This window comes from Eubalaena glacialis, chromosome 19 (genome assembly GCF_028564815.1).
Source record: "Eubalaena glacialis isolate mEubGla1 chromosome 19, mEubGla1.1.hap2.+ XY, whole genome shotgun sequence".
NCBI lineage: Eukaryota > Metazoa > Chordata > Mammalia > Artiodactyla > Balaenidae > Eubalaena > Eubalaena glacialis.
The window spans coordinates 55190985-55335163 of NC_083734.1; the positions used below are offsets into that span (position 1 = coordinate 55190985).

Genomic DNA, 144179 nt, shown 5'->3' on the forward strand with positions numbered 1-144179 from the left:
TGCCACCAAGGACGGGCCCTCAAGGCTCCTGAGGGGGGAGGCACTGCTCCTGCATCTGCGCCACCCCTGCAGGCCCAACTGCAGGAGCCGGGGACAAAGGCGGCCCAGGTTTCTGAAGGTCCACCCCGGCCACCGGATGGAAGGACCCATTTTGTTACTAAAGAAACATCGCATCGTGGCTGAGTCCTGCTTGACCGCATGGAGTTTAAGGAAAACTACAGCCTGTTCTCTTCCGGGAGCAAGGGAGCTGTAAGTACCGGGCTCCGCACGCCTGAGGAATCGGCAGCCCACAGCTGCGATCTGTGTGCAGGACAATGTCCAATGGCCCCTCACAAGCTAGCCACTGTTCCCGAGCTTCTGGAACACCAGTCCTCTGGCTCCAGCATCTCCTCTTCCTTCAATCTCTAAAGTCTCCTAAGGTCGTCACACTCTTCAAGGGAGACTGCCGATTCACAGTAAGAAAAAGACATTCTTTTTTTTAAACAGTTCACATTTATTATTGATAACAATAAAAAAATCTTTTAAAGACTATCAGTATTGTATTACCAAGAGTGAGGTAATATGTTTACAAAACATTTACAGAATTTGATACGTAAATAATGAAATTAGGAAAGAAAGTGAATTAAGACACTAGTAATAGAGGGGAAACCAAAAGGATCGTTAGTGCTGAAAACAGGTGAAATGACAGCAGCATTTTAAAAAGAGTGCAGGGCACTGAAGTAGAGTCACGATAAACTGCGTGATCGAAGTCTACCTGCCTCACAGCCCCCTTCCAAGGAGGATAGGGCGATGGGTACTCAAGAGTAACCCTGTAAGTATTTGTGCAGTGATGTGCTGTGAACGCCTAAGGATGCATTCAACTCTTTGGGGATAAAACAGTGCCACTTCTGAGTCAACTCAAAAAGAGCCGCTCTTCAGACTGGGGGAGGGGTGGCTGCAATGCAGATAGTTCTACAAGCGCCCCTGGGCTGATGTGGACTGTCGAGTGAAGTGTTTTCTTGGCAGCTGTCAGCAAAATCGCCATCTGAGACACAGAGAAAGAGAGAGAGAAAGAGATGGGACCGTCTTCAGGTCCTGAGAATTTGGAAACAGGAAGCAGCACGGATGCACTAACTAACCCTACTGTGCTTTCTGGAAACAAGCCTTTAGGTGCCAATGGTGAGCTTCTCTTGTGAAGGAAACGCACAGCCGTGCTCCGGATGGGCCAGCAGCCCTGGGAGAAGCCCAGGAACGGCCTCAGCGTGCAGGCAGCCACCGAGTATCGCTGCCTGGGAGGGCTGCTCCGCTCCTCCCGAGCCCTCCCGACACCTCCCCGCGGGCACACACTCGTCCACACAGCTCTCCCGCCACACGGCACCCACCTAACACCTCCAGGGCAGGTTTACAACAACGCAACTCAGGGTTTCCGTGCCCGTCACACGCTGACGACGGCCGCCTGGCTTTTGGCCCAGATCCTTAAAAGCACAGCCTCTGCCACGTGCCCACCACGGCACACGTCTTCATTGACCACGGAGACTGACCCAAGGCAACACCTGGACAGATTCGCAAAGAACCTGCTTTTCCCATAACAAGCTGAGAAAACGAGGGCCAATAAAAGGTAGACCAGGCTTGGTAATTGGAATCAAAAAGAAAAAGTAAAAAGCAGACCAACCTCACAATCTGACCTGCTTCTATGAAATCGAACCCTTCATTACTTGAACTAAGTTTCTACTCGCCCCGTCCCTCACTGACACACACCCACCCCAAGACACACATGCTTACAGGCACACACACGCCCACAGTTTCCTGTCACAAAGAAGCAGGGCTCCCCCAGGCCACAGGCCGTCCCAACATGGCCACACAGTGAACACAGGACAGTTTCAAAACGGCAGATGGGACTCACTGTCTCTGCAATACCCTCCTAGTGACTAGAAGAACCATTTGGGCTCTGATGCTACCAAGCTGTGAGGGGCCCAGGGGAGGCCAATCTAGAATGAGTTCGGAACTAACGCGTGCAGGTAGGAAGAGCAACACACTGGGAGGAAAAGGGAGAGGACGCCCTCGGCCCAAGTTCATGGACAGAGGGAGCCTGCTCTCAAAGTACCAAAAGTTTTGAAAGGAGGAAAGAGAAAATCATGTTTAATGATGGCGGTGTTCTTCCTGGCATTGTGGGGAGTCCGCGAGAGCCCCTGACCCCCCAGACCCACTTTACAACAGTGGGTCCGTCGGGCCCCGGAGCCGGGCCGGGGTGCCCACAGGCTCCCTCTGAGTCCTTCTGATGAAGCGGTGTCTGCTCAGAAGAGAAGGCGCCTAGCGGGCAGTCACTGAATCCCCGGACCGCGTCGACTACCGGCGGGGAGGAGGTGAGGGCCGGATGCGGGGCGGGGGACGGGTGGGCAGCCTCTGCTCCGCGGAGGAAGCTGGGTCACCTCTGACGGGCGGTGGGGAGTTCATCCACCAAGGGATGGTGTGGAGGTGCTTGGAAACGTTTTTTGCATCAACATGTGAGACAAAGTCACCCTCGTAATTGGTATATAAACGACTTTTCTTTGAAGAGAGAGCCCTTGTGCGCTGGTTGCGTTTTGTGCACACTGTATACAAAATCTATGGCTATTGAGTTAGAGTTAAAACTACCTGTCGAGATCGTGTCGCGATCAGCGCCTACGTTTACCACCTGGAGAGCTACGTGCTACCTAGAGGGCCAGAGGAGTCCGCACAACGTGGCTGCTGGGCGGGCGGCGGTCCGAGGCGGTGGGCCGTCCCCTCTGCGCACTGGGCACTACCTGGAGATCATGGAGCTGGAGTGGGACTGGCTGGAGGACGTGGTGGCGGCGCTGAGCTGGGAGAACCCGCTGTGGCTGGACTCCAGGCTGGTCATGGAGCCTCTGCAAGAAGCACGGGGCGGGGGAGGTGTGAGGACCCCACCGCGGCTGCCCACCACCTTCCTGGCCGATCCCACCCCGCTCCCCGCAGCGCCCCCCAGAGCCGGGACAGCCGTGCGGGGCCCAGGGGGACACAGCCCCCCACCGCCCTCCCACACTGATAACGCCGTGAACTGCCAGCGACGGGTGGGCCCAGAGGCCGCCCCGGCCTGGACCCTGGCCTGGACCCCGGCCTCACGCACCGGAAGTCCTCGGACCCGATCACTTCGGTGTAGTACATCACTTTGCACTTGTGGGAAGAGACCTGCAGGGAGGCCAGCATGTCGTCCATGCGGGGCAGGCTGGTGGCGGCACAGGCCGGCATGCTGTGGAACTTCCACTGCAGGATGTAGAAGCCCGGCCACCGTGTCACGTGGGAGCCCTGGAACGAGTCAGGGGGCGCCAGCTGAGGACCTGCTTCCCGTGCCCTCCCACAACGGGTCTGACAAACGCCAGGAGACAGGGTCCACTGGGATCCAACACCGATTACTGACCATCTCGATGGGGGAAGGACCGGCTGCCCTGATTCACGATTGGGGTCCATCCCACGCTGCCTCCCGGGTGTCGGCCCTGCAGCCAGGCCTCTGCCAGGCGCTGGGGAGGCCACGGGAGGGACCCTCAGAGGCTGTCCGCCCCTAGGACTCCGCCTCGGGAGGAGGAAGCAGGTGCCCGCAGGGTGGGAGCGCCCGGGGGGTCCTCTGCTCACCCTTGAGGGCCTGGGGTCAAAAAAGGCCACTTGGACCAGGCAATGCTCTCTCTGATGTGCTTCCAATGAACTTACCGGTGTATTCTGGGTTAAAAGGATGGCAATCTAAAGTAGAATGCCAGTCTGTGAAAACTACTTTCTCCCTTAATTCTGGAACTAAAGACTGTGATACAGATTAAAATGTTCAGTATTTTAAAAACTGAATAAAATACTCTCTTTTACTCTGCTTCTAAGACCACCAAAACACTGACAGGCTTATTCCTGAAAACCGTAAAGACAGCAAAATTATGCATCTATTATGAAGGCCAGAAGCACCCGAGAGCTACCATCCTGAGCTCAGGCACTCAGAATAACTAGCCAAAATTTTAAATGAGCTGACGGAGCATTTAAAATAAATTAGGATGCTTAGTAATGAGACTTAATAGTTCCCTAATTACTTGTTTCTCTCACTTCTATTCGGGGTGATTCTCCTTGAAGAGAAGAACGCCGCCAGGTCAAAGGCCGTCTTAGCAGAAGCCTTGTCAATCCCAGCTTTGTACGTGCGCCGAATGCCTTCTCCTTTCTTCCATGTCGCTTTTGTGAAAATGCTTCCAGAAATAATTCATGACTTCAGGTACAAGTAATGGATTCTGCTGAGCTCTAGGTTCTTCTGGGATTCACTCGGTTTCTTGAGTGACTCTGACCGTAACTCAGAGGACACACTGAACTGCCTGTCTACAGACGCAGGACGGGGCCGAAGCGACACTTCCTTCTCCAGACAGAAGAGCCAAGCTGTGGGGACTCCCAGGAGACCTTACCTGCACACTTTCCCCTTCTTTGCAGATCAGAGGTGACTCCACCATGCTGTAGTCACGGCCCAGCTGCCAGATTCTGTCTATCAGCTGCACGTTGTTCCCTCCTGGGGAAGTGATGCTGTGCGCCCCCAGGGAGTCCTTTTTGGGTGGCTGCGGCGACCTCTTGGAGTGATAGATGTTAAAGACGATGTCCCCTTTGCACACATCAAAATCCCAAGTGATCACCGAAGAGGCATCCACAATCTGAATGAGAATCTGGAAAAAGAGGTTGCATCAACCCACCAAAATGACCACGGGCCTCTGAGCTGACGCCATGGCAGCAGGTCCCCCCAGCAGCTTTCCCCCAGCTAGGGGGGTGCGCACGGCCGGGCCTCCTCACTCAGACTCCGCACTCCACTTTCCAGGCCTCTGCTCACTCTTTTTGTTCTTTCACCCAACTGCTCCTGCTACGCGTCAGGGCCAAGCTCTGTGCTCTGTCAGCTACACCTGTGGTCCAAGCTGCCCCTCAATTCCCTGAGGGCTTTAAGACACCCAGTCCTGGCTGTAAAAAGTGTCTTAATACAAAACAGAAAAAACGCTAGACACCACAGAAGTGGTTCCGTGGGTTACTCGGGGCTGAAGGGCACAGGGAAGGTCGCAGAAGAGCCCAGGAGGGACGGGAAGGAAGCATCCAAGCGGGGAGGGGGGGTGGACGCGAGCGCAGGCTGAGGGGCCTCTGCCCGTGGCCGCTGGGCTGGGTGGGAAGAGGGCACCACGTGGCCCGGGGGTGTGAAGGGCCCCGGGTGTCGAGTGCCAGCCTAAAAGCTGAATTTCACGCGGCGCCCATACAGCTTCCCCACAGGGAATGATCAAAGTTATAGTTTCAAAAGATTACTGTGGGAGGGATGTGAGAATTAAAACCAGCTGTAAAAAGTTATGTATTCACTAAAAAATTCCGGCAGAAGCCAGGCCCCACGCCCCACCCTGCCCTGGAAGCCTGCCCGCTGAGCCTTCCGAGAGGCGTGTTAGCGCTTTGCTTCTCGTCGAGCAGACCTTTTGGTCCCACCACGGCCACTTCTCACCGCTGACAGACCCACGCAGAATTCCCCTAAAGGGCGGATTCCATAAGCACAAGAGCTGCATCTAAGCACAGCGGTGGCACCAACGACACCAAAGTGGCTCTGAGGGCAGAGCTCCCTTGGACGTCAGCCCCTCTGCGGATCGGCACTCTCACTCCTGCATTCACAGCGGGGACGAGGAATTCAGTCCTCATTTCAGGAGACCGCCGTCCTCGATTTGTTCTTTACTGAACCCCCAAAGCAGAACTGAAGTTTTCAGTTTTGATGTAGAAACACTTGCACAGATACCCTGTGACTCACAAGAACACATCACACCACTGAGTTCTCTACCCTGGATGAGAGCAACCACGACCTAAGGAAAGAACTTGGCCTCCTCGCACCTGCCGGCCTCCAAATAAAACACTAATACGAATAATCCTCAAGACACAGTCGACTTCCCCCTACAGAGGCTGTGAATAAGGCACACCAAACCTGTCTCTTTCGCTCGTTCAAACCACGGCCCCATGTCCACTTGCCCCACGAGGCACGGGGGGGCCGTGTGGGACACACTCCGGCCAGGAGGGTGGAGGAGGCAGTACGGCGTCAGCTCCCGGCCACCACTGTCCGCCCGGCCAGCAGCCCAGCCCACTGAGCGGCCTCTCCGTGCCAGGTGCCACCCCTCCCGCGATCCTGAGCCACAAACCTCAGCCCGAAGTCCAGGAAGGGCCAGTCAGTGCTGAGTCCCTCATGACGCCACAGCACACACGTGTGTGAAAACACAGGCACACTCTTGCTTCTGCACCACCACGTGACAGCAAGGAGAGAAAACACATGTGCTAGTTTCTCCTCACTCCATCACATTTATAAAAATGGGCAAATTCCTTAAAGGTAATAAATAACCAAATCCAGTCAAGAAAAAACAGAAGATGCGACTGGTCCTGATCACTGAATACATTAAACTGAAGAGTTACACATCTTCCCACGGGGAGACCTGCTACGCGCCCCTGTGTGTCCAGGCTCTCGGGTGAGCTGGACGGCGAGCTGCCCACTCTCCTTCCGGGCGCCCTGACCAAGGGCAGCCACTTTCCCCTCTGAGAGAGGCCTGCTCTCCTGTGTCGACATCTACCTAAACTGCAGATCAAGTGTCAACACAAACCTAAAGACCAAGACCAGAGAGAAGCATCTGATTCTCCTGAACGACACCCCACTGGGGAGACCCACAGAAGAACGTCGGTGGGAAGGGGGCGCCCGGCCCCCGTGGCTTCGTCCTGGCACCTACCTCGTGCGGGGCCCCTTTGAAAACGCTCGCGGACTGGTAGATGGTTTCGGTCCAGAGCTTGAGGTCTTCGTTCTCCAGCTCCTCCGCGGTCCTGTACAGGGACTTGGGCACCAGGCCCCCCTCCGGCACTTCACACTGGAAATGGAAACGCAGTCGTGCGAGCTGAGCCAACGCAGGCCGCTCCTCTGAGAACCAAACGCCGGCAGCGCCACGTCCTGACACACGCGACTCCTCGGAGCCGCTTAGGAAATGGACAACACCTGCCATGTCGCAAAACACTGCACTACTTAGCAAAATAATTGTGGAAAACCACTTAAATACATGTGTCTCGCTTTAAATAAATGAGAACAAGTTGAAGCTGATTTGCCACAGAATTCACACTAGTGCGTATGAGGGCCTGGATCCAACTACTGAAGCTGGTTTATATAAGAATAGTTAAGTACGTATATTGAGCTGCAGAAGAAAACATTATGTTAAGAAAAGAGTTTTATTCTCCGCAGCTACAGGCACTATTCTTATTATATACAATTACAGTCAAGACATATAATCTATAAAGAAAGCTTCGTGTCTAAGCCAGATCAAATGATCAGTCCATGACGCCAGCCAAAAATTAATAAAGAGCAGCAACTTCTGAATCTGCTTGAAACAGGCTAATTAGAATTTGCACATTTCATAAATTTCCTAACTGACCTGGATATAATGACGTAACACTCGAGCTCATAAAATCCAAGCACTGCCTACATTATCAGCCCTGGGAGGCGACCACACAGGAAAGAAACACAGCCGCCGACAGCGTGCAGTGCAGTGAGATGCAAACACGCCACAGCACCGAGGTCACGTTAGACGGCGGCAGGCAGACGTGAGCACTGTCTCTTCAATGCCAGCCCGACGGCGGCACGGAAGAGCAGAGAGTGGGGAGATGTCTGCTAATTACGGGACTCTTCGCATCCTGAACACCTCACGGGGGAGTCGGGTCTGCTTCTGCTCCAGCCCAGGTGCTTTCGTCGTAGCTGAAGGGAGCGACCTCACCGGGTCGTGCTCTGATATAATCGACGTCTCTGGGTTTCTACAGATCTGACCTCGCGCTTTAATCTCACGGGCGCTGGGTGAGTGAAGGTCCTCTAACTCACTTGCTCCTTTGTGCTGCACTGCGATTCCTTGGAGCAGGACTGAAGGCCTGAGAGCTGATTCAAGTGCCGGCTAAATTCCTCGAACAATCCAGAGAGATTCCCCCGAGCGCCCAATCATTAGCTAAATACATGAGTCAGCCAGGGGGGCCACATCTCAACATCTCAACGGCTAACCTTATTTACTATGAAGGATGATGGAAGTCCCTTCTCTGAGAAGAACCACTACTCCCTGCTGGCGCCCGTCACCTGTCACGTCGGCAAGATGCGTGGCCCATGCTTCTGTTTCCTTCACCCTGCCCCCCTCAGGCCGTTGTGCCCCCGAGGCTGTACGGTCCTCAAGGAACTAAACTTCTCTGACTCCCTCGCCACAGTACAGGGTAAAGAAGTGGAGCCACCTGCCTGATAGCCTAGCAACTCAATGTATTTAAAACCCCACATTACATACAAGAGAACTAGTTCCCTTAACTATCCCTTTTAAAATGTTATCCTGATTTATTGTCAAGGGGGAAATCTTTTTGAGAATCAATTTGATTTTTTAATGTTTTAAAAAAATGCACAGCTCCTCTAAAACGATTAAAGAATCTGATTCACACAAAGCTGAGTGAATAAAGCAAGCTGCAATTACACCGATTCTAAAACAAATTCTCATTAGTATTTAACAATGAAGAATGTGTGTTATCGAAAATTACCTAAATGGTTCTGTTTAGTTTCACCCAGTATCAGAGAGATGTCAGCCAAAACAAAACTGAAAGACAATCAAATAATCCAAACTAAAAGTTCTGAAAATCCTCTGTGCAAACCAACATCCACCTCTGCTACCCTCGTAAGCAGCCAAACGTGCAGATGCTTTCCTAGATACGTACCATGCACTCTCCACTCAGGAAATCTGGAATAATCTCCTTATCGATGTAATCCAGCAGGCCTCCAGGACCCTGGTAGTCATTTCCTGCATAAATAAGGAATTTCCTTCTGGTGTTGTCATCAATGAATGGACTAACCTATAAATAATTAGAAAAAGCCATGCAGTCATATTTGCTTTGCTGTCTGTATTTCGAAGATTAAAATTACACGGTGATATTACGGGGGGGCGGATTCAAGTTTGATACGCTTTTTCTGTAAAGTCCAAGTGCATGACATTAGGACCCTCGGGAGTTCTTTCTTTCCTTAAATAATCTGAGAAACTTTGATGTCTCCGTGCTTATTTTGCTTTATGACTTCGAGTCACAGACGCGTACACATACATGAACGCACGTGTGCACGCCTTCTAAGCGGCTACCAGTTACGCAGAAGGGCAGGGAAACGCACCAGAGTCCAGAGGACAGGAAACACCCTGGGGGCGCGCAGGATCAGGAGGCGGCCCAGCGTCTCGGGGTAGTTGGCCTCCACCACCTCGATGGTGCGCAGCAGGGCCTTCACGCCCGGCCTCCACAGGTGGCGCATGTTCAGCCCTTCCAGGTCCACCAGGCAGGTCCACGAGCTGCAGGTGAGATGAGCTCCGTTCAGTACACGGCACACCGGGCAAACCGCGGCCCACAGCGACTTGCTTTTCTTTTCGATGTTATATACGGTCATTTGTATCCATTTCCAAAGATACACCAGGTTTTAAAAATCACAGTGTAATGAACGCTACTTATATCTGCTTGTATCAAGACATGGGATGGGTGTGGTAGGACTAACCCCTGAAACTTCAAAGCCACCAAGAGCTAAGGGACCGTGACTCAAAGCTTCAGTCTGACGCGCTCAGCAATCCAGCGAAGGAGGCCATGTGCTGCCCTTGACCTGCTGAGCCCCCTCTACTGACCCAGCGGGGTGTGTGTGTGGCATTTAAATACGTGGTGTGACTGAACGGCGATAACCTGGTCTTTGACAAACATTACTGAGTCAAGCGCTGTGGCAGGAGCTGAGAATACAGCAGTGAGCAAAAGCCCTCAAAGTCCCTGCCCTCCTGGAACTTATGTGCTAGTTAACCATCTATACCCTTCTCTATGCCAACTTCTGAACCACTGCACATTTTCAAAAGAGTTTACCATAGCTAGAAGTTTGGTTTAATAGCACAGACTAATTTTTTTCTGTCCCACCTACCCCACCACCAAAAAAAAAAAAGGAGCAAAAACCAACCACCTGTGACTCTGGGCTCCCAAGGACCATGCAGACCTCAGACACGCCAGTCCACTCAGACCGAGGGGATGGCAATGCCTGGGGGCAGAAACACCAAACTCCAGCAACGGTCCCTCACAACTGACTGTATTACATGCTCTACATATTTCTCTCTTATCTGCCTCCTAGGGCATTATGGTAAACAGTAAACTATTTCGACTTGGTCCTAAAAAATCAAACCAGATTTTGGTTCTAAAAATCAACTAGAAATACTTAACTCATATTCTCAACAAGCTAGCAGGACAAACAGCACCACACAGCTACCTGATAGGCCGGCCGAAGACTTTCGTATTTTCTTCACACCGTCTTAGCCCTTCTTCATTTATGGAGAGAACCTACGTACAAAAGGGCCATAAAGATTCCATGATCAGTCTAAGAAGCTACCACGACTGCTTCAAAGCTATGTGACTGACAATAACACGGCGTGTTTTAGGTAGGTGTGTAAACCCAGTCATGTATTTAAATCTTGACACATTCATACACACAAAACACAGCACGGACGAAGAACATCTCTTTCAAAGAGAACGAGCGCTGTGCTGTGTGGCAAAGGGGACAGCTCCCCAGTGAGATGACAGGAGTCTCCAGGTGGGCGGGGAGGGCACAAACTGCTGACCTATCTCCAGAGCAGGCACGTCCGGAAGTGTCGGACCTAAGTGTCCGTCAAGTGGGGACACTGTGATGCCACACGTACCAGCCAAGAGAAAGGGCAGTGTGAGAACTGACTTGAAGTCCAGCTGAAGGGAACCCTTCAATCTGGAGTAACAAGCCCTTCCCCGACAGATGTAGTCCACCCGTATCTTTGTGCGCACACATGTGTACGTGTGGATGCATACGTACGCCCACGTAAGCACACGCACAGTGGCGGGCGCTAACAGAACACGCAACAAAATGCCAACAGTGGATATTTTGGGATAATGGATTATAGATATGCCTTTTAAAGTTTTTGCTTGTTTGTTTCTAATTTAAGGACAATATTCTTCTCTTCATAGCTGCCCACGCGGTGGAAGCTGCCTTGGAAGGGGTCAGGGAGACAGGGAAGGAGACACTTGTAGCCCTGATGAAAGATGCTAAGAGCCTGGATCGTGGACGTGGCAGTGGAGAGAGTACTATTAAGGGGTCCGATCTGAGAGGCATCTTAAAAAGAGAGCGAGGGTGGGAGGGCGGGGCCCGAGTCAGCGTGGGAGAGAAAGGAGAAGGCGACTCAGAACCAGCTCCCCCGTATCCTCTCAAGTGGCTATACTGAGTTTTTTGTTCATGCTGCCCCACCGTGAAAAACACTTTTATAATTTTTGTGCCCTCTTTTGAAGTTTTTGAAATATATTAATAGATCTTCCTTTCTAATTATGAAAGTAAAACATGCTGTTGCAACAGGACAGCTGTCCTCTCCCGCCCCCGCGGGCAGAGGAAGAAAGTGAAGCCACTGCGGAGCCTGGCGTCCTCCGCCGGGAGCACTCACGTATCTCAGCAGGGCCTCCTCGCCGAGGGCTCTCACCAAGCCTTTGGTGTCCATCTGGCCCAGCCGGAGCACGTAGAGGGGCCGCCCGTCTGCAGGGGAAGGACAGGCGTTGTGAGCGCCATTGCTGACGTGAGGCTGGGGACACAGCTCTGAGGCCCTGACAGGGAGACGGGCTCACCGAAGTTCCAGGGGAGCTTCAAGCGCTCTCCCGCTGAGAAGCAGCAGCTGCCTTCTGTGGTGCCCACAGGGCCCCCGCAACCCTGCCCCACCCAAGCCAGCTGACGGAGCAGCCTATCAGCAGGGCCCCGGAGACGCTCTGCACGGAGCGAGGGGGGCCCAGCGGAGCTGTGTCCTCCGCCCGGCTCTACCACCCACACCGCGGCCATCGCCGGGCTCAGCCGTGACCCCACTCCACCCGCCACCAAGTCGAGTCAGGAAGCACCAGGCACGCCTTTCGACGGACGGCGCAGGCTGCCCCGCAGGGCGCCGTGTGCGGGGTAATCCGACCAACCCACGCACACCTAATCGTTCATTTTAGGGATCACTGTTCTTGGTTTAAGTTTCGTTCACTCTCCAGGTAGAGCTGAAATTCTGATGTACAAAACCTGGCTACACGTTTTGACAGACACTGCAGGGGTTAAGTCACTGGAAAGTACCTTCCCCAGCACCGTCCTCCTGAAAAACCTCTGCCTTCAAAAGTGTTTTAAATAAAGTCAAACTCCACGCAATGAAGGGACGCAGTGCAGCAAGCTGCCCGGGGGCAGCGAGAGGGGTGAGCGAGCAGCAGCCTCAGGCCCTTCCCTCTGCTCTACGGGGCGTTCCTCAGGGGGCGGTGACGGGCGGTCCCCAGGGGGCGGTGACGAAACGGGCCTCCACTTGCTCAAGCCGGGGGAGGGCGGGACAGCGCGCCCACGGGCCCGCCTGTCTCTACGCGGGTCCTGACGCCAAGTCCCCGGCTACCTTTGTCGTGGTGGTGCCAGCCCCCCGCGTAGTAGTCCTGAAGGACCCGGGGGGGCTGCCAGGTGTCGAGGATGTAGTCCACCTGGTGCTGCTTCCGCCAGGTCAGGGACTGACACATGGTCTCTCTGGCTTTGTCTATGTTGAAGTCCCGGGCGCGCAAGAACCGGAGAATATGCTCATCTTTCGGGATCTGTTGAGAGAAAGAGATGTTTCTAAGCAACGTTAAAAGCTGCTGAGGGCAAAAACCAAGTTACCAACGGAATAAGACTCTGAAAGTCTCACTTCTCATCAACAGCGAGCTGCCCTATCGCACTACGTAAAATTAGCCACTACCAGAAACACGTTCCTTAATGCTTTCGAAAATCAGCATGATCAGTCTGAATAATCTTCATGCTACTCCCATTTTAGTTCCAGCACAGTAGAGTGAAGGCATAAGTAATTTCTTAAACACCAGATGCTTCAATTCACTGAGCTAACCTGCGAGTTATTATGATCTGTGCACTCTTCTGGGTATATATTACACGTAAATAAAAACCCAGAATACAAAACAGTGTTGTTGGTTTTGGTAGTGGTGCTGGTGTCCTGACACACAGGAACCTTCTCCAGGTTCCGCTCCTGGCAATCGACAGGTTCGACAGGTCGGCTTCCCTGAGTAAAACACAAGGCCAAGGCTGTGTCTGGGTCTCCCGTGGACTGGCTGCCCTTGACCCCGGCCACGCACTCACTGCCACATGCTGCTGGCCCACAGATGGGGGGCGTGTGGTTGGCACCCCCTAACTACCCCACTCCTGGGAAAATAAAGCACTGAGATGGCATCACCTTCTCTCAGAAAGGACCACCGTTACAAGGAAGTGGCTAGGAATGTCGGTTCCAGAACCAAAAGGCCTGGCTTCAAACCCCAGCCCACCACTCACTAGACGTAAGACCCTGGGCAAGTGACTGAACTTCTCCGTGTGTACCACAGGGGTGATAAAAATAACACCACCTCATAGGGCTGCTGGGAGGATTTAATTAAGATCTTAAAACAGAGTCTAGTGCACGGTCAGCACACAACAAATGGCAGCTCTTACCACAGGGGTTGTGTTCTCGATAACTAATACAAATGGTCCTCAGATGTTGGGCGCTAGTGACCAAGACTGACAGACTTAGAGAGCAGGCCAGCGAGTGAGTAACTCCCCGACACACAAATCTGCCTCTGCTCCACACTAGTCCCCATCAGTTGGAGGATTACAAAAATCTAATTCCTTATGAGGCTGCTCACCAAAAACCTCAAAATCAAAGCCCAAGCAGTTCTAACCGCTGAATAATCTGTGAACCACTTCCAAACCTTCTGAAAATTAAAATGTATGAATACTTGGAATACAGTATTGCTTTGCAACTTGACATACAATTGTTTTTCAGCAAGTCCACTCTCTGTAACATCTGCAAAAGTGCAGCTAATTATACACAGTAGGGCATCATAACTTGCCACGAAGGACTCGGATGCCACACCCAGGGGTACGGATTCAATGACTTTTAGACTGGAAGGGACATTCCCAGCTATGGCAATCGGGCGCATTTATTCCGAGTCACTATGAACAGGACCAGGGATCCGAGGTTTCACAACAGCGCCCCTGCACATGAGTGTGAATTCTCACTTTGCCCTTGTGGGTCTCCTGGAGCCACTGGCGAAGCCGGATCAGGCAGCTCTCCTGCAGTGGAGTCAGGTCACCCAGGTATCTCTTGATGTAGTCTGCGTCTAGTTTGTCTGGAATATAAATTACAGGACATCATTTACAACAAAGAACACTGGGGCTCGAAGGCTTCCAAAGTCCTCCTGCTTGGTGACGTTCCTGTGTGGTCCCGGAGCCTGAGAGGTGACTGAACCACAGGGACGGGCAACTCTAACCAGCCACCCTAGAGACCCCCAATGACAGTCTTTAAGCCCAATCACTGCCAGAGCCACAGAGAAACGTGCCGATTCCTTTACACCCCCCGACTGCCACCAGATCACCTCTGTTTGCAAAGTATCAACTCTATTCATGACAGAATGACGGCTGTTACAGATATTTAATGATATTTAATTCAAAGTTACAAAAGGAGGACGCACATCGTATAAAACTATGAAATAAAACAAACAAGTGGATCTAGACGTATTTTGTATGTTCAAGAGCACGAGAAATCGTCCTCATAAGGTAACATAAACTGGAAGAATGAGATTTCAAATTGAGCATAGCAAAGAAAAATTCCCACAGTGAAAAATAAAACATATTGCCAAACCAACTAAAATACCTGCCACCTGCCACCTGCCGAACAGTAATCAAGGGCACAGTTGAGCCGCAGAAAAGAACGTATGGAAAGATAAATGCCAATAATTCAACAAAACTTATGAGGGTAGAATTTTCTTGTATTTTCTTATTTTACCATGGGCACAAGGTTGAGAAATAAAAAAGGGGCGTGTGCGCGTGTCTGCGCGCACACACGGGCATAACGCACAAGAAAGGCGGCACAGCATGGTGGAGCCTGCCACTGAGCCTTGGTTAACTCACGTATAACATGAGGACGGTAAGCATTTCCTACCTAAAAGGAACGATTATGAAATGCGTGAACATTCATAAAGTGCTCAGAACAGTGCCTTGAATCTAGTAAGCCTAAAATGTGTTTGGTGATGATATAATTGTGTTAAAAAGATCAGTTCCTACCTTACAATTCCCTGAAGATACCTTCAGCTAAAATGAAAAACATTTCCTGGTCTCAATAAAAGAATAACTTGATACGCCCCTTCCTGCCCATTTTTTAAAAACTCATAAAAATAAGAAAAACTTATTTTTTTCTTAGAAGGAAGTTTCTTCATTCTAAGAGAAAAATAAAATCAATGTGTTGTATAAGCCAGAGGAAAGGGGACAGTAACAAGATCAATTTCCTGCTCGTGTGACCTCTAAGCGTCCCGAGAGGCAATGGCTCGAGGTAAGCCTGGAGTCTTGCTCTCAGAGCGAAGCCTCTATCAGACCCACCGTCAGGGGTCCCCACCGCGGGCTCGGGCGCCCCGCTCGGGGTGCTGAGGGGCTCGCTGCTCAGCCCTTCCTTTAGCGCAGGGTCTGGGACCACTACAGCCAACGGCGCTGCTGGTTTCTTGCAGGATGAGGACATCTCTGAAGAGGGTGCAAGGGAAGGTGGGGTCCAGCGGGGCACAAACGTGATGCCTTCTTCTTCTAGCTGACGAAGGTAGTACTCAATGATCTCTTTTCCCTTTGAAGCAAAACCGGTTTTAAAGTTAGTATATACTGAGCTTTCAAATTATTCATCCCTCACGGGTTTTTAAAACCGTGATAAAAACTGAGTTACATAAATAGGAAAAAGAAAAGCCAAATGCCTTCGTGGGTTTTTTTTTTTTTTTCCATAATCTTACTTCCTCTTCTCTAAAGGTCTAGCAAATCATATCTAAGATGGAATTTTTTATATAACTAGTTAAAAGCACTGATTTACCACACTGGTACTCAACATGTGCTTTGTGTCTCAATCCAAATGCTTTCCAGTATCATTTAAAACAAGCCTTCAGAAAGCACTCCTAATCCCATACGGATACATTTCGCAACCCAACTGCCACAATGATCAGCAGCAGCATAAAATCGAGATGGAAGGGAAGCCGTCCAAGGAAGACGGACCTCACCTCTCAGCGCCTGGGACCCGACAGACCCCCTGAAGTGCCTCTTCAGGGCAGCAGTGCCTTCACCACCAGGGCCCTGCCGGCACCGGGGCTGCTGGGGGCTGCTGCCCGGCCTGACTGCAGCGCTCACCTTTCCCAGAAAGTCCGGACAGGGGGCGCCAGGCCAGCGCCCACAGACCCCTCCTCCTCCGTCCCCCAGCGACCAGCGTCACCTGCAGCCCCGCCCACCCCTTCCACCCCCGGGAGCCCTGACTAACCCATCCCCAGCCTCCCGAAGAGACTCCCACCCAGCCCCTTCCTTAAAATCCCAAGACAGACTCACTTTTTTAATGTTGCTGGTATACTGTTTCATTGCAATTTTTTCCACTGTACTTTCAAAACCAAAGAAAGATTTAATATCTAAACTTGCAGACTGTTCAAAACAGGTCCAATCTTCATTTTCAGGGTGAACCTGCAGGTAAAAGAGAAAGTATTCCCACTGATTATACTGACAACTGAGAACATCATTTGCTCCTCAGTCAACTGGTACCCAGGAAAAACACTTATTTTACTAACGATGTTATTACCATGAAAACAGCGGATGGAAAAATTACACAGAGAGGTTCAAAATCATGAAAAGGCTCAAGTAATGTTTCTAAAATAGTCTAAGAATGACTATTAGAAGGAGAGCTTCATTTTCATTCTTGGTTCAGTCATTCATTTATTCATTCATTCACCATATTTATCGAGCCATGTTCTCCATCACGAACAAAACCAAGATCCCTGCTTTGTGAAGCTTACAGTCTAGCAGGAGACTGACAATTGGCCACAAACATAACAGGCAAGAAATTATATCACTGCTGGAAGACAAGCACTATGGAAAAAAGGAAAGTTGGCGCAGGGTTAAAAGGAGTGGAGGGCAGGCTACAGAACTGAACAGGGTGCTCAGGGCTGGCCTCATCGAGAAGGGGAGATCTGGGCGAAGCCCGAAGGAGGTAAGGACGGGAGGCAAGCGGAGGTCTGGAGGCAGAAGGAGCAGAGGTCCTTCGGGGAGTTCGCCTGCACGATCACAGACAGCGAGACAGCAGGCAGGCTGTGCCCAAGGCAGGCAGGACAGCAGGAGAGATTAAGAGAAAACAGGGCCTCGTGAGCCACTGCCACGCCTCCGGGCTTTTCCTCTGAGTGAAATGCAGAGACACTGCAGGGGTTTGAGCCCAAAGAAAGCATGACATGATCTGACATACTTTAAATGGATCACTTTGGATTCAGTGTCGAGGATATATTGTAGGAAAGTAAGGGTGGAAGCGGAGAGACCTATTAGGTTTTTCCTATAATCTGGTCAGAGAAGTTCTTGCAACAGGGTGGTGAGCAGTGAAGACGGGGGGGGGGGGCAGATAAACACACTCGGCTCCAATCTTCGGGGGACACAGTAGCCTGGGTCCCTCAATACACATTTCTAAAGTGTTAGAGTGGCCAGACAAGACGTGGTATATCAGTATTAAAGAAGAAATCAGGCCATCACTCGGCCGCCTGAAGTGCGACAACACCACACCTGCCGCGCTGCCGCTCCCGCTCATCAGAAACCAGGGGCTTTACGTGATGCAGAGCCGCCCTCTCAGACAAAGGCAGCCCGCGCGCACTGCTTAAAGCAGCGGCCGAACAACTCTCAGAAGCTCCGCGCCAGCACACTCGGCGCCTCTGCCCCGTTACTCACGCTGTAGCAGCAGTGCTCGTTGATGATGACGCGGTTAGAAAACGTTTCATTACGGGCCTCAATGTGCAAAGTACGTTCCCGAGAGTTCAGTGAGTTTTTCTGGATAAAATAAACATAATCGACTCCTGCAATCTTTAAAACAGAAACAGAAAGGCAACGGGTTAATAACACCCAAGAGCAACAGAAGCTATAAGCATAAATTCACCTTGGTTTTGGGGGGACTGCCTTTTAAGGTGTTACCTTTTTCAGCAGTCTAGGGGCATCTATATCCAGCTTGCAGCGCCTTTCTACAACATGAATAGCCCCATCTTCACTCCTGAATTCATTCACAGTGTCACTGTCCACAAACATCGGAATCAAAGGACACGTAGGGAACCTCCTTTCATAGGCCTATGAATAAAATTTTTTAAAAAGGAATTGAACAAAGATGTAACCTGGCAGTCTGTCATTGACAGTCTCCCTGGAATAGAATCATCTCTTAATACATGGCAACATGTTACATCACAGCTATCTTCATCTTTACACCTTAAGCTTTCATTATTTTAAAAAGAAAAAGACATTCAACGTTAATGGACTGGAAAACTCAATATAGTAAAGACGTCAATCTTCCCCATATGGATACAGAGTTTTAACATAATTCCTATCAAAATCACAGCAAGATTTTCTTCTGTAGCTTACAGACAAGATTTTAAAATTTATATGGAAAGGAGAAAGAACGGAAATAGCCAAAACAATTTTGAAAAAGAAGACCACATTGGGAGGCATCCCTCTCCTCGGTATGAAAGCTTACTACACGGCTACAGGAATCCAGGCTTTGTGCACGGGTGGAGGGAAAGACGCACAGGTCAACGGACAGAGCAGAGAGCCACAAGCTGACCCACACAAACATGACCAACTGACTTTTTTTTTTAACAAAGCCGCAAAAGCAATTCAATGGAAGAAGGATGGCCTTTTCACACATATTACTGGAGAAATTACACACCCATAGGTAAAAAAAAAAAGACCTCGACCCCTCGACCTAACCCCACACCTTACATAAAAATTATATCAAAGTGGATCATGAACTTAAACATTTCTGTAACATTCTTGAAATGACAAAATTATAGAAATGGAGAACAGATGAGTGGTTGCCAGGGGTTAAAGAAGGGTGGGGGGTGGGAGGGGAGTGGGTGTGACTACAATAGGGCAACAAGACGGGGACACTTGGGAGATGTTCTGTCTTGACTGCATCATGTCAATATCCTGGTTGTGATGATGTACAACAGCTTCCCTGGATGTTACCATTTGGGGAAGATGGGTAGCGAGCACATGGCATCGCTCCATAATATTCCTTGGGAATAATATGTTATTAATATACTATGAGTCTACCATTATCTCAAAATGCAAAAACTTAATTTAGAAAAAAGAAAGAAAAAGACTTGCTACATAATTCGTCCAAACTTTTAGAAAATGTACTTAGGCACCAGATTTAGTTTGCTCTGTAGCAATCTGTGAAGATTACTGAACTAAAGACACTGTTGAATTCACACTCAAACCTAAGCCATCCAAAGGATCACAGGTGTGCAAAAACAGGAAACCATTGGGCATGGGATGACAAAGTGTCCGGCTGTAAGAAGAAACCTGAAAAAGGAAGCCCCGGGCTTGCCTCGCAGTTCTGCTCCCCCTATAATAAGGGACGGTACCGTGAGATGTTGTCGTGTTAGACTGACAGACGCCACTCCCCTCTTAGGCGGGAGTAGAAACGGGGGCAAGGGGAATTGAGACACCCCATCTTAAATTAATGACAACCAAGCACAGATTTAAGGAAGATATTTACGGTGCTGAAAGATTAATGAAAGTGTGGAAATGGCACAGATTGCTCTGACTGCACTTCTAACAAGGTGCAAGTAGTTTCAGAGCACCATCATACTAAAAAAGTCGGCCTTCTTGGAGAAGTTCCCTGACGTTCCCCTTCAACAGGCTCGACCATTTGAATGTAAGTATACTCATCACACGAGCGGTCACAGAAGACCCCGTAAAACACCAGAGTGACCTAGCAATTCCTCCACCCAGGATGTTCACGACCATTTCATTCCAAGTAATCCTCAGTTATCTGGTGTCTCATCTTCTCTCCGTAACATTATAAAGTTACCCCAATCTCAAAAATGTATGCTGCCCTCCTGCTGTCTATATATTTATACTGTACCAAGCTAGGCAACATGGGAGGGAGGGGAAGAGGAAGCGGACAGTTCCGGAAACGGTGTCAGGGAAATACACAAGAGTGTCCTAAGAATAAGCAAGTGCTGTGAGGGCTTAAGGAGAAGAAAACACACAGCTTAGAGGAACAGAGGGACGGAGGCTTCGGAAGGCTTCCAGGGAGAGGAGGCATTTACACCGGGCCTCAAAGCATGGAAAGCGCTGTTCATAGTCAGTGATGAGGGGAGAGCACTTCCAGGAAAGAGAACCCAGGAGCGCAACTTCGAGATACCTCGGGGTGTGAGCACAGAACCACAGCCGGCAGAGGAGGGAAATGGGGGCCTGCAGTGACGCCATGACAAGGAACATCCCTGCTCAGCACCAGCCACGTAGCCAGGCCCCGAGAGCACGACGGGGGTCGGGGCGGGGGGGTGGGGGGGTGGGGGGGGGGGAGACCAGGACCAACAGAAGGCCCCGCCCTCTTCTGCAGGGAAGGAGGGAACGCCACCATGTGACCAGATGGTCAGGAAGGGAGGCAAAACCCACACGGTGACCAATTACATTTGCTTTTTAAATGTTTTTACTTTGGGAGTTGAAAATATATTCTTCATACTTATGTACTCCCCGCCATTCAAATATATTCTGAATTCCGTGACTGCTACCATGGGATGATAAATCACACGATAATTCTCTTAATGCATATTATAATAAACAACATTTAAGAAGTTTATTCAGCTGCTGAGATCGTAACATAGATAATTTAGGCCTCCATGAGGCCCTAAAATTTGTTAGTATTAAGTACTGCACACACAAACAATTCTAGAAAAAAAAATCGCTGACTATCATTTGTTCTACACACTGACACTGACACTGTCTAAACTGACTTTTAAATTTTACTACATTAAAAAAAAAAAACTGGCTTTGTCCATTCCAGCACTATGACATATCAAGAAATTGAGAATACAAGGGCTTCAAACAAAACAATTCTTTTTAAGTTACACAAAAGGTAGAGTAAGCACTTAGCAAAAAACAACCTAGGCTCGGATCTCTCCTATTTAAGTACCTATTATATATCATTTTCAAAATACCCACATCTTTAAATTCTTGAAATAGAGTGGTCAGCATAAGGCATTACCCACACAAGCTAGCCCTGAATTTAAAACATAGTAAAAACTTTCCATTCCCTGTAAAATTATCCCTCCATGTAGACTCATATTTGCAGAGACATTCATTTTTACCTCGGTATGCCCCAACCAAATGGCATTTGAGGTATCCAGGCTAACGAGCCACTAACACAGGAATCGGTATGTTCCTCTCCAAAGCTCTGTCGTTGTGGAAAGTGGTTAGTAAGCATCTACCCTCCTCCCTCCACATCCGTCACCCTGCCACCACATGCAGGGTGACACTCAGCCACAGGGCAGAGACCAAGTCCTTTTTCTCTTTGATTATCCAGGAGAACAAGGACCTTACTCAATGCCTAGTAAGAAGAGAGTCACTGTTCAATAAACATTTTTTGAAATATGGAATAGAAGCTTCCTAAATAAACCAATGAATCCAGCTTTTTGCTTCTGTGCTCACTTACCCTGGCCTATCTTTCAGAGATATGTGAGGTTAATGAGTCCTGCGTACAGTTAGCATAGAAAAACCCTAACTTTCTAGAGGGTTAAGGAAAAGGAAGACTGCAAGAAGTTGACAAAACTTTAGTCTCTGAAACTGCTTAGGATACCAGTACTCTAGTTTTTCAGCATGAACTACAACCTATAAAGTTCCTGAAGCCTCTGAAAAATAGCAGCATTCTGATTTTATTAAAAACATTAATATATGTTCTAGCTCTATCCATAGGAAGAGCCTAGAAGTGATGACACCTCAGTTGCAGTGAGCACACTTGGCATCCAGATCTTGTTTCCTAAATACCATTCCCTACTAAAAAGGAAGCTGTGCTCCTTGGAGAAATGGCTGATCACAAGTCTGGAGCAAGGAAAGGTCAAGGTTAGTCTGAAGTATTTCTTACCAGAAATCAAGGAAGTGCTCAGTGACTGATGGCGAACCAGCCTGAAGGGGTTCCACTTGCCAATCCCGGGATAATTTGAGCACCAGAAAGAAAAAAGGTGGTAAAGCTTGATAAATCATATAGTGATACTCAAGAAAAATGGGCAGGGGAGGAAATTTTACAGAAAAAGATCACCTAATAATCATAGAAGGAATGACAGAATTAGAAAAATCATCATTCTGCAACCATCAATTTATAATAACTGATTCAGGCAAGGATCATCAATGGTTGCTACAGAAAGGTAGTCGTTGGAAGATACCCCAGTCTCAAATTATCGTCCTGCCGATCATTAGCGACAAAGGCACAATGGTACCTCTATAATGGAAAGATCTAGTAGACATCACCTTAACCAAACGATTGAACTTGGGACAATCTGACAATCCAATGGTTGCAATGGAAGCACACACAAACCCACAAAGTCCTCGTGACGCAAACGGCAAACTAAAGTTAATCATGAGGAGCAATCAGACAAACCCAAATTATGGAATATTCTACAAAATAACCGGCCCGGACTCTTAAAAAAGAAAACCTGTCTGTGTCTTGAAAGATGAACAAAGAAAGCAGGGAAGTGTCTAGAATAAAGACAACTGAAGAGACAGGACTATGGAATGCAATGCTGCCCTGGTTCCCGGATTGGAATAAAAATAGCTCTATGTACTACATATTAAATAATATTATTCTATCAGTGTCAAATTTCTCAGGTATGATAATGATGACAGTTATGTAGGAGAACGTCTATTCTTCAGTATTTAGGGCAAAAGTGTTAATACGCAGCTTACTTTCAAATGGTTCTGCAAAAATAAAAATAAAAATGGTGCGTATGTGTGTGAAAAAGCGAGATAAAGCAAATGTGTTAATTTACCTGGGTGAAATGTATACAGGTGCTCGCTATACTTTATCAACTTTTTTTTTTTAATGACATTTGTTGTTGGCTTTTTAAAAATATTTATTTATTTATTTATTTATTTATTTATTTATTTGGCCGCGCTGCGTCTTAGTTGCGGCACACAGGATCTTTGTTGCAGCATGCAGGATCTTTAGTTGCTGCATGTGGGATCTAGTTCCCTGACCAGGGATTGAACCCAGGCCCCCTGCAATGGGAGCGCAGAGCCTTAGCCACTGGACCACCAGGGAAGTCCCTTTTTCAACTTTTTTTTAATAGAAATTTTTCAAAATAGAAAGTTGGGAAAAATATTAATAGGAAAAGGTAACCCTGGGGGGAAAAGTCCACGTGTAAACCAACAGTGCTTTTGCAAGTAACTGATTAAATACAACATTGTCACATTTTACACGTGAAAATGTACACAAATTTTAGGTTTGCCCACAGCCCTAGCCCAAGGCGCACCTGCTCCTCCTTGTGGGGCCTCCTGCCTGGGGCCGTGCACTGCAGCTCGGAGACGCAGGCCTAGGGAGCTCCAGCTTATGGTTTTTCAAGAGAAGCCAGCAATCCGGATTTTATGAAGCTTCCCTATTTTTATAAAACCCTGTTTGGGCCAAAGAGCCCACACTAGCAGGCCTTCAATTTTATCTCCGCAGGAAGAAATCTCTAGGAGAGAAGTAGGAAGAACCCATGTTTCAACACTCACCAGGTTCCAATCACTGCGCCAGAAGAGCAGAGGTAACTTTCAAATGTCTTCTTATTTTTTTGCCAACTATCTGCAGTATTATCAAGTCATTTCCTAATCACACTCGATATTTAACAAATACAAAAATCAAGAAAGGCTGAACAAAAGTAACTCTTCCAGAAGTAATTTCTTCAGAGGGGGAGATATGTTCTTTGATGTCTCCTCTTAAAAGGAAAAATTACTTTTGGAAGAGAAATAACCTTTGTAGTCATTTGCTCACTCTTTTTGTCTAACTTAGCCATCGTTTCAATGGTAAAAGCAGCACTAAAGCCTTTTCCATTTGCCCCTGAGAGGAGAGTTGCTTCTGGGTAACAACTCCCGCCTACCTTCCTTCCTACACCCACTCTTCCTCTTTCAAAAGGGATTTCTGAGCCTGCAATTTGGGAGCTTGGCAACAGTACTTTCGGTTTTCAACCAACCTTTGAATGCAATTGTGACATATTAAAAGCTAGTACTGTGCTAAAGAAAACCATATTTTAGTGAAGACATTTCAACTTGTGAATTAATGAGCTTAACATTGCATAGTGCCAGGAAAACCCATTTAAAAGAAATTCCATTTAAAGAACCTACCTTTAAATTGAACTACGTTCATACCCAATTTAGCCAACAAACTAAGCCAGTTGCTTTCCGTCAACTTGGCTATCCTGTGGCACCAGACTTGACCCTCATAAACAGATAGGGTTCTACCCTGGAAAGAATCAGTAAGTGAAAAATATAACCATGGCTTAAGTCTCTCTTAGAAGTTGCCAGTGTTCAAAGAAATATACAACATATCAAGAAAACATGGCAAGTTGACCAAAGTCCCTCAGTTATATTTCTACAATTCACGGAGTCTCAAAACAACAGCTACGTAAAGAGGGCCTACCATATGCAGCCCTAGGCTAAGGTTCTGGAAGACACTCAAGTGGAAGACACAGAAACACACGACTGTACACAGGGCAGCAGAGAGGCCCCAGGGAGAGGTGAGCAACACGGAAGGGGCTGTATGACAACAACGCCCCGGCCGGGTGGTTCCAGAGGCTTCTCGGAGGAAGTAGGTCTGCCGGGGGTCTTCAAGGGTGGGCAGCTTTACAGAAGTAACCCGAAGAGAAGGAAACATCCCTGGGGGGAGGAACAGGAGCAGAACCAAAAGGAAGCCAAGCTGGACGAGCCCCAGGGAGGCTGCCAGGTTCCCTGGGAGCAGCTAGACCACGTGGGTCGCTGCCCCGACAGCAGCAAGCTCCACGTCTGTGGCTGAAACTCAAAAGCAGATAAACATCCAAACTAATTCCAGACGTGAAAAGTGACAAGTACCCAGGGAACCCGGGGGCCCTGCACTGCACCTTGTCACAATTCAGCCCTCGGTGGGCCCTCGCACTCCACCTCTAAACCGAGGTTCCAAATCACACGCCATTTGTGAATAAATGTGTTCATACTTAACAAGATATTGATAAAACCAAAATTTGTAGAAATTTGAGCCCTTTTAAAGAAAAGTTATAATCCAGTTAGTCATGATATACTTCATTCATCCAAATACTTATTGACAACCCAATCAGATTAACTATTTTCAAACTAGTACAAGACCAACAAAGGAACAACGGTAAAATGGCACACACAATTATATTAGTAAGTGCTATATTTAACCCAAAGTCATTTCCCTCAATCACCAGTCTTCAGATAGACCAATATATCAAGTCATAACAACAGGCTGGATACCCACTGGTAAAATCAAACAAGAAAATATAATGATTATACTAAAACTAAAAAGATATATATAAAAATTTAATATACTCCAAGCCATTTCCCTTTAAGATCAAACATATCTGAAGTTTAAATTATGAATTTCATCTTAGACAACCTCAAATTCCATGGTCCTGATAATACACTTTTTTTTAAATTAATTTTTATTGGAGTATAGTTGCTTTACAATGTTCTGTTGGTTTCTACTGCACAGCAAAATGAATCAGCCACACACATGCATACATCCCCTCCTTTTTGGATTTCCCTCCCATCTAGGTCACTGCAGAGCATTAAGTAGAGTTCCCTGTGCTATACACGATGTTCTCATTAGTCATCTAATTTATACATAGTATCAATAGTGTATATGTGTCAATCCCAATCTCCCAATCCATCCCACCCCTCCCTTTCCCCCTTGGTATCCAAACCTAACACACTTTTTCCAGCGGTAATATTTAGTCTGGAAAAGACTTGAGTTCAACCTATGGTGCCATAATGTCTAAGGAAAGGGCATCTAACAGAATCACATAACCCAATAAGAAGTTGATTTCTTTTCTAGAACCTTCTCGTTGAAATGTGATTTTGATGAATATGTGGAGGGCACAATTATAGCTGAAAGAACAGATGGTGAATGCATTGCTCACATACCATGCACCAAAACTCTTGCAACTCTAAACATTTTAGACAGTTTTACCAGGAACGTATCCCTTTCTCCCAACACGCACTCTCACAGTGCACAATGATATAAACCAGCTCTGTTTACTTTTGATAAATGAGCCATTTCAACATACATTACTCTGCACAACAGAGGGGGAATGCGCAAACACTGAGAAGAAACGTGGGGAATTTTGCACCAACACGTCACAGTTTCTCTCACTCATAAATCCACTCCTTTGCTTCAACAGTCCTAAACATGAAATATTTTTGTTAAAGGATAAGAAACTTCAGAACTGCTTCTAAAATCCACATCTTTTCTCTTGGGAAACAGCACACAGACTCAGGGCATTCGTGCCAATTGGCGTGTCGGGCCTGCATGAAGGAAAGTCACTACTTCCAGTGACCGTCTGTGTCCTCCGCCCTTCACTCACACTGGACTCCACCTTTACCACCTGCCCCCTAACGGACCTTCAGACGACTATTAGCAGGCAACAGTGACACAATTCTAAAGGACCTGGTAAAAATTACCCACAAAATTAGAAGACTTCACACGTAAAAAGTTTTAATTCCACAGAGAGGTCAATAATCTGATTTATCCATACTATGATATTGTTAAATAGTATCCAAAAAGAAAAAAACAGTAGTAGGGTTTTTTGTTTTTTGTTTTATTTTGGCTGCGTTGCTGCGTCTTTGTTGCTGCGCTCGGGCTTTCTCTGGTTGTGGTGAGCGGGGGCTACTCTTTGCTGCGAGGCGCAGGCTTCTCTTTGCAATGGCTTCTCTTGTTGCTGAGCACGAGCTCTAGGCTCACAGGCTTCAGGAGCTGCAGCACGCGGGCTTCAGTAGTTGTGGCACGTGGGCTCAGTAGTTGCGGCTCACAGGCTTCGTTGCTCCGCAGCATGTGGGATCTTCCCGGATCAGGGATCGAACCCGTGTCCTCTGCATTGGCAGGCGGATTCTTAACCACTGCGCCACCAGGGAAGTCCCAGTAGTAGGGTTTTTGACCTCTTAAAATATCTGGTTCGTGATGCCCATGTACTTGACTCTACTCCAAAAGGCAGCATTCTTGCAGATCTGAATGACAAGTGGGATGGAAGTGCTCTGAACCCAAATTCAGGGCGATGGTCGCTTCCCAAACAGCCACACAAGTTGTTCTTAGAGAGTTCTATCCATTTTAAGATTTTCTACCACAAATTTTCCTAATCCTTTGGGTCCTAGAAACAAGCACTAGTTCATGACCTCCCCCCCCCCAAAAAAAATATCAGTGAGCAAAGAAACAAAGGAGTGGGTACAACAGAGCAGCAGGCAAATATTAGCAAAGAACTGGGACATCACCCATAAAGCATAATTGGACAGTGCCCGGCACCCACTGAACTCTCCCTGCAACATACAGTGAATTGTGGTTGTGATTTTATACTGCACATACGACAGTCATGTGTCCTGCTAACAAACTGTTCCTGGTTCATGGGAAATGTCTACATGTCAATATTTTATAATGTTCAGCAAGGAGTACCATGGCATCTAAGTATCTGAGCCATCGCTATGAGGTCAAAACAAGCAGGAAACAAAGAATTCTGCTTAGAAGAAAAAGAATCATCTAAACCTACTTACAAACTGGCTTGTTTACATTGGCTAAAGCAAGACTAGCACGGGGCTCTTGCTTTAGATACAATGCACAACAGGAAGCCAGTCTCAGGTGGGCCCTGGTTGAAGACGGAGCAGACGTTACCCCTTCTCTCCTTGCCAAACCTAACACGTATGTGGATGCTGTATCGTGAAAGCCGTGACTTAGAGAGGCCTTCCAGAATATTGTACCTCAAAGTTCTTGTAATGTGTTCCTCTTCAAGAATTTCCAGGCAAGACCACCTGCAAACTTTTGTTAACACAATTTAATAGACTGACAGAGTTACTGGGTTTTCAAATAAAACTCAAAGGATAATCAGTATGCTTGATTAACTGCATCTTCTGCATTTTAATTTAGATTAGAAAACCATAGCCACCCACACCTGTCCGACTGTGTCACTTTCTGAAAGATCTCAAGATTGACATCTAAGTCAATAGCCTGGGGGCTCCATACTTCCAGTGGGTTTATTTTCTTGAAGATAATCATTGATGACATTTCTGACTGGCTTATCTGGGGTCATCTGTCCTTTAAAGCACTGTCACTTGGTGCTCTATGTCAGAGGTTCCCAAATTTCGGTTCACAGCACCCTTGGAATCTCAGCAACTTTTTCACAGTGCCCCAAAGCCAAAAGAAATACCATTTATTAGACTATTAGGTCCAAACAATTTAAAAAGCATTTGTGTCTTAATAACTTAGTAACCATTTGAAAGAAATAATGCACTTAAGTTGAAGGCAAAGATGTTTTTGTTTCATTCCTAAATAACCAGAATTACCTGAGGGTGTGTGCACCTCTTAAGAATCAAGCTGGAACCACACTGCTGCCCTAATTTCCTGTTGGACACCAACTTCTCTGTGGCACTTGCCTTTTAGCATAGCAACCACTGCAACCCTAGCTTCACCAAGATGTGACACCATCAAAGGAAATGCAGTGTGATCCTGACCCGTGAACTACCTTGAACTAGGAGTCTGCAGTGTTTAAGAAATGTGGAGTATCACTACGCTTCCTCAAAACTTAAAAATATCCCATAGCACTGGGGTGCTCTGGGGTGCCTCAGAACACAGTTTGGGAACTGTGGCTCCAAGTGCTTTGAATTTTATTCATTCATTCACAAATCCCTCTGCCTATAAATACATTATTCAAAATGCAAACAAATGAGCTTCAATCCAAGTGATTATCCTCTACTATAAAACTTTCAAAGGGTCCAGTGTTCAAGTTAAGTTTCCAATTTCTGCATAAAGGCCTTCAAAAATCTAAGAGAGGGGTGAGCAAACCTTTGCCGTAAGTGAAGGGCCAAATAGTAAATATTTTCAGCTTTCTGGGCCAGTCTCTGTGGTAAATATTCAACTCTGCCTTTTGAGGACAGAAACCGCCACAGACAATATGTGAACAAATTGAGTACAGTTGGGTTCCAATAAAACTGTATTTATAGAGACTGAAATTTGAATTTCACATACTTTTCACATGTCATAAAATAGTCTTTTGAATTTTTCCCAACCGCTAAAAAATGTAAGAATGATTTTTAGCTTGTGTACAAAAACAGACAGCAGGCCATCGTGTGCCCACTCCTGATCTAAGAGATTAACTGTAACAGGTTCCATTTAATTATCTTCTCACAAAAATTCAAGAGTTATTTTAAATGCCAACCAGTCAAAATTGTGAAGGACAAAAACTTGAAATAAAATAGAAAGGACTATAAAACCAATGGACTGTCACTTACTGTACTTGTACTTAACTGTTCTCCGTTATACAGCGGGGTCCCAACAGATGCACATCTAACTTACATACACAAATTTGACTATGTACATTTAACCCAAAAAAGGAAGTGGGGAGGAGGGGAGAGGAAAGAATGAATGTGAATAATGAGGGTAACTCCTACCATTCCACTCAATGAACAGATGCGCTCCAGAACCATCTCTTCTATAACCTGCAGCCACCAACCACATGCGGCTATTTAAATTTCATTAAAAGCAAATAACATTAAAATTCAGTCCCTCAGTCTCACTGGCCACATTTCAAGTTCAAGAAGTTGCTCTGATCTTCTTGACTGACTCACCATGAATAACTTAAATCTGCAGCAAACATTCCGACCTGACAACTACATATCTCTGTCCTCGTTACTGTCCTTAGAATGTCTGTAAGGCTGTGGTGGCACATGCCCGAAATAATAAGTCTTATGATAAATTTCTTCTCTCCATGAAACCCAAGAGTCATTCATACTTGTTGATAAATGAATCTAGTATGAGTTTCAAATCTGTTTGATCAACTAGGCTTTTTTAATTAAAGCCTTTTGTCTAGAAGCAGAATAGGAGGCTGCGCTACCTATTTAAAATTTTCTGGCATCAGAGGGAAATTTTTTAAAAAACAGGCAGCCTCTGAACGCACACCAATCATAAAGCCAACTTACAGGTAAACATCAGCTAATTCTTTCAAGGACAGCTGACTGAGGTGGCTCAAAGGCCTTTTCTGAAGAGATTCTGGGGGCAGAGGGACCACTGTCAGGCCACCGGCCCTGCCCGCCTCTGGAAGCCACACCTCCCGCCCCTGCAAGCTCCCTTCCTGTTCAACTCTTCCCCCAACTTTACCCACTGTATCCCTCCCTCTCTAGCTCCCCATGAGTTAAAGATCTAGTTTTGTTTTCTGCCTAGAATATAACCTCAGTAACTGGCTTTTTCTCTTTCTTCTTTTTTTTTTTTTGGTTTACCGACTGAAAAGTATCCCTTTGTTTTCTAGTTTACAAATATTAATCCTAACTTGAAAATAAATGATAGGTTTTACTCTTGATTCTAACATCTAAAATATTAGAAAGGTACTACTGAATCAAAAAGTATTATCTTTTTTTAATGCCTATGTTTTCCACTGCAATGTATACAAATAATGGAACAGTCTTCAGCAATACAATGTAATGAACTATCTTTCATCCACAATGAATGAATGAATCCAAAATAATTATGCTGAATCAAAGAGGCTAGACAAAAAAAAAAAAAGTTTACGTTTCTATTTCCGTAAAATTCTAGGAAATACAAACTAATTTATAGTAACAAAAAGCAAATCAGTGGTTGCCTGGAGGTGGAGGTGTGTTGGTATGGGAAGGAGGGAGAAATTACAATGGGACATAAAGCACTTTTGGGGTGATGGATATGTTCACTATGGTAATTATGGTGACGGTTTCACAGGTATACATATGTCAAAACTTATCCAACTATGTATTTTTAAAACATACAGTTTATTATTTGTCATTTACACCTCAATAAAGCTGAAAAAAGCAATAAAAACATAAATACATATAGTTTTAATTGGCAGGCCAACTCAGGGAAGCATTTCTAATACTGACCAGTATTTCCTGATAAAGAAGCTTGATTCGCCATCATCAGCACAGCTGGAAAACTCAAGGTTAAGTGAAAAGGAACGCAGCATAAAGGCTTTATTCATAATTGCCCAAAACTGGAAGCAATCAAGATGTCCTACGAAAGGTGAATGGATAAACAGACTGTGTGTGGTACATCCACACAATGGAGTCTTCTTCAGCAATAAAGAGAAATGGGCTATCGAGACACAAAAAGACGTGCTAGAAACTTAAATGATTATTGTTTAATGAAAGAAGCCTGTGTGAAAAGGCTGCAGACTGTATGATCCCACCTATCTGACGCTCTGGAAAAGGCAACACTAGCAACAGAATAAAAAGACCAGGGGCTGCCAGTGCTGGAGGGGAGAAGGGAGGGATGAAGGGGTGGGGCACAGAGGAGTTATAGGGCAGTGAAACTACTCTGTAGGACACTGTCCTTGTGGACACGTGACATTATACATTTGTCAAAACCCACAGGCCTGTACAACACAGAGAGTGAATCCTAATGTAGACAATGGACTTTAGTTAATAATAACGTATAAACGCTGGCTCACCAATTAAAACAAACACACCACGCAAGATGTTAATAATAGGGGAAGCTGTAGAGGGGTATATAGCAACTCTGTACTATCTGCTCAATTTTCTGTAAACCTAAAACTGCTCTAAAATCTATTAAATATGAAAAAAAAGAAAGGGATCAAGTAACACCTTGGCCAAAGGTAAAAGCCTATTAACTACCTGTGGTATAAGAAAACAAAAAGAAAAGGAAAAAACTTCTTCTAAGAAGAACCTAGAGAAATTCGTAACATCATTTATTCAACAAACATTCGCTCCAGTGCCCATGACAGGCACTGCAGAGCAGGCACCGGGGACGCAGGAATGGAAGGCCAGGGCCCACCCTGCCAAGAGCTCTCACCAAGGTGGGCAAGGGGAAAGGAGCAGCACCGCCTCCCCACGGCCGTACCATAAGCAGGTTCATGAAGATTAACGCATGTACTGGGCAGACTCTTCCTGTGAAACAAGTTTCTCCCCCCTTTAAAATGAGGAAACAGGGGCTTCCCTGGTGGCGCAGTGGTTAAGAATCCGCCTGCCAAGGCAAGGGACACGGGTTTGAGCCCTGGTCTGGGAAGATCCCACATGCCGCAGAGCAACTAAGCCCGTGTGCCACAACTACTGAGCCTGTGCTCTAGAGCCCATGTGCCACAACTACTGAGCCTGCGTGCCACAACTACTGAAGCCCACGTGCCTAGAGCCCGTGTTCTGCAACAAGAGAAGCCACTGCAATGAGAAGCCTGTGTACCGCAACGAAGAGTAGCCCCCGCTCGCCGCAACTAGAGAAAGCCCGCACGCAGCAATGAAGACCCAACCCAGCCAAAACTAAATAAATAAAATAAATAAATTTATTAAAAATATATAATAATAAAATGAGGAAACAGAGGAGGAGAGAAGTCACATCCCGGGATCTGAACCCAGGTGTGTCCCAGAGCAACGTCATGTCTCAGAGCACAGGCCCTGGAAGAGAAAACCTGCCTTCAACCCCAGTCCTACCATCAGAAGAGGGCCTTGGGAAGGTTACTCAATTTATTTCACTGAGCCTCAATTTCTTCATCTTCAATTCATCTTAGTTTCTTCATCTTCTTTAATGTACAGAATTGTGGAAGATTAAAAAAAGAAAATGTAGAGTGTTTAACAGCCCTGACACAGGATAAGTACAAAACTCAAAAAATGTAGCTACTGTTCCAGGCTGCGCACAAACTTCTCAAAGACAAAAGTGATCACTAAGCAAAGACACTGCCACCCACAGTCCAGGAACCAACTTGGCTCTGCACAAAAAGAGGAAGAGAACCTTTCTAATGTGAATGGCTTTAAAAGCTAAACATTTTCATTTGACATTTACCTTCTCTACTATACTTTGAAAATGCACCCCCAAAATCCATGTGTTCACCAAGCTAAAATGATAATTATATCCTCCATGGCCCTAAAAACACAGGATGTAAATATCATGAGGCTTGGTTGGAAACTAATTATCTTAAGTTTATAATTAGCCAACTGAAAAAAAGAAGGAACTAGGTGTAAGTAATATCACATAGGTCTCTTTCCTTCTTTAAGGAAAAGAAAAAGCCAAAAGGGGATAAAGATAGAGATGATACTATTTCAATTTAGGCTCTGAGTAAAATATTCCCTCTGTAATATGAAATACAAGAAACACATGGATTTAGTTATATAAGTCATTAATTAGCTAAATATACTATACTCAGTTGCTGGAAGCAGAAAATATGGCCCCAAAGATAAACGACCAAAGCTGGGAAGAGAACTTTCATAAAATAAACGGGGGGAAGGGGAGTTGCTGAGGAACAAGATGTCCTCTGAAAGGTTAGGGTTACAGGTAGCCCTGAATCAGGCTTAATGCTAATGGTATCAACATCTTCCACAGAATGAAGAAACACAGTATACTTGGAAGGGAAAGAACTCGTGTCAGGAAACGAATTGCTCAGCTCCCATCACGACCTGAATGAACGTAAACATCAGACCGCTGTTCCCACAATCCTGGAACGTCATCTACTGTTCCAAGGACAAAAGCCTTCTCTGGGTAACCTTGCACAACTGTCTACCTGAGGGCGCCAGCACTCATGGCCTCACACTATTTTAAACTCAGAGCTCCTAGCGACTTGCCGTCCACTCCCTCCCTGCCACCCCTGCCGCCCAATTACCAGGTATTCACCTCAGCCACACAACAGCGCCCTTTCCCTCCTCTCCTCCAGCACTGTCACTTCAGGACTCAGACACAAACCAAGGAGCCACACGGCAGAGCCAACAGAGAGCCTGGGCTGGAGTATCACCAGGCCTTGATTTGAATCTCAGTGGTACCACCTACAAGCGCCAGCCTTCTGTTACAGAAAAGAGCAAGAAAGGCTGCGAGCCACCAAAGATGGAGCATTAGGGGGAAAGCTTACTGCCCAGCCGGGAACCAGGTCAGACACAGACAGATCAGAGGGAGAACGAGGCTGCGGGAAGAGGGCTGGGGAGGAACTTCAAAGCCAAGACTGCAAACTAGCCCCGTCCAGAATCAGGAAAGCCAAGGGTCTGAGCGCTGCCTGCGGAGGGGCGAGATCCGGGTTTGCCTGGAGGTGAGCCAGCTGCAGGCGGTCTGGGTTTACATGCAACCGGATCAGAGCCACGTTACCTGGGCCGTCTGCACCACGGTCAGTGGGCGAGGCGGCCAGGGCAGGGACGGTCACTTGGCAAGCAATTTAAATCTCAGTTTTCTCATTTGTAAAGTGGATTAAGAGAACAGCCTATCCCAAAGGTACAAACTTCCACTTATAAGCTAAATAAGTCCTGGGGATGTTAACTATACTGTATTGTACATTTGAAAGTTGGTAAGAGATCTTAAAAGTTATCATAACAAGAAGGAAAAATGTGTAACTGTGAGGTGATGGATGTCAACTAAACTTAGGGTAATCATTTCACAATATGTACATAAATCATTACATTGTTAAATGAATACAATGTTAGATATCAATTATATCTCAAAAAAGAGGGGGGAGAGGGGAGAAGAGCCTACCCCACAAAGCAAGTGTGAGCAATGAATGAGATACTGGCATACAGCACCCGATACATGCTCGTCATTATTCTTAGGTCTTTTAGAGGTTCTTTAAGTGTTTCTTAAATGGTGGCTCAGCTGTGAGACCCCCGTCTGCCCACAGGGGCCCAGGCAACCAGGTCTCCTCGAGGGGCTGTATGCCGTCCGGTTGCCCACTGCATGCTCAAGGCCTAGCACAGAGGAATGCCCGACCAGTCCCCTCCAGGAGATAAGATAAGAAGACCTCTGAAGGCAGAACTCGTTTTGAAATTGTTTCCCATCCCCCTATGGCATCCAGGCCTACTTTGCCTTCCCATTACATGACTAACATTCTCCAACGAAACTGCCTTAAAAGTTTTAAGCTTTAAGTTAAAAACATGACACAGTTGTATTTGAGGGCCATTCACAATCTAAAATTTCCTTCATGAAAAACAAACATGACCATGAGAATCACAAACATAAAAAGATATTTTTTTTCCCCACCATTCCCCTGTATGGTGACAAAGCAGAGTCAAAATGTTTATGTTGTGTTAATTTCCACAGATTTCAGTCAGACCCGGAAGTTGAAGACACTGCTATCCCTATTTTCTATTCTCAGCCTTACCAGTCAATACTCAATTTTAAGTCAAAGAACTATGACTCCTGATCCATCGCGCGGAAGGGCTGCCCACTATCATTGAAAACAGTTGAGCCAACAAGCCACTCAGGTGAATGTTTATCTCCCTCCCCAACCTCTGGTTGGTTTCAACCTTGGTTGTGTGTCAAACAAAACCCAATTTAAGGACCTAACTGATTTGGATTCATGAAAGTATAGCAAAATCTATCTCAGAGAAACTGTTTGAGTAACGTACAAACTCCTTTTAAAAGATAAAAGTTTCCTTGGACCTTTAATGTTAACCAGTTATTTTTACTATAATGTTACTTAAATATGTACAAACAAACTGGGCAAAAACTCATACAATTATAAAATTCAAACTATCGATATAGGGACTTCCCTGGCGTTGCAGTGGTTAAGAATCTGCCTGTCAATGCAGGGGACACAGGTTTGAGCCCTGGTCCAGGAAGATCCCACATGCCGCAGAGCAACTAATCCTGTGTGCCACAACTACTGAGCCTGCGCTCTAGAGCCCGTGAGCCACAACTACTGAGCCCGCGCACCTAGAGCCTGTGCTCCGCAACAAGAGAAGCCACCGCAATGAGAAGCCTGCGCTCCGCAACGAAGAGTAGCCCCCGCTCACCACAACTAGAGAAAGCCCGTGTGCAGCAACGAAGACCCAATGCAGCCAAAAATAAGTAAGTAAATAAATTCAGAAGTGGGTTGATGGAGGAAAATGGCATGAACCCCACCCACAGTATCAAGGCCCACCCCCCCGCCAAAAAAAAAAACTAACAATATACATTTAACGAGAAGGATGACAGTTTGTTGAAGCTGAATTCCTCCTTCAACATAAATACGGAACTGATCAGCAAGGCACAGTTGCTTTCAAACCTGGCAGGCCCACACCAAGGGATGCTGTTTGATGATTCACCACTCCCGCCACTTTTCGCTATTTAAACCTGTATTTGTACAGCCCCCTGTCTGTGAAGTAACTTAGCTTATACTTGGCTCAAACACATCATTTACATATTAATTCCACCTCTATCCTTTTTGTATTTGCTTTCAACCATTAAAATAGTATTGTCTGGCAAACAACCGCAATCAAAAAATGGGCAGAAGACATTTCTCCAAAGAAGACGTATAGATGACCAATAGGCACATGAAAAGATGCTCAACATAGATAACTATTAGAGAAATGCAAATCAAAACTACAACGAGGTAACACCTAACACCGGTCAGAATGGCCATCATCAAAAAGTCTACAAATAACAAATACTGGAGAGGGTGTGGAGAAAAGGGAACTCTCCTACACTGTTGGTGAGAATGTAAATTGGTGCAGCCACTATGGAAAACAGTATGGAGGTTCCTTAAAAAACTAAAAATAGAGCTACCATATGATCCAGCAATCCCACTCCTGGGCATATATCCGGAGAAAACCATAATTCAAAAAGATACATGCAGGACTTCCTTGGTGGCGCAGTGGTTAAGTATCTGCCTGCCAACGCAGGGGACATGGGTTCGAGCCCTGGTCTGGGAAGATCTCACATGCCGCGGACCAACTAAGCCCGTGCGCCACAACTACTGAGCCTGTGCTCTAGAGCCCGCGAGCCACAACTCCTGAAGCCCACGTGCCACAACTACTGAAGCCCGTGTGCCTAGAGCCCGTGCTCCACAACCAGAGAAGCCACCGCAATGAGAAGACCACAGACCACAACGAAGAGTAGACCCTGCTCGCCACAACTAGAGAAAGCCCATGCACAGCAACGAAGACTCAACGCAGCCAAAAATAAATAAATAAATAAATAAATTTATTTAAAAAAAAAAAAGATACATGCACCCCAATGTTCATCACAGCACTATTTACAACAGCCAAGACATGGAAGCAACCTACATGTCCATCGACAGATGAATGGATAAAGAAGATGTGGTTTGTGTTTAAAAACACACATACACACACACACACACACATGCACACACACACACTGGAGTACTACTCAGCCATAAAAAAGAATGAGATAATGCCATTTGCAGCAACATGCATGGACCTAGAGATTATCATACTAGGTGAAGTAAGTCAGAAACAGAAAGACAAATACCATACGATATCACTTACATGTGGAACCTAAAATAATGACACAAATGAACTTATTTACGAAACAGAAACAGACTCACAGACATAGAAAACAAACTTATGGTTACCCAAGGGGAAAGGGGATGGAGGAGGGATAAATTAGGAGTTTAGGATTAGCAGATACAAACTACTATATATAAAATAGATAAACAACAATGTCCTACTGTATAGCACAGAAAACTGTATTTAATATCTTGTAATACACCATAATGGAAAATATGAAAAAGAATATATATACATATAACTGAATCACTTTGCTGTACACCAGAAACTAAGACAACATTGTAAATCAACTATACATCAATAAAAAGAAAAAAGTACTGTTTGGTGCCCCCAAAATAAACTTAAAAGCAAAACATATACTGTCTAATAGCACTTAGCTATGAATACGATAGGTATCCAGATGATCTCAATGTGTTTATTTTTTCCAATTATCAAAATAAAAGCACAACATTAACCAATCCCTGTTAGAGAATTAAAGGATAATAGTCAGAAAAAATAGAGGTATACACATCTTTAGGTAGATCTTTATACTTAAGATATCTTGTCTCTGTTAATAAATCTTGAAGGTCAAATGTTTCACAGGCCACAGTTACTTAAGCCCTAGGCAAACAAGAAATGTCTGGAGTGCTATGAAGGGTTTCTCTTCTCTTCGTTTTTTGTATTTGAAACAGTCACATGACTGATCCATGACCCAACGGAATCCAAAACATGCCATGATTTTCCAAAAATATTCCTAATCCATGAAATTTTTTGCCTAATAGAGAGCAAACTGAGTATATGTGACAATAAAAATAGCAGTTTTGCATATTCTTCTTCAAATTAAGCTGTATTTGGCAGAGAACTGTTTTACTTTCCAGAGTGTAAAAAATAAATTCGTGGACTTCAGAAGAGCATTTGATATTCCAGGGACCTGCAGCTGTCAGCTTTTAAAGATGCCATGTGTTTGCCCACATAAAAGAATGTAATGAGCTATGGAAATATTATCCGGTCTCATGAACCAGAATAAAAAAATCCACCATCAGTAGGCTGACAGTAGGAGTTGGTTTACTCCATCAGGAAAATATCTACCAAGCACTGCTTATTAAACGCCTAGATACAAGTTGTACCTCACAGACCTTGACGTGTTCGGTTCTCTGTTTTCTCTATCACTTCCCTTCCTTTATGGCAGGAGCCCCCATTCTGCTTCAGTGCATGCCCCCCAGCTCATCATTCTACATCTACTTTCGGATGCTCTTCTTTCTTTGTTAAGAAACTAACAGCAATGGCAATCATGAGATGTAACTTTAAAGATCGATTCTGAATAGGTGGAATGAAATACAGTGGTTGAACTCCTCAAGGAACTTGTCTTTTGGATCTGGAATCTATCAAATATAAAAGACCAAAAAAATAAACCTAGAGAGATATGCACTTATTTTTGGTTGACATTAATAGTCAAAAACTAGACTTTAAAAATGTACAGTAAACACAATAGCCAAAAGGTGGAAGCAATCCAAGTGTCCACTGATGAATGAATGGATAAACAAATTGCAGTGTGTATATCTATATATACACGCATACGTGGGATTATTCAACTTTAAAAAAGGAAAAAACTTTTGACACATTACAACATGAACAAACTGTGAAGATATTATGCTAAGTGAAATAAGCAAGTCACAAAAGGACAAATGTTGTGTAATTTCTCTTATGTGAGGTATCTAGAATAGTCAAATCTATAGAGACAGAAAGCAGGTGGGGCGTGCCCGGGGCTGGGGGTGGGGGAGGGGGAGTTAGTGTCCAATGGGGACAGAGTTTCCGCTTGGGAAGATGCGAATGTTCTGCAGATGGATGGTGGGGATGGCTGTACAACATGTGAATGTACTTAATACCACCGAACTGTACACTTGGAACTGGTTAAAATGGTAAATTTTATGTTATCTATATTTTACCACATAAAAAAAAGTACAAATCTACTCCACCTGAAAATTAGCAAATAAAGCCATACAAATAATTCAGTTAAGACCAGTTCAAGGAAGCACATGCTTGTTAATATAATTTTGCTATCACTAAATAAACTCAAGAACAGCAGTCTAGAGAAGGACATAAAGCAAATAGTCTCCTTTTAGTATATGTTCAATCCTGCAAAAGAAAACAAAATGTAAGAGTCTCTGTTACACAACTGTTAAAGAATCTATCCTTTCAAAATTTTTAAATTAAAAAAAGTTATAACTGAAACCAACTTCCTTTCTTCCTATTCCATTTACTACAAACCAAATTAAGGACATCTAAACCAGTGGTCCTCAAACCTGAGCAGGCATCAGAACCATCTCCAGGGCTTGTGAAACCAGACTGCTGGGCCTGCCCCCAGAAATCCTGATTCAGTAGAGAATCAGAATTTAGACTGTTAGAATTTGCATTCTAAACCAACTTTGTGTTCAGTAAAATGAAGATAACATGCATTTGGGGAAGAGCTTTCTCAATATTAATAGCATATATCCTGCAATGCAACCATCTCTTAAATCAATTTACTTCTTAAAATATGTACCTGTAGCTTTCAGTTCTGGACTTGGATTTTAAAACATATATAGGCATTAAACTAGCAAAAAGAAAAACACACATTTTATGATTAGGACCACCTTATGTTACAGAGTAACTTATTCATTAAGAAAAAAAGAGTCATGTATCACCAACCTCTCAGGTTTAAACCTACAGAGATCTCAAAAAAAAATTAGAATACCATTCTATCAGAGTCAAGAATTTTTAAATGAATTTTATGTTCTGTAGGAGAACCACAGAAACAAAATTTTTTATATACTTGGTATTCATTGCTATGGGAAAAAAGCCACTCAAACACCAAGTAATACATAAACCAGGACACGTTTGTCAGTCAACTATAGTAATTATAGGCTTCAGTTCACTGAACATAAACTCTATTTTACTCACAAAAACCAATTTGCATCAGATTCCTTCAAAACATGATATACGTATAAGCAGTAAATCCAACCACAAGAGTATGTTCCAATGTGACCTTTTGTTGAAATTTTCACTGCCAGAAGCAGAGTAATGCAGGAAGCGAGAGCACGCATCCCAGGACTCGCTTATTCTTTAGACACATCAATTTCTGGGGCCTTCCTCTATGCTCAAGGTAAAAAGCAGAACATTTGGTTCCCACCCTCAAGACACTCGAGTGGAAGGGAAGGTGACAAGCCTAGCGACCCTGGCAAGGCAGGAACCAGGGAGGTGACAGTGGGACACCACAGCCCAGAGTGGGAACTCCTCTGAGAACAGGATCTGACCGGTGAGAAGGATGGAGAAAGGCCCTCCAGGCACGAAGGCCAGGAAGCAGAATGGCACACTTGGGAAGCGGCCAGTGACCCCACAGAACTCGAGCGGGGAGCACGTGCGGGTCTCGCCTGCGGAGACGAGGCTACGAGAAGACCTTAAGAGGCAGAAGGCGAAGGGCTCCGGGATGGAGCTAAAGGGTCTGAATTCGTCTCGGAGGTGAGGTGCAGCCACTTGAGAATTTTAAACTAGCAAGTGACATGGTCAGATGTACAACTGGAAGACTCGGCGGCAGCAACCCTGAGAAAGAGCGGGTGGGAGAGACAGGGTTGAGATGCAGAGCCCGTAGGTCACTGCAGAGACCTGGACGTGAAGGGACGAGCTGTGATCTGAGGCTGAGCCAACAGGGTCAAAGGAACAGATTCAGACCCAGGTCAGAAGACCTCCTCAACGGGCGAGGGTCCAGCCATCACCAGGGCTGAGGGGGGAGGGGGGCTGTCAGGGATGTCTGGGTTCCGGGTCTGAGGGTTGGGCACGTGGCAGTGGCACTCATCAGAAGCAGCAGCTCGGAGGAAATGTAGAGCTTTTCAGAGGAATTTTATTGCGTGTGTGTGTGCGTGTGTTTTTTCTGTTGGTGTGCTCTTTGTGGGGCAGGAGGAAGGTGTGGACTCTGTTTCAGATGTACTAAATCTGCCTTGGAATGGCCAGGTGGAGATGTCCTGGCAGGGAGCTGGCTGCAAATCTGGAAGCTCCTGCGTGTAGGCTGAAGATAAGCTTTGAGAGCTTTGGTTTATAAAGTGACAGTTGAAGCCACGGGTTTAAATGAGGCTGCCCAGGAAGAGATATCGGGTGAGAGAGAGCTGGATATTCCTAAAATAGCATTAACTACCAATTAAAACACCTGTGATGTCCAGAAAACACAAAATATTCAACTAGGGGGTCTCAAAATAGCAAAACAAGTTATTAGAGGAAGAGTCCATCTGTACCCAAGAAGGCAAGGAGGTGAGTGGAGTAACAAAAGCAAGGGCGACCCGAGGGAGGGCCAGAGACCCGAGAGGAAGGGAGCTACCACCAGCCGTCTAATCAAACATGCGAGACATTTAGAACCAGACACTTATCAATCACTCAGATCTGCACTATGCATGTGAACAGTGCACTAGGGATACTCTAGTGCAAAAACGTGTAGGAGAGATCTATGAAATACTCGTGGCAGACTTCGGAATGGAAAAAGGATTCAGTACATATCATGATATATATAGCAATTATCTTACAGAGTGATAATTACATAAACCTACATACGTACATACGAAAAACAAAAACAAGGCCAGTACTCCTAACGTCAAATCATACCTTTCAAGAGAACTGTAATGCGATACATGCTTTCTGTTGCAACATGTAAAATTATTCCACTAGAAGTATATAAAATTGTCAGTTTCACTCTCACACAGGTTAAAAATCAAGATAGAAGGATCAATTATCACACCTGCCAACGCAAATCCTCTCTTCAGTGAATTTCTCTGTGGGCACTTCCCCAACTAGACTGACATCCCTATCCGGGGCTCTAATGAAAGAAGCACAAACAAAGGACTGGCCAGCACCACTGCCAGCACCCGCCCCCACCTCAGCGGTCCCCAAGCGCTCACAGCAGAGGCTACATAAAAACCCTCTTAATCACACCTGCCAGTAAATTAACTCCTTTCAACTGCTCACTATAAACAGTAGAATCAATGAAGTGGGTTACAAAGTAACTATAAATGGAAAGACCCAGTTTAATTTGGGAAAAAAATGTTTTGCATCCTATTTGCAACTCAAAATTACAAAGGATAATCGTGGGGATGAAAAAGGAGCGGCTGGTTTTAACCACTCACTTCAATCTCTGTCAGCGAATGTTTAAACAGAGCTGCTAAAAAGTAGATGAACTGATTGGTCTGAGGTCTGCACTTCCTCCCTGTGCCTATTTGCCGTAATGAACAATTAAATCAGCAAAAGGTTAAGGTAATTGAAAAGGACAAGTGACCCAGTTTCTGTAACAAAGCCATGGCAGGAAAGGAAACAAAGGAAAAGGAGGATGTGAGGGAACAGAGGAGGCTGAAGAAACATAATAACCAAAAGCAAAGGTTTATTTGAAGCAGGATCCAAACAAGTTGCAAAAAAGACATTGTGCCCTGGTGGCATAGTGGTTAAGAATCCACCTGCCAATGCAGGGCACATGGGTTCGAGCCCTGGTCCAGGAAGATCCCACATGCCGCAGAACAACTAAGCCCGTGTGCCACCACTACTGAGCCTGCGCTCTAGAGCCTGCAAGCCACAACTACTGAGCCCACGTGCCACAACTACTGAAGCCCGCACACCTAAAGCCCGTGCTCCACAACAAGAAAAGCCACAACAATGAGAAGCCTGCGCAAAGCGACAAAGAGTAGCCCCCGCTCGCCGCAGCTAGAGAAAGCCCGCGCGCAACAACGAAGACCCAACACAGCCAAAAATAAATTAAATTTAAAAGAAAAAGACATTGTTTTAGACAGCTGAGAAAGTCTGAACATGGACTTGCTATTGGATGACATGGGGGAATTATCAGTACTCTTGTCGGGTGGATAATGACACGGAGGTTACCTTTTAAAAAGAAAAAGGTCCTTACAGTTTGAGGTGCATGCTGAAGTGTTTTGGGATGAATTAACAAGATGCCTGAAATCGGCTTTACATACACCAGCGGGGGAAAAAGTGGGGAGAGCAGATGAAACAAATTGGCAAAACGTGGATGCTTTTGGAGCTGGGCCATGGGTACCTTTCTCTCTACTTCTGTATGCTTGAAATTTTCCATAATACAGGGTTTACCTGTTTGTTTTTTTAGACAAACACAGGTAAATCAAAGAGGCAAGGAGCTGAATCAGATCCTGCTTTATTTCTTCTTGAAATATCTCCTACTGAACCATAACTGTCTTCACCCTAGCACATTAAAAGTGATTCAGAGTGCATAATGTATTGGGAGAGTGGGTTTAAGAGAACGGAAAAGGCCTGGTTCTGTACAAAACAGTGTACAATGGAAGTATACTACAATTGCTCATTTTCAAAGCTAAGCAAGTCTGACTACAATCCCAGCTTTTATTAAACGCAATAGCATTTACACTATGGCATTCAAAAACTTGATAAATGAAAAGAGTACAATCTCCCCCACTAAAAACTGCCCAGGATCCTTAATATAACATTAGAGAAACTGGACCATTTCCCTTCACTCCTAGACTGAATAAAACTGGGGTTTTTTGTTTTGTTTTTTAATTTTCATTTATTTATTTATTTATTTTTGGCTGTGTTGGGTCTTCGTTTCCGTGCGAGGGCTCTCTCTAGTTGCGGCAAGCGGGGGCCACTCTTCATCGCGGTGCGCAGGCTTCTCACTATTGCGGCCTCTCTTGTTGCGGAGCACAGGCTCCAGACGCGCAGGCTCAGTAGTTGTGGCGCACGGGCTTAGTTGCTCCACGGCATGTGGGATCTTCCCAGACCAGGGCTCGAACCCGTGTCCCCTGCATTGGCAGGCAGATTCTCAACCACTGCGCCACCAGGGAAGCCCTAAAACTGGTTTTAAAGTTAGCGACCCCAAAATGCAGACTGCTTATTCCTTTGAGTAAAAACAAATTCTATTGCATATTAGGCTCACTGAAGATCTAACAACACCTCAATTAATGAAAAAGATGTATTTCAACATCACACCTAACCATCAGAAACTTGGAAACTACAAAACGGCCCAGGGATAAAATCTAGGATGAGAGGAAGAGGATGTGCTTCGAAAAGAAAAGCAAAAGATGGAATGAAAATATTTCATAACTGAAATAAAGGTAAAAACCCAATATGCATGGGACTCAGGTCAGAGGAAGAAAATGAAATCAAAGGAAAGGGGACTGGGGCTGCCAATATCTTCAGGCAAGGAGGAAGGGGTGGGTGAACACACAGGGGCTTCAGGAGGCAACCACCCGCCTCGGAGCAAGAAGGCAGAGCAAGACGGGCTCCGGCAGGACCCCAACCAACAGAGGAACAATCTGGAAACGGCTGCATGGGGAGGCCTCCTTGGGAAGCGCTCTACCACCCGGATTTCTGTGCACCTCGCCCCCGCCCCCGCCCCAGAAAGAGCCAACTTGATTGCCCTTGGGGTGAGGCTCCCCTCAGACTGCGCTGCGATACACAAGCCTACCCCGGGGTCCCCCACATGTCTCCCCAGCTGTCCTGATGTATAAGCTGTGAATGGATGAAATAAAGCTTAAATATAAATACAAATGTCTATTTAATCTAAAAGAGACACACATTCAGAGTTTATATGCCAGCATATGACTCTGCTGATTCATTTCTCCTTGTATTTGGGAGCGGGACAGGGGCTGGCTGTCAGAAAGGGATGGGGGAGGCGGTGGATGTTTCCAGGCCCTGCCTCACCCACCGTCACGTCTGTGGTCTGCTTAGTTCTATCACGTCCTCACAACAGTCCCCACTAGTGACCGGCCTAGTCACTAGGTTACAGAGCACGTCTGTGGCGGGGCCCAGCTCTGCACCTAGTATCACAGCAAATCTCTTTCTCCTCCCTTCATCCTCTAGTCTTGGTGGGAAGACATGCGGTATCTGAGGAAAGAGAAAATGAACGAAAAAAACCAGAGAACAAAACAAACAAGAGAATGAAAAGAGCAGAAGCAAATGTTGTTCTGGGGGCCATTCAATCAGCAACCACACGCTTGCAAAGAGGGCTTTTCAGTTACTCAACCTGTAAAAGTACATCACTTAAACTACTACGAAATTTGTCAAATGGGTTTCGCATAATTTATGAAGATGTTAAAAAAAAAAAAAAAAAAGCCAACTTCATCACAAAAGGGCTTTGCTCCTAAGGGAGGCATTGGTTAACTGAAGGGTCAGAGCATGTTACTTCTTTTCCATGGAGAAAACATAAATCTCTTGTCTGAAGACAGGCCACAGATCTGAGCTTCAGCCACCAAACCCACTTCCCATATCCTCACACAAAAAGCTCAAGTGAACAAATAGCCACCAGCTGATCAAAGATATCTGAGTGCCTGCTATGTGCTTGGTACCGAAACTGGAGAGAACAAGGGAAAAAACAAAGCCTCTGCCCTCGAGGAACATACAAAATAGTTAGAGAATAAAAGAAACTAATCACCTGCCACTGACTACACCCTTAAGGAGGAGTCGGAGGAAAGGGAGAGAAACACGAAGGGCTTCTTAGCAGCATCAGGGAAGCAGGTGGGCCAGTAAGATTAAGACTAGACAGCTGGGGAAGGTGAACATCTAATGCGGGGAAGGAAGTGTCAAAAGAAAGGGTGGGGGGCAGGAAAAGACACCGAGTGGCAAACAGGGACAGCACAGAATAGAGGTAAACATTCATGCTGGGAAGTTTGCATAATTATGAAATAAGCTTAAACAGAGAGGGTAGGACATGAAGGGCCCTGAAGAAAAAGCAAAGCAGTTTAGAACGGATATGACTGATAACAGAGATCACTTCAACAGAGGGCTGACAAGTGGAAACAGTGTCTGGCAGGAGAACACAGTACGGACCAAAGGGAGGAATGTATAAGTAAGAAAATAACAGCTCTGGTCACGCCCTCCAAAGGCTGGACCGAAGGCGGTGCTCAGGAGAGAAAGGGACACAGATGTGACTTGAGGGCACAATCTAAAAGATGCATCTGCTAGGGATACAGATGGCCAAGGGGGTCTGGGAGCACGATGACAGGACAGAGAGAACACGGAGAGCGTGCAGGTGCGGACAGGAGAGCGCGACGTGACCAAATCCGTCGGATGACAGGAAGCCCACTCGAAATGGGGCTGGACAAGGCAGCGACTCGTGGCGCGTCACAGAGAGCCGTGGGGCCTCTCCTGTCACGCGCTCCAATGGCAGCTGTCCCCAGGCGAGAAAAGGATCAGAGACAGGTCCTCGCCTCCCCCGCCACTGTGACCACAGAGGCCTCGGCCCGTGCCCGACCCCCTGCCTCTGCACTTTACTCTGTTCCATGGACTCTCTCTCCTTCGTCCTCCCTCTGTACCCTTTATGAAGGGGCCATGAACACCAGGAGGGAGAAAGCTGTAAGTTTTAAAATTTGTATTTTACCTCAGAAATTTCAAAATGAAACACTCAAACCCAAGCATCTTGGAACCACGGCTCCCACCTTAAGTCCCTTCTCTGCGGGCACCTCACTAGGCCCGGGTGAGACCACAGATCCTTGAAGGCACAATCCACTGGAATGTTCTTCACTGATTAAGTTCTCCTCCCACAAGTCAGGCAGAGCAGCCCCAGGAAATGTTTCTGGTTGAGCTTGGAAAGGTCACAGACATCTTCAAGGGCAAGAACCCTCATAACACATTCCAGGATACACATTATGATAAAAAGAACACCAAACTCTCTACCTCAGCTAACTGTAGAAGCTTTAACTTCTGAGGCTCAGATGCCTCACCCTCAAAGAGGGCTGAGCTGGGGGATTTCTCGACTCACTGAAGCTCCAACAATTGTTTCTGGGCTCACATCTAACAACAGAATGTCCCTCAGATGCCACAAATGCCTCCTGAAACACCTTCACTTCAATTCTGTTTGTTTACCATTAACATTTACATGATTTCTTAATTCTACCAGTATACTGACCCCAAAACAAATCATCAGTTGTCATTAAATCAATCAAAATCAATTAACATACTTGATACCCACTGTATACCTACTGACATAGGCACTTCCTTCCTCAGCATATCCTGGCAATCCTAAATTACAACAGAACTCTTGGTTAAAACAAAGGCCTTAAGTGAACGGAACAGCATCTCCTCCAGCGGTCATCACAGGACCCTGTAAATTAGGACCCGGATCCACCTGTCAATACCACAAGCTGATCACCTGACGAACACTTCTGTCACTGTCACATGCTGTGATTACTGAAGCACAATCACTTTCTGAGGTTCTCAAAAATATTTCTGTTGAAGCTACAGTTCCGTTCTTGCATTAACTATATACCTCTTTGCTCATCCTGAATGAAATGAAAAGAACATTTTTAGAGTAACCTTTTATACCACTGTTTTTCATCAACAAGAGAAAAAATAGAGCAAGGAAAATACTGAGGATTTTATGTTGTGCAATTACAATCAGAAAAGCGGCAAGTGACACCACAAAAATCACTACAGGCTTAACGAACATTCAAGTCTGTACCTAATTCTGGAAGGAAAAAGGTAACATATTTCATTTTCAGATTAAAAAATAATTTCTAACAACTCAAAAAAAATTTACTACTGCTTAAAACAAAAGCAAGTGAAAAATCAGTTAATTTTAAAAGATTGAGGGGTGGCTGAGAATTTCAATTTCAATTTCTTCTGTAAATCCATGCATAAAAGTGGCAAGGCAAACTGTACCATTCTGAAAACTGTAAAGAAAGGAAAATAAGGAAGCTGAACATTAGACAATCAAAATACCTCTTTATTAAAGCTAGTGTCTGCATAAGAGATTAGTCTTTGCCTCAAATGATCAGGGTTGCATCAAGATTTTAAAATCGTCCTTAGCGTTCTGGAAAACATAAGACACCAGTCTCATGTCTGCCCGCTCCACCCCCGGGCATCTCCCGGGCTCACTGCCCTCCACCGCCCCACACCAATCCCCCAGCGCCACCAGCCCCTGCCAACCGAAAAGGGATAGGTGACCAAGCCCCACAAGGAATCCACAGGCCGGCCAGCAACCGACTTCCTGGGCCCAGGGGGAAGGACCAGATCTAGTCTCTCTAGAATCTGAACTAGGAAATGTGACAAGAACCGGTCACTTAGAAACTGAAAGAAGGCAACAAGAAATGCCACAAAGGCAAACTGGAGCCAGAGGGGTTATGACCAGCTGAAAAAGCACAGGAGCTGAAGCCGCAGGGGAGGGAAAGGCAGGAGAGAGCAAAGCAGCCGGTTGGTGGTGGGGGGAGAGGCAGATGGAGGAGGCAGAGTCCCGGGAGGGGGGGGGGGCGGGGGGGGGAGTTCCGGGGACAACTGCTGCCGGGAACCACCCTCCAATGCGGGGGTCTTGGAGCTCAGCCGTGCCGGCTCGCATTCCTGGATTTCTGCACGATCTCATCGCACACAGCATGTGTTCCACCGACAATACCCCCTCTCAGGCCGGAGTGGGCCTCTGCTCTGTGTGACCAAATGCCAAACCAGCACCCAGAACATGCAAACAGGAAGCAAGCCTTTCTGATAAGCCCTAGACATAAAATACTGAACAGTCCTAGTATTGAAGGAACATACAGAACTAAAAAATACGCCCCCAACAACAACAAAAAACCCAAACCTCACATCTGACAGAGAAGGGGCACAAGGGAACTTTCTGCGGTAATGGATGGAAAGGCTCTGCATCTTGACAGAGATGCGTGTCACTCTTTAGTCAAAACTGATCAAACTATAAACCTGTGACCATTTCACTGTCTATAAATTATACATCAATTTAAAAAACAGACGCCCTAAATCTAAATTGTTCCCTTGAGAAGACTTGAGTTTTGTTTTGTTTTCCAAAACTAAATTGATCTGGATAAATCTCACAAACGATGCTGAGCAGGAAGAAGCCAGATGCAAAAACACCTGAGTTTCTATTTATACACGGAACAGACACAGAGAAATTCATCTCCGTGTCATAGCCAGAGTCGGGGCTAACTACGCGGGACCAGGAGAGCCGAGAGGGACCCTCATCGGGCCGGAAGGTTCTGGTTCTTCATCTCGGTTCAGACTGACACTTTCATCAGGGCATATTTCATGACAGAGGCATCTTCCTGGACATCCACTTATATTACACCTTAACAATAACACAAAAGAGAAGGGAAAGGAAAGAATACCTTAGACTAATCTAAAAGGGATTGGCAAAAAGTTTGTTTTGGGTTTTGGGGGGATTTTTTTGCCTCTAGTGAAATGCTTATTTTGAACCAAACTCTTTAGGTAGTAACAAAGAAAATTAAGACTTTAGTTACCCCATTTGTAGAATTCTAATATGACTCATGAATTTGATATTAGCGGAGGAAATTCATTCATCAGAGTCCTTAGAATCTGGTAAATTAAACTCCATCCTATGTGTCAGTTCCATATGATGAATTCACCCATAATCTAAATGAGCAGCAGAGGGAAAAAACCACTCTCCACATCCCTTTTCTACTTTAACAAACAAAAAAAGAGCAAAATCCAGAGGAAGAATTATTTAGTCACAATCCCACTTCTGTGTTTTTCAAATGGAGAATTAACTGAAATTCATACATTACCCTGAGGTGAATGATTTTAAAAATAAACATGCAGATTTTGATTTTCAGAGACTTATAGTTTAAAAATATTTCACAAACTTGATAAAGTTCAAAAGCATAAAAACAGAACAAGTAAAAGTGGAACAGGTCACCAAATTTGAATACCTAAAAAAATAAGAAGCTGAAGAGTAAACTGAAAAGTACTTACAGCCATAATTAATTCAAAGGGGTGTTTATACACCCTCACTGGTGACTGGTATTTTTGCACCATGATTGCAATAAAACAGCAATCCTCTCACACCTGCAAAACACAAACATTTGTGATAAATAAACAAGATGTGGAAAAAATTAAATCTGCATTTACACAACATACTACAGTCTAAGGAATCTCAGTGGGTCATAATTCTATGCACGCAAAAGTCAAAAGACGAGGCTTAATTGTACAAGTACAAGGGAAGGCGATAAAGACAGTAAGAAAAGGTGAAGAAAGCCCAAGTGGAGTGAGGGAAGCAGCTCTGGTCTGAGGGCTGGAGGACTCCATTGCCCTACCTGCCTCACCGCCTCTCCAGGGGCTGCCCTGGGTCCTTTCCAGCAGTGAAATGTCATGATTCCATTATTCTGATAACCCATACAATTAGTTCTTGAATCATTTTCTCTTCAACAACTTCCATTAGAAGCCAAATAAAAATGGTGGCACTTCAAGATATTAAGCCCAGGACACACAAAAATAAAAGTGGAAAAAAACACTAGTGTGTCTCAAATTATGCGATACTCCTCAAAAGATATTTTCAAAGGAAACTTGACAATTCCCATTTTCTAAGTGCAAGACCACGACTTCGGGGACTTCCCTGGTGGTCCAGTGGTAAAGAATCTGCCTTCCAATGCACGGGAGGTGGGTTCCATCCCTGGTCGGGGAACTAGGATCCCATGGGCCGCGAGGCAACTAAGCCCACGCACCACAACTACTGAGCCTGCGCGCCACAACTAGAGGGAGAAAACCCGCACGCCGCAGCTAGAGAGAAGCCCGCGCACTGCAACAAATATCCCGCATGCCAAAACTAAGACCCCACGCCGCAACTAAGACCCCACGCAGCCAAGAATTTAATTAATTAATTAATTAATTAATTAAATATACTTTTTTAAAAAGACAACTTCAGGGACCTATCTTCAAATGGCAGAGACACCACCAAGCACTCTGGCTAGAGGCTCCACTGACTTCTCCAGCCTCAAATAGCTGTAATATCAGGAAGCAATCAACTAAGTGCTGAAGCCTACTTCAAAGTCAGGAATCCTCCTGCCAGGGATACATTTACACACTGGCCCCAGCCTACCTGGATTTTTCTGAAAACACACTTTTATTTGGAGTCCTCTATGGGACTTCACTTCCCTATTTAAAAGGGAGGAAGAAAAATAAATCCAAAGAGCCTACCTGTCCTGCCGAGGATAATCATTAAGAATGTTATTTTATGCTGAATATGATAAGAGGATATTCAGAAGTACAAAATGTAATATCCTCAAGGAGTCCAAAGTCTAGCTGTAAAAAAAGAAAACTTTACGAAGATACGTTTTATATCATAAGATTCCTACCTATATTATTACATTTAAACAGGTCTGGAACCTCCTCTGGTATGTTTCACATATCTCTCAGAGAGAACGGGTTCTGGCGGAAAACAGCCATATCTGGCACTCTGAAAACTGCTAAAGAATAACTCTGGGAGACCTCAAGCAAGTCATTTGACTTCCCCCGGACTCAGATCCACCTCTGCAAAGAGAGGTTTGGGGTGACATAATCTTGAAAGACTTCCAGCTCTAAAATCATGAGACTCAGAGACAAACTCCTGAATCCACCACAATCAACTGGAATGCTGTCATTAATCTTGATTCTGGGACCGGCAGGTCCTGGTGCGCTGGGACCGTGTTCTATTTAGCTTTGCCAACCTGATAATGCTGGTGCCCAGCAGGAATTCAACAACCTTTTAAATTTTTAATTAGGAAAATTAATTTTAGGGTATCTCCCACAGAAGGAGAGGCTGATTTGATACGGGGTATTAAAAGGGGTGGGGGGAGAATGTAAAAAAAAAAAAAAAAAAAAAAAGAGGAATGCTCGGTTAAGACTCGGTAACACCCATTCGGGATTCCACTGCCCGGCAGAACCCAAAGCGACTACGCTCAAGAACCTGCTAATTCACGAGCTTCTGAACTCCTGCCAGTTCCCAGCTTCCGATGCTCTGGTCCAAAGAAACGTCCTACGTGGGAATCCGGAGTTACAACCGCCAAGTGGCACCGTGGACCAGGGCAACCTCTACTGCATGACAATCGGTGCTTAAAAATTAGCCAATGGCCAGACCCAGTGAGTCCACCCCGAGCAGGCTCAAGGGGCAGCCGGGCCCTCCGCTCGATCCGGGGGTCCGGCGCGGCGGCTCCTCGGGCCCCCAGCCCCGGCCGACCCGGGGAGGTGCGCCAGAGGCCGGCTGGGACCCGAAACTCTGCTTCCCCCAGGAGGGGTCCCGGGTGGGAATATCGGCGGGTGGGGGCGGGGAGGGGGCGACCAATACAGTAGGAGCGGCGCGGGGGGCGGCGGGCCGGAGGCGGGCGGGAAGACAGTCCGCTCCCGAGTCGGGGAGCCGGGGGGAGCCGGGGGGAGCCGGGGAGAGCCGGGGGGGAGCCGAGGGGCCGGGGAAGGGCAGGCAAGGCGGGGAGGCGGACGCGAGAGCCTCGCGCCTCCCGGAGGGGCCGGGCCGGGGGCGCGCTCGGAGCCCGCCGCGGAGACGCGCGCCTACCTCTTGTCAGAAGGGCCGGGCCGGGGACGCGGGGCGGCGGGGGGTGCTCATGCCGGCGGCTCCGCGGTGCCGTCGCCGTTCCACTGCTGGCTGCGGCAGCCCCGCCGCCGGTTCCGGGGAGTGGGCCGTGGGGCGGGAGCGGGAGGGGCCCGGCGAGGCTCCAGTGGTTGTTACGGGTGACGGGGAGGGCGGGGCCTGGAGAAGGGGCACGCGTGCGCGAAAGCGGCCGAGGGGCGGAGGCAGGAGCGACGACGGTTGCTAGGAAGGGGGAAGGGGAGACAACCTGGGCCGAGCCGAGCTGCGCAGGCGCCAACTCCAGGCCGGCGGGCGTAGGAGGAGCTCGGAGTAGGCGTCGGCCCAGAAGCTAGGCTGGTCTGCCCAAAGGCGCCTGGCCCCACCCAGATTTGCGTCACGGGGCGGGCCTAGTGTGAGGGGCGGGGCTCGCGAGCAGCGGGCCGGAGGCTGCCGAGACACAAAAGGGGCGTCCAGCAGTGGCCCCGGGGAGTTCCGCTGACTTGGAACTGGGAAGTCTGCGAGGCATCAAAATAGCCGGGGCCTTCCGGCTTTGCGGGGGCCCAGGGCAGGGCTGCTCTGTCTGATCGGCGCAGGAGGCTCCCCGTACTTCCTCATTTTTTGTTGACTTCTGCGGTGCCCTGACCACATTCTCGCCGAGTAATGCAGATGAGGCAAACGCCAGGGCTGGGGAGGGGCTGGGTGGGCCCCAGCAGCATCTTGTCAACACGTCCGAGCTGTTCGATGGACCTAAGCCAAGTGGATCTGACGTTTCGGCAAGAGCTCCAACTTTGAAGTACAAGTGTGATACACACTGAGACATTTATGAGTTCTTAAGAGGAGCTAATGACTAGAGAAGGACAGCACGCACGTCCACCCACACAACAAGGATGGTTTTATAGCCAACATACAGTTTCTCCATCAATGTCACTGTTGTTCCGTTTGCATTAGTCACCCTCGGTGGCTGTGCATTTGACGCTGCCAGTGCACAGCACATTTTTGGAACAGTTTCGGAATTTCCTTCAGGGCCAGTTTACCAGCCACACAAGAAAATCATTCATTACTTGATCACACCTTGTTTTTCAACTCAAACCATCATTTTCCAGCTTGATCACCCACCCTGCTTACTAGACTCAGCTAGGGCTGGCTTTTGCCTGTTTGTGAAAATCACATCCACCTTCAAAAGATGGTCCGAGAAAGAGACAACCCAGTGAACAGCAGCACTTACGAGATGGTCTCGCCCCAAAATTGACCTGATCTGATAAGCCTCTAGATGGCAACGGCCAATTTACAAGAAATAGGAACAGAGGAACATGTTAAATAATACCAGGCGGAAATAATCAGCCAAGCATAAATCATGGGAAATACTGCATGACAAACACATTCCTTATCAAAGGACAAAGGAAAAAATAGGGGAAGGGCCACACTATAGATGAAAAGAGATTGAGAAATTTATTGAGCCATACACCTATGATTTGTTTGCTTTTTTATGTAAATATTATACTTCAGTTAAAATTTTTTTCACAGCTAAAAGTACATTGTTGAAAAATCCAAATTGTAAAAATCATCACCTGCCATTATTACATTAACATTTAAATAAACAGGCATTTTTAACAAACATTTAGACACTCAAAACCTGAAAAAAAAAAAGAGGGCAGGATTTATAAATACATAAATACCCACGCATACTTTTAGAATGATAGCTACTGGAAGAATAAGACTTTCTTTTTTTTAATTTATCTAGGCTGCAACAGGTCTTAGTTGCAGCGCGGAATCTTCATTGTGGCATGTGGGATCTTTAGTGGCGGCATGCAGACTCTTAGTTGCGGCATGCATGTGGGATCTAGTTCCCCGACCAGAGATCGAACCCGGGCCCCTTGCATTGGAAGCGTGGAGTCTTACCAACTGGACCACCAAGGATGTCCCAGAATGAGACTTTTTAAAACGCCAATCTAGACAAGATTTTCTTCCATTCCAATGCCTCTTTCCTACACGTTGGTGATACCAAGAGCTTAAGAGAACCATTGTTGTCAATGTCGGCATTCATGCCAGCCTCCTGTCCCAGTCTGCAGCTGATGATGAAAATGTGATGAATCTTCTGCCTTAGCTTTGATGCTTTTTCATTAATTCACTTCTGGTAGTAAACTGTGACTGGTCTGCCACTTCAACGCCATCAGACATTTCCATCACGTTGTCTAAAAGGTCTTTGTTGTAACTGCAACCCAGGAAGAAGTGGTTGGCCCAGACCATGGAGAGGGACAGCAGCTGGCCAGGCAGCGGTAGTTGTTGGGTGGGTCGCGGTAGTCGGACAGGTGACACAGGATGAATTCCATGTGGACCTTCCATTGCTTCTCGCGCTCTAAGTGGGAGAATTGCTCCCTGAAGTTGGTTGCCTGCCACACTCCTGAAAGCAACTCCTCCACCGTGGTGCCTGCCCTTCAATTAAAATTTCTAAAAAAAAAAAACGAAACCCAGATACTTGAGGTAGCAACCAATTGCAATATATGAACTTTATTTCCATCTTGATTTTAATAAAATAGTAAAAGAAACTTTTATGAAACAGGGAAGCTTAAACATTATTAACAATTAATAAATTATTTTTGACAAACAACGAGGTCCGACTATAGCACAGAGAACTATGCAATATCCTGGGATAAACCATAATGGAAAAGAATATTTTTTAAAAGGTATATATATGTATAACTGAATCACTTTGCTGTACGGCAGTAATTAACACAACATTGTAAACCAACTATATGTCAATAAAAAATAAATAAATAAAACATTATTATTAATTGTTTAGGTGGGATAATGGTATTATGGCTAATATTGATATCTCTTAAAGAAGACTTCTCTTTTTAGGAATACACGCTGAAATATTTGGGGGTGAAATGATGTGATCTCTGGGATTAGTGTCGGAATAATCCAGATGGGGAAAGAGAGGAGGAAGGGCCTAGATGAAATAAGGTTGGTTCTAAATTGATCATTGTCTATTATATTCCTCTGCACACTTTTGTATGTACTTGAAGTTACCTATAGGAAAATATTTTTAACAGAAAAGATGGTTTGTCACCACTGAGGATGACAAATCATGGCATAATCACAAATGAGGTATTGAAAAATGTCTCAAGAAAATAAGATACACAAACAGTAATCCCAGGGCCTGACCTGGATCACATGCCCATCCCTGAACCAATCTTTCGATCAGGGGGATCCAGAGCTCTCACTTTGCAGTTCTGGGTCATGTGATCTTAACATCTTTATCAGAGTATAATTGCTTTACATTGCTGTGTTAGTTTCTGCTGTATAACAAAGTGAATCAGCTATACGTATACATATACCCCCACATCCCCTCCCTCTTGCGTCTCCCTCCCACTCTCCCTATCCCACCCCTCTAGGTGGTCACAAAGCACCGAGCTGATCTCCCTGTGCTATGCAGCTACTTCCCACTAGCTATCTGTTTTACATTTAGTAGTTTATATATGTCCATGCTACTCTCTCACTTTGTCCCAGCTTACCCTTCCCCCTCCCCGTGTCCTCAAGTCCATTCTCTACGTCTGCATCTTTATTCCTGTCCTGCCCCTAGGTTCATGAGAACCTTTTTTTTTTTTAGATTCCATATATATGCGTTAGCATATGGTATTTGTTTTTGTCTTTCTGACTTACTTCACTCTGTATGACAGACTCTAAGTCCATCCACCTCACTACAAATAACTCAGTTTCGTTTCTTTTTATGGCTGAGTAATATTCAATTGTATGTATGTACCACGTCTTCTTTATCCATTCATCTGTCGATGGACACTTAGGTTGCTTTTATGTTCTGGCTATTGTAAATAGTGCTGCAATGAACATTGTGGTACATGACTCTTTTTGAATTATGGTTTTCTCAGGGTATATGCCCAGTATTGGGATTGCTAGGTCATATGGTAGTTCTATTTTTAGCTTTTTTAGGAACCTCCATAGTACGAATAGTATCTTTATTTTATTTTTTTTAGAACATTCAAACTTTTTTTTTTAATATATGGCAAAATTTTAAAGTCTGATAATTTTTATTTTTTGGGTTTTTTAAAATTAATTTTTATTGGCGTATAGTTGATTTACAAGGTTGTGTTAGTTTCAGGTGTACAGCAAAGTGAATCGGTTATACATATACATATATCCACTCTTTTTAAAGTTCTTTTCCCATATAGGTCATTATAGAGTATTGAGTAGAGTTCCCTGTGCTGTACAGTAGGTTCTTATTAGTTATCTATTTTATACATAGTAACGTATATATGTCAATCCCAGTCTCCTAATTTATCCCTCCCTCCCCTTTCCCCCTCGGTAACCATAAGTTTGTTTCCTACATCAGTGACTCTATTCCTGTTTTGTAAATAAATCCATTCATACCATTTTTTTAGATTCCACATATAAGTGATATCACATGATATTTGTCTTTCTCTGTCTGACTTACTTCACTCAGTATGACAATCTCCAGGTCCACCCATGTCACTGCAAATGGCATTATTTCATTCTTTTTTTATGGCTGAGTAATATTCCATTGTGTATATATGTACCACATCTTCTTTATCCATTCCTCAGCCAATGGACATTTAGGTTGCTTCCATGTCCTGGCTATTGTAAATAGAGCTGCAATGAACGTTGGGGTGCATGTATCTTTTGGAATTATAGTTTTCTCTAGATATATGCCCAGGAGTGGGACTGCTGGATCATATGGTAGCTCTATTTTTAGTTTTTTAAGGAAACTCCTCACTGTTCTCCATAGTGGCTGTACCAATTTATATTCCCACATGAACAGTATCTTTAAGTAGTATCATTAAGATACATGAACAAATTCCCAAGGCCAGTAATTTGAAGGAAACAATACTCATCTAGATGCATAAGTTATGGTATGTTTGATTGTTTCACAATCAGTTCTAGGGATTTCCCTGGTGGTCCAGAGGTTAAGACTCCGCGATCCCAATGCAGGAGGCCTGGGTTCCATCCCCGGTCAGGGAACTAGATGCCGCATGCCACAACTAGATGCCGCATGCCACAACTAAGATCCCTGTGCCACAACTAAGATCCCGGATGCCGCGACTGAAAGATCCCACATGCCACAACTAAGACCCAGCACAGCCAAGTAAATAAATAAATATTTTAAAATAAAAATAAATAAATAAATAAAATCAGTTCTATTGGGTGTGTATCCAAAATCTATAAGAAACAGTACTGAGCACCACGCTTCAGAGTTAAGCAGAAAGATCCAGCCCTTTTAACACACGTGCATGGAGTTCTTATTATGTGTCAGATGCTGTGTGAGGCATAAAGATGAGCACGTATGGAGGGGGAAGTGGAGACGTGTATCGGGATCAGGTTTGGCTGCCTGTGATCAAAAGCCCAAAGTAAAAGTGCCTTGACAAGATAGAAGTCTGTGTCCCTTGCATGTGAATGGAGTCCAGGGTGGGAATGACACCTCCACCATCACTGTCAATGGCCAACTCCCAAAAGACCACCAGAATGCGGATGCAGGTGGCCTCAGGTCTCATCATCAGGGACATGGGTTCCTTCTGTCTTGCTGCTTTGCCATCATCATGATGTATCCTGTACCTCCGGCAAGTAGGAAGAAAGGCTCAAGAGGATCAAATGTCCTTCCTCGAATGATGCTTCCTTGGAAGCAGTGTGTGGGCGTGCAGTGGCGGGTGTGTGACAAGCAGAGCAAAGGACAGTGCTGCAGCACAGACCACGTGGCTGCTCCTGTCTTCAGCTGCGCACCTGCTCTCTTCCTCAGACAGACTCTCTCTAAGGTCATATTATGAGAGTATCTGAAACACCTTGAGTGAGTCCCTAGCTTGAGGAGCATCTGTGTCCCCTCTTACTTGGTAGATGGAAGCCCTGCCAGGTACTGTGTAAAGGCCATGTATCAGGTGTCTTTGTGATGGAAACGGAGGATTCCCAAGCTCTGGCATCCACAGCAAGACACTCTGGTTCCTTTGGGTTGCTCAGCTGAGTCCCCACTAGGAGCCTGAGTCTGAAGCTGCCGTTCCTGGTGGTCACTCTGGCTGACGACAGGATGCGGCATCTACAGCCTGGACACAGACCCTGTGGCCTGTTACATCTTTCCCAACAGGATTGACCTGAGCTGGGGACACTGTTACTGGTCCCTCCGACCACATCTTCTCCATTGATCTTAGCACAATATGAAGAGTCATCTCAAGGAAAGCACGGGAAGTTGTTGACACCAAGAGGATTGGGTCATTGCAGGAAAGACACTGGGAGACAAGTGATGGTCTTAGCTAAAATTTCAGCCTGCAGAACCCAACCTCTTCCCCACAACAGCGAGATACATAGGAGGTAAGTCTGAATGACCCCTTTGAACATTACTAAGTGGCAGGGTCAATGAAATATTTAGGCTGTGCTGAGAACACCTAGTTCTGATTCTCTGGTAGCCCTACCCACCTTGGCATTTGCACCTTGCACTTTGGCCAGCTACTGGGACGTGTCAGGTCTCTTCCACTTCTGGAAGGGATCACTTACTCATTTGGTAGTAAAAGGGTAAAAGACAGCCTTGCAAGGCATGACAGACTATCCTGACATGGACCAGCTGGCAAAGTTTCCAGCCTGGAAAAGTACGAAAAATATAGGTTACCCTACAGGCACAATTTCTTCATCCTGCTCTGGCAGTCATCCAGTGGTCTTGAGCTAATACCATTGCATCATTCCCAACCTGGGAAAACTTCAGGCCAAGAAACCAGATCTGCAAAAGTTATCATCCAGCCTTACATATTTCTAAAATATTTCATTTCAACCTGGAGAGGCAAAGCTCCCCATATCTTAATTGGTTTCCCCACCTCAGAGTCTTTCCTCTTCCAAGGCACTCTCCATGCTGCTGGCAAAATTCTCTTTCAAACAAACACACACACACACACACACACACTCACTCCTTTGCTCAAAATCTAACACTGACAACAGAGATAAATTTAAGCTTCAAAGCCTGCCATCCGAGGTCTTCTATAAATCTTTCCTTTGTCCAGAATGATTTTAGTTTCATCTCCACTTTATCTGCTCATTTATTCATTCCTTCGTTAACTCAGCAAAAATGTATTCAGCCCCGTAATTTATTCAGACACCATATTTAGCACAGGAGTGTGGGAAGATCCACTTATAAAAACAGATTTTCCTTCAAGGAGCTCAGCCTACTGCATGGGACAGACATGTAAACAGTGACGACCACACAGCCTCTTAAGCTCTGTAACCCCTCCCCAAAGCCTTTCCTTTTCCTCTTCTTCTCCTCTGTGTCTAAGCACTTGACACTTCCACCGTAAGGCACACTGCCTGAAATGAGACTGTAAATGAATTGGGTCTGTCTCTCCCCTCCAGCTGTAAGTTGCTTGGGTCCTGGGATCACATCCACTCATGTTCTTCTGCCTATGCGCTTGGCATTTTCCAGAATCCTATTAAATACTGGTTGGGTTGAAGTGATGAGTCTTCAATTAGGCCTTTATTCTGTGTGCGTTAAACACGTCTCTCCACCCCCTGCACTGAGCTGATGCGTCCTTGGGAGCCGTGCTCTCAGCACCTCACCCCACCCCCCTGTGCTGTCCCCTGTGTCACCAAGCGAGGACATCAAGCTTAGGGAAGCAGCCCAGCTTAAGAGAATTGCTGCCGTGTGCCCTGGAAAGCATAGCACTCATCCAATGAGATTTAGGACAAGAAAGGATGACCTGAGCCCTTTTAGCTTCTGGCTCAGAGGAATAAAAATAGGCAACGCAATCAGACTTTTTTTTGCTTTGTTTCTCTCACAGAATATTGTCCTTGCTTCTCCTACCCTGGTGCAGCTGTGTGGCGCTTTCATAGGCCAGATGGGGACTTAGATTAGCAAGTCAGCAATTCATCCCCGGCTACTCCACCTTGGGTCACACCAGGTAGGGTGGGGTGGCCTCGCACAAGAAAAGGAGCGCTAACAAGGGACAGACCACAGGCCACAGAACAAGGGGGGAACCGGGTGAGGATAAGCAGAGCACCCCAAATTTGATTAGTAAAGCAATTTTCCCAAGGCTAAATATGGACGAGAATATCCTCCACCTCAGTTCTGTGGGCAGAGACTGGACTGCACAAGGAAGAGACGGACAGGACCCGTCAGAGCCCAGAGCTCCCCGTCTTCCTCCTTGACGTGGGTGAAAGACAGGGCCACGTCAGACCCCCAAATCGCCTATCCCCCCAACCGCTTTTTGTCTGTGGGGAGAGTGTTTATTTGGGGTGCATCCCACAACCAGGCATCTTACAGCTCTGCCTCCAGAATATTCTGTGACCTCCTGCTGAGAATCACACATCTGCCCATTTCACACCTGCTGAAAATTCCATCTCCCCTCCCTTCCCACCATGGCAGGGCCTGTGTGCCTGATTGGGCCCCCTCAGTAGCCCAAAACAGATTTTAGGATTTTTCTTTTCTAAAGGGAAAAAAAACAAAACAAAACAAGTTTTCTAAAGTCGGAAGTTGATGGGATTTGGTGTCAGAAAAATGTATCTCACAAGGTTGCTAAGCTGAGATAAGAAAATATTTGTGAAAACACTTTGGAAATGGTTAGGCTGTATGTAAATGCTTCCCACAGCCAGGCATCCTACACAGCTCTGCCTCCGGAATGTTCTCTAAGCATAGATTATTCTCCTGCCTACCCCTGTGGTTGGTTACCAGCATCATCCTCTATCATTTAGATAAGTCCTTCCCCATCTTAAATTTCCCCCAAACGGAAAAATAATATGAAGAGTGTTGTTCAAAAGATCAGTCCTCACTTGAATGGCTGTAAGCACAGACATGCTGAAACAATATGGGGTCTTTCCTGGTAAACCACTTTCCATAATTACGAGCTACATAGGACTTGAAGGGATCAGGGGACGCCTGCAGAGATGGTCATCTTGCTTAGCTGGATACAGCAGTCCCTGCCACCCTCCAAATTCACAAAGCTCACTGGAGCAAACGCCCAAGCGTGAATGCATAACTGATCCTAAAAGGGACGTGCCTGCCAGCCCTGCTCCTGCCGTGACCTCTGACAGGTACTGTGCTCCTGCCAAAGAGTGACCCTCGGCTGCCTCCAGGACACCAGCCAACCTTCTGCCGCTCCCCAGAAACGTGCAACACCCTGATGCAAAACCAGGAAGGAGCCTGCTCGCCCTCACTCCTTACCCCCAGGGACACAAGCTACACCTCTGAACTTTACACAGCAGGTTTACCACCTAGGCTCAGGAAGCACCTGGGGCTGGTGTGTTAGTTTCCTGGGACTGCTGTAACAAATTGCCACAAACCAGGTGGCTTAAAACAATAGAAATTTATTCTCTCACAGTTCTGGAGGAAAAATCAAGGTGCTGGCAGAGCCGTGCTCCCTCCTGAGGCTCTAGGGGAGGTCACTTCCTGCCTCTTCCAGCTTCTCGGGCCCCAGGCATCCCATGTCTTAGGGCTGCATTCATGTCCTCTAGTCTCTGCATCTGCCTTTACCCTGTGTGTCTCTGAATGTCCTTTCTCTATAAGGACACCAGTCTTTGGATTTAGGGCCCCGCCCCCCAAATCCACAATGAGCTCCCCTCCCCTCCAGATCCTCAACTTAACTGTATCTGCAAAGACCCTATTTCCAAATAAGGCCATGTTCCCAGCTACCTGGGGTTAGGACTTGGACACATCTTTTGGGGGCAACCCCCATTCCACCCTCTACAGTTGGTTAGAACCGAAGTCCGGTTGGAGGGAAGGGGGCGCTTCCCGCACGCTCCCCTTTCACTGCATCACCGGTTCAGCCTGAAAGTGAGAAGGTGCTTGCAACCCATGGCGGGGGCCTCCAGGACTCCGAGGGCACGTGCTCTTGCCTAACCCCCAACCAGCGTGGCTTTAAGGAAAGTGAGGCCAAAAGAAGGACAAGGCGGGCCTACAGTCCACTTTAGGGCCCGGGCTCTGAAAGAGCCAGAGAACAAAGACCCTGCTCTCGGGACTTCCCTGGTGGCGCAGTGGTTAAAAATCTGCCTGCCAGTGCAGGGGACACGGGTTCGAGCCTTGGTCAGGGAAGATCCCACATGCCTCGGAGCAGCTAAGCCCACAAGGCACAACTACTGAGCCTGCGCTCTAGAGCCCGTGCTCTGCAACAAGAGAAGCCACTGCAATGAGAAGCCCGCGCACGGCAATGAAGAGCAGCCCCCGCTCACCGCGACTAGAAAAAGCCCGCGCGGAGCAACGAAGACTCAACACAGCCAAATAAATAAATAACAATTAAAAACAAACAAACAAAAAAGACCCTGCTTGGCTCCCGGGGCGGCCTCCGCGGTGGGCGGGCCTTGCTCAGAGGTTCACCAGGCATCTGCAGAGGAGCTCGTCTCCCGGGACCTGCTCGGGCACACAAAGGGCTTCTCTGAGGACCAGCCTCTTGGCAGCTCGGGGGAGCCTTCCAGGAACCCCTGTGATGCTGGCAACCTGGGCTCATTCTACACCCAGGGAAACTGAGGCACAAGGAGGCCTGCTTAATCCCCACAGAGAATTCGGATCTTTGGAGGCAGTGGGTGGTGCCTCTCATCCCATATGGTAACTGAATATGGTACCCTAGTTAAGTTAGTTATGGTTTAATAACAGCCCCCTCTGCTGCACACTGACTGTATTGGCCAGCCTCTAGGCAGGGATCCTACTATAAGAGCCCATTTTATAGGTGGGGCCACCAAGGCACACACACGGTGACTTCCAGGGCAGAGAATGTGACCCTAACACTGTTTGACTCCAACACTCACGGGAGTGTTTCCGTTGCATTAACCTCTCTCTGCAGAGGTTAAACTCATTGTTTCTCCTTTTTGTTCTTTCTTCCAACTCACCAGGTTCAAGACCTGAACGCCCAGATGTCGTGGTGAAATGCCCATCACCCCTAAGCACATAGGCATGTGGATGCCCAGGTGGCATCCGACTGGCAGTGTGGGAGCACCTGATGGACAGAGACACCTGCGAGTCCCCGGACATTCTGCTGAGCTCGCAAACCGGGAACGTATCTGGCCTTAAGATATTTCCATATGACCTCTGTGTTGCAGTCAAATAGGCTTGACTCATACATTCTTTAAATAGCAAGTGGCAATAACCTGTGTGACTTTTTAATGTTCCATTTATTCCTCCATCCACTGATTGTTCTGAGATTTATAATAATGGAGTTCCCAAGCGCCTGGCACATGACGTAATGGAGGCCAAAAAACCCTAATTAAATTCAAGTTTGAGAATGCTGAATGAAATTAAAGGTACCCTTAACTTGGTGAAAATAATAGAAAGGTTTTTGTCCCTTTTCTTTTTCTTTAAATCCACTTATTTTTATGTCCCAGCAGCAAAGACTACGAGGCCAACTGGGGTCTCGATACAAAGCAAAGCTTGCTCTCTGATGGAAGACATTGAACCCTCTGTCTTAGTTTGTGCATCCTTTGCATTACACAGTTTAGCAACTGTACAACAGGCTGAAAGAAACCGATGATTTCTCTGCAGCTGGTTCAAACTTACTGAAAGTGATGCTGAGAAAATTTATGGATGCAGGAAAACCTGACGTACCTCCAAGTGGCTCCTCTTACCCCCACCCTCAGATTTGCAATGCTGGGATCCAAGTCATCTTCAAAACCATTTCATTCAGCTTGGCCAAGCCCTTAAATGTTTAAGAAGCCTCAGATGAATGGATAAAGAAGATGTGATACATATATATGATAGAATATTACTCAGCCATAAAAAAGAATGAGATAATGCCATTTGCAGCAACATGCACGGACCTAGAGATTATCATGCTAAGTGAAGTAAGTCAGAAACAGAAAGACAAATACCATATGATATCACTTATATGTGGAACCTAAAATATGACACAAATGAACTTATCTATGAAACAGAAACAGCCTCACAGACATAAAGAACAGACTTATGGTCACCAAGGGGGAGAGGGGGTGGGGGAGGGATAGTCTGGAAGTTTGGGGTTAGCAGATGCAAACTATTATATATAAAACGGATAAACAATAAGGTCCTACTGTATAGCACTGGGAACTGTATTCAATATCTTGTGATTAAACCATAATGGAAAAGAATATGAAGAAGAATGTATGTACTGTGTCACAGAATCACTTTGCTGTACAGCAGAAATTAACACAACATTGTAAATCAACCATACTTCAATAAAATAAATTTTAAAAAATTTTTAGGGGTTTGAGAAGTCTGCATCAAATAATGTCTGATAAAAGCTTAGCGCTCTTCGTGGTTAAGGACACGCTAAAACTTAATTTTGAGCCATAACACCTTAAGAAAGGAATTTTATTAGCCAAGGCAGGGAGCCCTGGTCAGTCGTCTGGCTCATGTGACCCAACTGATAGACATACCTGAGGAAAGGCCCCATGACTGCCAGCTGGGACTTGTTCGGCTCTTGATGTTCCCAGAGATAAAACAATACCCTGAAGCAGAAAAAGAAGGCTTTTGTTCCAGCTTAGACCGTGATTATTTTCCGTGAAGGAGCAGAAAGATTTCATAAACAGAGGGGACCCATGGACACAGCTCCTGCCAAAGCTCTCACCTGTGGTTCCAACCGCAACAAGAGTGATTTAAAATTTTTAAATATCAATGTAATTTTTTAAATTATAAAATAATATACACTACAGCAGACTGTCTACACCGCATCCACTGCCCATGTCTTCCTTCCCAAGGCCAGACTCTGTTCAGGCGCCCACCCTCCTTCACATGCGGGGGCGGCGGAACTCCAGGGGAAGCTGACCCTGCCCCAGCTCTGGCACACAGACCAGGTAAATCTAAGGCCTCCCCCTTCTCCCAGGGACTGATTTAGGACTGGGCATGTAACCCAATTCTGACCAATGAGACCCACAGGGAAGTCTGCTAGCAGGTTCCGGAAGGGCTCCTGCCGTCTAAAAAGAACACACCGAAAAAGACAGCCCATTTCTGTGTCTGGGCACTGCTGTGTCCACTCTGATTCCTGGGACTGCGACACCTGTGCTGTGCCCACGAGGGGAAGTGGCCTTTGATGGGGATGGGGGGTCCTGGGGCCACAGAGAGTAGAGGTGGAGGGAGCAGAGCAGGTCTTTGGTGACACGTCCCCACCTTGCCTGGGGCTCCCCTTCCTGCTAGACTTCCCGTCATGTGCCCTTGTCAATGTCCACATTGTGCAGTCCAGCTTGAGGAAGGGTTTTCTGTTCCTTGTCGCTAAAAGCAACCTGAGCCCACACTTGTTTTAGAAACGTGTTGAAATGCAGAAATGCATAAAGAGGAAAATAAAAATCACCAATCCTCCCACCATCCAGTAACAACCATAATTTATGTTTTGTTGCTTTTCCATCACCTGTGGTGGTGCTAATTGTGATATATAACTACAGAAGGCATACACTTGCTTTTTGTAAAAAATTCAGAGAGAACAACAGTTGAATACAGAAATAGCCGCTGTAACCCCAGCCCTTCAGTGACGGACTCTTGGCAGTTTGTCATCTCTTATGGAAATTTCCCCCACAATGCCAGTGTTTTCTAATGTAATTGCTGTTCCTGAAGGATGAATTGCTCACCTAACCTCTTGAGCCCATACACAGGTAAACTGTAGTGTGACTCAGACTAGCAGAACGTCTGGGCTGTGAGAGCCGGAAGCCGGGAGGAGTAAAAGGAACGGGGGAAGGAGTTTCCCCTCCTTTCTGCAAGCAGGGCTGGCCTGGGCAGAGAAACAAAGTGGAGAGATCCTGGGCCTCGAGCACAAAGGATCTGGGTTCAAAGTCCTAATTCACTGTGGAAGGCTTTGTGACCTTGGGCAGGTCCCTTAACCATTCTGAGCCTATTTTCTCAGCTGTAAAATCGGCATAGTAATGCCTGACAGAGTTGTAAGGGTTGGAGATAATGCACGTGGTACAGATGCAATAAATGGTAGCCATTATTCAAAATATTTGCCAACTTCCCATTTCTCTTTCTGGACTCTTCTACTACATCCTGAACGTCTCTTCCCACCCCCCACCCCCCATCCCACTGCACCACCCACAGCTGTCTTTGCTCCATCTGTATTAGCCAGGGGGTTCTTAGTTGCAGACAATAGGATCCACTCTAGCTAGCTCAAGCCAGAGGGGGTTTCTGAAGGGCCAGAGGGCTCACGGAATTGCTGGGCAGACCAGAGCTGCAAGCACTAGGCAGGCTTCCAGGAACAACCGACTCCCCGAGTCACCCTGGCTCACCAAGGGAGCTGCCACCTCACCAGGATCAGGAAGCTGCCAAGTCCGCTTGGTCTCCAGAACCGGGCTCCCTCTGCCACGATCCATGCCAACAAAATGATGCCCTGTTTCCTGTCTCTGTCTCCACGTGTCAGTCCTGAGTCAGAATCCCCTGCAGGAGCATGTGATTAGTTGAATCTAAATCGCACATCTGAACCCCAGTAGGTTTTATATTTCTGCATTAGAAAGGGGATACCTACAGTCTGGAAATCTGATTATGGTCAGTATGTGGAGAGAAGTCTCAAAACCTTGGGGGCAGCCTCAGATTCTGGGTGGGGAGCAGGCCAAGGACACATGCTCAGAAGTGCTGTACCTCTGTCCTTGTCCCTCGGAGATGGCATTGTGAGATGCTCCAGTTACATCCTTGGCTGAGCTCATATGTGAGAGGCAAAGCCAGGTGATTCAACATCCATCCCTAGGGACAGTGTTTAATGGGTCCTTCAACTTGCACTTTTAAGAAGATGTTTAGGATGTGGTGTTCAGGACATGCTCCCCCGCAATACTGCCCCTTGGTATATTAAACATTTTAAGCTGAAGGAGTTTGAGAAAATGGCAGAAGCAGGAAGTTCACACTGACCTTCCCCTCCTTCTCCCCTGAAACAGGTCATAAAACCCTTATGGAAGAGGTGCCCACCCTAGACCCAGAGGAAAGGAGCATCCTTACCTCCTAAGACAAAGGGACACCAGGAAGAATCCAAATGGGCCTTGCAAAGTTTCCACCAGTTTGCTACACTCACTTCATACTCTTTGACCTATCATATTCCTCCATGACTGTCCACCCCATCAAATCTAGCAAGAAATACTCAGGTTTAACTGTTTCTTTGGGTCTTCATTTCTGTAGGAAGGCTCCCGTGACACATAAAATTGACATTACATACATTTGTATGCTTTTATCCTGTTCATCCATCTTTGTCAGTTTAATTTTCAGACCCAGCCAGGGACCCTAAGAGAGTCAAAGAAAACTTTTTCCTTCCTTACATTTGTCAACTCTAATCTCCGATTCATGACATTGTGGGCAGTATAACAAATGAGTTGAAATTGTTTTCGGTGCAGTGAAGGAAAATATTATGAGTAAGGGCAAATGCAGCCTGAGGGTCAGAGCAGCGTGTAAAAGTCCTCATGATCAGAGTTTTGAAATTTTTCCTGCTTTTTTTTTTTTTTGGCCACGCCCCACAGCATGTGGGATCTTAGTTCCCCGACCAGGGATCAAACCCATGGCCCCTGCATTGGAAGTGTGGAGTGTTAACCACCGGACTGCCAGTGAAATCCTGTTCCTGCTTTTTTAAGCTGCTGCCTTTTCTCTGGAAAACTGGATCAGAACATATTTGTACAGGCTCTGATTTTTCTAATAATTACAGCCTTTGCTCCCAGAGAGATGAGAGCCGGTAGGTGTGAGCACAGGCTGGCTAATGTAATCCAGGGATTACACACGTGATAGGAGTGTGAACTGCTGGAGTGTAACAGCCCTTCGAGACAAGCCAGACCGCGGCCCTCTTCTTAGAGATGAAGACACTATTCATTGTCTGCGATTGTAGATGATATTTTGCATTCACTTATCATAAACGATTTCATCGAATATTGACTCGTTTTTCTGACGGGCGGATAAAAGGAAATGCTGCCTCTTGTCCTGCCAGAGAGTTGGCATCCTCGACAACAACGCAGACTGCTCTCCCACAGGGATACCAGCTCCTTTATGAGGTTTTCCTCCAGCTGATGCAGTGATTTGAGAGTCATCCTTTCAACTCCTGAAAGAAGCGGCTATTTGTTCCTGGGTAGGACAGAAGCCTGAAATTCACTCATAACCCCTAAGGAAAGGCGGCCTAGTGATCATCTAAACTATTTTTCTTCCCCCGTCGCTGCATGCAGAGGTAGCTCTTGGGACCCTGCTTAGGAAGGCAGCAAAGCCAGGGCTTCCTTCATCTTGTTGAAGATGATGGGATGGTTACTGGAAGATACTAGTTATTTCTTTCTTGTTCTAAACCCCCTGGTATTACATTGCCAGTCAAAGCCTGTGCTCCCTGCATAATAAGATAGGAATGCTGTGCAGAGACGATGCTAATGGCAGGTAAATATAGATGGCAGCTTCTAGGTGCATGTGTGCCTGCACAAACACTAGAACAATTACGGGAAGAAGCCTTCCACGCTGCATGGTTATAACCTTGACTTTAGGAAAGCATGAACTTTTCTGGCTGGGCCCAGGGCTCTCCTTCTGTTAAATGGCATTCCTGGACGGGCAGCTGGAAATGCTCTGTCCTTTGTTACCCTTTGGACTTGGTGGCGCCCGGGATGTTATTACGTAACAGAAAAGTGTCTTTTGTCACTCGGAAATGTGTGGGGCTCAAAGGACAGTCCTACATGGGTGGAGATTAATAGGCCTCATTAATTAGTCACATTCCTTCCCTTCTCCATCCTTTATAATTAGGGCGTCAGACATCCCTGTTGGCCTGAGATAGTCTCAGTTGATGCCTACGGACTCAAGGTTATTATCAATAACATCCCCTTTCACTTTCAGAAGTGACCTGGTTGGGTGATAAATTTTTATTTTAATTTAATTTAATTTTTTAATTGAAGTATAGTTAATGTACAGTGTTGTGTTCGTTTCAGTGTACAGTAAAGTGATTCAGTTATACATATATACAAGAATCTTTTTCAGATTCTTTTCCATTATAGGTTATTTCAAGATGGTGAATATAGTTCCCTGTGCTATACAGTAGGTCCTTGTTCTTGATCTATGGGTGATAAATTTTTTTTTTTTTTGGCCATGCCACACAGCATGTGGGATCTTAGTTCCCCAACCAGTGATCGAATCCTTGCCCCCTGCGGTGGAAGCTCGGAGTCTTAACTACTGGACTGCCAGGGAAGTGGGTGATAAATTTTAAGATCACTGATTTGTAATCCTTAAGGAGAAGGAGGGAGACAACACCGTTTTGTAGGTGTGGACCCCCTGAGAGCCAGCCTGGGTAAGAGGGCTTTAGGTTGAAGAAAGAATAGGGAGAAGCAGCTTTTCCAAACCCTTCTAAAGAGCTGTCTGTTGTACCCATCCTCAATGGCTCTAAGTGGCCACATACCCCCAGCTTCTGGGGCATTGGGGTGATCAAACTAAGCCAGGGAGACCTGTTGGCCTAGGCAGTATGGCCAGACTGGAAAAATCAAATGGTTCCTGCCATCCAGTTGACCCTGGAGCTGACCAAGGTGAAATGGTCACCTTGCTGCTGGCCTCCAAGCCTAAGGTCATAGTTCAAGAGAATGTCAGAACTAGGCTTGTGCGGGGGGTGCTGGCCATCTGTGGGGCTTGTCTTGTTTGTAGGGTCTTCTCCCCGTGCTGGGTTGTTTCAGGGCCCATTGTAAAAAGCCAAATCATTCCCCGCTCTACAAAGATTCTCACCTAGAGTGATGAGAATGAAGGGGGAAGGACTGGGTGATAGCCTTAAGGGAGTCTCAAAGATCTGATGCCCCCAAACTAAACTCTTTCCCTCCAATCCACTGGGATGAAGGACTTTCTAATCCCTCAGCCCTTCCGAATGTGTCTTCCTGCAAGAGGTGGCCAGTGCCAATAGGGGGCTGAGTTTTCTTGGGCAATCTGTTGGTGACAGGCCAACTCCATGGGGAAAATTCTCATCTAGGGCTTGATCTTGAAGTTACTCTCTAATTCATCAGCTCTGTGTAAAAGCTATAGAGCACATCGACCACCATTAGGCTGTCAAAACATTCATTCAGCTGATGAGAATAGCTTAGGGCTTTTAAAATTACCAGTCTTTTGCGAAGATGTTGGTTGGGTTTCTGCATGCACCCAAAAAGTGCCTTTGCATAGAGATTATTTCAGTAGCATTTACTGCAGAAAATAAAGACTGGAGACTGTCGGCTAGATGACATTCCACAGACCCAGAGATAACCAACTGTGGCACAAGAAAAGGATGCTCAAGATTTAATTTTGTAAAGATGGGGTGTTGGCCTGGAATCACGTTCCAAAAATTCCTCCTACCCGCAGACCAGCTCCCATCACACCCACAGCATTCGAGATGAGGTGGGGTGAGAAATTCTACAGTAGGCTACTGAGTATCCTGCCGGGCACCTCCTCTGCGGAAAAGTCTGTGAAATTCTAAGATTGTTCGAACATGCCATTACTGATAAAAACGTCCTTTCAAATCCCAAGTCAAAACTCCTGACTTTTAAGCAAATTTATGCCTATGCTAGTTTTCAAACTCGTAAAGCACAATATGGAAACAATGATAAAAATATGAGATTTTAGTTTTACTGTGTCCCGGGAGCCAAGGGCTGAAAACCTGGTCCATGGTGCCATCTGAGGACTTGCTGTCCCAGGACCACACGCCTCTCTAGGACTTTGAGCTTCTTCCACCTGGAATGTCTCTTTTCCCCATCTCTGCCCTCTGAAATCCCATCCCATCCATCAGATGTAAAGGTCAGAATTCATTCCTCCTTCCTCTGGGTTCTGGATCTGGTTTTGCTCACACCATTATTAAAGCTCTCATAAGACTACGCCTTGGATAGAGACCCCTCACACATCCCATCCAGCAGCCAGAGCCCGAAACAGCCATGCGAATTTTTGTAACATTTCAAAATATGTGAGTCAAAACTTTTCACTCCTTTCTTTTCATTTTCTTTACCACACAATGAACTGACTTCAAAACAGGCCTTGTTAAAGAGGATTTTAAATATAAGTGTTGCTTGATTCTGACAAGTACTCTTAGATCCTTGGAAAACATCTCCCACGACCTCTCCCGTTGCTGATTTTGTTCCTTTTCATTTAGGAGACAGTGATTTGTTTTCTGGGTTGTAAAAGCAAGAGAACACGCTGCTTTGGTTGCAGTAACTCACGGGGTAGTCAGAGCAAAATGTCCCTTTACTTGGAGGTGGGTGGCATCTGGCTTTAGCCACCCAGAGTGAAGGCCCCAAGACCCCCTTCTCCCCGCCCATACACACCCCCAGCCAAGAGCAAGGGTCTGTCTGATCCCAAAAGGGCCTGAAACAAGTGGAGTCATTGGTGAAAACACCTTGAGCCCAAACTTAGCTGCCACTGGCAAACGCAAAGGACAAACAGCATCTGCAGATGCTCTCAGCCTGACTGTTCCCGATGTAAAGACCCCACATTTGAGTTTACCAGTTCATTTGAAACTGGTGGAGGGTCAGACCCAGAAAGGAGCTGGCAGGGGGCAGTCTTCTGGAGTGAATGATTAAAATAAGTGGCTAAAACTCTGCTCAATATTATGTAATAACCTAAATGAGAGAAGATTTTGAAAAAGAATAGATACATGTATGTGTATAACTGAATCACTTTGCTGTACACCTGAAAGTAACACAACGTTGTTAATCAACTATACCCCAATATAAAATAAAAATTAAAAAATAAATCAATAAAATAAAATAAGTAGCTAAAGATAAAACAAGAGTACAGCTCTGTGCCTGCGAAGTGAGAGGACCTGTGATCCTGCGGTTGATGGCCTTGAGCCCCCAGAAGATGCTCCGGGGACCCCATGTTTTGTTTGAAGTTTGTGCCTGACTCTTGAATCATGAGGGATGGGGGTGGGGGAGTGACTCTTAGGATCTCTAAGATAATGACTTTTATCACAGATACCCAGGTGGCCACACAAATAGTGTCGTGAAAAAGATGTCACTTAGGCAGAGGCGGCAGGCTGGGCTTTTGCATCTCTTTTCCACCCAGGGCGACCTTTACTGATCTTATTTGCACCCACATTTAGCAGCCGGGATCTCTCTCCCGAGACCAGAAGGCGTGTGCCTGGGAGTATGTTAGGCCTGTGAGTAGGGTAAGAGGCTGTGTTTATTATATCAGAGTTGGGAGCAACTATGGCAGAAAACACATTAAGACACAGTAAGAACTCGTGTCTCAGGTGTAACTCCTTGGGAAGCATGAAGCCTTAAGGGTCTTCTTCACTTGTGAATTGTTGTTTGTCCCAAAGGTGGTGATAACCTCAGACTGGCGGTATTTCAGGGGCAGGTGATCAGGGAGACAAACTTATCTCGGTTGGCATTTCTTAACTTGTTCTTTATCGAGTCTGTGGCTGCAGATTCGTTTTGGGGTGCATTCAGCCTGTGACCCAGAAAGTACCCAAGAGAGGAGGGCTGGCAAGGAAGGCAAAGGGGTGACTTGGAAGAAACCCATGCCAACTTCACACTCTCAGTGGTTCTGTGGGCAGAGGACGTGCTACCCCTCACAGACCCTGGGAAGGTGACCAGGCAACCTCCTGCGGAAACGAATGTTAAGGTACCGCTGGCAAGTTTCCAATATTCCATCCCCAAAATGTAATTTGCTTGTTTCACATATTTTCAAAATTCCATAGTAAAGCATCCTTTTACTTCAAATTTTCAACTTTAAAGTTTGATCAAAATTTTAAGCAGAAAAGCTGTTTTTCTGGATAAGAAGATTACTCTGTGTGCCTGGAAGGAACAGAGAGTCTCCAAGGGCAGTGATCTGCTCAAGGCTTAGGTACTTTTTTTTTTTCTTCTTATTTATTATTATTTCTTCTTTTTTTTAAATGGAAGTATAGTTGATTTACAACATTTTAGGTGTACAGCAAGATTATATATATATATTTATATGTGTATATAAATATATATATATTTATATATATAAGTATATAAATATACATATTTTATATATATATATAAATATATATATATAGTGCTTTTTGTTTCATCCTTTAGAACATTGACATCTCGGGTACACTATTACCTGCCCAGGACTGTGCTGGCCAGGAGGCTGACCACACCTTGGAAAGACACCATCCATATAGACAACTGAGATTTAATTCTTCTCATCTCAGAAGCAGTATGTGTATTCCCAGGAAAACTTCTGAAGATACAGATAAGGAAATTAGCATTCTTAACTTTGTATTGTACGCTTGTGGTTGGCAGCAGGATGGCCCCCAAAGATGTCCACATCTAAAACCAGAACCTGTGAATATGTTAGATCACATGGCAAAGCGGAATGAAAGCTGCAGATGGAATTAAGGGTGCTAATCAGAGAAAAAAAGGAGATTAGTCTGGGTTACCCAAGTGGCCCAATGTAAGCACAAGGGTCCTGCCTTCGGCTTGATTTCAGCTCAGTGAGAGCTCAGCCACACTTCTGACCTCCAGGACTGTAAGACAATACATTTGTGTTGCTTTAGGCCACTAACTTTGTGGTAACTTGTCACAGCAGCTACAGGAAATGAATACCGTGCCCCTCCTCCCAGGTTTTTTTCTTTGCATGTGTATTTTGAACCCCCCGAAATAGGACCATACTGTACATAATATTTTCAGGTAATCTTTTATTGAAGTACAGCAACAAAACAGAGAATCACACATCCCCAGCATACAGCTGGACATCACAAAGAGAAAACACCTGTGTGGCTACAGCCCCAGTCAAGAACTCTATCACGATTGCCCCCCGGAAGCCCCCTTATTCTGTTCCCAGTCACCCCCTCCCCAAAGGCAATCCCCTCTTGACTTCTACACATAGCCTAGCTTTCCTGCTCATGGACTTTATAAATGAAACCACATGGTATGCACACAATGTTTTCTTTTTTATTGAGGTATAGCTTACACATACTGAAAAGCACAAATTTTAGATCTGTTTTCACACATGCAGACACTCAATTAACAGCCCTGTGAATCAAGATAAGGAGCATTTCCTGTCCCCAAAGCTCCCTTTCCTCTGCTCAGCACATATATCCCTCCCCCAAATAACCAGTTTGCTGATCTCTATCACCATAGAATTACTTTTGCCTGATCTGGGGCTTTGTGGATATAAGTGGAATCATGCAATATGCTGAAACCTGTTTTCTTCCTCACTCATTAAATTATCATAAGCACCTTTCCACCGTACAGCTGGACCATCATTAGTTTAATCAATTTCCCCCTTTTGTGTATGGTTGCTTCCAGTTTGGGGATAATTTTAAGAATTAAATATCAAAGATGCATCAGGCTTCTTTTATTCATAGAGGCAGGTGGACCAGGGATGAAAATCCTCCCCCACACAGCCTTCTAGCTGAGTCCTCACACATCATTATCACCCTTTTCCCAGAGTCACTTCCTTAACTGATCCCTCAAGACCCAGGCTCTCTGGAGGACACTGAGGACCGTCCCTGCTGAAACAATTGTTTTCTTACAGTCCAACGATACCGGCCACTTCCTCTCCCTGCAACCCGGCAACCTCTTGGAGCTCAGTCAACTGTCTAATTACTCCAGCCAAAGAGCCACTGTTCAGAGCCTCGTGTTCTAGACAGGAAAGAATGTTCCTCAGTGAATAAGTCCACACCTCTATTCTGGGTAACACAGCAAAAGTTAAAACGAAGCAGTTGTCCTGCAGTTGGTTCCAAGTATTATGTTGTTTGCACAGAAAGCACGGAATCGAGAAGCACAGGGGAGCCCAGAGTATTCCAAGGAAAATGTTTGCAGGCTGACAAATTATGACGCCGCTTTCCAAAAATGTGCATATAGGATATTGGCATTTTCTGCATTTAGTTAATGTAGTAGATAACAATCTGTTCAACTGGAGTGAAACTGGGGGCTCTGATGACTGAAAATGAGTAGGTACTAAGCACTTGTGGATTATTTTGTTCCTTTTAGACTATATGGAACAGTACATGCTTCCAATGCCAGGCACAAAAAACAAACGGTACAGAAGGGAGATAGAAAGTAGACCTTAAGGGACTTCCCTGGCGTCCAGTGGTTAAGACTCCGCACTTCCACTGCAGGGGGCATAGGTTCAATCCCTGGTCAGGGAAGTAAAACCCAGCATGCCGCATGGCGCGGCCCGGGGAAAAAAAAGAAAAAAAGTAGACCTTTAACAGTTAGTTTCGGTTCGTTCCTTTAAGAGGGAGGCAGTTAGAAAATCTGATTAAACATCCTTTACTCCTGTGTCATCAGGAGTTTTTTCTTGAGATGACCATGGTTTTAGCAGAACTGAGATGAAACATCATTCAGAACATGAAACGTCACGTTTATACAATCATCTTATAAAACCGGGTCCCCTCCCTCTGGGCCCCTGTTTCCTTTACCTGCGGGAGTGTGTGGGGTGGAGGGGGTAGAAGACAATGACAGAAATGTCAACCCCAAATTGTCCTGTGCAGAGGCTGTGGAATGGAAGCCAACAGCAAAGGGCCTTTGTCAAAGGGACTTTCGGGTGTCGCTGGCAGAGCTAGTGGGCTCCAAGGTAAGGCTTAAACAACAACCTGAACATTTACATGTGTAAAACCTTTAGAAACACTGTGGAATAAGTCCGATGTCAGCAACAGCTAAAACCAGCGCCTTGGGAATTCCCTGGCGGTCCAGTGGTTAGGGCTCCACGCTTTCACTGGCAAGGGTGCGGGTTCGATCCCTGGATCCTGCAAGCCAAGCAGAGCAGCCAAAAAAAAAAAAAAAAAAAAAAGACCGTCCCCTTTAAGTCACTGGGGTCACCCCCCCACCCCAGGTCTGAGCAAGCCCAGGGTCATGATTCATTCTCCCTTCCCTGTCCCTTTTCCCATGTGTGCAGAGGGGAGGGTGTGCTGGTCTGGTCCTCACAGCGTCCACTCCTCTTTTCCTGTCTCTTGGACTCAGTCAATCTCCCTCTCTCTCTCCTTCTATGGCTTCAACTTCGTTAACTGGGCCTAACAGAAAATGGAAATATTGATATATAATAGATATTTTGTACTTAAAATACTGTTAATACTTTTATATTTTGTTGGCTTAAAACCAAATGAATGAGACTCTCTCTTCACTTTGCATGGCGGTGGGAGTTGGGCACGGCCCACCTTCAAGCTCCAAGTTCACCAGCTGCCTGCCGGGCTGTCCCTGCGTCCCTGGCCCTCTCTCTCTACGAAGTAGAGAAAAGAATCGTCCGGCTTCAGAAACCTGTTCCCAGGAGTAAATGAGATGCAGGTGCCACGCTGAGCCTGTTGTCCGACGTGGGCTAGGTGGTCCTTAGGTGGAAGCTATTTTAGGTTCATAGGTCTTGGTTCCTTCCCCTGTGTGTCTACAGCGTGGTTGGCTGAATAAATAAGATTCTTCATCCCTGCCCCAGAATCTGAAGTCATTAAAACCACACACAGAGCAGCTGTTTCCCCCCAGTTCGTAAGCAATTCCCTGATGGTAAATTGCATGCCTAGGGGAACAAATGAACTTTTAGGTGACGCACAAGTCCCTGGCCTTGCGCAGAGTGGAACTCTGTTGTCACACAAGGACTCACGGGTGTGTCAGATGTCAGAGGTGAGGTCACAGCAAGGGGACACTCAGGACTGGGGCCCCGAGCCTGACACCTCCTGCCTCTAGAGCAGATCTGAGTCATTTCAATTTCCTCTTACTTGGGAAGAGGGAAGTAGAGGGTGATTTCCTTGATTTGTACCAAAATTAGAAAAGACAAAGGCAGGTGAACGGATCCAGAATAAGAGTTTTGTTATTGTTTTATTTTCTGAACTCCCCCTTATAGGCCTAAAAGCAGAACTTCCCAAAATAATTCAACAGTCACAAATCCTCTCCCCAGGCTGGGATCACAACTTGGGAAGACTCCTCTCTCTGGAGAGACACCCACACCCAGATGAAAATTCCCCAAACAGACATAAAACTACCATAACGCCCATCTATTCTCCTAAAGCGCCATTTATCTTTCCTAAAAGTCCTTTGCTTTCCCATAATTGTCCTTCTTCCCCTCCCGTGCCACTTCCCTTATTAAGATGGTTTATAAACCCCCAATTCTAACCACCTCCTTGAATCACATTTTTCATGAACTCCTGCAGACCTGTGTGAATTTTTAAAATCTGTCTTTTCTTTTGCTAAACTGTCTTTTGCAGGCCCCCAATTAACAGACCTAAGAAGGTAGAAGAAACATTTTTCCTCCCTGACACTGGAGTCCACGTCTTTACTGTTAAATGTTAGAAAAAAAAAATACTCAAAACCCTTGTTAGAGATGGTAAGGAGAACTGATTCCAGACTATCACAGTGGGAATGGGACCACTGCAGTGAGATTTTACAATGGGGGAGAGAGACTGGACTCAACTCGGAATACACTGTGGGCAAGTGGAAACTTATGGAAAATTACTAAGAGGAAACATCAGGAGTAAAGGGGGTTCTGGCTGAAGTGTCCTAACAGGATTCTTGCTGAAGGCAAACTAGGGGGCTTCAGACATCACCTGGGGGATGGTAGAGGGTGAGGAACCTGATCAGTTATCGGGAGTGGGGGGTTAGGGTTTAAACTGACCCAGCGGGGCTCTTGCTAAAACTAGATTTTACAGGGAGGTGCACAGATGGACCTAAGGGAAGGTCCAGGAGTCTGAGTAAAGTTCGGTCAAGCAAAGAATCTTTGTCATAAACTTACGCTCATTTAGTCCTTTTGAGGTTAATTTGAATGTTCTCTAAAAAGAAGATATTATATAATATGATGAAAAGAGAAAAGATACTATATAATGGAAAGAGGATGGTAAGCATAATTTATTACAGGCCTAGTAGGTCCTATGCGCTTTGCAGATGTCACCTCCTTGAGCCTCTCATGTTACAAGGGGGACATGGGCTCAGTGAGGGCCAGCTCCTGCCCAGGGTCCCGGGTTAGTGCCCGCTTGTCACTCACAAACATGGACTGCACCCTCAGGCACTGTGCCAGGCACTGGGGATAGAGAGGTGAACAAGACAGTCTCCACAGCCCTGGGACAGACCAGCTGGCTGCGGAAAGACCCCCTCAAAGAGTAAAGCACACGGGGCTTCCCTAGTGGCTCAGTGGTTGAGAATCTGCCTGCCAATGCAGGGGACACGGGTTCGAGCCCTGGTCTGGGAAGATCCCACATGCCGCGGAGCAACTAGGCCCGTGAGCCACAACTCCTGAGCCTGCGCGTCTGGAGCCCGTGCTCTGCAACAAGAGAGGCCGCGACAGTGAGAGGCCCGCGCACCGCGATGAAGAGTGGCCCTCACTTGCCGCAACTAGAAAAAGCCCTTGCACAGAAACGAAGACCCAACACGGCCAAAAATTAATTAATTAATTAATTATTTAAAAATAGGCTTTAAAAAAAAAAAAGAAGCAGGTTGGGGGCAAGTGGAGGGAAGGGTGGCTGGGTGGGAGAGGAGGTCAGAGAAGGTTTTAGCTGGGCTCACCCCAAAGTTCAGGGGCCTGGGAGAGGGAGGGAGACTTAACCAAAGTCTCACTAATGAGCACTTTGTTCCCACTGATCAATGGGACAAGCTGTTCAGTTCGTCACTTGTGGGGCCAGAAGGGGAAACTGGAGGGTCCGTGACAGACCCTGACACCAGGCAAACGGGGGGTCGGGGGGGGACATGGATAAGTCTGCTCTAACTCCGTGGCATTAAATCTGTCACCAGAAACACAAAATGGGTGGAGGGGGTGTTTCTGAACCATCGCTGTTTTTCAGGAGCTCAGTCCCCCCTTTTGTTCAAGATGGAGTCATAAATGTCCTGAGGGGGTGAACAGGATCGAAGACAGTCTCCGGCCCAGTCAGAGCCCGTTCAGCCCAGTGACGAAGCCAAAAGCATCCTTAAAGGGGGCGTTGAAAAATCATTTGGGTTTCACTGAATGATGGTTGACAGAAAAAATGAAGAACCGCCAGCCATAGTTTGAATTTCAGATGACACATTTCTATAGTATAGGCATGGCCTGTATAATATTTAGGACTCACTTATACTTAAAAAAAAAAAATCATCGTTTGCCTGAAATTTCACTGTGTGTCCTGTATTTTTACTTGCTAACTCTGACAACCCTGCACTGAGTGGGTGCCTCAAAGTTACCCTAAAAACACTTTTTAGCTTCTCTTTCCTGACATCGGTCTCAGCACCGTAGCTTCTCCCTACACCCACTCCCACACACCCCAGCTCTCACCAAGCACTCCAGGCCCCCGGCTCCCTCTGTGTTCTCTGAACCCCTGGACCCTCCTTCTCAGCCCTTTCTCTGTAATCAATTCAGCCTCTGACCTTGTAGAGGAGCAGAATTTGCCCCCCCCAAAAAAGTTGTCTCTTTGGCATGAGGATTAATTTAGGCTGATTACTTTTAAGAAACAGAAGACTCAAAGTTTTTATTTCCTTCCCCCTAACTGCCCGAAAGAATTTAGATAAAGGGCCTGAGGTATCACCAGAGGTATCTGCAAAGAATATGGGGAAATTCGACAGGGCCTGAAGGTCAGAGTCGACGCTGTGTCACATTGTCTCTGCGGCCCAGCAAACGTTTGTTCACCAAACATTTGCTTTCCCGTCTCCAGGTGAATTGCCTTCCTCCCCTTTGAAGTCCCAAACCCTTACCCCCAGCATCCACTTTTGTCTCTAGCTGAAAATGGTATTTAAGGTGAGGGTTTTGGCGATTTTGGCGAGTTACTCAGTCTTCCTGGGTCTTTCCCATGTATACGTGTTATTAAACTTTTGTGTGATTTCTCTCCTGTTAATCTGTCTCCTGTCACTTTCATTCTTGGACCAGCCAGAAGAACCTAGAATGGCAGAGGAAAATTTCTTCCTCCTCCACAGCCACTGCCCTGAGGATGAAAAGTCCCAGCTTCTCAGAAAGGTGGGAGATTTTGTTTTGAATGATATTTCCCCAACGTGTGACTCCAGATTTTTTAAGCAAACAGCAAGGAAGACTTTGGGTGTTTATCATTACCTCTTGCTGCACCTGCATAAGTAAGAGGCCTCACAGAACCCAGTTTACATACTCTAAGAGACCCAGGGGCATAGACTATAAGAAATTGCTACCACTACAGACTGTGCTGGGAAATTCTTCCCCAATACAGAATGCTGGCTCAAAGGAATAACATCGATGTGTATAAATACTGCCAGTAATCACAACTGTGCTTGTGTCATACACTACAGTTAAATCCACCATCCATCCGTGAGAAATGTGCAAAGCGACTAACAACACCCTCCCTCACTCCTCAAAGTGTGGTCCCCAGACTGGCAGCACCTGGGAGCTAGTGAGAAAGGCAGAGTCCCAGGCCCGCCCCAGACCTACCTGCAACTCCAGACTGCATCCGATAAACCTGCAGGGGATTTATGCACATTGTTTCGGTAGCACTGAACTAGGACACTTTCATTTTTGTTCCTAGAACAAAAACACAACTAGATGGCCCTTCTTGACCAAGTCAGGTATTTAACCAAAACAGGTATGATGCCCAGGCCAAAAAGAGGGACTATAGTCCCTCTTTCTTATTAGCCTGGTATAATTCATATCTTCCTTCGGGGAAGAGATTGGCATCCCTGATAAAATTCTTAAGGAGTTATCTGGGAAACCAATTACCTACCCACCCAACTGACTGTCAGGACCGTTAGCCATTGATTCTTACTGTATTTAGCCTGACAGTGATATTTTCTTATAAAATATACCTACCTAAAAATGAACTTCTGTTTTTTTTAAATTGAAGTATAGTTGATTTACAATGTTGTGTTAATTACTGCTGTATAGGAAAGTGATTCAGTTATATATACATTCTGTTTTTTAATATTCTTTTCCATTATGGTTTATCATAGGATACTGAATATAGTTCTCTGTGCTATACAGTAGGACCTTGTTGTTTATCCATTCTATATATAATAGCTTACATCTGCTAACCCCAACCTCCTACTCCATCCCTCCCCCTCCCGCCTCCCCCTCCGGGAACCAGTCTGTTCTTCCTTATGTCCGTGATTCTGTTTCTGCTTCATAGATAGGTTCATTCGTATCATATTTTAGATTCCACATATAAGTGATGTCATACGATATTTGTCTTTCTCTTTCTGACTTACTTCACTTAGTATGATCATCTCTAGTTGCATCCAAAAAAATGAACTTTTGATTTGGCCTACAGGGGCCTCTCCCCTTGCCTACGAGATTGTGATAAAACTTTCACACATACTCATAACTAAATTGTTTTAAGTCTTCTTTCACTCATCTAAAAAAAAAATTAGGAAGAATAGATTACTTAATGTGGTTGACCTCGCTCGTGTCAAGTTATGCTAAGAGGCTACTGTAAATGCAGGAAGAATCAGCAAGAGGTCCAAAGAAAGCTCAGCCAGAGAAACGGCAAGACAACTATGGGGGAAAATAAAAAGGCAAAGAGTGATTTTGCCCATGCACGATAGCGTAACCTCTGAATGGTGAAAACAGAAATGATATAGGATGCTTGCATTGGGAGGATGGACAAAGGGAAGCAGAGGGGAGGTGGTGAGAGCTCAGCCTGAATCCACCAGGAAGGAAGGCAACAGGCCAGGATGAAGATGGTGAGTCAAAAAGAGCAGCACATACAGGTTATTCAGAAACAGGGAGATGAGTGAACTAGGAGGGAGCTAAGCTGAGCGCGGAGGGCTGTGGGAAGTGGGGAACTGCTGTTTAGTGTCAGCCTTTTCATCCTGTGAACATTTTTTTTTTTTTTTTTTGGCCATGCTGCACGGCTTTAGGGATCTTAGCTCCCCAACCAGGAATTGAACCCAGGCCACGGCAGTGAAAGCACCAAGTCCTAACCACTGGACCACCAAGGAATTCCCTCATCCTATGAACTTTTAAAACTAGTGTACTATTGATTACTTTAGGAAAAACACTGTAAACAAACACCAAGCAATGTTTACACAGATCTAACATGACCAGAGGAAGTGAGGCCTTCATTTCATTTTGACTTCTTAATATCTTCTTTTTATCTCCCCCATTAACTTTCAAAGGGGTAATTAAATTTCAAGTAATTTGGAACAAAGATGGCACACTAGTGAAGGGGATTTACAGGAGCTTTGCCCATAGCTCATTACGGTAACTCATCGTGACAGAAGATGACAATCAAGTAAAGTCTGCAAGTGGGCACAAATGTTGGAAGTTTGACTCAGCAGGGACGGCCCACACAGGTGGAATACGGCTTACATAGCTGCTGGTGGAAGTCAGTTATTAAAAACCCACGTCTTGGGACTTCCCTGGTGGTGCAGTGGTTAAGAATCCGCCTGCCAATGCAGGGGACATGGGTTCGAGCCCTGGTCCGGGAAGATCCCACATGCCGCGGAGCAAGTAAGCCCGTGCGCCACAACTACTGAGCCTGCGCTCTGGAGCTGGAGAGCCACAACTACTGAGCCCACGCGCCTAGAGCCTGTGCTCCACAACAAGAGAAGCCACCGCAATGAGAAGCCCGCGCACCGCAACAAAGAGTAGCCCCCGCTCGCCGCAACTAGAGAAAGCCCGCACGCAGCAACGAAGACCCAACACAGCCAAAAATAAATAAATAAATAAATAAATAAATTTATTAAAAAAAAAAAAAAAAAAAAAAAAAACCCACGTCTTGGTTTTGTTAACTAGGAATTTGTTGTTGAAAGAAAACAGGAGTCCTATTTTATTTTATTTATTTTATTTTTAAATTAATTAATTAATTTATTTTTGGCTGCATTGGGTCTTCATTGCTGCACACGGGCTTTCTCCAGTTGTGGCGAGCGGGGGTTACTCTTCATTGTGGTGCGTGGGCTTCTCATTGTGGTGGCTTCTCTCTGTTGTGGAGCACAGGCTCTAGGCGCGCGGGCTTCAGTAGTTGTGGCGCACGGGCTTAGTTGCTCCGCGGCATGTGAGACCTTCCTGGACCAGGGCTAGAACCCGTGTCCCCTGCATTGGCAGGCGGATTCTTAACCACTGTGCCACCAGGGAAGTCCAGGAGTCCTATTTTAACTCCATACAGTAATCTCAATGTCCTGCTGCTGGTGGCAGCATTGTGCAACCATCACATAACTGCAGAGCGGACAGGCCGAAGAGACACGTGAGCTTCCAATGACTTACTCAGCTCCACTCTAATTAAATTTGCAATAAAGACCTCCTTTTCTGCTGGAGCTGCAAAACTGATTGGAAAAAAAAAAATCAGAATGACGAATTTTTAAAAATGCATTCATTATGTGTATCCACTTACAACCAAAACAGGCTTGTACCTTGTAAAGATTATAGAGAGATGTACTTCTTGTAGTCTTCTCGATGGTAATTGAATGATTTAAATGACACACATCTACTCTTTGTTGAAAAGACAAGTATACTGTTCCTATCAGGTGGAAACAGGCAGGAAAATAATCACAAAGCACGGCGAGCTCTGGTGGAAGGTGGGCGGCCCTGGACCAGGATCCTTGCTGCTGAGACAGGCAGACATCCGGGCAGCCTCTGCCTTCGTCTACAAGGTGAAGGGCACAGGGCCTTCATATGTGCAGAAGGTCATTTGTCCCAGGAACTTTACTTGTCACGTCTAAACATTTTTTCCATGTCACTCATCTCAGGACACCGAAGTTATGGTTCAACAGAGCCAAGAGTGAGAGGCTCCTCCAGGTGCCAGGGCAAAGATAACACTCTCTCTGCACAGATCTGGGATCAGCTCAATGGGCAAATTTGTTAACACGAGAACAGAAAATATCAATATTCCTAATATTAACTACTTTATTGGGGGTGGGGGTGAGAAAAGGTCCCTAAAATATAAGAAGAGAAAATGTGAGCTACTGACGCTAACTCAGAGTAAAAGCCAAAGTCTCACAATTTCCTGCAAGATTCTGCAAGACCTGGTCCCCAGGCCCCTGCATCCCTCCTCGTAAATCCTTCTTGCTCACCGTTTATTGTATTGGCTGCTTTGGCTGCCTTTGCATTGGCTGTTCCCTCTGCCTGGGATGCTCTTCCAGGGTGTCACATGACTTACCCACTTCTTTTAGGATTTTGCTAAAGGTCAAATATCCAGGCCCTTCCTGACTACCATAACTAAAATTGCAAACCTCACCCTCGACTCCTTCCTAGCCCACTTTTCTACCCACCCCCACCCATAGCAATCACACTGTCCACTACTCTAGTGATGTTGCTGTCTCCCCTGCACTGGATTACCAGCTCCGTGAGGGTAAGGAGTTACCTCTGTTTTGCTTTCTGCCCTGGCCTCACTCGACCAGTAGTGAGTGTTCAGCATTTGTTCAGTCCATCAGGAAGCTGTCAAGCAGGTTCATAAACCAGAGAACATGTAGCACTCTACTTAAAATTACACTTCCAGAGTGGTAACTCTTTTTTTTTTCCAGATCAACAGCACTTTTCCAACAGACAACCACATTGACTTTGTACAAACTATTTTCAGTCTTGATTTGTACCTTTCAATTTCAAGTATGAACAATGTTCTGGCCAGAGATGCTTCTAAACCCTTAACACCCTGTCTGGAACTTCAAATACTGGTATGTGTTGCACTGGATTCCTCACCAAAGAAAATTTTTCATGCTGAGTAGAACCACCTGTCGTCACAGGGAGTGACTCTGGACAGAAAACTGCAATACAGCGTGTTCTGATGCCCAAGTGCCAAGTGTCCTATGAGCAAGCTTGGTTCAGCTGACCCATGACATGATAAAGACTTCCCAGGAACTGTGTGTAGCCGGGACTCCCTGGCGGATAACTAAGAAAGAGCCCAACCCTGCAGGTTAACCTTCTGTATAACTTTCCAGTGAATAAGGTCTTGGCTAAGTTACAAAAACAAAAACAAAAAAACAAAAACCCAAAAAACAAAATCCAAAAAACTTTGTGCCTAGTTACAAAAGAGAACAATCTGGTGTAGGATTCCACCATCTAGTGGACAGAAAGAGAAGCTCAAAATCTTGACTTGATAGAACTATTCTTTAGCTCAATTTTTATTAACTTTTCTGCTATAGGCCTTTTGTGTCCCAAAGCCATTTTTAACATAAAAAATTACTTCTTAGAGACCACAGTTTAATTATCCATTGCTACTAAAGTGTACCACCTTTTTGAAAGACTGGACTCCTGCCGGCTTTAACACTCTTACATAATCCAGAGGAGCAAACATCATAAATGCTAAGGCCCATCCACAGTACATAGCCTCCTATAACACACACACACACACACACACACACACACACACACACACACACACGTATTCTTGGGGGAAAACAAGCATGCCGTCCCCGTGCCTCGACCAGCTGGGCCGACCCCATGAAGGGGCTGGAATGGACTGGGCAGGAGACAGCTGGGGAACATTCCAGGAGCCACACGCAGGTGTGACATCCGCCACACATGTTCTCACAGGTCTCCTCCTGTGGGTTCGAAGTTTCCCTCCATCACCCCCTCAGGCACCAGCACACTCATGATGTAGGAGAACAAATGAAAACTGTTGTCTTGAGGTGCGGTCACGGACAAGGGCTGGAGTTTCAATGTTAAGAACCCACATACGGGCAGCATTTCAGCAGACGGAAACAGGATGCAAAGACATGTTTGTTTCACATCCAGTGCTCTAGAGAATGTTCAACTGGAGACCCTAAGTCCTTTCTCACTGGGAATAGTGTAGAATGATCTGGACAGCTGCATGTCACTAGTAGCTCCCGGGAACTGTCTTCCCCTGTAGTGTTTCTAGCATTGGGTTTCATGCCAATCTTTCCCTTAAGCCTCTGCTTCCCCCAAGGCTGGGGTGTGTGCCTGACTCTATCAAGGACTCCCTTTCAGGCCATTTCACTCCGAGAGCAAGGACCTGAGAGCTGGGAAGAGCCCTGGGGGTGTCCCATGGTTGGCACCCTCTGCTCTGTGGGCTCAGGGGTCCACAGAACTTACGGGAGACCTCTGGGACCAGGCTGGCTCAAGGCCTCAGGGGGCTGTCCTGTTTCCACCAGAGCAACTCCTACTTTATCTATTCTTTCCCCCACACATAAATATTCTTTTTTATTATTTCTAAAGTAAATGGTAGCACGGCAAACATATTTTTCTCCGCCTTGCTTTTCTCTTCACTTAAAAGTATATCTTGGGGCTTCCCTGGTGGCGCAGTGGTTAAGAATCTGCCTGCCAATGCAAGGGACACGGGTTCGATCCCCAGTATGGGAAGATCCCACGTGCCGCGGAGCAACTAAGCCCGTGCGCCACAACTACTGAGCCTGTGCTCTAGAGCCCGCGAGCCACAACTACTGAAGCCCACATGCCACAACTACGGAAGCCCGCGCGCCTAGAGGCCGTGCTCCGCAACAAGAGAAGCCACGACAGTGAGAAGCCCGCGCACCGCAACGAAGAGTAGCCCCCGCTCACCGCAACTAGAGAAAGCCTGAGCGCAGCAATGAAGACCCAACACAGCCAAAAATAAATAAATAAATAAATTTATTTATTAATTTTAAAAAAGTGTATCTTGAAGGACTTTCTATCAACTTTCTCTTTTTTTATTGTGCTAAAATATAAATAACATAAAAGTTGCTATTTTAAGCATTTTTAATTAGGAAAAATTTTTATTATGGTAAAATATACCTGACATAAAACTTACCATTTTAATTTTTTGTTTTTGGCCATGCGGCTTGTGGGATCTTAGTTCCCTGACCAGGGATCAAACCCTCACCCTCGGCAGTGAAAGTGAAAGAATCCTAACCACTGGACCGCCTGGGAATTCCCAACCATTTTTTAAAATTAATTAATTAATTAATTTTATTTTTGGCTGCATTGGGTCTTCGTTGCTGCGCGCGGACTTTCTCTGGTTGGGGCGAGCAGGGGCTACTCTTCGTTGCGGAGCGCAGGCTTCTCACTGCGGTGGCTTCTCTTGCTGCAGAGCACGGGCTCTAGGCTCGTGGGCTTCAGTAGTTGCAGCACGCAGGCTCAGTAGTTGTGGCGCACGGGCTTAGTTGCTCCGCGGCATGTGAGACCTTCCTGGACCAGGGCTAGAACCCGTGTCCCCTGCATTGGCAGGCGGATTCTTAACCATTGTGCCACCAGGGAAGTCCAGGAGTCCTATTTTAACTCCATACAGTAATCTCAATGTCCTGCTGCTGGTGGCAGCATTGTGCAACCATCACATAACTGCAGAGCGGACAGGCCGAAGAGACACGTGAGCTTCCAATGACTTACTCAGCTCCACTCTAATTAAATTTGCAATAAAGACCTCCTTTTCTGCTGGAGCTGCAAAACTGATTGGAAAAAAAAAAATCAGAATGACGAATTTTTAAAAATGCATTCATTATGTGTATCCACTTACAACCAAAACAGGCTTGTACCTTGTAAAGATTATAGAGAGATGTACTTCTTGTAGTCTTCTCGATGGTAATTGAATGATTTAAATGACACACATCTACTCTTTGTTGAAAAGACAAGTATACTGTTCCTATCAGGTGGAAACAGGCAGGAAAATAATCACAAAGCACGGCGAGCTCTGGTGGAAGGTGGGCGGCCCTGGACCAGGATCCTTGCTGCTGAGACAGGCAGACATCCGGGCAGCCTCTGCCTTCGTCTACAAGGTGAAGGGCACAGGGCCTTCATATGTGCAGAAGGTCATTTGTCCCAGGAACTTTACTTGTCACGTCTAAACATTTTTTCCATGTCACTCATCTCAGGACACCGAAGTTATGGTTCAACAGAGCCAAGAGTGAGAGGCTCCTCCAGGTGCCAGGGCAAAGATAACACTCTCTCTGCACAGATCTGGGATCAGCTCAATGGGCAAATTTGTTAACACGAGAACAGAAAATATCAATATTCCTAATATTAACTACTTTATTGGGGGTGGGGGTGAGAAAAGGTCCCTAAAATATAAGAAGAGAAAATGTGAGCTACTGACGCTAACTCAGAGTAAAAGCCAAAGTCTCACAATTTCCTGCAAGATTCTGCAAGACCTGGTCCCCAGGCCCCTGCATCCCTCCTCGTAAATCCTTCTTGCTCACCGTTTATTGTATTGGCTGCTTTGGCTGCCTTTGCATTGGCTGTTCCCTCTGCCTGGGATGCTCTTCCAGGGTGTCACATGACTTACCCACTTCTTTTAGGATTTTGCTAAAGGTCAAATATCCAGGCCCTTCCTGACTACCATAACTAAAATTGCAAACCTCACCCTCGACTCCTTCCTAGCCCACTTTTCTACCCACCCCCACCCATAGCAATCACACTGTCCACTACTCTAGTGATGTTGCTGTCTCCCCTGCACTGGATTACCAGCTCCGTGAGGGTAAGGAGTTACCTCTGTTTTGCTTTCTGCCCTGGCCTCACTCGACCAGTAGTGAGTGTTCAGCATTTGTTCAGTCCATCAGGAAGCTGTCAAGCAGGTTCATAAACCAGAGAACATGTAGCACTCTACTTAAAATTACACTTCCAGAGTGGTAACTCTTTTTTTTTTTCCAGATCAACAGCACTTTTCCAACAGACAACCACATTGACTTTGTACAAACTATTTTCAGTCTTGATTTGTACCTTTCAATTTCAAGTATGAACAATGTTCTGGCCAGAGATGCTTCTAAACCCTTAACACCCTGTCTGGAACTTCAAATACTGGTATGTGTTGCACTGGATTCCTCACCAAAGAAAATTTTTCATGCTGAGTAGAACCACCTGTCGTCACAGGGAGTGACTCTGGACAGAAAACTGCAATACAACGTGTTCTGATGCCCAAGTGCCAAGTGTCCTATGAGCAAGCTTGGTTCAGCTGACCCATGACATGATAAAGACTTCCCAGGAACTGTGTGTAGCCGGGACTCCCTGGCGGATAACTAAGAAAGAGCCCAACCCTGCAGGTTAACCTTCTGTATAACTTTCCAGTGAATAAGGTCTTGGCTAAGTTACAAAAACAAAAACAAAAAAACAAAAACCCAAAAAACAAAATCCAAAAAACTTTGTGCCTAGTTACAAAAGAGAACAATCTGGTGTAGGATTCCACCATCTAGTGGACAGAAAGAGAAGCTCAAAATCTTGACTTGATAGAACTATTCTTTAGCTCAATTTTTATTAACTTTTCTGCTATAGGCCTTTTGTGTCCCAAAGCCATTTTTAACATAAAAAATTACTTCTTAGAGACCACAGTTTAATTATCCATTGCTACTAAAGTGTACCACCTTTTTGAAAGACTGGACTCCTGCCGGCTTTAACACTCTTACATAATCCAGAGGAGCAAACATCATAAATGCTAAGGCCCATCCACAGTACATAGCCTCCTATAACACACACACACACACACACACACACACACACACACACACACGTATTCTTGGGGGAAAACAAGCATGCCGTCCCCGTGCCTCGACCAGCTGGGCCGACCCCATGAAGGGGCTGGAATGGACTGGGCAGGAGACAGCTGGGGAACATTCCAGGAGCCACACGCAGGTGTGACATCCGCCACACATGTTCTCACAGGTCTCCTCCTGTGGGTTCGAAGTTTCCCTCCATCACCCCCTCAGGCACCAGCACACTCATGATGTAGGAGAACAAATGAAAACTGTTGTCTTGAGGTGCGGTCACGGACAAGGGCTGGAGTTTCAATGTTAAGAACCCACATACGGGCAGCATTTCAGCAGACGGAAACAGGATGCAAAGACATGTTTGTTTCACATCCAGTGCTCTAGAGAATGTTCAACTGGAGACCCTAAGTCCTTTCTCACTGGGAATAGTGTAGAATGATCTGGACAGCTGCATGTCACTAGTAGCTCCCGGGAACTGTCTTCCCCTGTAGCGTTTCTAGCATTGGGTTTCATGCCAATCTTTCCCTTAAGCCTCTGCTTCCCCCAAGGCTGGGGTGTGTGCCTGACTCTATCAAGGACTCCCTTTCAGGCCATTTCACTCCGAGAGCAAGGACCTGAGAGCTGGGAAGAGCCCTGGGGGTGTCCCATGGTTGGCACCCTCTGCTCTGTGGGCTCAGGGGTCCACAGAACTTACGGGAGACCTCTGGGACCAGGCTGGCTCAAGGCCTCAGGGGGCTGTCCTGTTTCCACCAGAGCAACTCCTACTTTATCTATTCTTTCCCCCACACATAAATATTCTTTTTTATTATTTCTAAAGTAAATGGTAGCACGGCAAACATATTTTTCTCCGCCTTGCTTTTCTCTTCACTTAAAAGTATATCTTGGGGCTTCCCTGGTGGCGCAGTGGTTAAGAATCTGCCTGCCAATGCAAGGGACACGGGTTCGATCCCCAGTATGGGAAGATCCCACGTGCCGCGGAGCAACTAAGCCCGTGCGCCACAACTACTGAGCCTGTGCTCTAGAGCCCGCGAGCCACAACTACTGAAGCCCACATGCCACAACTACGGAAGCCCGCGCGCCTAGAGGCCGTGCTCCGCAACAAGAGAAGCCACGACAGTGAGAAGCCCGCGCACCGCAACGAAGAGTAGCCCCCGCTCACCGCAACTAGAGAAAGCCTGAGCGCAGCAATGAAGACCCAACACAGCCAAAAATAAATAAATAAATAAATTTATTTATTAATTTTAAAAAAGTGTATCTTGAAGGACTTTCTATCAACTTTCTCTTTTTTTATTGTGCTAAAATATAAATAACATAAAAGTTGCTATTTTAAGCATTTTTAATTAGGAAAAATTTTTATTATGGTAAAATATACCTGACATAAAACTTACCATTTTAATTTTTTGTTTTTGGCCATGCAGCTTGTGGGATCTTAGTTCCCTGACCAGGGATCAAACCCGCACCCTCGGCAGTGAAAGTGAAAGAATCCTAACCACTGGACCGCCTGGGAATTCCCAACCATTTTTTAAAATTAATTAATTAATTAATTTTATTTTTGGCTGCATTGGGTCTTCGTTGCTGCGCGCGGACTTTCTCTGGTTGGGGCGAGCAGGGGCTACTCTTCGTTGCGGAGCGCAGGCTTCTCACTGCGGTGGCTTCTCTTGTTGCAGAGCACGGGCTCTAGGCTCGTGGGCTTCAGTAGTTGCAGCACGCAGGCTCAGTAGTTGTGGCTCGTGGGCTCTAGAGCGCGGGCTCAGTAGTTGTGGCGCACGGGCTTAGTTGCTCCGCGGCATGTGGGATCTTCCCGGACCAGGACTCGAACCCGTGTCCCCTGCATTGGTAGGCAGATTCTTAACCACTGCGCCACCAGGGAAGTCCCCAACCATTGAAAAATGTACCGTCTGTGGCGTTAAGTACATTCGCAATGTTGTGCAACCATCACCAATATCTACTTCCAAGTTTTTTCATCACCCCGAATAGAAACTCCATGACCATTAAGCGGTAACTCCTCATTCTCCACTCCCCCCAGCCCTGTAACCTCTAATCTACTTTGTCTCTAAGAACCGCCTATGCTAGATATTTCATATGAATAGAATCATACGATATGAGACCTTTCCTGTCTGGTTTCTCTCACTGCTTTCAAGATTCATCCACGTGGTAGCATATGTCAAAACTTGGTTCCTTTTACGGCTGAATAATCTTCCACTGTATGTATAGACCACATTTTGTTTACCCATGCATCTGTTGATGGACACTCAGGTTGTTTCCACCTTGCAGCTTTTGTGAATAAAGCCGCTATGAACATGGGTGCACAAGTATCTGACTCTTTATTTTAAATTCTTTGGGGTATATAACTATGAGTGGAATTTTGGGTCACATAACAATTCTATGTTTAACTTTTTGAGGAACTTCCAAACTATTTTCCACAGCAGCATCATTTTACATTCCCACCAGCAATGTACAAGGGTTCCAATTTCTCTACATCCTCCCCAACGGTTCTTATTTTCAGATTTTTGGATTCTAGCCATCCTAGTGGATAGGAGTGGTATCTCACTGTGGTACCATGACTAATGATGTTGAGCATCTTTTCATGTGGTTATCAGTCATTTGTATGTCTCCTCTGGAGATATGTTTTTTCGAGTCCTTTGCCCATTTTTAAATAGGGTTTCTTGTCTTTTCGTTGTTGGGTTTTAGAAAGCTTATCTGTCTTAACTACTGGATTTCTGAAAAAATATTGCATCTAAAAAAAGAGGTTTACTGATAAATGAAGGCTGGGACCCGGTCCAGCCATTTTATCTCACATACAGAGAAACAGAGGCCCATGAGGTTAAGCCACATGGTAAGTAGCAAAACAGAGCCTGTCTGACAGATTGCTTCACCTCCTCCCATGTCACTCAGCACCTGGAGTGAGCAGCGCCCAGGTGCCCGGCTCTGTGAGGAACTACACGTGCAAAAACAAATCCTGTCCTTCGAGACTTCTGGGAAGATGAGGCTGGCAGGGTTGGGTGTTCAGGGGGCATGGTGAGAAGTTCCTTGTAACTGAGGGAGGGAGAGAGCGGCAGCATACCAGGCTAGATTCTGAAGGATTTGAGTGCCAGTGAGTTGGGATTTTTAGCCTGGAGGCCCCAAGTCATAAATTCAACCACCTTCCTGGGAAGCAATAGGGAGTGGAGGGGGCCTGTGGCTAACCAGAGCGCCGCCCTGCCTAAAGGCAGATTCCAAGACTGCTGGGTTGTGATTCCTAACATAGAAAGCAGAGGGCGGATGGCTTCCTGGCTGGCCAAGCTTGGGAAAGTAACTCATCTTCTCTGCAGCAGCGCTCTTCTCACCTGGAAAACAGGAGTGATCATCGTACCTACCCCCTGCCTAAGGTTGCATTAGGAGTAAAGGGATAATTCACGCTCAGCACCAGGCACCTAGATGGCCTTCTGATTCCCTTGCTCTAGGACCCTCCCCTCTCGCTAGGGCGCTCGCCCCCTCTAATCAACATCTCGCGGCTGCGGCCCCTTTAAGGCGGCCATGGAGGACCCAGTTTCAAAGCTAAGGGCGACCTTCTAGGTGCCGTCTCTATGGTAAGTCGTCACTTACGGCCGGAAGTGCGTGTGCGGAACGGCTTTGGCTCGGGATTAGGAAAAGAGTGGCGACACGTGCTCTCTGGTGTCCTGGGGGATGTTCGCCCTCGCCCCCGACGGGTGGCCGACCCTCGGCCCGCAGGGTGATGCTGGCCCGCGGCGCCGGTTCCCGCCCCGCGGCGGGAACGAAGCTCCGGGGGCCCGGACTTCAGGGACCGCCCCCCGCATAGCAACTGCGGCTTGGGCGGAGGAGACAGAATGTAGGCACCAAAATCGGGGTGAGGGGCTACTGTAGGAGGCGCTGCACCCCGCAGAAAAGCCTTGGATTCCCCGGCTGGGGGGGCCAGCATGAGTTTCTGGAGGTGTGTAAACATCCAGTGAGACTCATCCTCCTAGAGCACGTGGTATCACTTTCTTTTCCCAGGTTTTTCTCAGACAATAAGAGCTCTCCAGACCCCGGCGATTGGATGAAGGCATGCAACCTTTCTTTGCTTCTTCTTGTCGGTGAGCGTATTCGGAGTGACCTCAGTTTGGGGGATCCAGGTATGTCAAGCGTGGAGACGCAGTGTCCTGAGGCCGATGGTCTGGCGAGAGGCTCCTGTGTTGTTGAACCTGCCCAGTTGTGGGTGCAACCTTGTACCAGGCAGCCCGACCCTGACCGAAAGTAAATTCCCAGGAGAGGTTTTTCCTGGGTTTTGAATTTGCAGTAACAGGTGTGAACATTCTAGCAGCAGTTTGATGATCATGTATGATACTGCAAACAGGACTTTCGCTGAAAGAAGAAAACCTGTAAACAGTGTTGATGTAATTTGTTTTATTCAATAAATATTTTTTGATTCTTTGGCCAGCCACCGTGCTAAGTGTTAGGGATACAGAGATGTTACGGCCCTTGTTCTCAGGAAGCTACAGCCCAGTTGGGGAGATAAGATTAAGTGATCACCCTAAAGAGGGTATAATTCAGTCTGAGGTGAGTGCTCTGAAGGAAAGCATAGTCTAATGAGAATATGTGTCTCAAAGAATCTGATGGAGACTGGAAAGCTTTCCTGAGGATGAGACCCTTGAGCTGGACTCTGAAGGACTCAAGAATGAGTAGGAGTTTGGTGGGAAGGCCAGGGGGCAGCATGTGCAAAGGTCCAGTGGCCTAGCGAGTATGGCTAGTGGAGGAACTGGAAAAAGGCCATTGTAGCCTGGAAAGCAAAGTGGAAAACGGTGTGAAACGAAGCTGGAAAGGTGAGGAAGGGCCAGACGACACAGGGCCTATGGCTTATGTTAGGATTTGGGGCTTTGTCCAGAGAATAGTGGGAGGTTAGTACGGGATTTAAACAAGAAGATGATGTACTGAAAATTATAACTTCAAAAGAGCCCTGTGTACAGAGCAGCACAGTCTAGCAGAACTTTCTGCGATGCTGGAAACGGTCTATAATCTGTGCCGTCCTGTAGAGCGGCCCCAAGCCTGGAGTGGAATTTTAATTTAAATGTAAATGGCCACATGTGCCGAGTGGCCGCTGTGTGGGACCGCGTGGGACCGCGCAGGTCTAGAACCTGTTGGAGGGGGCAGTGACAGATCGTGGCACACAGATGCCCTTTCACTTCCTGAAGAAAGGCTGAGATAGGTTCCACTTTGGGGAGAATCCACATGTTGATCTTTCATGGAGATCTCACACAGTAACTGCTTTTAGTTTTTATTTTCTTGGTGTGGTTCAGCCTGCTCCTTCATGAAGCAGCATTCTTCCTTCTCCTACCTTCGCCTGTTTTGTTGTCAGCACACAGATGGAGAAGTGATTCTTCAACTCATCGAAGTACCTACGGCGGTCAAAGCGTTACGTCTCTGCTTTGGAGGGGCTGTCAAGAAAAGCGGTCCCTGGTGTTCCAGGGTTTGGGATGCAGAGGCAGGAAGTGCCCTGGACCCCAGGAAGGAGCGTTTCCAGTGGGACCCGGCAGAATGCGGCCCTGTGAGGAAGTAAAGGCCGTTTCCAGCCGATGAAACATGTGACCAAAGGGAGGAAGTGTGAAAGTGCTTGAGAGGGTGTGGGGAACTCAAAAGTTGGGGAGAAACTGGGGAACTGCACAGCGAGGGAAAGGGAGGAATAGGTAGGAATAGATGGGCTGGTATTGAGTTATGGGGGGCTTTGTCAGAGTTCGGCTTGTTGTGCCCGGTATGGGCCAGGAGGGCCCCACGTGGTGGTGGGCAGATGTCCGGGTGTGCCTGCAGTGGTGGGTTAGGAAGTCACTGGGGTGGAGCCCGTAGACTTGGAAGGAGGGGGCTGATTGGTCGCTGCGGGGCACCGGCTGCATCGTATTCTTGGTGGAAGGTAGATTTTAGATGTTGGAGGGTATTTTATTGTGTTAACAGTTTTAAATTCTCTGAATATTCAGACTTGCTGTAGTCAAATAAAAACTGATGAAGTGTGCTGTCTTTGTAGGTGAGTTCACTGGAAGATTTGTGTGTGTGCTGGGTGAAAATCTGCTGAGTTCGTTTCTGCCTGGTTCTGTGTGCCTGAAATGTAATTGTTTTGTTTAGCACTTTCCAAGTTTGTTTGGTTTAACTCTTGTCTACATAGTTTTTGAGTGCTGACCTGCTTAATGCCCTGTTTTGTATGAGAATATAAATAAAAGGAGTCAGACCCCAGGGAGACTTTTCATACACGTTATGGGTTCTGTGCCCGGTGACCACGCGCTGAGTGTGTCACCTCGGCCTCCGAGGGGCACAGCGGGCAGCACGGTTCCCGACTGAAGAGTGACTCACGGTCACACACCCTCAGTGCTGCCAGTGCCCTGGACCGGTAAGTTAGTCCCCGAGCACCCCGACCCCGGGCTTCTCGGTGGGCGCAGAACCCCCCCTCGCCAAGTCAGACTTGTTCGACTTCAGCAAGTCTGAATATTCAGAGAATTTAAAAGTTAACACAATAAAATACCCTCCAAGATCTGAAATCTAGCCCCCACCCCCCAGACGCCTAGTGTGCGCACGTATCGCGGGGTCAGGAGGCTTTGTCACAGAGGTTGGGGGCTCTGCTGGCACTGGCTGGGGCCATACTTCACAGCAGAGAATTCTCCCAAGTCCCACTGTCTTTGAATGTTTTGCCATCTGTTGATGTGCAGAAAGGAAAAACCAGCCTGTGTTTTGAGCTGTGATGGTGGTGGTTCTGCACGTAGTTCCATCCTCAGAGCGTTCCATGCTGTCTTCGTGTTGTGGTCAGGGCGTTACAGACAGTACATACATTTTTTTATGCGGTGTAGAAAAGTTATCTTGGACTTTGGACCTAGTCGTGCCAGAGCCAGGTACCTGCCTGACGTATTTGGTGACCCTCCTGACTTTACACTCACCTCGTTCCTGCAGCTCATCTCCCGAGAGGGTCTGGCCCGCTAGTGCCCACCAAGGCCGAGATGTAGCTTTGCAACTTCAAGGCCAGCCTCTGGTGGGTCTTTACGGACCAAAAATCTAAAAGGGCTGCAGGTGCCAGGGGAGGGATGGCCACCACGGGCAGTGCTGGGAGCGGCAGCTCGTCAGCTCAGATGACCCGGACGGAGCAGTACCGCCGGGCAGACGTAGCCAAAGGCTCCACCGCTGGCCTGCAGTGTGACCTCGGGCCGGCCACTTCCCTGTTTGTGCCTCAGTTTCAGTAAAATGGGGATGGTGGTCATAATGATGATGATTCCTGCCAGATGGCACTTGTGAGGGTTGGGTTAGCCAATTGTGTAGAGCACTCAGATGTCTTAGCTGGCACATCATGATGGTCATTTACGTTCTTCCCTGGATTTTCAGTGCATTTTACAAACAAACATGGAAAGAAGGGCGTGTCGAGAGGACAAATCAGAAGAGCAGATCAAATCCATAAAACCGAGGCCGTATATAGTCACAGCTCGGAATAAGCCGAGAGGTACAGAGGGTGCTGAGGACAGCAGGCAGGACTTTCTTGTAAAACCCACAGAACATGAAATTTACTATTTTAACCATTTTCAAGTGTGCGGTTCAGTTTGTTTTTTTAAAAGTACATTTACAATGTTGTGAAACCTTCAGCTCTTACCTAGTTCCAGAATATTTCCATCACTCCGAGAGGAGGCCCCCTCCCCTTTAGCAGTCATTCCCAGCCCCCTGCCCCCAGCCCCTGGGCGCCTCTAATCTGTTTTCTGTCTGTGGATTTGCTGATTCTGGACTTTGCACTTTGCATCCTTCTATCATCCAGGCCTCCCCTAGGGTTCAAATATGACCTCCAGCCCCTGCCCCACGTCACCCAGCCAGCTGGGGACTATAGAGTAGAGATTCTTAACCTTCTAAACCAGCGGAATCTGATTGGAATTAGGTTTATCCAAAAAGTCAGGTAAAGCGGGGATTAAAAAAAGCAGACATGTTACATACATTTTGTTTTAATGTAAAATGGAAGAAGATAATATCCATTCACTAATGTTTTGATAGGAAGCTGAGGCCTTTTATTTTTGGTGGGCATGGTCTAAAAAATTTTAGGGAGGTCTTAAATATGCTTGCAAAGTAATCTGAGCAAATTCATCTAGATTTTTATGACCCACCCCCCCAATCTTGTAGAGTTGTCCTGCTCACACCTAATTAAACAAGAAATATTTTTAGCTTTATAGACGCCACAGTATTCAACTAATGGAAGAAATTTTCAATATTGAGGTATGGGGAAATCATTATGGCTTATACATGATTTAACATGAATTTTATGCTAACTACAACAGCCTGCTTGTGGCCTATCAAACATATGTTGTACATCTGCTTTAATCATTAAAGAAAAAGATGTGTTGGCCAGAAGTAAAGAATGTCCATGTGAAAAATAAAGATGGGGACTTCCCAGGTGGTCCAGTGGTAAAGAATCTGCCTTCCAGTGCAGGGGACACAGGTTCGATTCCTGGTCAGGGAACTAAGATCCCTCATGCTGCAGAGCAGCAAAGCCCGCATGCCACAAGCAGAGAGCCTGTGCTCCTCAACGAAAGATCCCCCGTGCCGCAACTAAGACCCGACGCAGCCAAAAACAAATAAACAAAAAATAAAGATGAAATGCCTCCCTTCCTGGGAGGCCAATGCTGGTACTCCTTCAATGATAAGACTCCCTTCCCGGGTGCCAAGGCTATACTGACTCACTGCGTACCTGCTGATAGGTTTTGTGTTTTTTTTTTTGAAACCTTGAAGGACTGTATCCCTGACTTGTTTAATGTTTTGTTTTGACAAGATACAAAACGATGCTGAAAACCCTGCTTCTTCTGAGCAGTTGCTCAGAGTTAGAGGCTGTCTCCCAGGCTGTGGTCCTGTTTGGCTCAAATAAAATTTTTTTCTATCCCTAGTATAGATTGTTAATTGATTAATCATTTCTGTCGACACAGCTTAGATTTGTTTTGTTTTTATTTCAAATAGGAGCAACACTTCTGTTTTGTTTGTTTTACAGTATTTCACCAGTCTACATCATCCTTTATTAAATCATGTAATTATTGAACAAGGTCAGCTGGCACGCACAGGTTTGGGAACAAATACGAGTGGCTTTGGCAAGGCTTCAGCTCATGTGATTGGAGCAGAATCCTGGGTCCTCCCGGCGAGGAGCGTCAGCCTTCGGTGTCCGAGTTTCCTGGAGACCGTGAGGACTTTCCCTGAGGACCAGAGCCTCAGAGGAAGGGGGAGAGAGGTGTCCTGGGCGGAAACCGGAGGGGCTGCTCCACGGCCCCTGCTGTGCTCGCTGGTGGCCACTGTCGACAAAAATTAACCAATAGGTGGTTGAAAAGAGAAACAGGATTTAATTCAAGCCAACCTGAGGATTACAACCCAGGAGACAGTTTCTCAGAAAGCTATGAGGGGTGCTTCACTTCTTAGAAGTCAAAGGCACAGTTATATGTATTTTTGAGACGAAATGACACACTGACATTTTACAGAGTTCACCAACGGTACATAGTCCAGATCTGCACATCGGAGGCAAGCAGCAGGTCACCATGACCCCTGACAGCGTTAGGAAAGGAATGTTCTTAAGGAATTCATTGCTGGTGTCTGAAGAAAGGAAGAAAAGTTGATCTTTATGGTTGAGTAGACATTCCTGCCTTTGAGGAGGTCTGGTTAACGTATACACTGCCCATTAGGGAGGGCCCAACCTGGGCAGGGAGTTAGTTATGCTTACATTTTCTTGTCCTGCCTCAAAAACATAAATTTTACTCCATCACGGCTGTTGGTGGCGCTGCTGACCACAGGCGGGGTCAGAAACAAACCAGCCCACCGTCCCCCCGGCCGCCTGGCCGTTCTGCTCAAAGGCCTACACGGTCTCTCTGTGAGCTGTAGGCTAAATCCAATCCATTGTCTTTTTCCCTTTCTGTTTCTATTTCATTGTATTAAAATGAAACAACACAAACAAATCACGTGTTCCTTAAGCAGCGGAGAGGCATGGGAAGGAGCTGATGGTCCCCTGCCCCACCCCAGTTCAGGCCAAGACAACCTGCGGCCTGTGTGGGTCCTTGTGCACCATTCTCCAGGCTCGAGCAAACACGCATGTTACACATGTTACGTATGTGGTTTCCAGAGTTATCTCGGCATTCAAGGCCCTCCAGAGCCCGTGCCACCGGCTTCGTCAATCTGACCTCCTGGGTCAGCGCCTTTGTCCACACACAGATGCCCTGCTCTGGCCATTCTGGTCAGCCCAGCCTGAGACACCCCACATGTTCTCACTTAAGCAGAGCTCACCTGTCCTTTGAGACCAGCTCTGGTCCCAGCTGACAGTTTCCTCTCTGTGGCTCTTTAGTGCCAATTCTCTGTCCTACTCACCTGACCCATCTTGTGCCACCTGGGGCTGTCTGTCCTGCACCTTTTCATGAGGTCCAGCTGCCCTGCATCTGGCCTCTCTTTCTCAAGACAGGACATTGCCAGCATCCTCGGGCTTATGGGGAAGACAGGTTTGCAGTGAGAGCCTTTTCCCGCTTCCTCCCACCGACACGAGAGAGGGCGTGGTACCCCAGGAGAACGCCCAGAGTTGGGGAGGGCTGCAGGAAGCAGAAACCAACATCTCGTCCCCAGCTGGATGCTTGCTAAGCTGTAGACCCTGCCAGCCCATCTTGTTGCCACCACCGGGATGTGACGAGAGAGTCCCCGGGAGAGGTTGACAGGTGTCCCCTGAAGGTGGGGTGTACTTGAGCACAGAGCCTGGTGCTGGCTCTCACCTGGGGAATTCCAGGACCAGAGGGTTTTGCAGTCACCCTTCGAGGCCAAAAGGGACAGGGGTGTAGTGGGTGTGGGATGAAAAAGACAGGTACTGTGGTCAGCTGAATAATGGCTCCCAAAGACGTCCACACCCCAACCCCCAGAACCTGTGAATATGTCGCCTTACAAGGCGAAAGGAGCTTTGCAGATGTGATGAAGTTAAGAAATCTGGGATGGAGGCCATCATGGACTAGCCACGTGGGCCCAGGGTCATCACAAGGGTCCTCATCAGAGGGTCAGAGGCAGAGAGGAGATGTGATGCTGAATTTGAAGGGGGTGGAAGGGGCCCCGTGCCACGGAGTGTGGCGGCCTCTAGGAGCTGGAAAGGGCAAGGAAATGGATTCTCCCCTGGAGCCTCCAGAGGGAACAGTCCTGTGGGCACCTAGATGTGTCACACTTAGCTCCAAGGGCATTTGGAAAGCGCAGCCTTTTACCTGGCTGTTCCTGTTGGGGGAGCCGCAATTGGGAGGGGTCTCTGCTCGATGCCTTGCAGGGCATGTGGAGAGCTTGCTGGGGCTTGGAAGGGCCAGGCGGCAGCTGGCACTCAGGAAATGATGTTTGCTGAAGCAGCGGACCTGCTTCTCTGTGTCATTCTTTTCAAAGTGTCCCCTCTGAAGGCCGAGCACATCTATACCTGTAACAGGAACCTGGCAGACTGGCAGTGATTAACTGAATGTCGGGACCCTTTGCTTTGATTTAACAAACAGCGTCATCATGCAGTGACACGGCTTGCAGAAATTATGATCCGGAGGAGGAGACAAGCCTGGGAATGCTTGGCATGCTGCCTGATGGTTAGCTGGGTGATTTCCGCTCATCTTAACCAAATCTCTGTACCCTCTTTCAGTCTAGTGGTTCAGAGAGGCCCAGGAGAGCCTGGCAAAGCCCTGTCACCCCTCTGATTGGCTCTGGCTTTCCTCACTCAGGGGTCAAGGGGCAAGAGCAGGCCCAGGGTCCAGCAGACAAGGGCTGCCTTCTGTACCCACCAGGCGGGACACTTCCCCTTGGGGTCCTGGAGTTTGAATGCCACAGTGTCATGGGAAATGACACCTTTGTACCTGACACCCCCAGCACACCCCCTTTTGGGGGAGGAGAGCGTCCTACCCTGGCTGTGAGAGCTGGACCCCAGCCCGCTGCTGCGTTCCCTCTTTCTCATCCGCGACACGGCAGGGGAGCACTTCCGACGTGCCAGGTTTCCTGTGCACTGTCTCGTCTCCTCCCCGCGACAGTCATACGAAGCAGGGACCATTACTGTCATCTCCATTTTGCAGATGAGAAACTGAGGCCTCGAGGTCAGGGAAACAGAGCTGGCAGGTGGCAGAGCCAGAACCTGAACCCAGAGTGGACGCGCTCTGCTCTGCACACCCAGACCCCAAGCCCCGCTCCAGAGCAGTCCAAGCAGGGCTGCCGGATTTAGCAAATCAAAACAAAGAAGGTTGCCCAAGTTCAGTTTGAATTTCAGATAAACAAGGAATTTTTTTTTTTGAGTATAAGTATGTCCTGAATAGTGCATGGGATATACGAATACTTTTAAAAAATTCTGTGTTGTTTCTCTGAAATTCAGATTTCATCGGGTATTCCCTACTTTACCTGGCAACCCTAACCGTTAAGGCAAAAGCCACCACGTAGCCCTGTGTGAGCAAGCGGCCGTGGGACAGGGAAGGTACCGCCAGCGTAACATCGATGTGGAGAGTGAGGGCCAGGATGTCGAGTCTCTGGGCGTGGGAACCCCTTTTGGAGAACAGGCCTATCAGCCCCCGGGGCCGGCCACAAGCGCTCCCCAAGCAAAGGCGGAGCAGCACGTGGCCTGCGGTGCCTGAAGAATTGCGTGCACGGGCGGAGAGAAAGGTGGCCTTGGGGATACTCGGGGGGGAGGCAGAGGAGACCAGGTGTGTCGGATTAGAGTTTGCAGTGCCGGCTGGTCCACTGTGCAAGGTGGGCTTTGAAGAGCCGGCCTGGGGCCCTGCAGCTGTGGCAGCTGGCAGGACCCACCGAGGAGCCAGGGCCAGGACACGAGTCCCACTGTGGCCCTGTTGGCTCTTGGTGGTGTTGGGCCCAGGTTGCAGCTGTGTCTCCAGCTGTGCAGGCAGACGGCAAGGCCCTCAGGAGCACCTGTGCAGGAGCCTCCTGCAGGTGTGTGGGCCAAAGTCCCGTTATCACCCGCACCCTCTGGTAATGGAAGCTACCTTGTCTTATGTGGTTACCACGGCTGGGGACTCTGACCACTTGACCTCATCGAATCCTCATAGAACCCAGGAGGCTCCTGCCATTAATAGTTCCGTTTTACAGATGGGGACGTGCTCAGAGAGGTTAAGTAACTTTGCTGAGCCCACAAAGCCAGTGAGTGGCAGAGCTGGGGCTTGAAGCCCCTATCTCTAAGCCCTTGCTTTTAACCACTGAACAACAGAGCACTCTTCATAAGGCTGGGGGGCCTGAGAGAAAAGGCTTCGAAGGGGGAGACCAAACATTCATCTGCGCCGCATAAAATGTTCCTGCCTGGGTTTGAATAAGGCTTCCCCCATCACGGACACACGTCTCAGGATGTACTGAGGTGTGTAGCTGCTTAACCGGCCTCAGCTTATATTTTAGATCAACAAATGAAATTTAGGGACTTCCCTGGTGGTCCAGTGGTAAAGAATCCGCCGTCCAATGCAGGGGACACGGGTTCGATCCCTAGTGGGGGAACTAAGATCCCTCATGCCGTGGGGCAACTAAGCCTGTGCACCGCAACTACTGAGCCCACGTGCTCTGGAGCCCGCGTGCCACAACTAGAGAGAGGCCCTCGCGACACAGCGATAGATCCCGCATGCCTCAACTAAGACCCCACGCAGCCAAAAATTTTTAAAAATAAATAAATAAAATAAATACTAAAAAAAGTTTAAAAACAAATGACATTTACCAAGAGGGCCCCGTCAGCCCACCAAACACTCTTCCTGGGAGCTCCTGACCTCCCCTCTCTGAGGGGAGAGGGGTCTGTCTTCAGACCTGCAGGAGGGTTGGCAAAGCCATGCCTAGGAGCGCCTTCTGCCCCGGTGTTGGTGGCAACCTTGGAGGAGGTTGCCTCAGAGCCACTTGGGAGAGGCAGTGTGACACTGCATGCAAGCGCACATGTGCTGAACGGTTCGCATCCCAGGCCCAGCTCTTTCTAATGAGATTTAAGTGAGGATTAACAAGTAAAGCATGTTGAAGACACTAGAAGTACCAGCTCTCCCAGGGAGGTTGACAGAGTGACTTGGTAAGCTAGCTATTGGTTTTCACAGTTGAGAAAAGCCCTCATCATCAGGGGCTCATGTGACCTCCCTTCACCCTGCAGGAGGCCGCCTATAGCTTCTGGGATGGACGCCTTTATTGATTGATTGATTGATTGATTGTTGGCTGCGTTGGGTCTTCGTTGCTGCACAGGGGCTTTCTCTAGTTGCGGCGAGCGGGGGCTACTCTTCGTTGCGGTGCGCGGGCTTCTCATTGCGGTGGCTTCTCTTGCTGCAGAGCACAGTCTCTAGGCGCACGGGTTTCAGTAGTTGTGGCGTGGGATGGACTCCTTTTGATTCCATCTGAGGCAGCCCTGTCCAATATGGATATAATGCGAGCCACACCAGTAATTTTAGATTTTCGGTAGCCACATTAAAACAAGTAAAAAGAAACAGGTGAAATTAATTGTAATAATATATTTAATATACCAAAAATATTGTTTCAGTATACAATATAAAAATTATTAGTGAGAGTACTTGTTTTTTTAAGCTGCGTCTTCAAAATCCAGTGTGTATTTTACACTCATGGCTCATCTGGGTTTGCACCAGCCCTGCCCCAAGTGCTCAGTGGTCACGTGTGGCCGCCACCATGGAAGGTGAACATCTAGGACCTGTAGGATAGCCAAGCCCATGCCCTGCTTCTTGGAGATGTACAGGGAGGGAGGGAGAGAGATTACACCGCGAGGCTGGCTTTTCTGTCCGTGGTGTCATTTAATCTTCAGAGCAGCCTCAGGAACTAGGTATTATTGTGCTTCATTTTTAGAGGCTCAGGCTTGCCTGAGGTCACTGGACAAATTGCTCCCCCTTCAGCCTTCTGGCTGGTCAGCTTGCTCAGGGTTTTTGCTGCCAGGACATCTGGCCAGTTCCAGTCAAGGCCAGCCCTGCCCTCCCAGACCATCTCCCCGGCTGCTCTCCAGGGTGGGACGCTTGCGAGCCTGGGGAGCTTAGCACTGGGCTCTCACCCGGCTGAAAACGTATCTGGAGGCTGAAAGCAGACTGGCTCCATCCCGCTTTTTTGTGAAAAGAGCCTCTGGGGACTGAGCCTCCCCCCATGTCCCCTGATTTAAGCCCTTGTCCCACGGCCCACCCACCTTGTGGTTACAAGCGTCCCGAGGACAGCTGGTGCGTTACTATCCAACCTATGCATTTCGCCGGGCACTTGAAGGGCCTCTGTGATTACTGTCACTCTGCGGGGCGGCCCGAACCAATTTCCTGAGGATGATAGATTTCTTCTCATTTGCTGCTCTCAAGCTGCGGTTCCTTCTGTGTCTGGGAGCAAAACACTTTCAAAAGAGGCCGTCTCCTGGGACTAACCCCCGGGGGAGGGGGCTTTGGAAGGGGAGTTGTCCTGGGCAGCACCCACTCGGCCCCTTCTGCCAGGTGGTAGGGATGACTGCCCCCACCCCCCAGGCTCAAGGGAAGCCAGGCTCGGGGAAGGGAGAGGAGGGAGGGGTGGGCTGGTGGGGGGTGGGCAACGAGGCTGGGAGGGGGTGTGGAGGGGATGGGAGTGGAGGGATGGGAGGGGTGGGTGGCAGGGAGTGGACGGTGGGAGGGGAGGGTTGTGATGGTGTGGGAGGGGCGGGGAGTGGAGGGAGGGCAGCCGGCCCGTAGCTCCTGCTTGGATGTCCTCTGGGGGGTGGTTCTCAACTATGGTTGCATGTCAGAATCACCTGGAACTTTAAAGATCACCAGGCACCACCCACAGAGATACTGATTTTAAGGGTCCGGGGTGTGGCCTGGGATCCGGATGTTTAGAAGTTCCCCGGGTCATTCTAATGCACTGGATTGAGGCACTCTCTGTCCTGCAGGTGTGAAGAGACGGAGACAGTCCCTTGTCTAGAGAAATCGCCCAAGACTTGAAAATGGGCAAAGTGATACTGGGCGTGCCGGGTGCAGCTCACCCCCAGGGGTTGCCTTGTTCTGGCCGAGCCTGGACCCTTGCCTTTCTCTTGACGAGGCTATTTTACAGCTCGATGGGGGAGAAGTTGAGCTGTAGAAAATGGAAATAATTCTTGTCCACAACAATGCAAATGGATTTTGTCCCGCAGAGATACAATTGGTTTCTGTCATCTGGAGAAGATGACCTCAAACATTACATTTGATTGCCCCATTGACCAGTTTTGCATCTATTAGCAAATTCGTTCTAGCGTTCCTGATTGCCTATATACATGGCTGATTTTCAAATTTTCCTTTCAACTGGTCTTAATATCTTATCGGTTCCCTCATTAATTAATGAGTTGGAAACAGTTACTTACATATGTCCATTTTATATGTGAAAGTCATGTTTTCAACTTTGTGAAAATTCTAATTTAGCCCCCCTAAGGGTGAGCGGGGTGCTCCTTCCTTCCTGCTTCCTCAGCCCCTACACGCCATCCCGCTGTCTCCATCACCTTGTGCTGTCTCACCTGCCTGTCTCCCCAGCTATACTCAAATGTATCCACATAAAGTTGTTCATAGTATTTATATATAATTTTTAAATCTCTCCTACATCTGGAGTTAGATCCCCTTTTGCATTCCTGATAGTGTTTTTCTTTTACCTTTTTTTCTTGCTTTTTTTCTCGGCTAGAGTTTTTCTTTTTCATAACTTTTTCAAAGAAAAAACTTGTTTTATTGATGCTCTCTCTTTGTTTTCTATTGATATTTCATGAATTTTTTCTTTCACCTTCGTTATTTCTTTTATCTCACTTTCTTCAGCTTTACTCTGCTGTCTTTTTTTTCTAGCTTCTTGAATTGCCTGCTTAGCTTATATTTTCCACCTTTCTTATTTTTAGGGGTTTCCGGCGCCCTTTAAGTACCATGTTAGCTGCATCTCCCATGTTCTGATGACCTAGTGGACACCTCCTACGCACTTCTGTGGCCCCCCCTTCCTTTTTTTTAAATTAATTTTTAAAATTATTTATTTATCTATTATTTTTTGGTCGTGTGGCATGTGGGATCTCAGTTCCCTGATCAGGGATGGAACCCTCACCCCTTGCATTGGAAGCGCGGAGTCTTAACCACTGGACCACAAAGGAAGTCCCCTGGTGGCCCCTCATCTTACTCCAGCTGCTGCCAGCACTTCTGCCCAGAGGGGGCATCCAAGTGGAGAATGCAGAAGCTGCAGACTCCTTAAGTCATAGCCTTGGAGATCACAGTATCACTTCTGCAGCATCCTATTGTCAAAACAAGTCACTGGGCCAGCCCGGATTCGAGAGAGAGGGAAATAGACTCAACCTCTTGTCAGAGAGTGACAAAGACTTTTCCATCATCTTCCATCCACCACCACAATGAAAACACTGCCCATCTAGTCTATTTATATAAAGTTCAAAACAGACAAAACAAACCTACAGGAATAAATAGGTGAATAGTGGTTGCTTCTGGGGGTTGGGGCTGGGGATGGACTGAAAAACTATACAAGGGGATTTTCCAGGGTGCTGGCAAGACTCTATAGTGATTGGGGGGGGGGTGTCAGTTACATGGGTGTATGTATATTTGTCGAAACTCATCAAACTGGACACTTAAAAGCTGTGCGTTTTACTATATATAATTATACCTTAATAAATAAATAAACAGGCAACAACACATACTACACAGCTGTCTTAGCCTTAGTTCCCCTCCCCCCTCAACACACACACACACACACACACACACACACACACACACACACACTCTAACCAGAGAGCCAGAGACCAAGGCTTATTTATTTGAGAAGTAATCCTGGTGAGCAGGAGTGAGGGATATGGGGAGCGGAACAGGGGAGGCAGGCAAATCAATACAAGACGCATCATCAATTTCCTGCTGCCGGTGGTGACTGGTACTTGATTTCACCAGGACCTTCTCAGGAGCCTTATGAAATGTATCGCAGAACTGTCTGCCTGGAAGGACAGAGGTGAAGCATTTTTCCATTGGCTCCTGCCCCCCATGGTCCAAGTTGACTTCTTGGCATTAACTCCCTGGTACTGAAATGGAGCAGGACCCTAGGGTCCTTGCCTCCCATGTCCTCAGCCCGCCTTTTGTCTGTGGAAAAGCTTTGGCCGAAGAATAAGTTTAATCAGAGAAATGAGAAAATACAGAAGCAAAGGAAAACAATCCAACAAGACTAAATAATAATAGTTTAGTCACTAAGCAAAGTCAAGGACCTTTAGTTCCTCCTCAAGGGCTGTAGATAATATTCTGAGCCATATCCTGTGAGCTGTCTTATAGATGCTGAAAGCCCCACCAGGTGGAAGAAGTTAACTACATGATGACCAGGCTGTAGGAGCCATAACAGAAGCTGCCACAATTCTGATAATTGGCCTCAAGGAAATGGGAACAAACCGACCCTGGAACTGAAGATTAACTGTACTTAAAACAGTCAAGATGATGCTGGTCAGACCACCGATGACCAATTTCAAGATGACGGCCAGAGCTGACTGTGCTGTTTCTACATGTAGCCCCCTCCCTCCGTCTATAAAAGCTCTTGCCCACTGGTTGTCGGTTGGGGGGAGTTGGCCCTCCCCCATCCCAGTTGCTGGCCTTTGAAATAAAGCAAACTTTCCGTTCCACCAGGCTTGCCTCTTCATTGGCTTTTGAGCGGTGAGCAGCGGACCCCGCTTTCAGTTACAGTACTTTTGGGTTGTTCCCAGCTGTGACAGCCAGCTCCGAGATGGCCCCCAATGATTCTTGCTCGTGCACTCACGGCTCTGTGTGGGGTCAGCGCCCTCTAGCACTTGTGGACACAGCACCATGTATCGGCCATCGATCTGGTGCATCCACCACATCCTGGAGGACAGCACACCTGTGCCACAGGATGTTAACTCCTTCTCAGGTGCCTTCGATAAGCCTCTAATGAGCCATCCTACTGTTCTCTGAGTCCAGATGCTTCCAGATGGTGGAGTATCTGGGGAGACCAGTGGATCTGATAGTGGTCGCCTGTACATTATCACATCTCCTTTGCCTCTGGGAGTTGGGAGTGGGGATCGATTGGGACAGAAGGGAACCTTCTGGGGGGATAGTAGTAATGCTCTATATAGTGATAGAGGTTTGGGATACAGTGTATGAATTTGTCCAAACACAGCAAATATGCACTTCAGATCTGGGCATTTCATTGTGTGTAAATTTTACCTCAAAAGTAAAAACTATAAATAAATAGCTCTAGCTAATGATAGGTGTGCTGAGTTATTTAGGGGAAGTGTACAGATGACAGCAATATACTTTGAAATGCATCAAAAATAAGATGCATGGATAGATGGATGTGGGCATGGACAGATAAAGCAAGAGTAGTAGAATGTTAGTGGTAAAACCAGGTGATAGATATATGTGTTCACTGTCTAATTTTCTCAACTTTGCTGTATATTTCAGAACATTCATAACAAAATGTTGGAAAAAAGAGTGGGAAATAGCTAGTGGCGAGAACCCAGTGGGTTCACTTCCATCTAGTGAGTTCATCACAGTGACACAGGGAGCCGAACAAATTGGGGTTGATTTGGGCTGGTTCTGATCTCCTCGAGGGTTTGATATGTAGGTGAGTCAGGGCTGCAGGGAGCCCATAACTGGGAGGAGGACTTTTTAATCTTGCAAAAAAAAATTTTTGCAGCAACATAAATAGCCTAAATTATGTCCACTTGGGGGTAAGGTGTTTTAACCTACTCTTTGGGGAGGCCATGTAATGAATGAAAAACACTGGTCTGGACTCAGACAAATCCAATTTTTACCTTCAGCTCTATTACTTATGAGCTAGGCTGCCTCGGGCAAGTCACTGGCCGTTTCTGTTTCAGTCTCAGTCTCTCCATGTGTACTGGGGGGCATAGTTATGAATAGGGTTGAATCCTGTCTTTAAGACAGTTTGTGCCTGGTACAAGTATGTTCTCAATAAATAGTAGTTTTTATTCCTCTACATAGGTAAGTAAAGACACTTGCCCAGAAATATTTGATTTTGTCTGGAACACAACTCAAAAGGATAATAAGCGTAGGGTTTTGAACCAAGAAGACATCTCATCAAGTACCATATTTCTGACATGTGGTTATTCAAAGATCCTCTTCTTCCACTGTTTCTCAGCTTCTTTGATTCTCAGTGGAGCTTGAAAAGAAAATCCACCCCATCTCACCACGTTTTACAGCATGTCAGTGTCACCATATTATTCGCTATGTTTCTTCTCCCGTCTTTCTTTCAAAACAGCAGTCACAGGACGAGTAGCATGTCATGTTTTATAAATTCTTTGTCCCTCCTGTCGATTTCTTGGCAAGCGTCCGATTCCATTCTGACATGGAGAATCAACTTCGGGCCGCAGGAGGCTCACTGAGTTGCTGTAATGCCGGGGCATTTATTCATCATCCTCTCCCATGCTGCTTCCAGCCTTGTCACTCAGCACAACAAATAGTTAATGGATCCCGACTCCTGCGAGGCTTCGCATTTCACAACCAGGAGGCTCTGCAGTGGGTCTGCTCTTTCCCGCTTTCGTGAAAAAAAACTGGCAGAGGGGTAATCGGTAAGTTTTATTCACCCGTCTCCTTCTTCTCATCTGTAAGGGCTTCCAGGCACGCATGACTTATTTATATTCTCACTCTGAGAGAAGCTTGCTTCACGAATGCCTGCTGGGTAATTGAAATGACGGTCTTCAGAATTTTTCCACTTCCTGTCATTACGCGTTCCGTTATCAACAGTGGCATCCCTGGAGGACATACTGCTCTTGCGAGCACTTGCTGAGGTTTTCCAAGGGTCTTCAGGAGCCATTTTGGCTTTGTTTACAGTGGCTGTCTCTTCTGGTTACTCGATGTGGTGCTGTGCTGGGTGGTACCCAGCGGTGCTCAGGAAGAGCCCTTGTGGACAGAGAATGATGGAAACATTGTAATAGGGAAGAACCTTTGTATTCTATTACAAGTTTATCACTAAAGGGATGTTGCCTATAAGCTTAAATTATACATAATGGCCCATCTCTGGGAACCCTGCCTCCCAGGTAATGAGCATTAAGCTAAAATACCTCTGTTTAGCTCACAGGAAACATGCTGACCAAGTCCACCTGTGAATGACGACAGGAAGGAAGAAACGAACACATCCCCTCCAGGGGCTGACCGGAACCAGGAAATGTTTGACTTTACTCCCTCCTCTTTTAGTATAAAAGAAGCCTGAATTCTAACTCAGGCAAGATGGTTCTTTGGGACACGAGTCCATGGTCTGCTGGCTTTCTGAATAAAGTTGCTACTCCTTGCCCCAACAATTTGTCTCTCAATTTATTGGCTTGTTGTGTAGGGAGCAGTACAAGTTTGGACTCGGTAACAACATCTTTCTGCATAATTTTCTCCATGGTTTTTCCGTTCTTTTTTCTTTATTGCAGCTATGATGGTTTGCCAGAGACAGAGGTCAGTGTCGTAGAGGGATGAGCACACAGGCTCTTGAGTCAGACAGCCCTGAGTTCAAATCCTGCATCCCCAACTGTAGTCGATAAGATCTTTGCTTCTAATTCCTTACTCACTCCCAGTATCAGAATTAGACATTGTTGCCCTTTCGGCATGTGACTTTGCAGCCCCTCCCGCTAGAGTGGGCAGAGTACGTGGGATGTGGAAGCCTGGTCCAGCCGAGGGCTTCAGAGGTGCCGTCTGTCCTGCCTCCGTGTCCTCTATCTACCCTGAGAAGAATATGCCCTGGGAGACTGTTGATCCCAGAACGATGCAGATGGAGCCCACCTGAACCCATCCTGCAGCCTGGAGATAATCCCAGCCAACCCAGAGAACTGTGAGTAAGGAAAACAAATGTTGGGGAATTCCCTGGCAGTCCAGCGGTTAGGACTCGGGGCTCTCACTGCCAGGGGCCCTGGTCGGGGAACTAAGATCCTGCAAGCCCTGCAACATGGCCAAAAACTAAAAGAAAAAGAAATGTTAGCAGGGTTGGCTCACTTTTCTTTACAGTACCAGCTAGTAAATAGTTTGGGGTTTGCAGGCCATCAGTCTCTGATGCAGCTTCTCCACCCTGCCATTGTGGTACAGGAGCAGCCACAGACAATACGTAAACAGATGAGTGAGTCCGGGTCTAATAAAACTTTATTTATGGACACTGAAATTTAAATGTCATATAATTCTCTCATGTCACGAAGTATTCCTCTTCTGGGTTTTTGGTTTTTTTTAAACCGTTTAAAAATGTGAAAGCGATTCTTAGCTGTGGGCCATAGAAAGACAGGTGGTGGGCTAGATTTGGCCCACTGGCTACGGTTTGATTCCCCCCCCCCTGCCAATTTTCAATTTTTTCATCATCAGATGGAGGTAACAATAGAATATTTCTCTCTGGGGAAATGAAATGATGTATAGGGATGGCTTTGATGATAAGCGTTTAATCTATTATGGTTAATCATGATTAATTATGAGGAATCATTATGAGTTTATTCTACAGTTCCGTCATTCTAGTAGAGGGCGGGGAGAAGTGCTCTTCCTTTCAACCCAAACCAAGAGACGGAGTCATTCCCTTGCAAGCAAATCAAACAAGTGGGGCTCCGGGGGGATGGCTCTTAGCGTTGGGGATCCCTATAAGAAGAGGCCGCAGGCAGCTCACTCCCAGATGGGCTTTTGCGGATCTGCAATCTTCTCCGCTCCCTGCTCTCAGAACAGACTGGGGCACAGAGGAGGTGTGCCCAGGGGAGCTTGGCCTGGGTCCTCTGGAGTATCATGTGTAAAAAACATAGAAACAGATGTCCGCTTCCACCTGGAATATTCTGAGGGCAGGAATGTGGCCGGAGCAGCTGGTGGAGGCTGGGCAAGTAGGAACTCTGACGCAGTTGCCAAGGAAGAAAGGATATGGGATCCCCCAACCCCTATCTTCACAGTTCTTAGAAGGCATTGTAGAGGCCCGCATTGCCTCCTGTGGTTCCGTGCCAACGACAGTGAAGAGGCGGGAGTCGTAGACCGCCCAGGCTGCCCTCAGGTGGACCACTGGGGAAGGGCCTGAGGTGATACATGGGCGTTCCTTTCAGAGGGCGTCCTCAGCAATGGAGATGATGTCCAGCGTGAGTCTGAACAGCCCCCTAGAGAACTCGGGGGGTGATGGTCTCCATGGAGACCACCTTGAGAGCAGAAACTACCTGGGGCAGATGGACCAGACCAAGTCAGAGTAGATGGGCAGTGAGTCCCTTCCACTGCTGTCTCAGAGCCACAGCTGGGCTGGGGTGGGAGACTGGGACCCGAGAGCTTTGAACTGGATGTGAGGCAGTGATTTAAAGCCAGCAGGATTTGTAATAACTGAAAGTGATCAAGAAACAGTGGGATCTGCCTGGGCCATCGATAGGAGAAGGAAAGCAGAATTTGACAGAGTGCGGCCGACAGCATTGATTAGAGAAAGTGTAAAACCATTTTGTTTATACCCCCGAGTCTGAGACTGCTCAGTAAACCAGCTACACAATTGATTACAATCTTCATATTTTCCCTTCACCCCAGCTCCCCAGCTCCCCTGCCTTTGGGGAAATGTTACAAGCCAGTTATACCTTTTTGCCAAAGGAGGGAAGGAAAAAGAAAGAACGGAGAGAGAGAAAGAAAGAAAAGCACCGTTGGAGGGCTATTTGCAAGGACACACTGAGGCCCAGGGCGCACCATTTATCATGAGAACTCCCCTGCGTTAGATGTAACCTCGGTTCCCTTTCCACTCTGGTGATTCGACTTCAGATTATGACCCATGTGGCTTATAAAACCATGGAAACACAGCTAAAAAGAGAGTTTACACTTCTGAGCTCAAATGAACCAAATGTTTGCTTCCTTTTTGGGTCTTTTCCCTGCTTTTCCCCTTAAAAGTTCCCAGTTTGAACTTTTATCTTCTCTACCAGCACGGTTTAAAGACTCATTTCCTGAGGTACAACGCTTAACTAATGGAGATCTGAGGTTCCCCCCAGCCTGACTGAAATGCAAATTAAGTCACAAAAAATAAAGACATATTCTTTATGTCTTAATATAATGGTATATTCTTTGTGTGTCTTAATATAGAGACATATTCTTTATATGCCTTAATATATCTCTTAATATCTTAATAGATGTCTTTATATTCTTTAAATGTCTTAAGAATTTGTTGACTTGGATTTATAGCCACCACACCTAGAAAGCTTTCTCAACTTTGAGAATCTAAAAATATCCAGCCTTTTTTTTTTTGGCTCTGCACGCCGCTTGTGGGATCTTAGTTCCCCAACCAGGGATGGAACCCAGGCCCCCAGCAGTGAGAGCGCCACGTCCTAACCACTGGACCGCCAGGGAATTCCCTCTTCTAGTGTTTTAATGCTTTCATTTTTTACATGGATGTCTCTGATCCAAATTGGATTAATTTGTGTGTAAGGAGGGAGGTGAGAGGCACGGTATTAAAATGCATGTTCCCCTGAATCATGTGATGCCACAGTTCCCAGCTTCCCGCCTCCATTTCACAGTTGACAGGTAATGTTCACTTGGGTGATTCCCCCCCACCCCACCCCGACCCCGTTAGCCTGCGCAGGGCTGAGCAGGTGGCTGGAGGCTCAGGAGAGTGGACAGGACACAGACACGGAGGGAGGGCCCTTCTCACAAAGACAGTGGAGGAGGTAGGAGGGGGAGGCATTTTCCAAGGAAAGTAGCAGAAAGAGAAAATCAGGTGCTGAGAACTGAACTCAGGGGCACTGCCTGGGCTAGGAAGTGCGGACAGGAAAGAACACCCTCAGGGTAACAGGCTGGTTGGAGGGTTAAGGGAAGAATGGAGTAGGTTAATGTAGCAGCAGTTTGGCCAAATATCACACAGAAGGACAGCCCAACAGCTAGAATCGCTTCTGCTGCATCAAGGATCTCATCAACATTTTGGGGGTAGCTGGTTACAGAAGCAATAGCGCGGGCTTTGGGGTTTGACGTCCTGCCTCAGTCCTAGACTAGCCGGGCGACCTTGACCAGGTTAACTAGCCTCCCTCAAAAGCCTCCACTTCCTCCTTTATAAACTAGAAACAATTCCTGTCTCTGGGGCTCTTCTGAGGATTAGATGGGAACATCTGTAAAGCTCGCAGCACAGTGCCTTGTGCCTGGGAGAGGCTAATACCTTCATTAATTTTTCTCCCCCTCCCTCTTCTTTTGATTCCACAAGAGGGAAGCAGGGGCTGAGGACCCAGCTACACACATTTCTTCAGGTGAAAAAGGTTTAAAGGCCTTCCGGGTGGTTGCTTTTGGGGTTGGAGATAGTGGTGAAATTGGCAGGGGTGGGTGCTTTGGGCTGTAAAGCAGGACTTCTTTATAACACCCACTCTGGAGGGGAACAGAGCCCCAACAATACACCTGCACCTCCTTTCTCAGGTTCCACATGTCTGTAGCAGGTATTTATTGTCTGCAGCTTCCAGATGGCCTGTGACTGGAGGAAACAACGATGGGGGTCCCACGTGGACCCATCTCTCAACTGTAAAATAGAAACACACCAGCGAAGCCGACTTGAAAAGGTTTACGAGGGAACCAGGCTTACTGGAGCATCTCCTCAGCTCTCAAGTGGTACCCAGCGGTAAGACGTGGATCTGAGTCCTCACCACCAGCAGAGGTCAGTTTCCCACAGGTGTCCAGGAGGCAGGTCTTGAAATCATCTTGTAGCTGCGAGAACACAAGTCACCTCTTCTTCCATGTTGTTTTGTGATTACTGCTCGAGAGAGACAAAAGAGAGAGACTGACAGATGGGAGTGTGGGGACGAGAGAGAGAACGCACTAAGGAAGGACTCTCAAGATAATAAAAGAATTCCAAGTCCAATTTTTGTCTCTAGAGGTTCTCATTTTGCAAGCTGCCACAAGGGTGTGGGCGTTCACGTGCAAACACAATTCTCTGTAATCCTGCAGCACCTGGGCCCAGTGACAGACTGAGTCTGGGGACACGTCACCCATTTGTTCTTCTGACCAGGCTCCTGCCACACACCATCCATCAGTCATGGATGGAGGGAACAGAGCGTTTCCATCCTGCCGGGATGCGCCATCTCTCTCCGCCTGCTGGAGATGCCTCTGTAGACAGGATGCGGTGGGACTGGCCCCAGTTGGGCCCCTTTGCCTCCTCTGTCCCGTTGTTTTTTTTGCTTTCTGGTCACGCCGTGCGGCATGTGGGATCTTAGTTCCCCGACCAGGGATCGAACCCACGCCCCCCTGCAGTGGAAGCACAGAGTCTTATCCACTGGACCGCCGGGGAAGTCCCAGCCTCTTCTGTCCCTTTGCCTTGGGTGGTCTCCGAGGTCCCCGGAGCTCAGACCGTCCTGAGGCTGATTGCCTTAGAATGATCTCCCAGTGACACCCATCAAGTTGTTCTGGAAATCTCCTTTATTCCGGTTTGGGGGGCAGAGATGGAAAAAAAGGACGGGAAGTTGAGATTCCGGGCCCTCCAGTTCTGTGCTTCAAGGACTCAAAGGAAAAGGAGCTTCCTAAGTGGAGTGGTCCGGCTGGCTTTGCAGTTATGTGGGTGATGGGGCGATGAAAACACAGGTGCAGCCCTGGCGCTGAAGCGGCAGCGGGGCCTGAGGAGGGAGTTGGCCGCGCGGGGGCGCTTGTGGGCCAAGTACACTTGGGACCCTCAGCTCCTCCCCCCCCCCCCCCCCCCCCCCCGGCCTTGGCACCTCGCCTCTGTGCCTCCCGCCTGCTTCCTGCCAAACCTTGTTGGTCCCCCCACCAGCTCCCCACAATGGCCGTGACAGCTTGTGCTGGGGCCACGTGGTGGGATGGAAGGGGGTTTATCTGTCCTAAACACTCGAGCCGCTGGCATGTTTTATGGGATTCCAAAACCGTGGCGAGTGGAGGGAAATTCTTCCCTCCGGAGAGAGAGAGGAAAAAAAATGAGGAATGAGAGAGATGAAAAGGCTTTTTTTCTTCCCCGAATTGGAACCACACTTCAGATGAAAATAATGCATCTTGAAGGTGGTGATAAGATGGAAGAGAAAATTGCTCTCGAAGCGTTTAAGGTGCTGCCTCCCTCTCAGCTCCTTTGCCCCTGCCTGTGGGGCACGGTGTTTTCTGCTGACTGAAAAAAAAAACCCAGAATGTGGAACAAAAGCTGGTCTCTGAGACCATTAGCCCCTTGTTTAAAGTGTTTAATTTCAAGCCTTCGGCGCTTTTTTTTTTTTAACGAATCCATGAGGCAACTGTGGGGAGAAAACAAGAAGGGGCTGCCGGTTAGTGCTGTGTCTTGCTCGCTTGCCCAACTGCTCTATCTTTTGTTAAAGCCATAAATGCATTTTTCCAAGCCACTTGGCTTCTCGGATGCTGTATATTTAATTTGCCTGCAACATTCCACAGACTGCACGCTTTTCAACAGCATCTCATTAGAGCCTTGTGTGACTGCCCATCTCTTCATGGGCAGTGCAGTGCTCAGCTTAACGGGCAGCCTTCCTGGCTGACTTTCGTCAGAGAAAATGCGTGACTTGTGCTCATGGGTTGACTTGTGTCCCCTCCAAATTCATATGTTGAAGTCCCAGCCCCTAGGACCTCAGCATGTGACCTTATTTGGAAGTAGGGTCGTTGCAGATGTAATTAGTCGAGGTCATTAGGGTGGGCCCTAATCCAATACGACCAGTGTCCTTATAAAAAGGGGAAATTTGGTCACAGAGACATGCACAGAGGAAAGACAGCCATCCAAAAGCCAAGGGGAGGCACCTGGAACAGATTCTCCCACCAGCCTCAGAAGGAGGCTGCAGACACCTTGATTTCAGACCTCTGGCCTCCAGAACAGGGAGAGAATAATTTTCCATTGTTCAAGCCTCCGGTCTGCGGTGATTTGTTACAGCAGACACAGGAAACTCAGACATCACTCAGACATCATAGCAAAAGCCCCTGCGTGGTCTAGAGGGTGAAGGAGGCTGCCTCGCTTTCGCCATGTTGCTGAGCAAGGACCTGGTTTAGGGGACGGCGTCAGCTTTATTCAGCCCTGTTTTTCAGGCCTCTCTTCGCTCGCCATCACCCACCTGACTCACACCTGGGACCACCAGTCCAGGAGGCCAGGTAGAGGTGAGAGTGGCCTGTGGTCTGGTACTGCTCCTTCAGCACCAGCTCCCGTGGACCACTGGGCCCTGCTCTGGCCGCCCTAGAGGTGCTGGGTACCTCAAACATCTTGCTCTGGCCGGCCCATCCCTGACCTCCAGGCCATCATCTTCTCCAAGGCTCTCGGGCCCATGTGGGGAAAACATTTCCTTAACATACTAAAAGGCTAACCATTTGACCCAGGAAGCCTGGCTTTCTAGGACATGTTTTTACACAGAACAATTGTCTGGACACTTGTCCTTCAGAGGCCTGCCTGGACCAATCGGGCAGTGAGAGCATCTTCTGAGCCCCTTCTGACCATGAGAAGAGGGCTGAGGGGCTGGATCCTGGAACATGCCCTACACGGCTGCCTGTGTCATTGCAGCTGGTGCCTGACTGCCTGCACGTGCCAGTGGGGGAAGGGGCGCTGGTGGGGGAGGGTGGAGCCTGGCAACTGATCTGGGGACACTTCACGGGGTAGGGACAACTCTGTAGCCTCTTAAAGATGGGAAATGATGGAGCTGATGGTGGGAAGTGATTTCCACTGTGAACAAGGCCAGACATGACCAACGTTTTGAGGTGGGAGGCGGCAAACCCAGTGTGGAGGGCCCGAAGTGAAACCGAATCCCTAAAACCAGGTTCCTCTGCTGAGTTGATGATTCCAACACCTGTTCCCCTCAAGACTGGGGAGTATCAAAGAAAAAGGGGGATCGAAACCAAACAGGGCCCTCCCAAGTACAGAAGCCTTTCTGTGTCCCCTGTTGCTCGTTTGTAGGAAAAAGGGCTTCAGCCTCCTGGACCTTCCCTGAGTTCCAAAGGTCAGATTCAAACAATTACTAATTAGGGAAGGGAGGGAATGCAGAAACGGGGGAGGAACAGCCAAGAAGCAGTAATGCTGCCATAAAGCAGGGTCCTTAACAATATACTCCGAGCTCTTCTACAGGAACTAAAGCCCCCACCCCGGTGGAGGATGGTAACTTCAGGCTGAGCACAGCACGTGAATCCCAGACTGGTTGGAGCCAGAAGGCTGATGATGAGATTCCTGGAGCACCGCCCTGTTACCTCCCAGCAACCAATCAGAAGAAGGTCACACACCTGCAGCCCGCCTCCCTAATTTTGCCCATAAACGCTCTTCCCTGCAGACCAGCATGGAGTTCGGGCTTTCTGAGTGCAAGCCGACTGTTCTCCTTGCTCAGCCCCTGCAGTAAACCTTTCTGCTCTCCAAACGCGGACGTTCTGGTTGGTTTGGCCTCACTGTGCCTCAGGCACATGAACGGACAGTGCAGGGCTTAGGTGAGGGCTGGGGCAGAGGACACGAGTGGACCTATTCTCGACTCCAAGGTAAGAAGGGAACCCAGATAACAAGTGCTCCATCTCAGGGCTGCTGTGGGCGTAATCGTGTCCCCGCATTCGAGTCCTAACCCCTGGCACCTGTGAATGTGACCTTATTTGGAAATTGAGTCATTGCAGATATAATCAAGTTAAGATGAAGACATACTTTTTTTTTTTTGGCCGTGCCACGCAGCTTGCAGGATCTCAGTTCCCTGACCAGGGACTGAACCCAGGCCACAGCAGTGAAAGCGCCAAGTCCTCACCACTGGACCACCAGGGAACTCCCGAGATGAAGATATACTTGATTAAGGTGGATAAGGGCCCTAATCCAATAGGACTGGGGTCCTTATAAGAAGAGAAGACACACAGACACATACAGACAACACCCTGTGGAGACAGAGACTGGAGTGATGTGTCTACAAGTGAAGGAACGCTGAAGATTGCCGGTGACCACCAGAAGCAGGGAGAGAGGCTCGGGACAGACTCTCCCTCAGAGCCTCCAGAGGGAACCAACCCTTCTGACACCTTGATTTTGGACTTTTGGCCTCCAGACCTGGGAGAGAATAATTTCTGTTGTTTTGAGCCACCCTGTGTGGTCATTTGTTACTGCAGCCCCAGGACACGAATACAAGGGCCTGCAGTGCGCAGGGCTTCACGTATGTCTCCATCGGATCGGAACAGCCGGGACGTGGGAGGCGGCTGCATTTTCCGGAAACGTGCTCCCAGCGAGCCGCAGGGTGAACACCTGAACCCTGGCCACCCGACTGCTCAGAGGGCCCGCCGGGCGGGGGCGGAGACTGCCCCTCTCCCTCCAGGATGTTTAACCCACTCGACTGTCTCCTGCTCTGGAAAATCTTCCTCCCCTGCTTCCTGGCCCAGGCAGGGCCAGCCCAGTGCCTTCCACACACTGCCCATCGCACCCTCCGGCCTCTGGCGGGCAGAGGGGTGGAGCTGGATGCCAGAGGGAAGGCTGTGCCCACCATCTGAGGTTGGAAAACCTTCTTCCACAGGCAGGACAGCAGGATGTCTGGCCGCAGACACTTGCTCCCCCATACAGGTCACCCCAGGGCTATGCCAAGCCTATGGCTTTCCAGAGGGCAGGGCCCTGGGTTTGCCCAGCAGAGGTCTGAGCCAGACCAAGCTAAACTCTACAGCATCATTTTAAAGGCACAGAGAATTCTGGTTGTCACAAAAACTTGAAACCCTGTCCACTGTTCTGGAACACTCCTGGCTACCGGGTCTGGGAAGCCACTAGATGGCAGTAGAGACCGGGCCTGGCCCCAGTCTAACCGAGAGGGGGTAGAGGGGAGGAGGGAACCCAGAGGAACCTGGGAAGGGGGGCATTTGAGTCACCTGTGTCAGTGAGGGACCCAGGAGGGGAGACCAAATTGTCAACATGTGGGGAGTATGGGCTGGGAGCCCCATGGTTAGACCCACAGGAGCCTCCTGCTTGGAAGGACGTCCCTTGGGGAGTCCGCCTGGGCCCTCCATTTTATAATTTTTAAATTAAAAAAAAATTTTTTTTGGCACCCCACGTGGCATGCAGGATCTTAGTTCCCCGACCAGGGATCGAACCCTTGCTCCCTGCATTGGAAGCGTGGAGTCTTAACCACTGGACTGCCAGGGAAGTCCCTGGGCCGTCCATTTTGAAGCAGGCTGCTTTCCAGAGCCCCAGGACTTCCTCACGGGGCTTCCAGGGCCAGAGACTGACGGCCAGGCGGTGCCCACCTGCGTGTCAGGCCAGGGAGACCCAGGGAGACGGGGGGGGGGCACAGCTGAAGGCACAGCAGAGGCCGCTGGGAGAACACAGGCCCGGGGGAGAAGCCGGGTGCCACTACCTGCCAGCTGGTGACCCCAGCTGGGTTACTTAACCTCTCCTCACCTGTGAATTGAGGGTATGGACAGTATCTACCTGGTAGGGTTACATGAGACGGTGCCTGCCACCCAATCCAGCCCAGAGTACACGCCACCGCCAGCGTCACCAACTCTGTCATCCTCGTTGTTCTTAATGGTATATGGTGACCTTAGAAAGGTGGGGCAAGTGTAAAAAAGACAAAACCAAACCAAACCTGACTCTTTCATGTGCACGGACAGTCTGGTCACGAGAAGCCCAGCTTTGAATGGCATCGTGGTCCACCCAGCCTCCTCTTAGACATCTTCCCAGGGTGACCCCTTCCCATGGGTCACTTGGGGCGTCTGCAGATGTACCCAAGCTCCCCACTGACCGTCAAGGGGCACCCTATTTGCCAGGTTCCTATTGGGCGGGGCCTCTATCTGCCATTATCTGTGATGGTCAAAGGCGATAAAGGAGTTGTGTTCTGGAGGGGCCCCCAGGTCAAAGCCAAGGGAGCGAGCCCCAAACTGGACGTCAGCCTCAGGGCCAGGCTGAGAGTAGGAGCCACTGTGTGGAGTGTAATGAGAGAGGATTGAGGTGGGGCGGAAGGTCTGAGACGCCACGTGCCTGGAGGCTCAGAGGGCGACTGGCAGGCGAGAACCTCCAGAGAGAAAGCAGGGGCGTGGCAGCCCTTCAGGTCCTTCTGCAGCACGTTTGGTTAATGATGCTGAGCAGCGCCGAGTGGGCAGCGTGCAGCCTGGATCGCCCTCGCAGGCTCATGGGGGTATTTATTTGGTTCTCTGGAGAGATGTGGGGGATGCTTATGGGTTAGAACAGGAGCCTGTGTGTCCCTGCCATGAGCCCCTCTATGCAGGGTGTTCACTCTCAGTAAACACTGAAAGAAAGTGTCAGTAAGTGAACTTCTCCCGGTCACTTTGAGCATCATGTCCTTTATTCACTTCATGTACCTCAGACAGGATCCTTCTGGATCAGTTAGTTCATCCAGATCTTTGGGAACCTCTGGAGAAGCATCAATTACCGTTTGCCAGCAAGCCTGGCCACGTTCCTTTTCCCTGAGCCAAAATCACAACCATCCTGTAAGGTGCTTCACAGGCTCTTTGGACCTGGTGTTGACAGTGACGAAAAGGCACCAGGGAAGCTTAATGAAGACGTTCTTAGTTCTTAAAAAATAAAAACGACAGTAATAGCTAACATTTGTGAAGTGCGTATGATGAACCAAGTATTTTGCGTGCGTTACCTAATTTAATTTGAAATGACCCTCTGAGATAGGAAATAAAATAACTCCTGTCTTACAGATGAAGAAAGCGAGGCTCAGAGACCTATGCGGTGTCACAAATCCAGAAAGTCTTGAAGCCAGGGTTCAAGGCAGGCCCTGGCTCTGGTGAGCCCACTCTACAAGAAAGATGCTCAGCATGTGTGCAAAAGCTCAACATCGGGACGAGAGGTGAGGAGTTAAAATTGTCGTGAGGAAGCGGTTAGAGGAAAGCCTTTGGGTTGCAAAGTTGCTTAAGGTCCAGTCCCACTTTCCCCCAAATATCTTTTGAGAGCTTTACAAAAGGTTACATGAAAAGAGGGCTCCATGGATAAGACAGCTTGCGGAATGCTGGGTTAAGTCAAGTGCGACAGGGTTCTTTGTGGCAGGGTTTCCCCGGGGTTCCATTAAAGCCAGAGTGGGTCTCTGAGAAAGGAGGGGAGGGAGGGACAACGGTTCTGAAAGCTGTTTGATCCAGAACTCTCTTCACCATCACGCGTCTGATGGGACTCGGGTTCCAAAGGACACACTTTGGGAAACACTGCTCCATTCAATCTGGAAGACTAACGTTCCCTGTGGTTGGCAGGATGATGGTCCCCAAAGATGTCCTCCCTCTCCTGGAGCCTGTGAATATGTTAGTTTCATGGTGTGCAGTAAGGGGTAAACCTTGCCCAGAGAAAGGCTCCTGGGAGGTCACCTCTGAGCCCCAGGAAGGTCCTGCCTGATAAGAGTGTCTTTGTTTACCTGGGGGCCTTGGCCAGCCAGGTAGTCTGTGCTAACGATGTGACTTGGCGGTGGGGGGCAGGGGGGTAGAGAACTTGGGCTTGACTTCTGGAGGGGCTGCAGACTAAGGTCGGCCACGTGGACAGTCCGCTGTGTCTACATGACTGAGACCCAGTGAAGACTCTGGGCACCAAGGCTTGGGTGAGCATCTCTGGTCGGCAATATTCCATGTGTGTTTTTGCACATTGTTGCTGGGAGAATCAAGGGCCGTCCACACAACTCCCCCTTGGAGAGGACACCTGGGAACTTACCTCTGGTGTCTCCTGGATGCTGCCCCAGGTACCTCTTCCCACTGCTGATTTTAATCAGTGTCGTTTTGCTGCAATAAACCGTAACTGTGAGTGTAACAGATTTTTTTTTTTCCTGTGTTATCTGAGTCTTTCTAGTGAATTATCAAAACTGAAGGTGGTCTTGGGGACTTCCAAACTTTGCACATGGCAAAAGAGACTGCAGATATAATTAGAGATCTTAAAATAGGGAGATTATTTGTGATTATTGGCAAGGGGTGGGTGGCTGGAGGGGGCTGTGTGTCATTACATGAGCCCTTAAAAGTGGAGAAGTTTTTCCAGCTGAAAACAGAAGAGGAAGCAGAGAGATTTGAAGTGTGGTGGGCCCTCCACCTGCCATTGGTGGAGGGGACACATGGAAAGCATGAGACAGAATGTCAGCATCATCTAGGAGCAAAGACTGACCCCAGCTGACAGCCAGCAAGGAAGGGGGAATCTCAGTCCTACAACTTCACAGAACTGAATTTGGCAATCACCCGAATGACCTTGGAGACAGATTCTTCTCAGTATTTGCTGATCACAACCCAGCCTGGCTGACACCTTGATTTTGCCCTTGTAAAACCTGGAGCAGAGAAACCAGCGGACCAAATGGACTTCTACCCTGTGAGCTAATTAATTTGTGTTGTTGTAAGCTGCTAAATTTGTGGCAATTCGTTGCAGCTGCAACACGAAATTGATGTACTCACCCTTTATGTGTTCTTTCTATTCCTGTTTTCCAGACCACATTGCATGATCTCTGGCCCCCCTTGCAGCAATGTTCCATCCTGGGCATCCCCAGGGTCTGTCGCTCTCGACCCCAGCTCCAAGGGTGAGGCCTGAATGCCAAAGCTCAGAGGTCCTTTTCAAATTTTCAGTATGAAATGGGGTCTTTGAAGCCTGGAGAGAGCGGCAGGGGAAATGTGTTTGGCCCAACAAAAGCTATTTTGAATTTCAACACAAATATTCCAAATCTAGAAGCCTTCTGCAGCACACAGACTGCATGGAAAATTAAAGTTGCTTAAATATGATTATCTGGTTTTATGCTGAGTTAAAGAAACCAGACACAAAAGAGTCCATTCTCTGTGATTCCATTTCTGTGAAGTTCTAGAATAGGCAAAACTAATCTATGTGACAGAAATCAAAATACTGGTTGCCTCTACTGCGTGAGTGGTGGGATGAGGGGGGTTGGGTAGAGATTGACTGGGGAAGGACAGGAGGGAACTTTCTGGAGTGAGAGAACTGTTCTAAATTTTGATAGGAGTGTGGAGTACACTGGGATATATATGGGTCAAAAATCCTCCAATTTGGGGCTTCCCTGGTGGCGCAGTGGTTAAGAATCCGCCTGCCAATGCAGGGGACACGGGTTCGAGCCCTGGTCCGGGAAGATCCCACATGCTGCGGAACAACTAAGCCCGTGCGCCACAACTACTGAGGCTGAGCTCTAGAGCCTGTGAGCCACAACTACTGAGCCCACGTGCCACAACTACTGAAGCCCACGTGCCTAGAGACCGTGCTTCGCAACAAGAGAAGCCACTGCAATGAGAAGCCCGCGCATCACAATGAAGAGCAGCCCCCTGCTCCGCTCACCGCAACTAGAGAAAGCCCGTGCGCAGCAACGAAGACCCAACGCAGCCAAAAATAAATAAATTAATTAATTTAAAAAAAAATTCTCCAATTTTGTACTTAAGATATATTCATTTCAATATATGTAAATTACCTTTGATTAGAAATTAGAAAAAAATTAGAATAATTGCTTAGAGAAAAAATAATTGAGTAATGCGAACAAGCCTTTGTCATTTAGAGGAAAGGAACTACAGCTTTACAGATAAAACAAATTTCTCTCTAGACCTTTGTGCGTTTGCTCCCCATGCCCCATTTTTAATTTTGTTTTTATTTTTATTGTATTTTAATTGTTGTTTTTTTAGCTGCGCCACGTGGCATGCAGGATCTTAGTTCCCCAACCAGGGATCTAACCCATGCCCCCTTCAGTGGAAGCACGAAGTCTTAACCACTGGACCGCCAGGGAAGTCCCTATTTTTTATTTATTTATTTATTTATTTATTTATTTATTTATATCGGTATAGTTGCTTTACAATGTTGTGTTAGTTTCTACTGTACAGCGAAGTGAATCAGCTATATGTATACATATATCCCCTCTTTTTTAGATTTCCTTCCCATTTAGGTCATCACAGAGCACTAAGTTCCCTGTGCTATACAGCAGGTTCTCATTAGTTATCTATTTTATACATAGTAGTGTATATATGTCAATTTGAATCTCCCAATTCATCATCCCATCCCCCTTTCCCCCCTTGGTGTCCATACATTTGTTCTCTACTTCTGTGTCTCTAGTTCTGCCTTGCAAACAGGTTCATCTGTACCATTTTTCTAGATTCCAAACTTATGCGTTAATATACACTGTTTGTTTTTCTCTTTCTGACTTACTTCACTCTGTATGACAGTCTCTAGGTCCATCCACGTCTCTACAAATGACCAGTTTCGTTCCTTTTTATGGCTGAGTAATATTCCACTGTCTATATGTACCACATCTTCTTTATCCATTCATCCATCAATGGACATTTAGGTTGCTTCCATGGCCTGGCTGCAATAAACATTCAGCACTGTAAATAGTGCTGCAATGAACATTCCTATTTTATTTTAAAATGCAGTAAAAATTGTGCTAGTCTCCTTTGCTGTATGGACTTCAAACTGCATGAAATGCAATAAATCTCATTTTAGATTAAAAAAATATATATACATATGTATATAAAACACACCCTTCAACAGGCATGCTTGGCTCTGGGGTTCAATGGTGATAGATAGACGTTGGTCTGTTTCTGCTGGTCTTCATCCCTGTGGGTCCTAACTGTAGGAAGGTCATCAATGTGTGATAGACTGGGAAAGGATGGGGATTCTGGTATTGGGTTTAGGGGCTGGGGCACAGGACCTTGAGGTGCCCATCAGATGGGTTTGGGGCACATCCCACAGCCCCACCTGCCTTTTGTAACCAGGAGAGGCTGCGAGGGTGTTAAGTGCTCAGAGCGTTAACCGAGTGTGGAGAAAACATTCCCTCAAGCACTGAGGTGTTACAGTCTTGGATGGTCCCTGCTGAGATTAAGAGTTGGGTCAGAGTTGACCCTGCCTGCTTGCCTGGGTGGGAATCAGTGTCCCTTGGAGGAGGCGGGGAGCTGAGAGCTCTGGTGACCCTGCCTGCAGCTCGTTTTGAGCATCTGAGGAAGCTCTTGACAAAGGTTGGTGTGTGGATGCCAGGGAGGTCTGGGTGAAGGCTGCAGGATGTGGTGCCTAGGGGAACCCCAGAACCTGGGACAGACCAGGGAAACAGGGCTGTTCCCATCATCAGGCCTAAAAGGTGGCTGGGCAGAATGCAGGATGAAGACTCAAAGTGGAGGGATGTACTGAAAATAAGAAAGACGACAACAGGGAGTTGGGAGTCTGGACTGGTCCTGGGTCCATGGAGCCTTTTAGAGGTGTTGATGAGCAGCCCATGGGTGGATGAGACCCTAGGAATCCCAGGGCAGGCATTTGACTTTATTTTTTTAACCTTTAGATTTAGGGGCACAATGGTAAATTTTAACAACTGATTCTCTGAACCAAAAAAAAAAAAAAAAAAGCGCCATGATTTACAGTATTTACCAATTTCTGTGGTGTAAACACTCTCCCACTGCGACTGATTTCAATCTATCAGCATGAACGCAGGCTTAAGTTATACCATTATCTAGTATTTCCACCGTATAAATCCAATAGACATAAACAACCTCAAGAGCATAGATGACGTAAAACATAGTAATTAGCAAGTGATGAGTTTGAGTATTCATTGTCTTTTTGTATAAAGTATGTTTTAAGTTTACATAATTTATTTTTTAAATAATGGCTGTGTTTAACAATTGGTTTGCCGGACAGCTGAAAATTTCCCAATCTTATGAGCCAGTGTGAGCTGGCTCCAGAATCCCACCGCAGACACTGAATCTGAGAAAAAAACAGCCTGAGTAGCTCCAAGCTGGGAGTTCGGGCAGCAGCCAAGACATTGACAAGTCCAGTTGGAAGAATGGAGTTTTTCTAAGCAAGGCTCTCCACTGAGATAACACAGTCCCTGGGAATGTCATGAATAGAATAGGCCCTCAGTAACGCTGGTCCGGGAAATAAGCACTTACCTTTCCCTCAATTCTACCCCACTGGTTCTTTGTGTGTGATTTTAATACCTTGTATTTTTGTGCCCTCACGTACAGTTTTCTGTCGATTTTCATGCCCCTCTTGACAGCTTCGATTTGTTTTCCCACATCCTCTACGTGGATTTCAGTGTTTGGATGTTAGTTGGAGGTTTTAAGCTCCTAGATGTCCAGTTCTGTTTGTCGATGGTTCTCAATCTCAGCTGAATATTGAGATCTCCTTGGAGGCTTTTGAAATTCTGAGGCCTGGGTTCCACACCCCCCGCCCCCAACCCACTGATTTGGAATTAATTGCTCTTGGGTGCAGCCAACAATGGGTGGTTTACAAACTCCCCTGGTGGTTCTAATGTGCAGCCACGCTTGAGACGTGATTCACATTAGTTAATTCATTCACCACATTCTGGCTAGGTTTCATTCATTCCTTAAACACTGACCTCCCCCTATGTGCCAAGTTCCTGATATGAGCCAGGCATTGGGGAAACAGGTGAAGAAGCCATCTTCCCAGCCCTCGAGGACCTCCCAGTGAAAGTCCAGTGGGGAAAACAGGCCACCAAGTAGAACAGTCTTGCTATCTGTTCCCCAACACCCATTGCAAAATGTGGCCACAGGTTCCTTCCATCCCTGCATGGGCATCCCTTTGCAATGTGACTTTGCCAGTCCTTCCATCCAAAGGTGAAGTCTACTCTACATTCCCTAGACTTGGTCTGGCCTTGAGATTTGCTTTGGCCAATAGAATGTGGCAGTGGTGGCATGTGATGAAGTTTAGGCAAACCGTGAAGTTTAAGGGGACCATCCTCCAAAAGACTGCCCTCTCAGATACCAGCCACAAGTTCTGGGGTCCCAGAACCATGCTCACTTCAGACCAGCTGGCTGTGAATTTGGGGTTCCCCAGAACCACCCTCAGGTTGGACAATTCACTTAGAATGACACAGAGCTTAAGAAGATACTATATTTACTATTACAGTGTTATAACAGTGAATGGATGCAAATTAGAACCAGCCAAAGGGCAAGGTGAAGGGCAGGTAGGGGTTCAAACATGAAGCATCCAGTTTTCTTCCCTGTGGAGTCCTGGATGGTGTTACTGTCTCCTCGCTACAATACATGACAGTACTTGAGTCTTGCCGACCAGGGAAGCTCACCAAGCCTTGGTGTCCAGAGTTTATACTGGGGCTCAATCACATACTGCCACACGGCTGCCCTTCCGTTTCCAGTTCCTTTAGAAGCTGCAACTGATGTGGCATGTCCCAAAGCCCCATCATAAATCACATTGATTTTAAATTCCAGGAGCCAAAGCCCCAACAGGCAGGATATTGCAGCAACCTAGAGATTGTGTTCCAGCAGCTGAGGGCAGAGGCCAAACCTCCCTTTGGTTAATGTTAATTCTTCATTCAGGCATCATATAACTTGCAGCTTCCACTAGTACCCTCTCAGAATGTCCCTGTCACCCTATGAAAAAGCCCAGGCTAACTTCCCTGAGGGTGAGAGACTCCTTGGAGGAAGATGTCAGCCTGACAGCCTGCACCAACCTCCAGACAGAGTGAATGAGGCTCTCAGGCTGTCCAGCCTCAGTCAAGCCACCAGATGACTGTAGTGACCCTAGGACAGGTTACCAGATAAGGTACAGGAAGCCCAGTTAAATTTTAATTCCATATAAATGATAAATAATTTTTAGCATAAACTATTGCCTGGGACATATTTTTACTGAAAAATTATTTGTTGTTTCTTTGAAATTAAAATTTAACTGGGCATCATGTATTTTTATATGCCAGATCTGACCATCTTACCATGAGCGAGACTGTAAAAGACCTGCCCAGTGGTGCCCAGTCTGAATTGTTGATCCGGGGAGTTAGGAGCGAATAAAATAGTGTTGTTTTAAGACCTTAGTGTTGGGGTGCTTTGTTCCACAGCAACAGATAATGGATGCACCATCCCCAATGGTGGGTCTGGGGATGGTGCATCCATTATCTATTGGAGCTCTCAAACTCCTCCATGCATGAGAATCACACAGAGAGCCTGTCAACATGCAGTTTGAAAAAAACTAATAGCATTTCAGGTTTAACATAGATAAAGTGTTTTTACATAAAATCATGTGCTTTTCATTTTGTAAAATCTTAGACATTTTTATTTGGGAAATCTTTGTTTCCTTAGGGAATTACATTAGGTATTGTTAAGGTCATCTTCTGTTGAACAGTGGTTAAACCATGGTAATTATATTAGCTAATAGCATATAGTTTTTAAACTATATGCTATTAAAATGCAGTTTGCTGAGGCCTACCCCCAGAGTTTCTGATTCAGTGGTTCTGGGATGGGGTCCAAGAATCTGCATTTCTTACAAGTTCTCTGGTGAAACTGATTCTGCTGGTCTGGGGTCCATGCTTTGACAACCAGGGGTCAATTTGATCCAGGAAATAAATCGTTTCATGGCCAGTGATTGGTTCAGGAACGACCATGTGACTCCATTCTGACCAATGAGTGCTGAGAGGAAGTCTGCTGAAGAACTTCTAGGAAAGACGTTCGTGGCTCTTTTCTTCCTTTGGATGCTGTTCTCTGGATTCGATGCCTGGAGCCACCTCAGCCATCTGGCAGCCCTGAGGGGAGCCAGCCTGGGGCCATGGCCAACATCCTGGGGAAGGCAGAGCAGGGAGAGAGAGAAGCTGGGTCCTTGTGACATTTTTGATCAGCCGGCAGCAGCCTGCTCCCTGCCCCTCCCCCACTGCTCCTGCTCTGGAGACAGCAAACCCCTTATTGATAAAGCCAAATTGATTCAGGGTCTCTGTCACTGCAACTAAAAGTACCTAAACCGATTTACCAATAAGCAGTCGCCAGACGCCATGACAGATGCTAGAATGGAAATAGATGCAGAATCTACCTAACACAGGTCACTGAGGTGCTTCTTGAAGCTTTTCATGGACCGAGCTAGTGGTGATGTTGGGATGCAGATGGTGGGATGTGAGGATGGGAGAGCACGCTAACCTTTATCCTTGTGCCCGAGTTTCAAGGTTAGAACGTCAAGGTGTAGGGACCACTTGACAGCAAATGTCAGGAGTGCCGTGTGCATCGGCAGTGCAGCACTCGACCCAATACTCAATACTAGACTGGATTTGAGGGGAGGGGGCTGGCGATGGGGACTCTCCAAGCTCTTCTAAGCTTCCCTGGAGTGGGGTGGAGGAAGTGGGGCTGCTTCCTACCTACTTTCGCGTGGGGAGATTACTTTTCAGTCTTCGAGGAGAATTAAAAGGGATTTTCACTACTGGGTTTGCCTTAAGGAGACAAATAAACCCTTGGTTTATTGGATTAGCATCACTGAGGCAGCAACTCATCCAACTTTCCTTTGGGTGCTTCGTGAGCAGGACAGTAGAATCTCAGAAGCACTTGGCCACTGTCAAAACCTTGCCTTGGGGCTGCTAAAGCTTTTTGTTTCTTTGGGGCATGGTCTAAAAATAAAAAACAAGGTCCAAAGTCCTGAGCACAATCCATTCAGATGCCACATCATGACTGACATCATTTTTCTGGCAAATATATGTCCCGGAACAAAGCGAAGGAAGAAGGGAGAACAGGATGATGGAGCTGGATGCTTACAAGGCAACTTGAGGTTCAAGGTCAGAGCCTCTGCTGCAGGGCTCCGGGAAATGGGCAAAACAGGAAGTCATCTGTGACCATAAAGGTAATTTGTGTGAAAGCCAGGCGTGGAAGGAGTCATTCAAAAAAAAAAAATTGAGTTAAAATTCACGTAACATAAAATAACCCTTTTAAAGTGAACAATTCAGTGGCATTTAATACATTCACAGTGTTGTGCAACCATCACCCCTGTCTAGTCCAAAACATTTTTATCACCCTAAAAAGAAACCATGTACCAATTAAGCAGTCACTCCCCATTCCTCCCTCTCCCCACAACTGCCAAGCTTCTCTTTATGGATTTACGTATCCTGGACATTTCACATAAATGGAAACAAACAATATGTGGCCTTTTGTGTCTGGTTTCTTTCACTTAGACCAACATTTTCAGGGTTCATTCATGTCTAACATGTCTATGCTTCACTCCTTTTTACGACTGAATGGTATTCCATTTTACAGCTGCATCACATGTTGTAGCCTATTATCAGTGCTTCGTTCCTTTTTATGGCTGCATAATGTCCCATTGTATAGATGAACCACATTTTTTTTTATCCATTCATCAGCTGATGGACATTTGGGTTGTTTCCGCCTTTTGGCTACTCCGAATAATGCTGATTGAACATTCATATACATGTATTTGTTTGAATACCTTTCTTTAATTCTTTTGAATGTATTCCTAGGAAGTATAACTTCTTATAGGGCAAGACTAAGCAAGCGGGCACACAAATATGTTCACAAATGTACCTGCACCACATGTAAACACACATACATCCAAGAAACCCACAGATGGGGGGTTGGGAAAACGTGACTGCTCTTACACCCCCAAGTTGATATATAAGCAGCATAACACAGGCTCCCACACTTAGTAAAAACAAAATCCCTGCCCCCCACAGTGGTCAGATAAACGATGGTACATTCAGAAGAAAGAATACAATGCAGCTCTTAAGACTCTATTTTGCAAGACTATGGGATTACGTTCAGTAGAACAGGCAGAAAGCAACAGCGTAATATGTAATATGATCACTATTTGGTTAAAAATCCATATGCACAGACGAAGGGCTGGAAGAAAATGCGTGATGAGACTACAGGCTTTATTTTCCTTCCTTGTAATTTTGTATTTTACAAATTTTCTACATTGAAAATATTAGGAGGATTAAATGAGCTAATGTATCTAAAAGACTTAGAACAGGGCTTGTTGTATAGTACGTGCTATATAGGTATTTACTCTAATTATAATGATTTCTGCTTATAATCAGACAATTTTTAAAGAAAAAATACTTCCTTATTTCTGTCTTTCCTCAGGATTGGAGCAAGTGCCGTGAGAGGGTGGGGAGGGTCTGGTGGGGAGGGCAGGCGCTGGCTCCATGGACGTGGTGAGAAAGACAGCTTCCCATCCCTGGCAATTGTTCCTGGATGGGGCAAGAATCCACCCTCACCACTGAGATCCCCATCCAATCTAGAAATTCTGCAAAGGGGCCTTCGATGTGCTCTCAACGGACTGTTGCTAGGAAAGGTATAAAATAGCATCTGACCGGAGCCAAGGTGATACCTGAGGATGACGTTAGTCCCAGGGGAGCTGTAGTTTCCAGGTATCCAGGGGGCTCTGCCGGATGAAAAGCACCCCATTACAGGTTTCTCCCCCCAACACCCAGGGCCCTGGGGGGAGGAGGAGAGTCAGCAGGGGACAAGATGGGGTGTGCCTGTACCCCCTGCCTCCCACCCCCTTTCAGGTATCAGGAAGGTACCTGGACGCCAGGTGTCCAGACACTGTGCCTGCGTAGCTTTGCCACAAGGGGGAGCTCCGGGCACCATGAGAAACTTCGATGTGCCGCCTGTTAAAGAAAAGGAAAATGATTATCATCTTCTGATGGCGAGGGGCAATGTTTTAGACGCAGCGGATCATTCCTAACCCGGGTGGTGCAAATTGGGCAAAGGAGGAGCTGGGGGCAGTTGGCGTCATTTCTCTGCCTGGCCTCAGGACAGGGCCTGAAGGTGGAGGCCTGGCCTTCTGCGGAGACATTTGCTCTTCCCGAGAGAGGCCGGTCTGGGCAGGGTGCCGGAGGCGGAGAGGCAGAGACTTCGGGTGCCCAAAGGGGCCCCAGAGGGCCGAGAGGGCCAGAGCTGGTCCCTCCCAGGCAGGCTGCCTGGCTGCCTAGAGGCTTCCGGAGGGCAGGCAGGGCGGCGACTTCTGGGGTTAGCAGAGGGCTTGGGCCCCGAGTGTCTGCTCGGCGTTGAGGCCTGTCTCCTGGGGCTCTCCAGAGCCTTCTGGCACACAGCAGCTAAATATCAAAGTGTTTACAGCGTGTGTGGCCGTGTGTGCATGGCGTGTGCTCTGGCTACCCACAGAATGCACGGTGGTGGCCGGAGTGGAATGTTTCTGCCCGGGGCTTTCTGAGGTGAAACTTGACCTCATCTCTGCTATCAAGTACCCAGGCCTCCAGCCCAGAACACATACACACACGCATACACACCTGTGCACACACATGCACAGATGCACACACATACACACCTCTACTGGTTGGAGATAAGGTGACAAGAAACTCCAAGATGAACAGAAAAATGTAGAGGCTGGTGCAAGCCAAACCTCCAGGCTCCTGGTTACCTGTAATCAGCTCTCCTGAGTCATGACTGAGGCAGAAACCCAGTGATTTTCCTGCTGACTTCCCGTGGAAGTGCCCCTAATGTCATTTGCTTCTAAGTGGAGCTGGCTGTGCTTTTCTGGAGACTCAGCAAGGGTGGGGGGAGCCGGGATCCTGGGAGGAAAGGAGCAGACCTGGGCTGGGCCAGGCTGAATTTGCTGGAGATTCTGGCACAGTGCGGGGGGGGGGGGGAGGGGGGGAATCCAGGCCCACACCCAGGGAGGAGACAGAGAGGCAGGGTGAGAGAAGAAGGTCCCCTTCTGCCGGCCTGCGTGCGGAGCTGTGACCTCAGCCTGGCTCTGCTCCGTGCGTGACCTTTCGACCTTGAAAGCAGAGCCGGGAGTTTTTTATTTCTGTCCTGGGTGCCGTGGGCACCCCCTACCCCCACTCCACAGGGTGGTGAGCTGCAGCGCTCACCGGCTGCTTGGCCGGGGGTTTGGAGAAGAGCCTCCTCTAGCTTCCGGCTAAAGCGCTGCCCCACCTGGCTGCCCGCTTGTCCCCTCGAATTCTGCCCCTGAGCACACACACCCTGCCCTGCCTGCCTCTCAGGCTTTCCTGCCCCTCCCCACCCCAAAGCCCTTCCCTCCTCTGATCCCTCAAAGTCCTGCCCTCATCCCCGCACACTTCTTCTTTTTTAAAAATGAGCCTTTTTCTTCCTCAGAAAATTGCCCTCTTTCCGCCCACCTCATCCTGGGAGGGCCTTTATGGTAAGGGGTAAGGAGAGGCTTCCTTTGTGTGATTCCTGCCTGAGTCTGTCTGCAGAGGTCTGTGGGAAGGAGGCCTTCTGCAGGATCGACTCCAGAATGGAGCTGGGATCCTGGGCAGAGAAGGGAGTGGAGAAGGGGGAGGCTGGGAGATGGAAAAAGACAAGGGGATTGTGGGGCTGAAAGGGAGGGAGGCCAGGGAGAGAAGGGCCTCCTGGTGAGATGTGGGTGTGGGGGGGATGGCAGATGACCCCATGGGGGGGTGTTGAAGGAACATTTGCACTGCCCTCTGGGCGCCGTGAGCACAGGACAGGCCACGACGAGACCTTCTCTCCTCGGAGTGTCTTCACACCGCACTGTCCCAAGGCTGCAGGGACAGCCTGGGGGTTACATGCAGGCAACAGAGATGCTGCTGGACCCAGTCTGGGGATCTGAGGCCCCAATCCCAGACCACTGTCTAGATTCCCTAGGTTCCCCCATCCCAGGGTAGGGGGAGAGGGTGCAGACGGAGGCATCACACCATTTGCAGGGACCAGGGTGGGCAGAAAAGGAGGAATGGTGGACGGGGCCAGGCCTGGGCGGGCAGGACGGTCCAGCCTCCGGAGCTGTCCACTCCAGGCAGCCAACTGGAGGGTGAGATGGTGCCCCAGCCGTTCAGCCTGGACCCGCCCTGCAGACACCCTTAAGCCCTCCTCACCGAGGATCCCCCTTGGCCCTCAAGGTGAAGCCTGGACTCCCTGAAGCCCTGCCAGGTCCCGAGACGGCCCTCCCTGGGAGGCTGGTGCCTGAGCAGGCCCCGCGTTCAGTCCTGCAGCCAAAGCGACGCGACCGGAAGAAGCAGAGTCAGGATTCGAATGTGGGCCCCTCCGTGTCTGAAGCCTGGACTCCGCTGCACCGGGATCCACCCGTGACCACGTCAGTGATGGTGGCAGCTGAGGGCTCCGGGGGGTTACCTGGTGCCAGACTATTCTCGGTGCTTGCTCCGCGTCGCTCGTCTGGTCCTCACAGCCAGCAAGCCAGCGGCTGTTTGTATCACTGTTTTATGGACAAGGAAACGGAGTCCTCGTTCCAGATGGAGGGCTGGAGAATGGGAATTTCAGGTGGAGGGAAGAGGAATGAGAAAGAGGGCTGGTGGGGCAGGGAGGCAGCCCACGGCCCTGTCTGCGGGGCTACAACTTCCGTTCAGCTCACAGGGGACGTGGGGAGGTGGACGAGGCCAGAATTGGGCTTCTGTCACTGCCTTTTGGATAAGCTTGCTCTTGACGTGGGCTGACATGAGGGCACAACGGAGGGAGTTTTCTATTTGCATAGTTTTTGATTTATCGTTTGCTATTTTTTTCCTAATGCTTTGAGGAGGTTTCAAATGCCTATCAGTAATACTTTCCAAGTGTTCTTGGATGTGTTAGCTCATTGACTGGGGCTGGCGTCAGAGCATGAAGGAGGGAGGAAGGAGGAGGGTGCCTGAGCAGCATCCTTAGTGTGGTCAGGCATGCACTAGCCTCTCCTCCAGCCTGCCACAGTGGGGTTAACCAGGGACAGAGTTGGGGTCCCTGGCAGGGTAGCCTAAGCACCTATTTGTCTACTCTTGGTTGCCTTTTTTTTTTTTAAAGTTCTCTTTCCCACTTTATTTTTAGGTGAAATCCAATGTTAATTTTCATTTGCCTATAGTTGAAAACACCAAATAACAAAAAATTGCAGCCCCACTCCCACCCTGGCCCAATCCCCAGTCCTGGGACAGACACTTAACAACATTTTCGTCTTTTTCTTCTGGGTTTCGCCTCCATGATTCTAAATACTATGCTTACACTGTTATTTTCTTGATATACTAAGTTTAGGTATTATCTATTTATTTTCTATTCTGGTAGGTGAGGATTTAGCTCTCTTATACTCTAACTTTACCTCCTATTCTTTCCAACAATCCTCCCAGTATGCTTATATTTCATTTTTCTGGTTAATTACATAGTCAGTGTTTAGATTATTATACCTATGTAAATACTGCCCTTTCCTTTCTTCTGTAGCTTTTTGCTTTTCCTGGTGTTAATCATTGCCTCAGTGTTTTCTTTGTAGAGTTCACAGGTTAGCTTTTGATATTGTCTTCCCAAATGCTTTGAAAATGTTTCAGATGCCCATCAATTATATTTCTAAATGTTCATTAGGCATTAAGTAATATACCTGTTTCATTATTTTCTTGGTGACCTCTCTTTTCACTCTGATCTGGAGCCATTCTTTCCACCATCCTTCCCTTCTCCATCATCCTGGGACTTCCTCTCACTATTTTCCTGTGGTTGGATCTCCTGTCCCTTGGATCCTGCGTTTTTATCTAATTTGATTTATGTCCTTGTTTTGCTGGAGCACATCCTCCAATAACTTCCACAGAGGGTTAAGTGGGAGGTGATGTCTTGGTGACTCTGAAATCCTTCTGTCTAGAGGGTACCACTCTGCTCAGTGCTCATACTGGCCCCCTCCATGATCCAAAGAGACAAAATCATCCAGAACCAAATCCCAGGCCAGAGCCAGGTGAGTTCCAGGTGTCATAAGAGGAGGACAAGCTGTGAGTCATCAGCCTCCAGAGGATCCTGCCTCCTGCATCTGCCCAGGGCTCACTCCAGCTGGTCTGGCCTTGAAGGCCCTTCTTTCCCAACCATCCTGCCCAAGCCTGCTAAAGCCTGGCCTCATGGTATGTAACCTCTGCAGGATCACCCGAAGGGGCTCCTGCCTTGGGTACCAGCCTGGGGGCCCAGCCTTGGGTGAGCTTCACACACTCAGTGGCCACACGCTTTCCCCAAACTCTGATATTCTTTTTTTTTTTTTTTTTTAAGAAAAGAACACTACCCCCAGCCCCCATGGAGCCTACTTCCTTCTCCAGACCTGTCTCTAGTGTGTATCATAAGGCAGTTCAGGTAGGAAGGCCCTGAGCTCAGAGTCAGAAGCCTGGATTTGAACCTCAAGCCCAGCCACCATGAGCAAGTCACTCAGCTCCATTTTACAGATGAGGAAATAGAAGCTCAAAGATCCAGAAATACTTTCCCATGGTCACGTTCAAATGAGAACATATATGAAAGGGTTTATATAGTGTTTACACACCACACTCAGAGTTTGGGATTGTTATTACTCTTGAAGGAAATAAAGTCATTCCTGGGGGTCCAGTCTATTGGTTGATTTGCCAGGTTGCTGAGATTTTCAGGGTCCATTTTACCCATGTGCAGATGCTATGCAGAATTGAGTGACTATCTTAAAGCCAGAGGGATGCAGAGTTTCCAGGGGCTCATTTTAAAGCAGAAGGAATAAAAGTGTTTAGAGCAGCGGTTCAACCTTGGCTGAACATTAGACTTATCTGGGGAGCTTTAAAAATAATCTTGCTACCCAGGCTGTACCCCAGGCCCATTAAATCAGGATCTCTGAAGCGAGGTCCTGCCATCAGTATTGTTTAAAGCTCCCAGAGAATTCCAGTTGTAGCCAGAGTTGAGAAACTCTTGCATCCAAGATTCCCATGAGGGGGTGATTTTCAACTCTGGCTTGGCATTCAAATCCCCCACTTGGGGGTATGTTAAAACCCTGATGCCAGACCTCACCAAAGAGGGCTGGATTGACTTGTTTTGGGGCAAAAGCAGCCCAAGTGATTCAAATGTGCAGGCAGGTAGAGAAACTTTGCTCTAAAGCCGTCATCATCCTTCTCTGGGCCCCCAGGAATTAGAAGGCAGGGGCTGAGAGTGGGTATCTTGTGATCCATGGAGCTTCAGGATGTAAAATTTGCTTTGCCTGGAGGAGCCAAGGGGAGCTGGTATTGCCTTTCGACTGCTTGTCCTGCCTTCGCAGTCAGTGCTGGCATTTCTTTCCAAACCTTTTCCCCCATCATCTTCTCCGCCAGTGCAGCGGACTCTACAAAACTGGGGGTGATGGAGGGCAGCCTTTCTGCTCAGCTGGAAAACTCCATTGGTGAAGTGGGCGGGGCCAGGGCTGGAGGGTGCACTTCCTGAACGCGTGCCTGCAGAAGAAGCTTGGGGTAGTTCCTTTGCCCACCATAGTCGAGAGGTCTGCCTGAAATCTGGGGACACTCAGACTGCACACAGAATGTCTCACCCTTATGAATATACCATGATGGGGGGGGGGATAATTATTGGGAGTGGTAAATACCTTTTCCCCTGGAAAGAGGTGAAAGAATCTGGGTTTGTCCTCCTGTAGAAAACTTGCTCGTTGTCTGAGACATGGCTTGCTTACTGCCTCTGGGTATACGGAGCACCCTCATGAAGGGGGTGTAAACCCAGTCGCTTCCTGGCCCACAGAGGACGGAGGCTTGCCAAAAAGCAGCAGGATTTGGGTTTCACTTCCTGACCATCAAGACAACAATACCCTGCGCTGGTCCTCTTCGTGAACTGTTGGATTCACTCTGATGAATTAACAGCATAATTGCCAGGCACTGTTGAGCTGCCAGAATTCCTGGATGAAGACTGCAGTCCTTGCCTTTAGGACCTCCCCCTGGTGCCACGCCGGCGGGAGCCTGAACCAGGCTCAGCATGGAGGCAGGTGGATTCTAGGTTGGCATTTTCACTCACCCATCCTTGACCTGGACTTTGGATGGAGGTTTTCTCACCTGTCAGATAAGATAATTGCTTTACTTAATAGGATTTTGTGAGGCTCAAACATGATAATGCTAGTGAATTGGCTTTGAAAAGCATTTCCAAGGCATATAAACACAAGGGATTATAGGGCGAGGTCCCTCTGGCTCGGCGGTGCTATGAAGCTGTGTGCACAGCCCATGATTCCCCGTGGAACTGGGGACTGCAGAATTCATTGCCTTTGGAGTCTCAATTTGCTGTGTGTGCACAGTGAAGAGGAACGGGGGAGCCTGGCCTTTGCCTTTTATGTCAGTCTGGGAACTTGAAACACTCAAACTCATCATTCTCAAAAAGCTTTTTATAGTCCTTCAGAAGCTTTATGTCTCCTTCAGAAGCGTATGTCTGGGCAGATCCACACATCACAGGTATGCGGCTAGACGGGGCTCATTAAATCATGAGCTAATGCAGGGGCTAACTAAATGCTTCTGACACTTGTTACCATCTGCTGAGGTTGGAGTAGAGTCTGAAAGTTCTGTGGGTTTTATTAAAGCCTTCCAGTCTCCACCACCCCTTGGGGTGAGCGCCTGTGGTTTCAGCCCCAGAACTAAGCAAACACTATCAGAAGATAGATTCTATCCTTAACTGATTTCCATTTTAAGACACAAGCTTTGGGGATTATTACAAAATTACTCTTCAGTTAATTAAAAAAGAGAAAAGCTCTGAAGTAATTTACTAGTGTTTATGCATTCAGTCCCAGAGTGGTCTCCGCAGAGATACTAAATTCTGGGACTGTGTGGCTTTCCCTGTCACTGACTGCAACAAGGAGAATCTATGAGATTAATTTTTTTTTTAATTAATTTATTTATTTATTTATTTTTGGCTGTGTTGGGTCTTCGTTTCTGTGCGAGGGCTTTCTCCAGTTGCGGCGAGCAGGGGCCACTCTTCATCGCGGTGCGCGGGCCTCTCACTGTCGCGGCCTCTCTTGTTGCGGAGCACAGGCTCCAGACACGCAGGCTCAGTAGTTGTGGCGCACGGGCTTAGTTGCTCCGCGGCATGTGGGATCTTCCCGGACCAGGGCTCGAACCCGTGTCCCCTGCATCGGCAGGCAGACTCTCAACCACTACGCCACCAGGGAAGCACGAGATTAATTATTGACATTGATTTTCTCGGTCATCAGATGAATCCCTCAGTACCTCTGAAGAATCTTGGTCAGTTGGGCTTGGAAAATTGATTGACTGGTTTCTTCGAAGTGGCCTTCTTCTTCTCCTGCAGTAAACATGTGAAGAGATCATTTCCGTGGTTAAAGGGAGGTTGATGATGTCAACCCCCGGCCCCCCACGTTTCCCCTCTCCCCAGACGCAGTCTAAGCCTTCTCTTAATTGATTTTCATGTTTACATTTGGTTCTAGGAGAAAAGAATTAGAAAACTTTTATTCAAAAAGAGTGGTTTGTCACCTATGGTGCAGTGTCTACTTTGTCCTTAATGATTAGTAAGGGCTCTTGATATATTCCAGACATGCCTCCTTTGTCAAATATATGTATTGCACATACCTCCTTCCACTCTGTGGGTTGTGAATCCCTAATAAGCGATCAACACCTGCCAAGAGAGAACCAGGCATTATAGACTACTGATAAAGACTACTTATAAAGTAGTCTAACCAACACATCAAACCTTGATCTGACCAAGCTGCTTGGTCTAACTACCAATTCACAAGAAATATGGGGGATGGAGGAATATGGTAAACCAGACCACAGGGTGTAAGATTCAGCTCATAGGACTCTCTACAGGACAAGTGAGCCTCCTTTTCAACAAATAAGATGCAAGGAAAATCCGTAGATTAAAAGAAACTGAAGAACCATACCAACCAATTACAATGTTTGAAACATTTGGATCCTGATTATTATAAAATTGTACGATAATTAAGACACTTAGAGACATTTGAACACTGACTGGATATTTGACGTAGTGAATGAATTAAGCTTATTTCTTTAAAGTGTGATAATGGTATTGTGCTTTTAAGAGTACTTCCCTTTCAGAGATGCATACAGAAATACCTATAGATAATGTTAAGAATTTGCTTACATATAATATGATGGGGGAGTGGAGTGGGGAAGGGTAGGCTGAAACTGAATTCACCAAGGGTTGATAATTATTGAAGCTGGGTGATGGGTCCGTGGATATTCATTATAGTATCTCTCTGTGTAAATATTTGAAATTTTCTACAACGAAAAGGATTTTTATTTTTATTTATTTAATTTATTTATTTTGGTTGCACCGGGTCTTAGTTGTGGCAGGTGGGCTCCTTAGTTGCGGCTCACAGGCTCCTTAGTTGCGGCTCGCCGGCTCCTTAGTTGTGGCATGCAAACTCTTAGTTGTGGCATGCATGTGGGATCTAGTTCCCTGACCAGGGATCAAACCCACGTCCCCTGCATTGGAAGGCGGATTCTTAACCACTGTGCCACCAGGGAAGTCCCAAAAAGGATTTTTAAACAAGGGTTTGCTCCAAGCCAGGCTGTCAGATGAAGCATTACTAAAGTCTTGAAAGCAGCAAGTCCCTCTTCTCCCTGTGATCTGATTTCCTGGCTTCACATGCCACTGATCCTTGACAACCAGCCCCACGGTGCTGTTCCACTATTCACAGTTCCCTTTGTTTCATGAGGATGGTGTGAAAGCTTCCAGTTGCCTAGCAATGGTTGGCAGCAAATCGATCCTCCGCTCTGTAGCGCAGTAGTTGAATATTGATTACCTGGGTGATTTGGAGATTTGACTTTCTGGATGAACAAATTTTTTTCCTGGGTAATTGATCAGGGCTGTGGCAGGGGTGAGCAAGAGCTATTCAAGAGAGGGGCTGGGATCAGGTAAAGAGACTGGCAAGGAAAAAGAGAGTGGTCAGGGAAGGGGTGGAGAGCAGCCGACGGATGGCAGTGATGTCTGAATACTCAACCCTTGAGTCTGCTCTCCAAGACCTTCCAGAGGGCCCAGCCCCCCCAGCCCCCTACCCTGCTCTCAATTCAGCACCTCTGCAGCTGGACAGCGCCTTGGGAGGCCAGGTTTTCTGAGGGTGGGCTTCTACAAAGCACATTCCCTCACGTGCTGGGATGGTCCCTTTTTTTTTTTTTTTTTTTAAACATCTTTATTGAAGTATAATTGCTTTACAATGGTGTGTTAGTTTCCGCTTTATAACAAAGTGAATCAGTTATACATATACATATGTTCCCATATCTCTTCCCTCTTGCATCTCCCTCCCTCCCACCCTGGGATGGTCCCTTTTACAGCTGGCTAGTTCAGCGGGTTAGCACACGTTGTTAAGGAGGCCAAGGCCCCAGCCTGGAGCCTGATACTGACCAACTGGCTTGACAAGCTGAGCTAGCTTTGCTCTACTTATAAGCATATTGATAAGTATTAGGGGGTGGGTTTTTGTTGGGCAGCCTGGGTAGATAATGGGTCTGACTCCATGTAAGGAGACCCTCACTCCTGGAAAAGCTACTCTAAGTTTATGCTCTTCTTTGCGGATGATCAGCAATGCCAGTTGCTGCCAATTTCATATTCAAAAGAATAGCTAGTGGGAATGTGGAAGGAAAGGAAGCCTGCACCCTTGAATTAGTCAACTATTCTTGCTTACCAACCAACTGCAAAACTCAATGGCACACAACAATAAGCAATTACTTCCCACTTATCTGTCTGTAGGTCAGTGGGGGTTTGGCTGATCTTGTTTGGGCTCAGCTGGAATCGGCTCCACAGTGTGAGTGGGGTCCAGACCCACCCCATGTGTTCTCATCACTCATAACTCATTGGACTTGGAGTTATTCGGGGCACATTCTAGTCATAGGTGAAGGCAGGTGGGCAAGAGGACAAGCCTATTCACATATATATACTTCAACCCACTGCTTATAGTATGTCTGCTAACATTTCATGGGTCAAAGCAAGTCCCAAGGTCAAGCTCAATATCAGTGGGGCAGGGAAGTATGCTCTGCCTGTAGTGTACACAGTGAATATTTGCTGAACAGTAATTTAATTTATCACATCCCACACCTGAAAGGTGGTCTGTATTCTAGCTTGAATAGTCCTGAGAGAGACATTGGTGGGAGGGGAAATATTAACAGTGCACACTGCAGTTAGCAATTGCATGTGCAGGGTCTGGCTCTCGCCCACCTGCCCTCCATGGGTCCCTGAATGTGATAAGAAGTAGGGAAATGATGCAGGAACCTGGAAGCTGCCAGCTGCCATCACAGGGCTAAGAGAACCCCTGGAGGCTGGGAAAAGTCTGCAGCTTTTTTGAGCTGAGCAGTTTTGCAGCATGAGAAGTTCTCCTCTGTGTGTGTCTGTGCGTGTGCATCTCTCCCTCTATTTATAGACTCCTGAGGGGGGCAGGGATAAGTAAGGCCTCCATCACCACCAGGCAGAGAAGGCAAAGGGACTGTCAAGTCTGCCAAAGATGCTTCGAAGATGCAGTCTTGTTTGCACAGAAATCCCTGGCGCACAATAAAGGCTGGGAAGAGCAAAGAGACTGAAATTAAAACACAGGCTGGCTAGTTACTAAATACAATGTTTTCTGGGAGGTGTTAGCAGCTGTTTAAATTCCAGAGCATGGAATAACATGTAACTCTGTCTTACTTAGTAGAAACTACACAGTGCTCTGGCTGGAAACTGACACAGAGTAACTGGAAATGCAAATGCATCAGTAATCCCACAGATTCCTAGATTGGTACAAATAGCAGGTAGGCCCAGAGAGCCCCTGGCTGGTTCCCATGGCAGAACCTCAGCAGGAAGGAGATGCTCCCCTTCCTCCTTCCTGGAAGAAAGTGACAATAAATTACCTCAGCCCTGGCACACAGGAGAACCCTTTCTCTGCCTCCTACCTGCCACCATGTTTGTTTGTTTGTTTTTTCCCTTCAAATGCAGGATCAGAGAGAAAATGACACCATTTCTGGAAATGGTAGGGGAGGCTCCCTGCAGAATTAAGTCTTGAAATACATTTAGGCCAAGAGTAGTGTATAAGGGCATTCTAGACTAAGGAAAAAGCAAGAGGAGGCAAGAAGTCAAAAACCAAAAACAACAGTTTTTGTTGTATCAGTCTGTACCAGTCAACTATTGCTGCAATAATGCTGCATAACAAACATCCTAAAAAGTGGCTGAGGGTGGGCTGGAGTGACTGTATTTCATGTATATTCATCTGGGGACCCAGACACAGCAGCTACGACAGGAAGCCCTTCTCCCAGCAATGGCAGAAGTGCAAGAGGCAAGCTCCAATGCACCTCCACTTACGTCATGCCTGCTCCATCCCATTGAGCAAAGCAAGTCACATGGCCAAGACTTGCCTTTAGTGGGAAGAACTGTAAATGCACATCATAAAAGGTCAGGATACAGGGAAGGATGATGAATTGGGACCAATACTAACATCTCCCACAGTATCTGAGGGGCATCCACAAACAGTCAAACAATTTGTTGGAGTATTGCATGCAAGATAGGGTGGGGAGGAGAAGGCGTTTAACAGACAGACAAA

At 47.1% G+C, this 144179-nt stretch overlaps 1 protein-coding gene, 2 long non-coding RNA genes, 1 other non-coding gene and 1 pseudogene across 5 annotated transcripts; 3 read left to right on the forward strand and 2 right to left on the reverse strand.

Annotated features, from left to right (window-relative positions):
- Nucleotides 1-523: 523 nt before the first annotated feature.
- On the reverse strand, nt 524-52714 carry SEC14L1 (SEC14 like lipid binding 1). Of its 2 annotated transcripts, none has more exons than XM_061174881.1 (16): nt 52515-52714; nt 49943-50035; nt 17999-18148; nt 17759-17890; nt 16388-16516; nt 15413-15647; nt 14057-14166; nt 12420-12609; nt 11460-11548; nt 10268-10338; nt 9152-9323; nt 8710-8844; nt 6717-6851; nt 4404-4655; nt 3104-3282; nt 524-2864 (listed from the first exon to the last, which is right to left on the reverse strand). In XM_061174881.1, the coding sequence occupies exons 2-16, from the start codon at nt 50003-50005 to the stop codon at nt 2759-2761; spliced, it is 2148 nt and encodes a 715-aa protein (XP_061030864.1). In that variant the 5' UTR covers nt 50006-50035; nt 52515-52714; the 3' UTR covers nt 524-2758. The 2 variants fall into 2 exon arrangements, with proteins under 2 accessions (XP_061030864.1, XP_061030865.1); XM_061174882.1 differs by lacking the exon at nt 52515-52714 and adding an exon at nt 51912-51988.
- A 1915-nt stretch (nt 52715-54629) lies between these two features.
- Nucleotides 54630-80719, reverse strand: LOC133080873 (CDKN2AIP N-terminal-like protein; annotated as a pseudogene).
- A 12478-nt stretch (nt 80720-93197) lies between these two features.
- Nucleotides 93198-95539, forward strand: LOC133080212 (uncharacterized). Its single transcript, XR_009698433.1, has 3 exons — nt 93198-93405; nt 93570-93688; nt 94909-95539. It is a non-coding gene; the product is annotated as an uncharacterized LOC133080212 (long non-coding RNA).
- On the forward strand, nt 93725-93911 carry LOC133080986 (small Cajal body-specific RNA 16). Its single transcript, XR_009698663.1, has one exon. It is a non-coding gene; the product is annotated as a small Cajal body-specific RNA 16 (non-coding RNA).
- A 14267-nt stretch (nt 95540-109806) lies between the features above and the next one.
- On the forward strand, nt 109807-110751 carry LOC133080213 (uncharacterized). The gene is made up of 2 exons (XR_009698434.1): nt 109807-110022; nt 110525-110751. It is a non-coding gene; the product is annotated as an uncharacterized LOC133080213 (long non-coding RNA).
- The last annotated feature ends 33428 nt before the right edge of the window (nt 110752-144179 follow it).

Excerpts from the sequence above, each read along its gene's own strand:
- SEC14L1 (XM_061174881.1), bottom strand. The coding sequence starts at position 50,005 with ATGGTGCAAAAATACCAGTCACCAGTGAGGGTGTATAAACACCCCTTT. Across the intron at positions 14,167-15,412 it reads CGCGGTGGGGACCCCTGACG|ACAAACTAGACGCAGACTAC; the intron begins GTGGGTCTGATA and ends TTTATATTCCAG. Across the intron at positions 4,656-6,716 it reads TCAAAGGGGCCCCGCACGAG|ATTCTCATTCAGATTGTGGA; the intron begins GTAGGTGCCAGG and ends CTCTTTTTCCAG.